The 144,179-nt window shown below is 38.8% G+C and overlaps 3 protein-coding genes and 1 long non-coding RNA gene across 6 annotated transcripts in view; 2 read left to right on the top strand and 2 right to left on the bottom strand.

Moving 5' to 3' along the window:
* MED6 (mediator complex subunit 6) overlaps positions 1-3,523 on the bottom strand; it is a 14,782-nt gene extending 11,259 nt beyond the window's left edge. For both annotated transcript variants that reach the window (XM_072427754.1, XM_072427753.1), the window contains exons 1-3: positions 3,441-3,523; positions 1,107-1,266; positions 52-143 (exon numbers count right to left, since the gene is read on the bottom strand). In XM_072427754.1, coding sequence (XP_072283855.1) covers positions 52-143; positions 1,107-1,266; positions 3,441-3,462 — 274 coding nt within the window. In that variant the 5' untranslated portion in view covers positions 3,463-3,523. The remainder of the gene's footprint in view (positions 1-51; positions 144-1,106; positions 1,267-3,440) is intronic.
* A 19,983-nt stretch (positions 3,524-23,506) lies between these two features.
* On the top strand, positions 23,507-49,821 carry TTC9 (tetratricopeptide repeat domain 9). Its single transcript, XM_072427613.1, has 3 exons — positions 23,507-23,922; positions 38,456-38,638; positions 46,761-49,821. The coding sequence occupies exons 1-3, from the start codon at positions 23,631-23,633 to the stop codon at positions 46,838-46,840; spliced, it is 555 nt and encodes a 184-aa protein (XP_072283714.1). The 5' UTR covers positions 23,507-23,630; the 3' UTR covers positions 46,841-49,821.
* A 29,072-nt stretch (positions 49,822-78,893) lies between these two features.
* On the top strand, positions 78,894-79,259 carry LOC140342603 (uncharacterized). The gene is made up of 2 exons (XR_011923107.1): positions 78,894-79,049; positions 79,109-79,259. It is a non-coding gene; the product is annotated as an uncharacterized lncRNA (long non-coding RNA).
* Positions 79,260-81,901: 2,642 nt separating this feature from the next.
* Positions 81,902-140,322, bottom strand: MAP3K9 (mitogen-activated protein kinase kinase kinase 9). Of its 2 annotated transcripts, XR_011923106.1 has the most exons (12): positions 138,998-140,322; positions 129,128-129,541; positions 110,914-111,094; positions 108,381-108,529; positions 107,270-107,445; positions 106,399-106,639; positions 106,041-106,163; positions 103,642-103,795; positions 98,011-98,114; positions 93,897-94,685; positions 92,294-92,947; positions 81,902-82,543 (listed from the first exon to the last, which is right to left on the bottom strand). XR_011923106.1 is itself a non-coding variant. In XM_072428848.1 (11 exons), the coding sequence occupies exons 1-11, from the start codon at positions 139,485-139,487 to the stop codon at positions 92,472-92,474; spliced, it is 3,297 nt and encodes a 1,098-aa protein (XP_072284949.1). In that variant the 5' UTR covers positions 139,488-140,322; the 3' UTR covers positions 84,364-92,471. The 2 variants fall into 2 exon arrangements, 1 of the variants encoding a protein (XP_072284949.1); XM_072428848.1 differs by lacking the exon at positions 81,902-82,543 and having other exon boundaries at positions 84,364-92,947.
* Between the last annotated feature and the right edge of the window lie 3,857 nt (positions 140,323-144,179).

Below are 144,179 nucleotides of genomic sequence, written 5' to 3'. Positions count from 1 at the left end.
AATAAGTAAATGCTATACGGAGACAACAAATATACAGAATGCTGTACTCACCCTGTGTAGGGGACTGCCTCTGTTGTTTTCTTATGATGAACAAAATAGGCTCTTGTGCATGTAACAAGATATATTCCACTCCAACCATCTGACTAAAACACAGATACAAAAGAAATGAGAAACAGAAGCAACATGGGTCAAAGGTAAGCCTCTTGTAAAAATCACACTAATAGGTATATACAGTAGCAGCCAAACATGCATTGACCTTACCCTGCATTGCAGTGTGCTGCAAGGAGAAATAAGCATCATATGCTATTTAGGTGTGTGTACATTGGAAGGACATTTATGTTATATCTGCTTTAACTTAACACGAGTTAGCATACCACAGTGGCCTGAATGGCTTTTTAAGTCACCGAAAAACATGAGCAGAGCTAAGTGGCTTTGATAAGGTAGGAATCCCTGCTGCAAAGTAAGAATCCCTGCTGCAAGGTAAGAATCCCTGCTGCAAGGTAAGAATCCCTGCTGCAAGGTAAGAATCCCTGCTGCAAGGTAAGAATCCCTGCTTATCGGGCGATAAAAATCTGACGTGTGTACGTAGCTTTAGTCTAAATGTTTAGAATGGCACAACAATTGTGAGGAAACTGTAAAGTAAACACTGTGGGGACCTGGGGCAAGCAGATACTGAAATCTACTTTTCATTATAAATGAGCTTCTTATTTGAAGTTTAGATACTGTTTATGTTGTTTACCAGTTTGGAATAAGTTACAATAGTCATTTGCACGTTTACTCTCCTCCATATATAGCCTTTGCAGCGCTAGGTTCGCAGGTTCAAATCTCAGCCAGGACGCTATCTGCATGGAGTTTGCAGGTTCCCCCTGTGTTTGCATGGGTTTCCACAGCGCTGTACATTAAATTACTGCTATTGAAACGCATGTGCCTGAAAGAGGAGAGAATGTCAGATTCCCTGTTTTATAAATAAAGCCCCATGAGTTCAACTATTTGGCGCTTTAATAATGGTCTTTGTATGTTCCAAAATACTGGCAGGCACACATGCCGGATTACACAAATACCTACATTACATTTACTTCCAGCACATAAAATACAACTCTACGTACTTCAGATGGTCCAGTGTCAGCCTCTGCATTTTAACCACTTCATTATTGCACGTCCTATCATAGAAAGGGTTGCTTCTTTCTGAGAAATAATCGAGGACAGTCTGATTGTTCAATATAGGGATCCATGAGCTGTCAACCCAGGAAATCCCCAGCAAATTATCTACAAATAAGAAAAAAAATCACAAATGTTAGAATTGTCTTTGTATCTTTACAATATGCAAAATATGAAAGCAGAAATTAATAGTTATTAATAATAAACACTAATTATAGAACACCAACATATTACACAGGACTGTACATTAAATAGGAATTGCAAATGACAGACGGTGATACAAGAGGAGAGGAACCTGTCCAGAAGAGCTTACAATCTAAGAGTCTATTTTGGAATTTATCGTTTGTTAAAGTTGAAGTTCACTGAAAAAAAAAATCTTTCATGTACATTGAAAAACTCAAATCAGACACAGCAAAAAATAGTGACATAAGGCAATAAAAAAAAAAAAAAACATACTTACGAGTCTTTTGGAGTACAGCTACATGTTTCTTGCTGCCATAGCTGCGCTGGCATTACTAACATTCCACGTTGCCATCTTGGGCACCAGCCATCACTTTGTAGTTTTCATACCTGGCCCAGTGTTCAGCCCAGAACATTTTTCAAGCTGGGTGGCAAGAAATTGTAGGCGGGTGGCAGCCCCTGTATTGTGACCTAATCTATAAACAGGCGGGGGGTTACTGAAAAGTGCCAGGTGGTGCACCCAGCTAATAGGGTCTGGGGAGAACACTGCTGGCCCCTGGTAATGTGCTGCTAGATCTCGTACATTTATAGAACAAGATCTAGTCACACTGTTTACTAGTTGTCACCATATCTTCTAGGTAGGAGCAAAATGTGGGACGTGTGACGTGTATCCCAGGAGGCTGCAGGTGGGGATGTCATTCTCACCTATTATTATTATTATTATTAATATTAATATTATACAAACATTTATATAGTGCCAACATATTATGCGGCACTGTACATTAAAGTATATCTAAACTCAGAAATTTCACTTTACATAAAAGGTTAGACAACCCTTTTATGTTAGGTAAAAATTCTGTGTTTTTTAAGTGCAACCACCCTCCAGAATGAATAGGAGCACAAAGCCTCACTTGGGCATACGCAGAAGAAGCCTTTTCATGCAAAGAGAAAAATTTGCCGATCTCAAGCATGCAAAGGGAGATCGCAAGTTTGTTTTTCATCCTACATCACCCGATCTCATGCCTGGGTTGGGTGACGTAGGAAGAAAAACACAGAGGAAGAGGAGAAGATGGTGGCGCCCGCAGCTCAGGCTCCGGAATAACGCGGGCCCAGATGCAAATGACACCCTTCGGATGCATCGGACTGCCCTGCGGGATTGAAGGTAGGTGTTTTTTTTTTTGTTTTTTTTTTATAGGCAGTTTTTAGTTTAGTTCCTCTTTAAATAGGACAATATGAGATCTAACGTATGAATTTGGTGAAGGGTTTCCATGTATGGCGTATACTTACCTATTATAGGTACACAGTAGATATAATAGGACTTTCCTCCACTTACCAATATTCAGTGACATTAAAAATGGAAAAAAATCTCCACTGATGTCATAGGAGACTCTCTAATTTATCGAATAAAATCTTTGTGTGTTACAGGTGTCTCCAGGTAAAATCCTTTTTACATTGGTGGGGAAAAGTGACATATTTATTGCTGTTTACTCATTGAAAAGTTTTATTACTCCTCTAAACCGCTATCTCAAAAATAGGTGTCCTATCCAATTACAACGCCTGTTTCCAGCACAAGGGCCTTTAAGGGAAAATATTCTATATTTTGGAGAATTTTCTCACATTTCCTGTTCATGTCTTGGACAGGAAGCGAAAGGGAAATTTCCACGATGGCAAATAATAAACAGGCCAAGATTGAACCCTTTCCTATTGTATTTAAACTAAAATTATAAATTGTTTTGGCCTTACATACACTTGAACCATGGGACATGAAATGGGGAGGATAAGACACAGCACAGACATCCAGCATATAAATCTATGGGGATCCAGGTCTGAAAATGATAACCATCATCTGCAATGATCATATAGTATTATAAATGAGTTTCCTCTTGTTTATATTTTTAAAAACAGTGACAACACAACTCTGCTCCAGCGTTCATTTCATCCCAACCTGCCCATCAGACAATAAATGGGGAATCCTGGGACTGGCACTCAATACCAGCACACAGAGCCACACGCTGCATTCTCCTCTTATGTCCACAAATAAAAATGTATTGATTTAATTTATTATCGTCTGTATTATAGTTAAAAAGAGAAGAGTATCTTACCTCTAATATCCACCGCCGCCATGCTGAAACGCACAAACACTTCCGGATATTGACTAGAAACAGACTCGGTTCTTTCAATTGTATTTCCGGTGACACGGCGGCCATCTTGTCGGAGATCTTTTACCCTTGTAATACATGTAAACCTACTACGTCATTGGCAGGCTAGGTAACAGGAAGCAGCGGACACAAACTAGAGCCTTTTTTAACCTCTAGTGTTTGAATGCACTCTTAGTCACACAAGCGCATCTAAGTTCACATGTAGGATGGAAGGACTGTAGAAGTATAGCGCCATCTAGAGAGCGGAGGACGTTAATTTTCAATGAAATAATAGTAAATGAAAAGTATAAAACAAAATTATTTACACTTTTCAATAACAATTATTTTTTTGGGTCAAAGTCAGTTCAAAATAAAAGCTTTATATTTTAAAGTAGATGTAAATTTGCATTCCAGTCTGCATACCTATCTTCAATTCAGCGCGTTGTGCTGCCCTCTTCCTTCTCTTCTTCTGGACACTGGCATCTTGATTGGCAGTGCCATGATGAGTAAATTCATCCAGCACATGCACAGCTCAGTTTTGACACCAGAAACCTTTAGCAATCAGGCAGGTAACATCGCCTGTTCCTTTTTGCAATAATGACCTGCCTGATCATGCAAACTTTAGTTCCATTTTAATGCAGTATAATTAATATTAATATTATTATTATTGATCTTATTATTATTATTATTATTATTATTAATAATAATAATAATAATAAACAGGATTTATATGGCACCAACATATTACACAGCGCTGTACATTAAATAAGTTGCAAATGACAGACAAATACAGACAGTGACACAGGAGGAGAGGACCCTGCCCAGAAGAGCTTACAATCTAGTAGGTGGGGGATCTTACACACAATAGGATGATAGATATGTAGTGGTGGGAAGTAGTGACTGTTTCAAAAGACAGAAGAAGATGGGTAGGCAAGTTTGAAAAAATGGGTTTTGAGTGCTATTTTAAAAGAGCAGAAAGTAGGAGCAAGCCGAATAGGATGAGGAAGACCATTCCAGAGAATTGGGGCAGCTCTAGAGAAGTCTTGTATCCGTGCGTGTGATGAGGTTATGAGAGAGGAAGTCATTAGTAGGTCATTGGAGGAGCGGAGAGAGCGGCTGGGGGAGTACTTTTTTACCAGGTCAGGAAGCTAAGTGGGACAAGAACAGTGTAGTGATTTAAAGGCAAAGCACAGGAGCTTGAATTTGATTCTAAGGTGAAATGGAAGCCAGTGTAGAGATATGCAAAGAGGTGCAGCGGAAGAAGAGCGGTGGTAAGCAGTATTATAATTGCACATACATGTATCAAGCAAGTCCCAATGTATATCAGCTGATCTAAAACATCCAAACTGTGTTTTAGATCAGCTAGAAGTACATTGTAACCCCTGGAAGTACATCGGCAGCAGATGGCTTAGAGGTTGCACTCCGGCCTTTGCAGTGCTGGGTTCCAGGTTCAGTCAGGACACTATCTGCACAGAGTTTTCAGGTTCTTGTGTGAGTTTCCTCTGGGTACTCTGGTTATCTCCCACATTCCAAAAACATGCAGTTAGGGGAATTGGCTACCCCCCAAAAATGACATTGCACTATATTAAAGACATATGACCATGGTAGGGACATTAAATTCTGAGCCCCTTTGAGGGACAGCTAGTGACATGACTTTGTACAGCGCTGTGTAATATGTTGGTGGTATATAAATACTGTGTAATAATAATAAGTACACATTAGCAACCTCAGAGTAATTTTGACAGGGTTCTCCCCAGCCTCTTTTAGCCGGGCACACCACCCAGCACTTTTCAATATTTACTTGGCTGTTTCTGGGTGGTTACTGAAAAGTTAGGTCATAATACAGGGGCACTGAATAGTTGGGGATTATAACAAAGATGACAGAAAATGGGACATACTAAGGAGGTAGGGTTAGTAACTCAGAACAAAGATTGGGGTGGGGGAGATAGAAAGCTGACAGAATTATAGGGTTACTGGATTTCTTTGGCAACAACAACTGAGAACCCTAAATTTGGCACGTGTTGCCCCAGCCACTTTTTGATCCCCCAGCCACAAATTTTTCTTACTCTGCCTAAAATAACTTCTGGAGAGAATATAATATTATTTCAGCCATGAGTGAGTTTATTATCTGGCTGAGTTTTAGCTGCTAATGTTGGGCACACAAGTGGAAGACGCAGCATTCACCTATGTTGATTTCTGAGTAAAGCTCATTTCGGCCTTCACGCACAACAAAATTCTTCAAGAAAACGGCATAATCATGTTGTAATGGTGTAGCAAGGTGGAGGTATTTGTGGGACTACAAGTATCAGGAAGGGTAAAAGAACAACAAAAACACCCAGGCACTGCCTAATTAGTTAGTACTGTTGCTGGTTCATTTTGAACAAAAACTTCTTGTTACATTAAAATGTGAAAAAACTTGCATTTGTTATTATGAGATTATATTTTGTAAATTACCAGCTGCTTTCCTATTCATGACCCATGGGGGCAACACAACTTTCTTTCTTTTCCGTCACTCCCACCCTGACCTAGTGTGGGAAGGAGGACACAAGATTTTTAAAAGGACACAGACCAGACAGTTTACACAAATCTACCTGTACATCAATAATACACAGATTCAGCTTTTGCCAGTTCTATGGGCTGATGGGCCTTTCCTCCAGCTTAGCAATTACAGGCGGTCAGGTTTGGTGAGCAGTGTCACCGGTTGTGTTGGCTAGACAGTAGACAGCTTTCAGTAGATGTTAATACAGGGAATCCATATGGTGTTCGTTCATGGTCACAGCCCTGCATAGAGAAAACCTTTGCATGTCAATACCCACCTCTACCAGTCCTCTATTAGTGCATAATGTTGAACTTGGCACCTAAACACCCCTTCATCTTGTCTGTGACCCCTTCATTCTGGCTATTGGCCCTCCATCCTGGCTGTGACCCCTTCATCCAACCTGTGACCCCCTTCATCTATTTTGTGACCCATACATGCTGGCTGAGTCCGCCATACTGGGTGTGACCCCTCTCCCACTCCATTCTGCCTGTGCCCCCCTCCATTTTGGATGTGACCTCATCCATCCTGGCTGTGACTCCTTTCATCCTGACCGTGATGTGTTCTTTAACAATCAATAGGCCCTGTTGTCAATAAACACAACGTGGAAGTGTTTCTAATAGTTAATGATTGCTTGGGACAGAAATGCTCCTTCTACTTTAACCGCACCGGTACTGAAGAGGACATAGGTGGAGAATAGTCATCCTATTTAGGCTTAGGTTAAGATTAAATTTTATTATGATTTTTTTTGTCTAGAACTGCAATTATCATATTCTGTGCAGAATCCCTTTATTTTTGGGCCCATTTCCCTTTTGGTGGTGCACCCAATGTTCATCCAAGCACCCATCAAAGCATATAACCCTCAAAACAATAGGGTCACATGTATTTTTTAATACATAGCCACACATTTAGGAAACATAGGAAATGGATAGACAATGGCAGCTTGAATGTACTCTAATAAATGTTATCACATTAAACAACCTATTACAAAATACACAATACCACATGAGCATTGGTCTGAAATTGGCCTTTGTTTTACTGTTCTTGCTATGACCTTCCCTGTACAGGCACCAAGATCTCCTAAAACTCACAGTGTATTCAAATTTTTTTTTATACCTGTGCTGAGCCATTTAAAACTCCAAGGTTAAAGCATTACATTTTGTTTTATTTGCTGTGTTTGCCACATGTCAGGTTTGTTGTAAGGAAAGTCACTATTAGGCATCCGTGAAGTTCTCTGATTATATGCTCCCTGACATTCACCGTCACTTTGATAAACATGTCAAATGTAAAGCTGCAGATGAAAAAAAGAGTCAGCAAAATAAGTATGATGTCCAACAGACAGAATGGAAATATGCTAAATACATATATATATATATATATATATATATATATATATCTCAGAGAAAAACATTAGGTAGCATTGGGAATGATTCCTTCACAGCCAGTGTCGATAGATGTCATCATGTTGTCATGGTCATGGTTTTTCATTGATGTCATTTCCACATTGAATTAATTTTTGTTGTTTAAAACTTAATTGATTACTATTTTTAATAGTTTTAGTTTACTAGTTATTAATTATCTATTAGGCTATTTTGTCAAGGTAATACCTTCCATTAAACTACAATATACATTTTTAATTATATGTTCATTTACATGTTTTTCCACATTTAAAAGTGCTGTTTCAGAGAATACTACAAACCATAGAACACTTCCAAGAGTGCTTAGAATTGGCAGCTTTTGTTTATATGACTTCAGTCTTTTTCTTTTAACTCGTGCTGTTACTTTTTCAAAAGTGTTAGCTGGAATTATGCTTTAATTGTGTTCCTTACCTAAAATTCTGGAATTTTATGTTCATCTAAGGCTACCCAATCCAAAGGGTGATCATCCTACTGTGCAGAACTGAAATGTTGTCACCCTGTTATAGTAAGTGGGAAAATAGCAAATATACTTGAAGGCTGAACAGGTAATAATACTTACTTAGCTTGGTGAACATATAGACGCTGTCTTCACTTTAGTATATTTGCATGTTCCTAATTGGATTATTACAGTGAATTCAGGTTCCCTTTTTTAGGGGTCTGCCCTTACTGCAGGCATCCAGTCTCTCTTTTATTCAGGGGTAAGAGCTGCCCCAAGGACAAGATAGGGGTGAGTAAGCACCTGTAGTTGTAATATTAAAAATTAAAAAGGTAGAAGCCATTTGTGTTAATTCAGCCAAAGATAAAATAAAATCCTTAGGCAATTTATGAATGTGGTACGAGGCTATAATAATCTTTTTTTTTTAACAACTTTGGAACACAAATTAATTTGCCATATCTTTGTGAGGGTTTTGGGTATATTTGAACACTGTAAGTAAAGTGGACCTGTCTCTTTGAAGCAAATGGCAAAGATATTAGTATACTCCACCTCCTCTGAAATGAATAATCATCTTCCCTGCACTCCACCACCAATCTGTTCAACCACCATAATGGGCAGTGATGTAACATAGGGGAGGTAAGTAGCAATAGCGGAGGAGGTTGACTATACCAATGCCAAGCCAGTACTTTGCTATTGTCATGTGTGTTTCTTCAGTTGATCACTGGGCTGACAATCAGATCCACCAACCAAGTAAAGGAACACAGCTGGCAGGACATTATATTATTCAATACAGTGTTGTGTTTTGTGTGTGTTTTATACTTGTGTAACTACTATGTATCAATATCTCTCATTACCTGTAAGCTACACTAGACCATAGATCAAAGCCATACTATATATAATGGCCCGAAGCTTTATTGACTGCAGTTGAATTTAAATCAATATTCAGTTTCTCCTGAATGGAGTATTGTATTTATATTTATCATTTTCATAAAAGTCTTTTGCTCACCAAATAAATAGAGAAAGCGTTATTTATTAGGTGTTCCTCCCCTTTAACCATGCAGTAATGTGATGATACCTCCTGTAACACCCCAGTGATTCATCCAATTTCAGAACAATAGTGCAGCGTGAATTCTTACAGGTATGAATTTATTCCATGTACATCACAGCAGCTGCACTATTTTCCGGGGGCAGGTGTGTATGAGACAACATCCTGAGGACACAGCAATTCCATCCTGTTGTGAAATGCTGTTAGTGTCAGACTGCTGGAAGAGTCATATCATAGGAGGTGAGATTGGTATTTGGTTCATGTAATAGGGCCTAATGTACTAAATGCACCAGTCATGTCCCAACCTTCAGAAACTTGTTTTCTGCAGTCAGTGTTCAGATATCAGTACATGGTGTTCATATGTTGGAACATTACTGAGATCAGTGGATAATATCCAGAATGTAGCTTTTCATGGCTGGTCCATTAACCAAGAGTTCAATACTTCATTATGCATTTTCAGAGGAAGGATTTTATTACAAAATGTTACAATATGGATTACATATATATATAGAGAATATAGAGTATATAGAGAATAAAAAAGAAAACAAAAAAAACTTGTATGTCCAATAGCACGCACAGGAAATTGAAGCACTGAGCACATACAGTGTACAGGTGTTGTGGGACCTAAACTATCCAATATTGTAATATTATTATAATTACTACTAATAATATTAATAATAATAATAATAATAATAATAATAAACAATATTTATATAGTGCTAACACATTAAGTAGTGCTGTACAATAAATAGGGGTTGCACATACAATGGAAGGAGGGTCTTTATTCACTACAAGAGGATCCTGCCCAGAAGAACTTACAATCTAAGATTGTGGCTTAGTTTTTTTAAATTAGTTTATTCTTTAATTCTTTCATTCTTATGTGGCTACCTTGTGCCCAGAAGTTCATGGTTCACCCTTGTTTTGCTGCCTATTTTCCATTTGACCTAACTGCATGTTTTTGGAGGTGTAAAGGAAACCGGGGTGCCTTGAGGAAACCTGTGGAAACAATATGGAAACTCTTTGGAGAACTGGATACAATCCTAAAATCCAGTGCTGGACCCAGCCACTCAGTGTTTTAAGACACTGCGCTTCCACTGTTAAAAAGAAAAATATGGCGTTATCTCTCGATTCACTCTGCTCATTTCTCATATTAGCCTGTTCCTTTTCACATTTGCATGCAGCACAACTAAATGACTCCAAGTATCACCTCCCTTAATCCGATTGTTGCTGTATATTTGATTGTAATAGGTTAATACTGAAATTTTTAACACTGCACTTAAAAATGACATTTTATGACTAAATAATTCATATGATAGAGCTGTTTCACCTTGCAAAGGGTTTATACTGTACATGTGCAATACATATATACGCATAGGTGCCACACAGCACAGCTCTGGCAGGAGAGCAGAGTTTTTCGGTGTTGTAGGTAAGTACCACCTACAAGCCTTTTAACTCTCCCAGCCTGTAAGTGGACAGTGAAAGAAGAAGTGGCAGACTCACTCTGCTCTTTGCTTCCATTAGCATGCTTCAATCACTGATTGGCTTTGTGCGTTGCTTTTTTTCCTCCCAGTCAAAGCTTTGAGTTGTAAGCAGCTAATACCAGGACAAATGCAGGTACTTACACTGCCTGCATTCAAAAAATATATATATTTAAGTGTGCATAAAAGAGCTGCATCAATTTATGTTTTTTTATGTATGTTGTCTAATTTACAGCAATAAGCATTCAGATGGATAGATTGTGCTAACATCCTGTAACTTATATCCTTTTCTCCACTTTTCTGTAAAGACCAGGTCAAACACCCCCTTTCTTATCCTCTGCAATACAGTTTGACTGAGGCTGAGGGATGTGGCTGTAACACAGCTATGCATCATAGAGCACTGTTTATAAAATAAGTAAAAAATAAGTTTATAAATAAAAAAAGTTTGTTGATAAAAAAAAGCAGTTTATAAATAAAAAAGCATCCTTGATCCATAGCTGTAGCTTGCAGAGCATCTTCCCCAGCACTAGATGCCACTAGTCTTTCATGTTGAATGACACCCATTGTCATTCAACACACTTCCTGTGAGCCAAGGTTGTCATTGGCCCTGGTAAATGTCATCATCTATCTTGAGTTCACTAAATTGGGTTTACATGTTATAATTTGAGTGCTGCTCAGTCAAATATTAATATTAATATTGCACAGTATTTATATATAGCGCCATCATATTACGCAGCACTGTACAAAGTTCATAGTCATGTCACTAGTTGTCTCTCAAAGGGGCTCAAAATCTAATGTCCCTACCATAGCGATAATACAGTCTAAGGTCAATTTTGTGGGGTAGCCAATTAACCTAACTGCATGTTTTTTGGAATGTGGGCGAAAACAGGAGTACCCAGAGTTAACCCACACAGACACCCGGAGAATCTGCAAACTCCATGCAAATAATATCCCGGCCAAGATTTGATCCTGGGACCAAGGTCTGCAAAAGCCAGAGTGCTAAACTCTGAGCCACCATGCTGCTCTAGGGTGCCCTGGCAAAAAGAGGAAGGGTCAATGTCCAATGTCACTGCATTGGTCTAAAAACTGCAGCAAAGAAGACTGGGGGCATTTGAGGATTTAAAATATGAGAGTTCCACTTTAATACTAACTTCAAATACAATATAGCTAATCCAGGCCTGTCTACATTTATCAGACAACTCTGTTTTTTATTGAGTTTAGGCATCCCAGGTGTCTGGCTTGTTGGGATAAAATACTATGTAGATTTTTCATAGGTCAGATAAGTTGAACATACAGCCTTGCCCTTCCTGTCTCTTTCACTATTGGCTCTTTACTATGAATGGTAAGCCCACCGGCTATTTTTGGCCAGGCACTTGGCCCTAGTGACCCAGGATAGAAATGCACATCAAAGCACCTATATATCTTGCACCCTGAACACTCCTAAAGAGAAAAAGACCTAAGGTACAGACACCTGCAAATGGGAGCTATATTATGATGGCAGTGGATAAGTATATTCCATAAGATATTTGACTTATGGCAAACCAATGGCTCTGTTTTTTATCCCTAATAGTACTAGTATGCATACAAGTGTTTCTCAACCAGGGATTCTGCAGAGGTTGCTGGAGGTTCCTTAAGCAATGAGCAATGAGTTTGTAATTCTCGTGTTAGTATATTAGATGCCAATGATCTCTTTGGCTATCTGCAAGGGAACATTTTTCTCAATGGCCAGCAATGTAAAAGCCATTTATCCATTGACCACCACACTAATGTACTGTGAGCCCTGGATATAGTAATATTACCAGGGGTACCTTAAGACCTGAAAGTTTTTTCAAGGGGCTCCCCCAAGGTAAATGTCGAGAAGCACATGCATACAGTAGATTGCAATTCTTCAATGGCCACAATATGCAATGATGCCTCCAATAGTTTCTGCACACTAAATGTGTTCTTCTTATAACAGTAACATTATTAATTAGACATTATTATAACCAGAGATTTCAATTCAACATTATTTGTCAGTGCTGCAAAATTTTACTTAAGGGTTCCCAAGTTCCTAATGTTGTACTGAAGATTTGTTCGAAATGTAACATTCTTTAGGTGTGTCCTTGTTCTTTTAGAGAAGATAGTTGTGTTACTAGAAAAGACCCACTAAGCTGAGGGCAGGGCCAGCAAATGTTGTACAAAGGTAATATATTCTGCTAGACGTTTAGAGGATGTTTTAAGTGTCATTAATAAAACATTTGCAGTTGTGTGATTCTTTCACTTCTCTACTCACATTCCCACCCATTTGTGTTATTGATCTTTTTCTTTGAATGTTAGTGATAGAATTAATAATGGTTATGGAAGGTAGAACAAAAATATGAAGAACATTAGACACAGATGGTCTGATTTAAAAAATCAGGTTAGGGATTGAAAAGGGCTGAAGATCAACATGAAATGATATATCTAGACTTCCAATCTGACCCTATCTCTAGGATCACAAAATGCAACCATCAGACCCCGTAAAATAACACTTTTCATAGTCACCTATTTGGCAACTGCAAGCCTTGCAGAGATACAAGAACCACTACTATCTGACATTTCTATGGATGTGGAAAAGTATGTCCTCCAATGGGCACAGTTGTTTTTCTGCTGGCCAGAGTCTTTTGGTAGGAACCACATGCTATCAAACATTCCATATAAGTTTAGTATAACAGCGGTGCTGTTATACACAATGTATTCTTTTACAGGAGCTGCTGGTTGTAATTTTGATCCTAATGTCATTTAACGACTAGTTTTCAGCTTTCTTGGGTTAAAAGGCAAATTTACTCAAACCTATAAGATAATTAAAACTCTTAACACCTCCAATAACATAGTGGAGGCATTTTCCAGTGCCAAACTTATCATCAGCACCACAACCTTACATGGCAGTCCTTGCCACTCTTTGATTTAAAATCCTGATATGTCCAGCTATAGAGGAACTTTTGGCACCCCCATTCCTGTACCAAAATGCAGTGTCAAGAGCTAACCCCAACGGAAGGTGTGCCAAAAAATTTTTGTAAGTATCAATAATATTGGCAATTGTTGGTGTGGAACAGATCAATGGCTTTGGCACTAAGGCTAGATTTGGGCACCAAAAGGTGCCTACTCTACAGTAAGGATGTAGAGTAAGCATGCTGAAGTTATTTAAAAAATAAAAGAATAAAGTTCTTTAAATGCATTCTTAAAGTATACTAAAAATCATACTCTTTAGTTTAGCGCTTGTGGCTCGTGTTAGGTTTACGCAGTTTCTATGAGTTAGGACCGTTATTCTCCACCTTTTTAAATGGGAGAAAAACTTTCAGGTCTTCCGGGAACCCGTATGTTTTTGTAAACTTTATTTATAACCACAGAAAAACAATGCACAAGCACAATAATAGAATAATTAAACAGTAAAAAATAGAAAACAGCAATTAGAAAACATATTGAGAAGGCCAATATCAGTTTGCATAAGACAATACTTTAGTGATATAACGTAGCATACACAATCAATTAAATTTAAGATTAAAATTGCACATTGTCCAACATTTTCCAACATTTTCCATCACTAAACCTAATAAAAAATAGTAGAACCTGGATGTAAGGCTTGGGGGAGGGGGGGGGGAGGGTTCACTCTACTCTGGTACAGTTGCAAAACAGACTTATACTACTTCCAAATAATTGTATATTGATTCACCTGATATAGTTTGCGATTTCAAAACAAAGAGATCGTCAGGCACTTGGATATTTCAGGTTATGCCAGGAGTTCCGATATTCGTGGAGAACTTTAGCTACAGAGAACCCCTTTAATAATTACTATATTCAAAGCTCACAGTACGTTAGCATGGTGGTCAGTGGGAAGAATGCTTCTTACATTGCTGGCCATTGGGAAGAATGCCACCCTTACAGATAGCCAAAAAAGATTATTGGTATTAGTTAAACTGACCTGAGAGGCACAAATTGCTCATTGCCCAAGGAAGCCTAATAAACAACTTTAGCATTCCAGTAGCTAGTTCCAGCTTACAGAAACTTTTTTTGACTGTCTACGTTGCTTTAATGCATGCAGCATTGCATTGGTAGTCCATTGTTTTAAAAATAGTTTTCTCCAATTTAAAACATGCAAGGCATTATGCATATACACACACTTTTAATTACAATGCAAACTTTTACCTGTAGATACATTTAAGAGTTTTATTATTAAAGCAGATAATCTGACATTGAACTAAAATTATCAGATGGTGAATCAAAAACTGCCTGGAAGTTCGTAGAATGTCGTATTCAATGTTTTATAAATAGAAGTGTAAACATTGCCTGAGGACAACTCTTTATTAGATAAGCACAGATATTAAGTACAAATAGGAAAAAGTTTTTATTGTGTATATTTTGGGATTTAGGTATAAAAACAAGATGTCAAGAACTATTTTAAAGTACAACAATGGTAATACTCAAGATTCATTGCAGTGATAAATCCAAGGGCTTTTAATAAAGTTTAGTACTGTAAAACCTTTAAAGGAATGTTTCTGCAAAACATACAAAAAATAGTGTAAAGTTGGCATATACATAATGAATAATTCTTTGTTTTTGTGGCAAGTTTGATGAATAGCTTAGTAAATCGTACAGTCAGTAAATCTCAGTGACATTGATAACGTTTATTTGTGCTGAATATGTTTTTGGTTGTCCTTTTTGTTTAATTTATATATTGTTTATTCATTTGTAATAAATGATAGTGTGTGTTCTGGAAGTAATAGTGTGCGATTTTCAGATTGGGTACCCATTACATAACCAGCAGGCCTGCTGCCCTTAATGATCAGAGAGATTGGATCTTCAGGACTGGGATCTTGTGGTGGATTTGGCAATTTAAGGATTAAAGGTGTGGATTGTGCCATTTTGCTGTCACACATGCATTTGTACCCAGCATTCCCCCAGCCCAAGAAAAAACCTGTCAACCAAGTGCAACACCCAATCAGCAAATAAGCAGTGCCCATTAGAAAAGCCTCAACCTCTGCCATTTATGTGGTGTGGGGGGAAAGGGAACAAGTGGAACTATGGGCAGTCAAAGTGACGTACGTGACTGTCCAAGAGTTGTAGGAGTACAGCATTCCCTCCTGTACAAGTAACATGGATTACCATTATCTGGAGTTATACTTTACATTTTTTTTTGTCTTTACATCTATTTAAAATTGCATATCAATCTTAGACTGTCCATTGGTTCAGTCTCACACAGGTTGACTGGGCAGCACAGTGGCTCAGAGTTTAGTGCATCTGCATGGAGTTTGCAATTTTTCCCTGTGTTTGTGTTATCTCTCACATTCCAAAAACATGCAGTTAGGTTTATTTGGCTTCCAACCAAAATTCACTCTAGACTGGTTAATGACATATGATTATGGTATGGATATTATTTTGGGAGCCCCTTTGAGGGACAGCTAGTGACATGACTATCGCTTTTGTAAAACACTGCATAATATGTTGGCTCTATATAAATACTGTACTGTGTAATAATAATAATTTTAATACACCTATTGAAGTATTAGACCGAAAATGTATGTGGCACGTTACCTTGTTGGTCTTCTAGAATGAGTATCCAACAATACAAATAGCACTTGATAACAGTTCCCTTTGCATCTTGTTGCTTTGCACTGGAAGTTCTAAATGTTTTTTTGAATAAGTACTGCTAAAAATTTGTTTATGTTACAAAACATTGTACTGTCCTGTAGAGACCATAATTTAGAGCATCGTCTTAACAGAATACATCAGGTTTGACTGTTTTATATTGTTTTGGAAACCGGTTCACAATAACTTTCTTCTTCCAATACAGCTATGACAATTGTTTGGCACATGGAAATTAATTTACTACAACAGTCTAGTTTTTATGAAAGCCATGGATGCGGTACCAATTAATTTGCATGTTTTTATTGGGTACTGAATGGTTTTATTGGTTTGATCTGCCAGATTTTAAACCACCTGCACTCTGGGTCTTAACTTTGGTCAGCTTTTTAAAAAGCCATTTTAGTAACTCTCCTATAATGAGGTTCTAAAAGGCTTTAACAGAGAAAAACACTTTCATTATTTGGAAAAGTAAGGAGAGAACAATAGGCTATTTGCGGCACACAAAAACTTTTAGGTATTGTATGAAATTAAAAAATCACTTTTATTAGATATACAAGAAATATAAACCATAAAAAATGGAAGTAAATACACTGTATCCCTTTAACAAAGTTTTTACAAATGTAAATCATGATTTAAAGAAACAGTGAAGTTGTGTCTCAACCCGAAGCATTTGACCCATGTGGGCTTCTTCAGGGGATAAAATAGACCCTAAAAATGATAGCTAGTGTAAGTATATTTGTTAACCTATACTTACCACTCTAAATACCTAAAAGTTTTTCTGTGCCGCAAATAGCCTACTGTTCTGTCCTTACTTTTCCTCATAAGTTGTCCCTACTCGGATATTAAGGGCTTAGGCACACTAACCAAATTTATTGGGTTATATCAACTTACATTATCATTAGGAGGTTGACGACACGTATTTGTTCCCAATCTAATCACTTTTATTATTTAGTTGCTCAGGCTTCTTCTTCTTCAGACAACAATTCCAAATAATCTGCCTTGAACTGTAAAACCAACAGTCCTGCACTGTATGTGAGGATGTCATTACCTGCCAACATTGTGTGGGACAAGGAAATACAGCAAGAATGGTTCTTCCGCTAAAGTCCTCTAGACTAAATGAGCATTAAAGCCTTACTGTAAGAGGAAGGAGGGCACTACCAAACGTTGATTAGCATTTATGACGTATTGTCAATGACCTGTTCTGCCTCACAGACTATTAAGCTCAATACATAAGACTGTAATGCCTAAGGTGCAGATTGTTCAGTAATTTGAAAGTAACTTTAGTCTGCTTCCTTCTTCCATGAAAAAAACCTTAAAAAATCCATAAATCTCATTGTTGTAAAAATCCACAAGAAAGTTATGAGTATATTTCATGCACATTGAAGCCAGAGCAGATTTCATATTGTGCAGGTGGACATATAATATTCCTCCTGATCATTTTTCTAAGACTTAATCCACACCAGCTAAGCTCTTTGGTTAGTGCATATGGATGAATGTGATGGAAAGCATTGACATGTCCATATCCCCGGCCATGTGCAATCAAAACCTAAGCATTCCAAGCACCTGGAGCATTTGCTGTATGGTTTCACGACCACTTATTTCTGTCATTGTCTACACCAGTGTTCCTCAACCTTTTTACTAATGGAGGACCCTTGAGATAACTTTCATGTCTTCAGGGAACCCCTGCTATAAATATTATATCCACAGCTCACAATGTATTACTGTGGTAGTCAGTGGGAAGAATGTCACCAAAAAGTCAGTTAAACTAACAGAAGAGGCAGAAATTATTAATTGTTCTAGGAACCCCCTCTGGAGGAACCCTGGTTGAGGAACTCTACATGATCTGTGACCTAGTTTATTATCTCAGCTACTTTTGCCTTGTTATCTTTGGCTCTTATGGCGGTATGCCTTAGTGTGTTCTCTGATCTCAAACCTCTGTTGACATTCTAATATTATCATGATCATGAAATGTTACCACTTGTCATGACACTTGCCAATAGCTGGACAACAATCCCAGGCCACCTGTCCCAAACTTGGCTTGTAACAATAGCTCATTGGCGCCATTCTTCTATGCCAACTTCTGGGTATGCAAATGTGGTCATTAGCAGGGAAAAGCTTTGAGCAGGAAACTGGAAACACCGCACATCTACATGCATTCTTCTTTAAATTCTTGGAGCAGAATAGAATCTGAATAACTTTGCAGGTTGTTCTACCAACAAATATGGGTTGCTGGATAATATGAATTACCAGGAACCACAGTTGTCTAGTGATGCCATTGTTTCAATCATTTGTGGGGGCCCTGGAAGCCAGAACAACAAAAGTCAATATTTACACCCTTATGTGCAGTGTGTCCTGTTATATGTAGTTGTTAATGCACATTATTGCTGTGCAAAAAGGAAACCAGCCAGGAGAGAATAGGCTTTTAATGCAGTAATAAACAGGGTCCTGCTTACTTTTTCTCAAACAATGGGATCTCACTTTAACTTTATTACAAATTACAATGAGGAATATACTTATGATTGGGTAATTTTACATTTTTGTCCTGGACACCAAACATTTTTTCTCTAGTACCAAGGTTGCAAAGGACTCACTTTTGTTGCACAAGCCTTTTGAAATATGATAGATGCTAAACATAGATTTATAGAGGAGACATGAATAGTGCATTAGAGTGGCTCAGTGTTTCTTGTTTGTAATATATTAGATTGCACTGGTTGTCTACCGCTCAATGCATTTTTCATATAGTCTGTGCACAGCTCCCATTTCCAGATTGGGTGGCTTTTGAGGTACATTCAAAAAGAATAAACCAATACTTGCATGTGTTTCATTGCAACATAAAAAATCTTTTTTTGCATCTTTGTTAAGTATAATTCAGGTTCTTACACTAGTAAACAAAACATCAAGGGTGTTTCAATGAATACAGACCTTCAATTTGTGTTTTATATGCCTGATGGAGTAAGGCAGGGCTAGGCAAACTCCGGCCTTTAGGCCAGATATGACCTAGCCAGTATTCCAGTCTGGCCTAAGGCCCTCCTAGTTATTTATTGTTGGATCTGGCCCAATTGAATTGTCGCGTTATCGTGAGTTCCCGCAATATCATCTATATCATCGAGTTCCCCCACAGTACCCCCAATTACTATGCCTAAAGAGCAGAAGCAATGCGCAGCTACCAGTCTCCGGATGGTTTACCTCAAATGTCGTGTCTTCACCCCCAATAGACTGACAAATTATTCTTTGTCCAACGTGGCAACAAAGCCTTGTGTTTAGTGTGCAACGACACCAACAGCACTTTCAATCGGTCGAATCTCAAGGGGCATTTCGATACCAAGCACGCGTACAGAAACTACACCACGGATGAGCGGAAGACTAAGGCTGCTCGCTTGCAGTCACGGTTGGAAAAAACCTTTCCTTGGACACCTTGTTTCTTCTGGTCTAGTGTGCCTTCTTGACCTCCTGAAATGGCCTAGTAGTCCAAAAAGTTTGCTGACCCCTGGAGTAAGGGGAGTGCATGTGACTCAGATGACTTTGTAAAACACCAATTCTATTGATGTAGTTACTTTTCTGTACTGTTATGTATCAGGTGATTCTGTTGACTTCAAATAATCAAAAATGTTGTTTGAACTGCTGACAAATGTCACGCTACAAATATTTAATTTATGAAATTATGCCTGGTTTATGCAGCACTTGTTTGCCTGTGTGCAATATCTTAAACTAAAAATAAAAATAATAAACTGAGGAGCTGAGTGTTTTTAAAATTTTCCATCTGTAGAAATGTAACTGCAAAATGTCATTTCTATTGAGCCCCAAACTTCAAAGTGGTGGTCTTTGCAAAAGTTATATTTAGTTACAAGAGGAGCATTGGGTAAATTATGATAGCTCTTGGTCCCTTTATGTCTTAAATACTCCAATAGTGAGTATAGTGAGTAAATTATTTGGTTACCCCTTTAAGTATTAATTCTTGTGTGGTGCCACAGCTCAGCAGAAAAAAGATACCACTAAGATTGAGACTACTGGCCCATGCACACCATTGTGGTGCATTAACACACTAATGTTAAAATGACTTTGAATTAAGGCAACCTATTAATTTGCATGGGGTGCCTAATACCCCAACATGCACCAAAAAATGCACCTTTTTTGTAAGAGCAACGCAACAAAACATAGTCCACAAGATGCATTTAGATGCCATACATGAGAATGGCGCTGCCTCCCACCGCCCTGCGAATGGGCCAAGAAACTGGGCAGGAACTAGGTAGAATATCTGATGATGTGATGAGATGAAGCTATTATTTAGGTTGCTATAGGTAGATTTAGCTGTTGATACCCCTCAATCATTCTGAAACAAACTGATGAAAAGGAGAAGATAATAAAGTTCTTGGGACTTTTTGACCCCCAAGTGTGAGAATATGGAGTCATGAACCAGCTTAAGGTCTTAAGTGAGTGCGTCATCTTTGTCTCCATCTTTGTGAAAAGTTAGAAACACTTTTTTAATTTCAGAGTTAGTGGTCCCTAAGAGTCAGGATGGTACAGGAAGTGCAGAGACATAGTTTAAATAAAACTTTCTTTAGCTTAGATTCAGGGTTTAGCAGTAATCACTTGACATGAATGTTGGCACAGATCAGACAAGAGACTATCCATGATTTCAATTAACTCAGTGAATAAGTGCCTATGCCAAAAACAGAGAAGATTTGGAATTGGAATTCTGCCAATAAGTTATGTTTTATGGAGTAAATAAACTTATAGTAAAAATGTAATGTATGTATGCAACTCCATTTAACTGAGATCTTCGCTGTGCAGCCTTCTGACTTCAAGCAGCTTATTCTGTAAAACTCCTATAGTCTCCCATAAAAATCTGTGATACCACCTGGATACTCACCTTCGCTCAATATACCGTATTTTTTGGCGTATAAGACGCACTTTTTCTTCCCCAAAACTGGGGGGGGGGGGGATAAATTGGCACAGAGTGATCAGAAGGGGATAAATTGGCACATGAGTGATCAGAAGGGGAATAATCTTTCAGAATCTTTTTTTTTCTAGATTTTCCTCCTTTAAAATTGGGTGCGTCTTATACGCCGGAGCGTCTTATACGCCGAAAAATACAGTACTCAAAATACTCATTTGTCCAGGTTGCATGTACAAATGGATGGTTGTTGAAATAAAGAGGAAATATAGGGCATCGTGGGCTGATCTCACGGTGATAACATCAGTATTTCCCTCTGCATCATGAAACACGGCTGGGAGAAGACCAAAGAAGAAAAGGACCATGTGTGGCTACCAAACCAACCTGAAAACTTTGGATAAAGCTAAAAATAAAAAAATGATGGTTGGGCCCCTAGGAGAAGGCAGCAATCTGCATACAGGAGACAATGAGTTTAGTTAAAAAATAACACATGCTCAAAGCCCCAGACATTTTAGTTTGTGGCACTGTTTAATTTCCAAATATATATCTAAATGCTCTCCATGACCTGAAAGGTCCCTATGTGACTTGCTGGTAATTCTGGCACTCAGCTGTGGATTATTTTCAGTTTTCCCCTCGGGCTATGCTCAGTGTATAAGCCCCCTTCTAATTTAGTTTGATCATGCACGAAGTAAAAATCCATAGATCACTGTGACTTGCTTTTGACATGTCTGTGAAGCATTTCATAGCATTTCTTTACCTTTTTTTTTGCAGCAGTCTAGTCTGCAAATTGCATATGCAAGGGTGGTCGATCATATGGAAACCATGCTTCATGGGGCGTATAAATTAATAATATTACACAGTATTTATATAGCGCCATCATATTACACAGCGCTGTACAAAGCCCATAGTAATGTCACTAGCTGTTCCTCAAAGGGGCTCACAATCTAGTGTCCCTACCATAGTCATATGTCATTAGTAAAGTCTAAGGTCATTTTTGGGGGAAGCCAATTAACCTAACTGCATGATGTGTTGTGTGTGGTCATTTTAAAGGAATAGTAAGGCTGCTACTGCTGACCTCTTTTCCAAAAATAAAGAGGGTCAGGACTTGCAAAATTTAAAGTGTTTTTATATAAACATTTTTATTATTTTTTATGAATACATTTTATTTAAAAAGCACCATCATATTATGCTGTACTATACATTAAATCGAGGCAAATGCATTAAATAGCACTAAAATGTAGATGTTTTGACATTCCCCTGGGCCCCTTTGGAGTCCCAGGAATCTTTTTCCTCTCCCTTTTTTATAACTGGCCACTAGAGGTATAGGCCAGATGGAGGGTTTCCATTTCCTCCTAAACAAGTAAAAATGCTGAGGAGACACTAGGGCATGGTAAATCAATGGCCTCTCATTAGGCTTATTTTTTTAAATTTTTCAACAAAAAAAAAAGGAAAAATCAAAAATCAAAACAACTAAAAAATTTAAAAAATTAAAACAACAAAAGAGCACTCAAAACCCATTTTTTTCAAACTTTCCTACCCATCTTATTTTGTCTCTTAAAACCCTTACTACTTCCAATCACTCTATATCCCCTCTCCTATTGTTTGAGACTTCCCCACTCTTAGATTGTAAGCTCTTCTGGGCAGGGTCCTTTCCTCCTTCTGTGTCACTGTCTGTATCTGTCTGTCATTTGCAACCTATATTTAATGTACAGTGCTCCATATTATGTTGGTGCTATATAAATCCTGTTTATTATTATTATTATTATTATTAATATGAATAATAATAATAACAGCACAGAAATAACAAAAACACAAAAGAGAGAGAAAAATAAATAAACATTCTGCTCTTAGGCGACCTACACAGGTGCAATAATTATCGTTGGAAAGGAACGATAAATGACCGATCGTCCGATAATCATTACCAATAAAAGTGAACAACTTGCCAACAACGACGATGAACGAGGAATGTCGCTGAAAACAAACGACCGTCCTGGCGAATCTGATTGGGTGACAATCGTTCTCTATCTATTGTGTGTTTAGTGATTGTGGATTGTTCTGCGGTACACTTTCTCCCGTACAGGTCACTTCCTGCATCCTTCAAACAATCGTATCTAGTGTGTATACATTATTGGTGGATTATATTTGAACTGGTTACAGCATGTACAGAATCGTGCACTATACAATCGTTCAAAATAATCGTGCATAACCGTTGATTGTTCGTTAATAGTTTGTTTCCTAACGATAACATTTTGCACGTGTATATCTAGCCCTAATTCAACCAAATGAACAAATAAATATCTAAAGATCTAAAAAATTATATAAAAAATAAAATATAAAATATAAATAAATACAAAAATGACCTATTATCCAATTTAGGGGGTTGGTAGATTTATTATTTGCATAGAAGAATAACATGTTCTATTACCTAAACTGCTTCAACCAATAGATCTTTTTTTAAGGGAATAAAATTTTGCCCAAATTTTTGCCTGTGCTAAATTGGAGATTTTGGAGATCGGGGAAATGTTGGTTTCTCCTTGTTGGTGGTGACAATGAGGCTGTGATCTTGCCGTGCTGTGATGCTGTCTGTCCCTTTAACATGTCAGGAAGGGGCTGGGAGGAGGGAGGTTGCTGCTGCCTCTGTCTGGTTTGTTTGCAGACGGATCTGCTCATTACTCTCCGGTCCCCCCAGTGCTCGGATCGCCTTCTCATGCCATCGAGTATGTAATCGGTGCCCGCCTGCAGAGACATGGATCGGGCCAGTGTTACCACTGGCATCCGAGGGGACCCGGGCCAGCTCATCCATCGCTCCATGGACTTCAAGTGCCAGGGGGCGCAGTGCTACAAGGACAAGAAGTACCGGGAGGCCATCGGCAAGTACCACCGGGCACTGCTGGAGCTGAAGGGGCTCCCCGGGGAGCAGGACACCAGTGCCACCGGGACACAACAGCAGCCCCCTATCCCCGACAAAGGGAGGTTAACGGAGGAGCAGAGAAGGGTGGTGGAAAGCATCGAGGTGGATTGTTACAATAGCCTGGCAGGTGGGTGATGGGTACTTTACCTGATTGGCATGGCACCCCTGTATTGACCTGCCTTTGGCAGTGGAGACCACTGCTATGGTCTATGTTGGTGTTTCTTCACCCAACAAAGACATTTTATCATGATGGTTTGGTGTTATTGGAGCTTCTACAGCCAACATAGACTTTGTGCCATAGTGGTTTGTTGTTGTGCTCCTTCACCCAACAAAGACCTTGTATCATGGTGGTATGGTGTTATTGGTGCTCCCTCACCCAACAAAGACCTTGTATCATGGTGGTTTGGTGTTATTGGTGCTTCTACGCCCAAACGAGACCATGTACCATAGTGGTTGGGGGTTATTGGTGTTCCTTCACCCAACAAAGACCTTGTACCATAGTGGTTGGGGGTTATTGGTGCTCCTTTACCCAACAAAGAACTTGGATCTTGGTGGTTTGGTGTTATTTGTGTTCCTTCACTCAACAGAGACCTTGTACCATAGTGGTTGGGGGTTATTGGTGCTCCTTCACCCAACAGAGACCTTGTACCATAGTTGTTTGGTGCTCCTTCACCCAACAAAGGCCTTGTATCATGGTGGTTTGGTGTTATTAGTGCCTCTATGCCCAACAAACACCTTGTACAATAGTGGATGGGGGTTATTGGTGCGCCTTCACCCAACAAAGACCTTGTATCATAGTAGTTTGGTGTTATTGGTGCTCCTTCACCCAACAAAGAACTTGTATCATGATGGTTTGGTGTTATTCGTGTTTCTTCACCCAACACAGACCTTGTGTCATGGTGGTTGGGTGTTATTGGTGCCTCTACACCCAACAAAGACCTTGTACAATAGTGGTTGGGGTTTTTTAGTGGTTCTACACCCAACCGAGATCTTGTACCATCATGGTTTGGTATTACTGGTGCTTATACACCCAACAGAGACCTTGTATCATAGTGGTTGGGTGTGTACCCTGGGATGACTCAAATACACCTGTGAAGTTGGGGAGTTGTAATGCTGAGCCTTGCTTTTGTTTTTGGTGTAGCCATACTCAGGGGTGGATGTATGTGATGGTCAGCTAATGCCAGCCTGTGGTGGATGGCGTGGAAGAATGACCCCAGTGGAAGACTTTTTAATGGGTTGTGCAACAGTGGGAGGCTTCTTTGTACCTGGTATTTAACTCGGTTTTATGATGAATTGGTAATGATATGTTTTAATGACATACCCCTGTGCAGTTTATAGTCCTCACAAATAGTATGTCCTCAGTTTGTGCCCACATACAGTGGTGCAATTACTAAAGATCCCCTCTCCATCTACATGGTTTGCACAAATAGTAAGTAAGCATACTGTTGTATCTTTGCTAGAGATTCCCCTGTATCTACATGCTTTACGTAAATAATATCGCCTCCCTTGCTGCAATCATGGGGCCTGATTTATTAAAGCTCTCCAAAACTGGAGAAAATACACTTTCATTAGTGAAGCTGAGTGACACAGCAAACGTGGAATGGATCTGGTCCAGGACTGAAAACATCTGCTAACAAACAGCAAGTGACTGAAATGAAGAAATCCATTCCAGGTTTGCTGGATCACCCAGCTTCACTAATGAAAGTGTATTCTCTCCAGCCTTGGGGAGCTTTAATCAGGCCCATAATGTTTGAGTCCAGAGAGTCCAGAGGGTCTCTGAACATCTCTACAGTATGTCCTCCCTTGTGCCCAAATAGAGTGGTGTCATCCCTAGAGTTTCTTTGTGTAGCAGCATGTGTACCAAAATGATATGCCCCCCTTAGTGCCCAAATTTAGTGTTGTCATTTCCAAAGGGCCCCTGTGCATTTGCATAGTCTACTTAAAGGTATGTACTCCCTTGGCGCCCACATAGTGTTGCCAATACCAGCGTGCCCTATGCATTTGTATGGTCTGTGCAGACTGTGCGTTCTCCCTAAGTGCCCACTTTAATTGTTGTCATTACCAAAGTTGGGGCATGGTACCTTAACTAATCAAATGTGAAAAATAAAAGAAGGAATAAAACCATCACTCTAGGTAAGACAACAGAAATATTTTGTTGGCCACCCCTTGTATACGAAGAGAGAGAGTCCTCCGGTGTTGTGTCTACATTGGTGCTTGGGTAGAGGAACACAATCTGCCAAAGTGTATAGGTGTAACATTACCATACTGGCTTCTTCTCTTCTCCTTTCTCTATGGTATCCTAACTAATATACATCATCATTTTTATAAAAGCAATAGGTATTAGCAACCACTAAAAGAGGGCTTGGTCGTTTTTAAGTAAGGATCCTACTAATGGACCCACTTAGCAAGACATTTATGTCCTGTTTACTGTGTCTTATTATAGCGTATAAAATATTATTGATTTAGATTACTTAAAATTTGACATCACAGTTTATGATTACATTATCTGCCCAGAATGTCAGTGATTATGCAAAAGAGAATGCATTACTTTCCAGATTTACAGCTGCCTTCCAGAGAGCTTGAGTGACTGGCCCAGTGATCTAATGTGCTTTGATATCCTAAAGTGGCCCAGTTATAAAAGGCATTACACTGATGTGTTATTTTTACTTTATTATTATTATTATTATTATTCTTGGTAAGGTCTTTCAATCCATTTTTAGATATTGCATTTAATTATTTCTGTTTTTCCCAAATGATGTACCCTTACAATGCTTTCCATTATCATCAGGCTGGTGAGCTTTCTGTGCCTAATTCACCACCACTGCCCGGCAAATGCCAATACATATGTTCTGTGTCCACTTCACAGTTTATAAAATTTGGTTATTTTGTGGTCAGCTCCCTTGCAAAAATGGTAATACCCCTTTTTGCTTTCTTAGTAGTTTCTTTTTAGTGAACTACTTTCTCTTTATATGCAGCTATCCGACAGCTGGTAAGCCGTAGGAATGTCGTAATTCCGAAACGCGTCACACAAGGGTGACGTCAGCATGTGTAGTGTTGATGATCTGTGCTGTATCAAGTGGCAGGTGAAGGATGGTTGCTGGTGCCTTTGCTGTTTGAAGCACCATGCAACATGCAAGTCTTTTCATCTGGTTTTAATTTTTCAATGAACGTTTGTTATCTTTTTTTTTTATCTCTTTTAGAGGTTATGATGCGTAGAGTTTTTTTAGGGGTATGTATAAGAAATAGAAAAAGATAAACAAAGATTAACAGACAAGAAAACTGTCATCTGAATGCATTTAGACCTTCTTTGGAGGTCTCATACTTTCGGACGAGGGAATAGTTTGCTGTGCATCGCTGAAGGACAAAAATAGATTATTTACATATATAAATAACATATATATATTACATATATATTTGTATATTACATATTTGCCACAAGTTTGTTTTTATTTATTTTATTTTTTTTTAGTTGCAGGGAAATAAAGCAGTTGTTTTGAATTCATACTTATTCATCTAATATTTATCCTAATAATTCATTGATGGCAATGAGTTTGTGCTTTTAAATGAGTTGGTAAAGCTGCATAAATTGTGAGCGTGGCATTCTGGGTATACGTAACTGCAAGTGAGAACTGGTAATATGTATCTACTAACCATATATACTAACTGGCCACTTAGGTACACTTATCCAATACTAGGTTGGACCCCCTTTTACTTTAGAGGAACTAAACACTTTCCTAAATGGTGAATTTTTGCACAGCACACTTGCTGATTTTAGCACAGACTTTACTGTGCGCAGGTCCAGGACTTGTCAGTGCCACATCAGAAGATGGTGCCATGTTGGCCACTGGCTCCACAGCGGACTTCCTAGAAGATAGTGATCCTCTAGAGCCATTGGATGGTTTTATCTCCTGCTGACTTTTTGTTTTTAGAGTTTAGAGTTCCTTTTTAAAAACTGCCATGATTTATAATCGCATGGAAACATTCCTCAGGAATTTTGGTTCATATTGACATGATAGTATCATGCACTGGCTGCAAATGTGTCATCTGCACATCCATGATATGAATTTCCCATTGCTCCACATCCCAAAGGATGTCTATTGCAGTGGTCCCCAACATTGTGCAGGTCACAGACCACTAAATGCACAGACTCCGGACCGTGCATTTGAAGGCGAAGAAACACCCGTCCCATCCCACCCCAGAGTGACATCATGATCCCATAACCCGCACACTCCCACATCTCAAGTCTGAGCCTGTGATGGGAGAGTGGGCAGGTTGTGTCCAAAGACGCAACCTGCCCAACGCCCTGAGCCTGCGATGTTTCTGGGAGACGTGGCCCACGGCTCGCCCCCCCCCCCCCCCCCCCCCCCCCCCCCCCCCCCCCCAAGTCAGGTCCTTCTCCACCGGACAGAGCCATGATCCACCTGTCAGATGGCCACGGCCCACTCTATTGGACTGAGATGTATTGACTATGGAGGCCTTTTGAGTACAGTGAACTCATTGTCATGTTGAAGAAAACAAGTTTGAGGTATTTAAACTTTGTGACATGGCATGCTATCCTGCTGGAAGTAGTCATTACAAGATGGATGCAATGTTGGCATAAAGGGATGGACATGGTCGGCAACAATACTATGGTTGGTTGTGACATTTAAATGATACTCGGTTGGTACTAAGAGGCCCAAAATGTTCCAAAATAATATCACCTACATCATCACATCACCACCAGCCTCGACCATTGAGCCAAGGCAGAATGTTGTCGATTCCAAATTTTGACTCTACCCTCCAAATGGTGCAGCAGAAATTGAGACTCCTAAGACCAAGCAATGTTTATCCAATCCATCTTGTTCAATTTTGGGTACCCCGTGAAAACTGTAGGCTCAGGTGCCTTCTCTTCGCTGAACGGAATACCATCCAGTGTGGTTGTGGCTGAAAATGGCAGCAGATTTCGAAATACTCAGACCAGCTAACCTGGCACCAACAATGCGACATTCAAAGTCACCTAAAATTACCCTTCCTTCCTCATTCTGATGCTCAGTTTGAACACCAGCAATAGATCATGACCATATCTATATGCCTCAAGTGAACTGAGTTACTGCAGTGTGATTAGTTGATTAGATATTTGCATTTCGAAGCAGTTGAACAGGTGTATCTTATAAAATGACCTGCGAGTAGCTGTATATCATATTTATTAGTACACCTTTGTGTGTCATCCATACAAATGCATATGGCTTGATTTATGTCTTACGAAAAATGTTGGTTTTTGCCAGCTACTGTATTCTTTAATATATAAATTGACACTGTAATATAAATAAATTGGCATGCTTTATCCTTGTTTTGGCATAATTGACAGCTGGAAACTGTCCCCATTATTGCAGCAGCAACTGCTGGGCATGAGATTGTTACAGCTTAGCGTACCCGCTTCTGTCACTGGAAAAGCAGCTGATCAACATGCCCAAACAGACAGCTGGGCACCAGACTTTCCTGGTAATTGGCAATCCAGAGGCTCTTCTCATTATTCTGTAAGCAGATGAGTACGTAACTTGCTCAGAGTAATGGGCGGTTTGTGCTTGGGATGGATAGGCTTTTTTCTGATGAAGAAAACTTGGGTAGTTTCAGCCAGAGATATACAGTTGCAGATGAACGTGATTCCTCCAGTCTTTGTACAACTTCCTATTTTTGGAATGACAGCTGCTCCTTGTTGGCTCCAGAGAGATTTGAAGGCTATACTTGGCTGTAGAGTGGTCACTGCAGCCTTTCATTGAATGGCATAGATACATGAATCTTGAAAGGCGTGTGGCGTTTAATTATATAGTATTTTCAGCCTGTCTGAGTAATAAACACTGTAAGTTTTTTTTTTTTGTGTGTGTTTGTATATGTTATACTGAAAATGTAGATCATGTGAAGAATTGTCATTTTCCAGCACATCTGAGAATTGACAATAATTAGCAAGCACATTTATAGACTGTATTTACTGTATGTAAAATGAATTGGAATAATACCATGAACGTAAAAAAAAACTCTGATCTATAAAACTTTTTTTAGCACCCAATGACAGAACTAAAAGTTCAAAATATAACATACTCATTATTTTGTTTTGGCATCAGATATGGGAAAGGCAGCTTCTTCAATTTAAAATTATTGATCTCCTGAAAAATTTGTTTTTTGCTTTCTGTTTACCTTTGTATGTAAAGATGAATTGGGGTTGGTATAGTGAAATAGGATGAGATTGGAAAATACTGCTGTGGTCAAAAAAACAGATGGTGATAATCATGCACAAACAAGTTTTTTTTGTAGTAGTTTTTTCTTATAGTAAAATCCATTTTCCATGATTTATTCAGGTTGTTAATAGATTTTCCTCTCAGTAAGTTTCACAGAAATTGAAATAAAAAGTTGTCTTGATAAAAAGTTCATTTATCCCTTTAGAAATGAACATTTTCTAAATAAATTAATGAATATGTAACTCCACCTCCACCTCTCTTATCCCATCCCCTTAACAACAATAGTTCACTAACACCAATGTTGGACCGTTTCATTAGAACTTTTCCACTGATACACAGGAGTTATCCTTCCTGTACGGTTTAGTATGCAATCCAATTTTTTGGCACAAGGCATATGGAGCCTGGAGCAGAGCGCTACATTTTTATGAAGCTATATACGGTAGTATAATTATAAAGCATTCTTTTCAAATGTTTGTGCAGCTTTATAAACAGATCCTGGCTACAGTCTTGAAAATGCTAGTATTTGTCTGTTTTTTCAATTTTCTCATGCATGGGAGTGGCCAAGGAAACTTTATAATTTATAGGGGCAGCAGCATTGGTACGCACTGAAATTAACAGTTTTTATTCAGCTCAGCAAAGTGACAAATGCTTTTGTAAACTGTGCCTGTTGGTGTGGGTGGTAAAAGTTTGATGTAGTAAGTATGTACATATAATTTATTATCCTCTACAGATCAGCCTTTCCTTGTTATTGTCATACTGTTCTATGTAGATGTCCTTTTGGGAAGTCTGGATTTGTTTTTTAGAGTTCTATTCACCAACTTCCAGAGACCCAAAAAAGAAGCCCGTTTTCCATTGTGCACTATAGAGTTTTCCTGACTGATGAGTCGAATGAATGTACAAAATTGCTAGTTTACACTATACAGTTTGGATTAATCCTTTGAAAGGGTGCCCTATGTTTTGTTTGTTACATTTTTTTTTATATATTTATCACTGTATTTGTGCTGTTTGTAAAATCTTTGTTTTTGCATTGACTTTCTATTTGCATTGTCTAAATAAAAGGTTAGTCAATCAAGGTCGAAGACCCTTACTGATGGTGTGCAGTGAAGAATATAAAATAGGTGCATTAAATAGGTGCCTAGGTCCTGGACCTCGCTGTACCTGCAGATGTGTAAATACTGGAGGTTTGGGCAGCAATAAAATATAAATTTTATTTATAAAATTTATAGAGGGCAGAAATGCAAATGATTAGAGGGTGGGTAAGATGAATGTGGACAGCAGTGGTGATTCACAGCAAACTTTTGGAACAGAATTCACCAACTGGGCCATGGCTGCTGGATTCAGATAAGGATATACCTGGATATGGTAAGCATAGGTAAGGGGGCTAAAAGTTTACATTCACTTGGCCTGTAACTTTCAAAAGTCAATATACGTACTTTATTAAAGGACTCCAGGTAGAAAAGGGTAAGGTATGGAGAAATATATATTTCCATTATGTTTAAATGCTCTCCTTGTATTTGTGAGTAGTTGTACAATACCTAATGCTACTGGAACAATAAATGGAAGCAACCCTGAGGGTGCATATCCTGGCCTTTTATGTTCTGCAACTCAATCCCTCAGATTTCCTGTTCCCAGGATGCCCTGATGATAAATATCACCGTTCAGTATTAGAAGAGGTGTTGTCAGAGAACAGTTTCTGCTCAGTTAACAGCTGTGACAAATTGTTTTTCTTGTAGGAAGTCTCACCTGTGTTTTCACATTCCTCAGTTAGTTGAATCATGTTTGCCATTGCACAGTATGCTTTGCTTTTTCTTTTATCTATAGCAACAGATAAAATAATGTGGGGAGACAAGGCCATTAGCGCTATCAGTTGTATGTGGCTTTATCAACCCATAAATATATGGAAGCGCTAGTATTGGGGGGGTCGCCCTAGGTCACAGATTCTAACGAACTCTTTGTCTAATTCTTTTCTCAATTATCAGGAAAATGAAGCAAAATGTTAGATATTAGATGGGTTCCTGTGTTTATTTCACAAGAATATTAATAGGAGTTAAGGGTTTTGAAGCAGGAATGTTCTGACAATACAGGTACAGGGAGTCACACCGGCAGAATACCATACATTGGTATTGATATACATTGACCTCGGTTGACACCTAAACTAAATATGCACTCATGATTGTTAAAAAAAGACAAAGAACATCTCTTTTACTGACACACAGCCTTAGGGTGTAGTACTAGATAGATGTTCATATTCCATTGAGACTTCTGAGGTGCGGGACTGCACCTAGGGTTTTGATGCCTGATGGAGACACTGCAGGTACTTGGCTGGTGGTGAGGTATGGCAGCGTCGGAGATAATCCAAAAATCCAGCCCGAGTACAAAAAGTGACTACAAGACTACATTTTCTATGAATTTTTTTTTGTACACCTTGGACCAAGTTGGATTACTGTTAGCAAGCAATCAGTTATTTTCTTTTAGCTAATGCTCAGATGGAACAGGATTTATTTTCTGTTTTGGGTCCTGCTAAGCCATGTTTGGAACAACCCACATGCAAAGACATGGACTGTTTTTTATTTAACTTGACTCCTGTGTGCATTAAACTTGCTTCCTCTGCTCTCCCCTTGTTGCTAATCTCCCACACAAACTGTGGAAAATCTCTGTCAAAACACTGAAAAATATGTTATAAATGATGTTATCTTTGTTCAATCCCAAATTACACCTGGGAAATCCATTATAGAATAATACAGAATGGAAAACAAACTAAAGCTGTAGACAGCTACACACTACCTTTTAGTAGGAAAGGCAGACAAGCTTGTCATCATCATATGGACATTGCTACCAAAAACATTTGTTATGCAATGCTGGAACAAATGAAGGAAATAATTTTACAGCGGCTAAAATTTCTGTCTGGAGCTAAAGCAAAGATAATCACTTCATAAGCACATAACTGCAGCAACTTCCGGTACCCTGCTGTCCTTGGAGTCCTTCAGTCATTGGGTTGATACAGGTCCTACCTCTATGTGCTCACAAGTACCTTAAACCTGTATGTCTGCAGTGCAAGATCTTAAAGCGGAACTAATCTAAAAACAAAAGAAATACGCTTACCTTTAATCCTGCAGGTCCCTCGATGGTGCTGGTCCTTCCGACGATCTGGTCCTGCGATGTCCTGGGATTCCTCTTCGTCCCGGCGCAGAGGAAGGGTCGGGTGTGGCCATCTTCCGTCTTCTCTTCCTGTCTTCTTTTTTTGTCACTTGATGTCGGGTGACATAGCCACTGTTAAGGGGAAAAAAAGAGACAATCTCCCTGCGCATGTGTGAGATCGGCATCTCGTTCTCTTTTTAAAAATTAAAAAAAACATTTTTATTGTATAAAGAAGGGTTGTGTACCCTTCTATGTAAAGTAAAAACATTGAGTTTAGATACGCTTTAAACCCTGCTAATCTCTCACAAGGTTTGCAGTGAAATTTGGTAATGTCAGTGCTGTGTTGCTCACTGTAGGCCTTGCTGGAGGTGGACATGAGGAAGTAAAGCCCTGCCTCTACAAGACTGCTGTCTCCATATAGAGATGCAGAGGAAGACCACAACCAATACTGGTAAATTACTTCTTTGCCCTCTGCCTGCTGTTTTTTAAGCACATTTCACTTCCATCGAAAGTAAATATTGGCATGTCCGTTTATTTTAGATGAATAGTGTTTATTCTCTTGTGCTTCTAAAATAATGAATACGCTTTTGTTGAGCAACCTTTCACAAGCTGCTGTATGGTTGAGGTTAAACATAATGACTTACAGGGCTTCTTTCCCAGGTGGTAATAATTCCTTTTTTAATAAATGGTAATTTATCTGCTTAGTGTCAGTGGCTAGGCTGTATGCCAGAGGGTATGGAGTCCTTGGAAAAAAAAACATTGGCTGTTTTATTACCTAATTCCTAGAGAATATTGGTGGTTTAACACTATATTCCTCACTGTAAAGCAATACAATCAATCCATTCCCACACTATTTAAAGCTAGAACAAAAAACTTCTTTATTGAAATTTTGTTGAATTTTTCCCCTGGTTGGTCTTTTCATTGGTCTTTCTGAAAGGCTTTGAAGTAACTGCATCGGTGCATTTCTAAAAGGATAAAAATGAAGAGTAGTTTTCTTAGAGACCCACACAGAAAAGTTAAGCGCACACCACACAGGTTAGTAGTGGGTGGAAGGCTCCCTTTACTTTTCTGTCTGGGAATTATTTTTGGCTCTCTGTCTTTGCATTAGACTTAGAGATTTCAGACACCTCTTGTTAATTACGTTTTGTTTGTTCACAAAAAGTGCTGGCATGGAGACTTGGCAAGTTTCCTGTAGAATTTTGTAGTACAAAGATGAATTATACAGTATGTGCTCATTGTGTTTTTTTTCACTGCTACAGCATGGAAAGTCATAGGCATAAGGTGCCAAACCCTAGCCAGGTGTTGGAGAGAGAACATTTTCCAGTCTGCTTCTCTATACTTCAACACGTTTATTCCATGATATTCTGCAGCTCTGTATTTTAGTGCTGTTCCTAATCACAGGGAGATATTTACGGACTCGAGTACATAGTCTTTCACTTTATTTTTCATTGTCTTTCTATGAATTTGGGTAATCAGCCAATGTTGTCCTAGCCACAGTCACACTTTAACTGTTTCAGTTTATTTTATATATATTTCAAATAATGGCAAGTTGGTTGTAAATAATATGTTACTCAAGTTAGGAATTTTGCTCTAAACCCTTCCAGAAGCACTAACATTAAACCCCACTTATGAAAAAGTAAAATAAACTGTGAGAGCTGCTCCCTAAAAATAGTAGATGACGTCTTTTTTTTTGCAAAACTTAAGGTGCGTACACACTTCCAATTTTTATCGTTCCAATCGAACGACGAACGATCGATTGGGCAAAAAAATCGTTCGTAAAAAAGTAACCAACGACGCCGACGAACGAGGAAAGTCGCTGGAAACGAACGACCGGACCGACGGATCGGATTGGACGACGATCGTTGAACATCGTTCGTGTGTACGGTCGTTCGTTGATCGTCCATGTTCAGAGCATGCGTGATGAACGAACGTCCGTTCACTTTCCTGTCGTGCACATAGTTCCTCTATCGCTCAAACGATCGTATCTATTGTGTGTACAATATCTACGAACGATCGTGTCGTTATCTCTATGTGCAGGATCGGTGCTATACGATCGTTCGTATATATCGTGCATGAACGTTCGTCGTTCGTTTTCCAACGATAATAATTGGAAGTGTGTATGTAGCTTAACTTAATGTCACACTGGGTCGGCAGTGGCTATCTTGGTAGAAGAACATTGTTTTCTTTTTCAGATCAGAACCACCGCCATCATAATGGCTGATCAGATGCACCGATGAATGTTAAACTGAGGACTGGTGGGAGGAATGATTCGTGGGCAGTAGGAAAGGTGGATAGCCAAGCATGGCCCTTAGCATATTAGCTATGGATTCCTATTTTGCAGGCCCTCAAAAAACAATAATCACAACCTCAATATTTAAAATTCCATCTCTCAGCGAATCGGGATGTTCTCTCTTACCGAACATGTAAGCGAGAACGGTCTATGTAAATTCAGCCACCAAGATCAAGTTTTTTGGGACCTGCAAGAGCACTTTTACTTTTGCAGCCCTGTAGTATGGGATTCTCTATCCAAGAACACAGGAGTCTCGCGGCTGTGCTCATCATGAATGAATGCAGCCGTGGGAATCCTCCTGTGATGACAGGAGGAGTACTTTCCACAGCTGCATTTATGAATTCAGCTGCGGTACTCCTGCCTCCCCGGGGATCGCGCACAGGATTATCACAGCTGCATTCATGAATGCAGTCGCGGTACTCCTCCTGTAATGATTTTCTCGTCCTTCCGATGGGTCCACGAAATCGGTTCGCCAAAGTTTTGCGGACCCATCAGAAGTTCGAGGAAATTTTCGCTCGAATCTCTATTCCTCAAATATTACTACAGTGCTCAGAAAGACTCTCCAAATTTTATTGGAATATAAATTATTGGTGATAAAAGTAGACAGGATATGCATTTCACAGCAATTTTTGAGGAACCCCCAAAATATTTTTTTGGGTCTCAGGGGATCCCTGCCTATAATTAATATATTTGCATCTCAGAGTATATTACAGTAGTGCTCAGGGAAACTAATTCTTCTGATAGTGGTGATCAATAGAAAAAAGTGCCTCTTCACGGGTTGCTAAACATTTTATATGTGTTGGTAGTTACTTATCTGAAAGACAAAAAGGTGCATTGTTTGAAGGACCCATAGCAACCTCCAAAAAAGCTTAGGGTTGCATGGAATCCTGGTGGAGAAAAGTCTGCTATTGACCTCTCTGTGGATAATCGACTATGAGCTTGTAGGGACTATGAAGTCTTGTCAATGTCCCATGTACACTTGAATATATAGTTAAATGGCTGAATTTTCAATTAAATTAGAAGATAAAAAAAAAAGAATAGCAGGTACAATTATGGTAATAGATTTTATACTGTGAGTCATCTGTACTTAAAACTATTTTGCTTGTCTAATATCATTTTTTTTCCTTGCCTGGGATATTATGCTGTATAAACTCCTGGCCTATTCCCGGCATTGTCTGCTGGAACAATGCAACCCCATGCAAATGAGTAACCTGGTCAGTGCCCACTAATTGTCCAAAAGATAGAGGATGACAGGCTGGAAAAAGGTTGACAATTGTGTTGATGAGTACTGCAAGGAGTAGCTGTCTATAGAACGTTAAGGATGACACTTGAAGCTGCAATACTCAAGGCTTAAGAGGGTTTAGAAGGTATGGGTATAAAGCCATGGGGTGTTGAATGTATGTATATGTCATGCTCTATCATGGTCCTCCTGTTATTTGTTTTGAGATGGTGGATCATAAATCTGTGGGGGGTTTATAGGACCAAGAACACTGCACAACCCTCCCGTTACATTATTTCTATTTTAGTGATAAATTAACATGGGAAGTAAAGCACAGACTTTACAATTTACTATGATTTGTGAGACACAATGATTACTCTGACATCTGCTTGGAGAATTGGAAGCTGAAAAAACATAGAAACTGGTTTAGAGATTAAATCTAAACAGACTGGGTCATAAAGTATATTCTGATGCTGATGGTGGCTCTATATATCTATATATATATATATATATATATATATATATATATATATATATATATATATATATCTACTTTCATGTGATTTTTCTTTTTTTTTGTAGTTAAAAGTTGTGACCATAGTTATGAAATCAATTAAAATAAATGCTATGATTTTGAGTTACAAAAATAATTGGTGAATGGATTTAAATAGGGGCAGTAAAATAATATATTACAAAGAGACAATCTTTGTTCTTAAACCAGTTTATTGCTTTCTAATTTTTCATTTAAGTAACTTACACATAAAATAGAAAATGTACATACCATTCTTCCAGGTGTCTTTTGTCTTTTGGTCTGTTTGGTGGACATCACAGTTTTTTTTTTCACTCTTTAGAACTTCTGGCATTGGGTAGATTCCAAATACTACATAGAGCTCCATGATGTTGTGCCATGTTCCACCAAGGCTCCAGTGGGCCTTTGATGCCCCCATTAGAATTTATCCCCCAAAAAAGCACTCCAGCAATAGATTGGTCCCTGGGTGAAAAGCTCAAATTCTGACAAGACCAACAACCTTTTTTTTTCTTTATGAAATAGATCTAAAAAAACTTTACAACCATATTCTAAACAGACCACATGGAGTAAATAAGAGAAGATGTTGGTTTGTTGGTTGATGTTGGTTTGAGTTTACATATCATTAAAAAGTTGCTTTTCATGTGGCATTGAGGTAGTCTGTGCTCCATTTTCAGCCATTTAATTATTGAAAATTAAAAAAAAACTTTTGGTTAAAATTTGGGAAAAAGGCCACTAGATTGACAAGTGTTAGCCAGGATGATGTTTTCCTGTTTTATTATTAATTGGCATATTTCTACTTTTCATATATGGTGGGAATGACCCATTACATGTAAATTATGGACCAGTTTAGCAGATCACATATTTAATGCTTCTTCAGGAAAAAGCATTAATAAATAGTGAACTAACTTATATTCACCACCATCTTCTTCCTTCATCTCCTTTTTGGTTTGATCTTTGGCTATTCTTCTTGATTGGCCAGGCTGGGGTGACATGGCTACCACGCATTTATCCACACAGGAAACGGAGATTTGCTGGGTAGGTTGATGGTTCTTAGGCTCAGCTGCTCATGCTTAAGTTACTTTTCTTCACTACCTCCGAGCTGATATACACCCATTTTTCTTCCAGGCTTAGGGAATCTTGACTGGCTTCATCCCTTTGGAGGGAATATACTCCTTGTAAACGTTACATTTTAATTGCAACATTGTATGTGTGTATGTCATTAATTTTCTCAAGGTTTTTGAGAGTAACCATTCCTCATTTTCCTCACAGCATGTCTTCTTCAAGCAGAGCTGGTGAACTATGAACGGGTGAAAGAATATTGCCTGAAGGTCCTCAAGAAGGAAGGAGAGAACTTCAAGGCCTTGTACAGATCTGGAGTGGCCTTTTACCACCTGGGAGATTATGACAAAGCACTGTACTACTTGAAGGAAGCCAAGAGTCGACAGCCAACAGGTAACATTTGTTACTGGGGATACACTTGATAAATAGGGAGGGCTTCCATATTGATATTATTAAACTAGATCTGATATATGATGTTTATGGTATTGCATTTATGAAAAGTAAAGGGTTAGATTACACTTCTACCTGGTTACTCTCCTGGTTTGTGTTAAGTAGGGGCATCAATTAACTGCCAGAAAGGGAACGCAGATTCTGCTTATAGGTGTTTGACTATTTTTAGGGTAATAGTAAGAAGCATGGGTTGAAACAAAGTGGCAATTTGGGTTTGTATCTACTCTAAATGTTTTCATTTTAATGAAGTTTCACCATCATGCCATTAATTATATATCATAGGTAAAAAAACATGAGGTCATTGCAACACCTCAGCTATTTCCTCTACCATAAATTATTGCAGTAATAATTTCTTTTTAATGAAAGGGCCACTTCACATCAAGGCCAGAAAAGCATTTTTAAGGTTAAATAACCTTTGGTATTGCCTGTATCCCCCTTTGAGGACATTTCCCCACATCTTGCTTTTCCACCAGGACAAAAAATAACAGAAAAACAAGAAATGAGAGGAAAACTATGTAGTGGTGTTTATTGAAAACCAGGGGGTCTTTCACGTCCCCACTCTGTCCAAAAGTTTTGGTTGAATTTCCACTTTTACAGGAATAGAATGAAAAATGACTTGGCATGCTAGCTTAAAACAGTTCCCGGCCTAGCTGGTTTTTAATCCATGGATGCCAATAACATATGAAGTAATCCATTTATTAAAGGTATTTAAGCTATTTTCCTGCTATTTTTATGAGTTTTAATAGGAGACAAGTACATCTTAAAGAGGGTATGTCACCAGAATGACAGGGATTTTTGAGTGGCTAACAATAAAAATAGTGTGTTACTATAATTATTCTGGTAATGATGATCTTTTCACTTCACTTGTAATTCTCCCATCCTCTGAAGTGAGCACACCTTTCATGTTAATTGCTGTACTGAGAGCTGTAAAACTGCACAGAACACAGTTGTGAGAAACAGTTTGTGAACCCTTAGGAACTGTCAAAGTTTCTGCATCAATGGCCTCTAAAATTGGAGCGGTTCTTCAGCTAACCTATAATACTGAGAAAAGCCTTACTTCAAGAGACCCTGTCACTTTGTACATTTAGGGCCGTTATTGTCTTCTTAAAGCAGAACTAAAGTTAAATAATGTGAGCAACCAGGTTTTTATTGCAGCTGGGGCAGGCTATGTCCCTTTTGTATCAAACCTACCTTTCTAATAATAATATACATTGAGATGCAAAGCCATAGCTCATTGTACAATCCCAGGATCCTTGACTAGTTATCTCATCCAATAATACAGTGATCCAAAATACATGTGTAAATCATTAACAGACTAGCTCAAAATCCTGTTCTTTTGGAGGGTAAAGGTTGGGGTCTTGACCTCATTCTCATGGAAATTCTGTGGGTTGTCCTGAATCATCCTTTTTTTTCCATTTTTTTTTTTTTTTTAACAGAAAAGTTTTTTCAAAAGCTGAAAGTGTTTTATAAACCGCAAAAAGTTAAGAATACTTTTCAAAGCTTCTTTAGGGAAAAAAAAATCTTGAACCATCATCTTCCTCTGGAAACAATCTTTAGTGATAATTTCAAGCAAAAGTGCTGCAAAAACAATGCTGTTCACTCTGTGGAGCAAAGAAGACAGCAGTGGTTTCAGTGATCCAGCAGAGTGGATCAATGAGCGACATTGGGGGACAGTTTTACTATCATTACGTTTTTTTTTCCTGAGACAATCGCAAACATTGGACTCTATACTGAAAGTGTAGCATCTTTTCATAACTTAACCTGTGCAGCTTTGTTCTGGAGCCACAGAAAACACTGAATAAAAATTAATTAAAAAATAACTCTTTACTGCAAGTAAACTTTTTTTTAAAAAAAAAATTACTATCCTTCTCATCCATGATCTTTGCTTTTTTTTTATTTATATGTTAATATATATAGGTAATATGTTGTGTTCTTTAATAAACAAAAATGATATAAATACATTTTAAATCAGATTTTCGAATCCATTTATGCAGAAATCCAGAAATGTTCACATACATTTAACAAAACTGTATATGCAGCTGCAGGAAGCTCTGCCCCCACCAACTGGAAAATATCAGGGAAGTTATGTGGCCTGAGCAATCTGGAGTGCACATAACATGGACATGTTGTGGAGCCGTAGTTGTGGAGATGAAGGTCTCTGCCCTGCAACATCTGGAATTTAGCTGTCCTTTTTTTCCTCCATTCATTCTTCTCCAGTGACATCAGTTCTCCTATAGAGTCTGTAGCTGTTGAGATATTGGAATGCAAAAGAATAGAAAGAGGAGAGCGCAGTTATGTTTAGCAGAGACCTTACTTAAAGTGAGAACTTTAAAGGCCCCTTTCAGGGCAATGATTTGGGTGAAATAACATAAATAATAGGGAAAAAGATAAAGCTGTATTCTAACTTGTCAAAGAAAAAAAACTATTATAGGCTGCACTATATAAGCAAGTTATTGCAGAAAAATGGAAAACAGCTGTCATGGTCTAATAGTGGTTTTCTCTTACCTGTTCTTCTCACTTTTCTATTGGATACTAAGACTTCACTTTGCAGCCAGGAGGGAGATGAGAAAAACAGGAAGCAGAAGAACATAATAAGACTATGACAGTTAATCTTTTTTTTTCCTGTAATTAGGAATATTTAGGTACCAGCATACTATTTCAATAACTAAAGCATGCCCACAATAAAGTCTCGCCTTCACATTACCACCAATTACAAGACAACAGGTTGCCGAAGGAAGTATGAGTTTTTATGAATAATAGGTGATGCTAAGAAAAGTTAGATGCATGCTGATAAACATGTGGGTTTTCTCTATGCCTGGACAGGCATTGGATTGTATCTGGCTTTCTGCATAGCTCTGTAGATATGCAGGAGACATCACACCTGTGTCAGCATGTAAAATGAGTTTATTCCAGGGCCTGCAAGGCCTAAATTCCATGCAATGAATCATATCACCTGCATTGAACTTAACCCCATAAAGTCAGTGAAGGATCGATGAATGCTTTCCTTAATATTATTATTATTAATAATAATAAACAGGATTTTTAAAGCGCCATCATATTGCTCAGCACTGTACATAGGGGTTGTAAATGATAGACAGATGAAGACAGTGACACAGGAGGAGGACAGGACCCTGCCCCGAAGAGCTTACATTCTAGGTGTTATTCAGTAGATTGAATGGGGCTTCATTCACTCAGTTTGGAGTTCCTAGGATGTTGCCTGACACTGGAGTCTGTAGGGCACACAGCAAAACCAAGGTGTAAGTTTCTTTATTCCCCAACATGGGCAGGATTTTTATTGCCCTTGCAAAATGGAGATATGAATGAGCCCTTAACAAGAAAAGGATGGTTTTACTGTAAATCCAAACCCAATTGATCGCTACTCATTGGAAACAATAGTGTCCTGAGTATGGGTGATTATTTGGTAATGATCACATTAAGCTGCGTTTAATAATAATATTAATATTATTATTAATAATAAATAATAATCTTCATGAGTGATTGAATTCTAAATCTTTATATTTGTTTCAAAATTGTGACTAGGCTGGTCCAATATTGCAGGAGGGATCACAATTTTTATAAATACACGGTTCCTGTTCATTTTTGTGGGCATTCTTTTCTGGGTTTCCTGATCTTCGGCTATTGATTGACCAGGCTAAGTTGATGTAACTCATGCATTCATGAGTTCATTTAGTCCTAACCACCCTAGGGAATGTTAAGATACCTGGTATTCGCCTGTTTCTTATGAGCTGTGCTTGGGCAGCTCAGTGTTATTTATTTATTTAGTAGATGGTAAACAGACATGTAAGGTGTTTTTTTTTCTTTTGCAGTAGGGACATCACTTATCTATTTTTGCAATAAAGACCTGTCTGATTACAAATTTTATAAAAAGTACTTTTGCAAAACTGAGGCATTTAAGAACTACTTTTACAGTGGGTTCCCCCCTACATTAAATGGGTTAAATGTATATTTTTGCAAAGGATACCACAAAATAGCAATTTTACTTACTTTATCTTCAAATCCAAGGGTAGCTGGCACTGATCTCCTTTTTATTTTTTTTTCTAACACTTCAGGTTATGAGTAGGTCCTCTGCATCTTCACTTACAATGACATTGGAGTGCCTGCAACTGACAGAGCACCAAAACTAACCTGAATAGGAGGTAACCAGATGGAGCAAGGTACAAGGAATTTAAAACGGCTTTCTCCAGGGCCCCATTGCAAGGGGAGTTTTTAAATTACTCTGGAGTTCAGCTTTAAAAGTGAATTTCTGGCAAAAAGCCTAATATGCTCTAAAATTATAAAAAGAGAGTTGTTCTACCCTCCAATGGATTCGTATTTGTATCCACCTAATCCTAGAATATACAAAGCCTTGATAGTAGAGACCTGACTTATATCTACAGTCTGGTCATCTTCATTTCCCCAGCCTGTGATTGGACAATGAAGCTCTCTCTCTATCTATCGGAATGTTCATTGTTAAGTTTTCAATGCTCATGTGCATAGCAGTACCCCAATTTTACCGCTACCTCCTAAAGTCCTCATGGCGCTATAAAGGGGATTACATAAAGCAGATACTGATCAGTCAAAATTAGTTTATATTCTATATTAAATATTTGTAATGCACATATAACTGCTATATTTTTTTATATCTACCTAATAACTATAGTTTGGCTTTAACAAGGGTAAATGCTCCTACTCTTGGACTCTAATGCCCTCTCTCAGCATCACCGGGAGACCCCATACTGAGTATCAGAGTATATTTGCTATGATTGGTGCTGCAAAGTCTCTTAAAAATCCTCATGGTCAGGTCTGGCCCCTCCCTGTGCATTGTGATCTCTGTTCATTCAAATGAAAGCTGTTTGTTCTACCGGGAACTGATTTGCAATGTTTGGCACAGCAGATCTGCAGTTCACAGCTATTGTAAATAACACATTTCTAATGCTGAAAACTTACACTATCTCTGTTAATGTTTATACTGACAAAACATTTTCAAGTTGTAGCCCAGGTAAAGATGACTTGAGGTGCGTACACACTTCCAATTTTTATCGTTCAAAATGAACGACGAACGAACGATTGGGCAAAAATCGTTCGTAAAAAAAGTAACCAACGACGCCGAGGACGAGGAAAGTCGTTGGAAATGAACGACCGGACCGGCGGATCGGATTGGACGACGATCGTTGACCATCGTTCGTGTGTACGATCGTTTGTTGATCGTCCATGGTCTGAGCATGCGTAATGAACGAACGTTCGTTCACTTCCTGTCGTGCACATAGTTCCTCTATCGCTCAAACGATCGTATCTATTGTGTGTACAATATCTACGAACGATCGTGTCGTTATCTCTATGAGCAGGATCGGTGCTATACGATCGTTCGTAGATATCGTGCAGGATCGTTCGTCGTTCGTTTTCCAACAATAATAATTGGAAGTGTGTACATAGCTTAAACCAACACAGAAAACCAACCCAACACAGAAAACAAATCAGCTTCTAGTAGCGTATGCACTGATTTTTTTTTTTTAACAAAAAAATTGGATTTGCATGCAGCAGATTACATTTTTACAGTTATCTTTGGCTATGAGCCAAATATTGTGTAATATGATTGCAATTACATTGCTAATATGTTAATTTAAACATGCAACATGCATTCTTAAAAAAAAAAAATCAACCAAGATACAATGAATTTCCATTAAATTACAGCCCTACCCCTCTGCCACTTCTTTAGGTATTGGGGTTGTCTGTCAGTGGTGAGCACTTATTATCTGGGGAGAGGTTATATACATAAAGGCCATGCAACAAAGACGAAATCACAATGCAAAATAGAATCTGGGCCACTGAGCACACACTTGTGTGCAAGGCTTGGGAGAGAGTACTGTGACCCGAGTCAGTAAGGGAGGAAAAAATCTCGCTTTGTGTATGTTGACATACTAGGCTTGGTGTCTGGTTTATATTAAAAATTTAGCTGCATTCTTGCTGCATTCACTAATGTCCACTGGAATAACGCTTGGATACAGCCTGATAATACCAGAAGTGGGAAATTTTCTTTGTGTTTTCATTAAGCAATATATACTGATTTTTTCTTTATTAGATTTAGGACTTAAATAATTAAAACAATGTTTTTGGTTGTTATCCAGATGAATATGAACTATTGCATATTAAAAGTTGAAATTTACCACTTGTAGCCTTTTTTTTCTAAAGTCATATTAACTTCTATGTCATGAATAGCCTATGCGGTGAAAATAATTGAATTTAGGATTAATTTACACATATCTGAATGACTGGGAGGAAGGCACACCCTTTCTCTCTCTCTCTCAATAGAGAATGGAGTGTGTAAGAATTTAAAAAATTAATGTAAATCTGCAGGCAAACAAGGCTGTGTTGGACATTCCTGCACAATTGAGAAATAGACAATTGCAAAACTACTTACAATAAAGTACACTAAACTGTCACCGTTTCTATTTGAACTAATTATGTATTAAAGTTAAAAGTGCTTTACATTTTTAAAGCCTAATCTATGGAGACTTATTTGTTCTAAATGTGCAAATTTGTATGTGCATATACCTGTAGTATGTGTGTGTGCTCACTTTGAAGCAGTGTTAGACTTTCTTTGAGAAATTCACATTTACAAAACTGCTAGAATTCAAGCAGACAAGGCTGTCATTTTTTTCTATTTGAATGATTTATGTGATTTATTTTTTATAGTTGCTTTATCATTATTTTAAGACTTCTACCCAGATTAGGTACTCCTGTAACAAGTAGACCTAGTATTTTCTTAATGTGCACACTGTTTGTGTGCATCTTTTGTGATGTCTTTTTTTTTTTTTTTTTTGGTGAGTTAAGGTCTCCTTTTGCCACTTACCACAGTCACCACTTGTTATACCTTCTAATCCAAAATGCTTAAAGCGTAATTAAACCCAAAACAAAAAAATCACACTTACCTTCAATCCCGCAGATCAGTCTATTTGTCAGGAGGTTTCTTCCATTGGGTCCCTCTGGGCGCTGACATTGTCTCCTCTCTTTTTCCGCATTCTTCTTCCTACGTCACTCTGCACAGGGGCGAGATTAGGTGACGTAGATTGGGAAAAAACTTGCTGTTCCCATGGCGCATGCGTGAAATCAGCAATTTATTCCCTATTGATGAAAGAGCTCCTTCTGCACATGCCGGAGATGCTCAGGCATGCGTAGAAGGAGCAGCCAAGATGTGTGACGTAGGTATCCTGGATGGCTCTGCACTTCCATTTATTCTTGATCGCCTAGGGTGTTGCACTTAAAAAAAATCACAAACAAAATGTTTTCACTTTAAATAAGAGTTGTCCACCCTTTTATGTAAAGTAATAATTCTGAGTTTAGGTACGCTTTAAAAGGCCCCTTTCTCACTTGGGTTTTAAAACCACCCAGTTAGCCACTCTCAGCTCCATAGCAAACTGCTGCTTTGCACGCAGGAGCTGTAGATAGCACTGCAGGTATGTATGAACGTGCTGCCCTAGACATGTCACTTCAAAGACCAGTGTCACAACCAAGTAAAACATGGCTCCCAACCACTCACACTGGGTTGAAGGGAAGCTATTAGGAGTGCTGTTGCACCTACGGCACTCTTATACTCAGATAAAGGAGAAGGGCCAGGAGGAAGCCAAATATATTCTTGTGGCTATAATTGGCATTTTTAAGACCACCAGATAACAAACACAATTGAGATGATCTTAAACACTCTGTGGCCTCATAATCTGCATTCTTTCTAAAAGCGATGTGAGAAGCCTGCTAATTCTGTCTCTTTACGATAGTTTACAATCAGATAAAGGAGTTGGATGTAGCTCCGAACTTGAGTACTGATAATTTTCTACCAAAGTTAATAACAGATTTGTAGAGCTGGTGAGTGATACAACCTTACAATATCTGCTCTGAAAATATATCTTGGTTTGTCTCTTATGATCTTTAGGTTTACTTCTTTATGAAAGAATAAAGTTAAAAGTTCTACAGATGTTTAGCATGTTGTACCTTGTTGACTCCAGAAATGAAATCTGCAAGTACATTTCCATGCTAATATTACCTTTTTTTTCTGTGTTCTTTCTTCTAGATACCAACGTAATCCGGTACATCCAGCTGGCAGAAATGAAGCTCAGTAGATGTTCACAAAGAGAAAAGGAGCTATCTTAAATAAGACATCCGTTTGCTGATTTGGTCACATGACTGTTTCATCACTGCTAGCTGCGCCGTTCAGTGATCATGCCTCACTGACCAGCCACGCCGATTTTCTTTTTCCTTGCGGTTTTCAATATATTGCACATGGCTGGATGCATCTATGCTTATAAACCCCAGCCCCCAAAGGGTTAGAGGAACAATAATGGAACTAGGGATCAAACCTGCCATAAATGTAACCGTGCATGCTTTTGCAAAGCACTGCTATTGGCTTGCATTCGGTAACTAGAAGAGGGTGGGAGTGAGCTGCACAGGTTGCCCAGTGCACATTAAACCATCAATTTTTTTTAATCTGCCTATAGCTAAAATGTTCAAAGAGCCTTGTGAATCATGCAATCCTTTCAAGCCCTGTTTGATTCCTCTCTCACTTACACACAGCAAGCTCCTTTTATAGATCTGTGATTGTTAAAAACACTTACTGCTAAAGGAGTGCGCTTTGTGCCAATTATTTGTGATTGGAGCACAGAGAGCGAAGGCAGGAGCTGGGCATTTTGTAAATGGCAGGTATCCTGATTGCAATTTATTTCCATTTGTGCAAATATTAATCCTTACCTGGTTGCTGGTTTAAAAAAAAAATTCACCAGGTTTATTTTAAAAGATTAAAGACCCTCTGAGCCATTCAAAGCGTTTGAAACAAGATCTGTCTGTTTTGCCTGTATAAACAAATCAGAAGGAGAATTAATGTGGACCTGTCTTTGTTTCTGTATACACCACAGTGTTTTGAAAGCAGTAGTATCAATCATATTACTATCTTGGCATTACGACTGGTATAGTGAGCTTTGCATTTTACCTAAATAGCATGGACTGATTTTGACTTCCGACAGGGGATCATGTCAATCCATCAATATTTTGACAAATTGTGACTATTCTGGCAAATGTCACAGCTGCCAGCTTGCAGACCCAGGTTTAAATCTTGCTTCATGTATATACAAGAAAGGAGGAGATAACAGTAATTACTACGGGCAACAAAGATGGTTCTTCTTTCAGACACTTTCATAGCTGCAGTCCTGAAGGTGTTGCTGACAACAACCAAGAACATTTCCGACCCCAATTAAACCTGATCGTTTGTTCCTGCACACTTCTTTTTTTATGAATTTAATCAAATCAATTGTGCCGTATGATGCAGAATCCTTTATTATAAGGATAAATGACAGAGCCACTGTGCATCACTGAATATATTTTTGAATGCATAAGTCAATAGGATTTATTACTACAAACTGGCTTAAGGTCCTTATGTCTGTATTTGTACATTAAGAGGAAGATGGTTTACTATTTGAGATGCAGGTGGATGATATTTCCAGACAGAAAAGGCATTTGCCTCATGCAGCCTTATTTGTAAGAAAAGCATGGCTGCACCATAGCCTTCTGAGAAATAATGAACACCTAATGATGGTGCTTTCACACCAACTGACTTATCTGTGTCTTAAGACATCAGCTAGTACTTGTAGTCATTTTAGCAGTAGTCCCTGTTCAATGTAAGGTGAAACTGTATTTTTAAAGTCCAGTACATGTGTAAAATCTCTTTACATTAAATTAAGTGGAGGAGAAAGTGCATTTAATCCAGACAGCTGTCAGCAGCAGTTTTTTTATACTAAAGTATTTCAAAGACAGTATGGCTTGATAAAATATAGACTTATTTAAATGTAATAAAGCTTAATATATTTTACTGTGGTTCTGCTTTAAAGAGGAAGAATAAACTCATTTTATGTAGGTAGGATGTGACTGAAGGGAATTTTAACAATGGGGTGCTAATGGCTTCCAAAGTTCAAATCATAGGCCTCGTACGTATGGGTAAAGGAGCAATGTAAACCACAAACTCTTGCAAGTTTTAGCAGCTTTCCTTTAGATTTTTAAGCACCCTTTAATGCCAGTTAAGGAATGTTAAACAAGTATCATAAAGACTGACTGCAGGCTTTAGTAAGCTTTTAAAAGATGTCTATTAGCAAGTTTTTGAAAGCCTACTAAAATCTGGTTTAAAGTGGAAGTCAGCATTTTGAATTACATTTCCAAACTGTAGATGAAGGGTGTTTTATATTGACCATGTTGCTATGTAAAAAAAACTAGCAGCACTTTGCTGTTATCCAAAAGTTACTAGTGTGTGGAATACTTCCTCCACCTCTGCATGATGTGGTTCCTCCTTCTGACCACTTAGCCATAAAGGACACAGAACTGACATAGTGGGCCTGATTTATTATAGCTCTCTCCAAGGCTGGAGATGATACACTTTCATCAGTGAAGATTGGTGATCCAGAAAACCTGGACAGGATTAATTCAAAGTCATTTGCTATTTGCTGGCAAATGTTTTGAATCCTGGACCAGATGCATTCCAGGTTTGCTGGATCGGCCAGCTTCACCGAGAAACGTGTATCCTCTCCAGCCTTGGAGAGCTTTAATAAATCAGGCCCAATAACTGATGAATGGAACCACAATGTGCAAAAGGGAAGGGACATTGGTATTTGACACAGCCAGAAGTATAGGAATGCCTTGTACTGGAAGATTATGAATGTTGCAGTTGCCTGCCAAATAGGAAAGTATTAGCAATCTTCTTTTCCAGTGCTAGAAAAATTACTTTTTGCAGATTCATAGGGTGACACTAAAGGCTTCTGTAAAACATTCTGAACTTTGCAGAAAGCTTTGTAAATGCTTTGTAAAAGCTGTCTGTCTACGTTACTCTTATACAAGTTGATGCCTGTGCATACAAGGCCTTAGGAAATCTATAACCCCTGTTTCTATGCTTTGTGATTGAGAATGTTTATGTAACAATTGTCCTATAGATGCTTGTGTGGTCATACATGGGATATCTGGGGCACCCTACAGCCTAATAAGGTATTCTTGGATGGGTATAATAATTGATTTATATTGTTTTCCACAAATAAGATGAGTGTGGTTATAATGTGTATTTACTAATATGTTGGGAAATAAAGATGTCAAATTATGGAGTTTGTAAATCACCATAGTTATTACTGACAAAGTCAAGTTTTCTGCCTTTTGAGCATTCATTCTTCTCTGTATGAATACTTCTATGATTCAAGCTGCCCCTGATTTCTAAAAACAATCCTAAGATGTATGGATTTGTACAATTTCTGCCACTAAAAATATCCTGGTATTAGGGGACACCTGTACCATATAAAAAGAAAGTGGATTGCCATTGCTGACTTCTCCAGAAAATGCTTGGTGCCTGACTTCCACGTGCTGATCTAATTACTGGTTGCAATAAGTTGATATACTGAGCGTTTTCCATGGTTCCACATCCACCCCACGCACACCTTCACCCACATAGTGCACTTCAACAGCTCTCTTAAGGTAATGAGCAGGCCTACTAACGTGTGTGCTGCTTGAGGGACCAAGGGACAGCCGGGTTATGCTTTGTGTTAGAGAGACACCAATATCAGATTGTTGTAGATTCCAATCCAAAAACATGGCCTTCAAAAGGAGTGTGCCTCACATTATTCAGCTGTACCAATCCCCTCCCTTCTGTCTGTAGGAGCATTTGTGAGATCAGGTACAGAAATTTCATAATTCCTGGGAGTAGACACAATTCATCCCAGAGGTGGTAAAATGGTTTGAGGTCTGGGCTTCTGTTGAGGACTTTGGAGTTCCTTCACACCAAACTGGTTACCCAAATCGTTATAGGCCTGGCCTTGAAGGGTGTCCATCTCATTTTGGTCATATAGTGAGCCAAGCCCTAGTGATTCTGTAAATGATCTGTCAGTAAGAAGTCTTACCTTCACTAAATGCAAATTCGATCTGCTTTAGTAATTTAAGTGGGAAAGAAGGGTTGACTTCTCTGGAGCTTTTGCCAAAAGTGTGGATAACAGACCCACCCAAGTAGAAAGGAAGATGTTCCAGATTTGTTTGTTTTCTTAAAATGGTATTTATTAAGCTGCGTACACACTTGCAATTTTTGTCGTTGGAAAGGATCTTTCACGATCCTTTTCAACGACAAGGGACTGCACGATGCATGAACGGTGCTGTACATACAGCACCGTTCATGCTCTATGAAGAGGGGAGGGGGAGAGCGACGGAGCGGCACCCTGCTGCGCGATCTCCCCCTTCCCTTTCATTAGGATCGGTTGTCGTCCATCGTCCGTGGATCCGGCAGGACGGTCGTTCGGACGATGGACGACACCAACTGTACACACGGCAGATTTTCGCCTGATATTTGGCCGATGCCGATTATCGGGCGATAAAAATCTGCCGTGTGTACGTAGCTTTAGTCATTATACTAATTATTGCTGTTTTATAAAAATCTAGACCACCTCTCTTCTACTCGGGTGCCTCTGCTATCTACACCATTGTCATTTTTGGAAGCTTACTATATGTCCTATAGGACTGAGATTTTTACTACCATTTAGGCAAAGATAATCTATTCCATGGTATAGATAATAAAAAAGGTTCTATGCTCCATAGATTGAGACCATCTGCCAGGTTTGCTTGAAAACAGAAATATTCCTCGCATGGAATCTCTTTGGTATGTTTATTCCCTAAAGCAACTTTCACAGTATGAGCATCAATATCTAAAATCCCTTTAATCACATCCACTCTTTATCTGTACATAAATATTACACTAATAAAAATCTCTCTTTTTCTCTATTCTCTCTAAGGAATAAGTCTTTTACCTAGACAGCCCTGGAACGTGCGCTATTACAATGGCAGCGTCTATGTTTCTATATTAACTGTTTCCTTTTAAATTCCCATTTATTGTCATTTACGCTACAATTTGAATTTTGTGAACAGTTACATTTATGGATCCCCTAATAATTATTTACTTTGAATCACTTTGTCATGTTTTTCACTGTTAATTAGTTGCCTTTTAGGCATTTTTATCCTTTTGGCAATCCATGCAAGAAGTTGCTCATATTAGAAGTTTGTACTTGCTGTACATTGTATATACAGGCAGAATGGAATGGGAGAGCATCTAAAAGCAGGTATAATGTTACCTCTAAAACAGAAAAGTGAACAAGTCCTTGGGCATACCTGAGTAAATCAGAATAGTCTGTTTTTATTTTACATGTACAGAATTGATGGTTGTGTCTCTGAGAGGCCTTTTTCTCTTACCTGAGCTATTTCCAAGGAATTCTCTGACATCTAGCACATTTAACAGGTGTCGTGTGTACAAGAACTGAGTCATGCTGATGAAAATGATTGTCGCCTTGTGTCTTGAATCTAATTGCCTCCTCGTCTTTTCATCATTTCACTTTACTCTTGATAATTGCAGATTTACATTCAGGATGGAAAAAGTCTGGTTTAGGTGAAAATATTCATATTTCCGGTTCTAAGCCTTATTCATTTCAGAGAATTTGGATGCATTATTTTAGTAATAAGGGTTTAAATGAATGCACAATAAATTAAATAAAAGGATATTTTTTAGTACTGTGCTAAAGCTTTAGGACCCCTAATAGGGTTTTTTTTATTTTTTTTTTTTATGCCTGTGTCCACCTTGGAAAGAATTCCCATTACTTCCTCTCCAGGTGATGGACAAAATAGGAATAGAGGAGAAATCCTCTAAATGGAGACCCACACAACATGTAATACATGACTTTAAAATCCCAGTATATAAACTTCATTTATATCTGATCTTTCCAAGAAATGGTAAATATATATCAAGTAATTAAAAAAGCAGTATTTAAAAAAACATTTTATTTTGTTCAATGAAATGATAATTTGAGTGCTTTGCTGTAATTAGGTTGCGTGTACATCAGCCTTTAAGGAGCACTGGAGCCCATTAGCATTTCTCAACATTTATTGCAGGGCTGTGCTGTTATTCTGCAGAGACTTCATTTTCTGCAGCATAGATTTTATTGTCTGCAGCATGCTTCTTCTGATTCCACTACAGGTCGATGTTAGCATGGCATTGCCTGAGTGCCACCATTAATCTTCAATTAAATCGATGCACATTGTCCGCACAACTCCACTGAAGCAAAACTAAATGAAGAGCAACACAGGGCATAGGGGGGCAAAATTCCATAACACAAATTCTAGATATCAATTGTTAACCTGATAAAGTGGGTATTACAATTTAAATAGTAATACAGAGAAATATACACTGGCTAAAAACAAAAGGCCTGTGGGACAGTGTTATGTTCTGGGGTCGCATCAGCTGGTCAGGTGTAGGTTTGACAAAGCTGTGTGCCCAAAGCTGACTACCTAAACATACAGGTTTTGCACTAGTGGAATATTTTATTTCTTACCTAATGTCACAGGTATATTTCAAGATGACAATGCCATTATTACACAGTATTTATATAGCACCATTATATTAGGCAGCACTGTACAAAGTCAATAGTTATGTCACTAACTGTCCCTCAAAGGAGCTCACAATCTAATGTCCCTACCATAGTCATATGTCATTAATGTAGTCTAAGATCAATTTTGAGGGGAAGCCAATTAACATTACTGCATGTTTTTGGGATGTGGGAGGAAACCGGAGTACCCAGAGGAAACCCACGCAGACACAGGAAGAACCTCCAAACTCCATGCAGATAGTGTTCTGGCCAAGATTCGAACCTGGGACGTAGCGCTGCAAAGGCAGGAGTGCTACCTCTGAGCCACCATGCTGCCCTCATTGGGCTGACATTGTGGCAGAATGTTTCCGGGAACATGAGATATAATTTTCACACATGGTTAGGCCACCACAGAATCAAGACCCTAGTCCCACTGATAACCTTTGGGATTTGTTGGAGATGACTCTACACAGCAGTCTGGCTCTTGCACTATCAATAAAAGATCTTAAAATAAATGCAACTTTGGACAGAAATAGATTTTATTATATTGCATAAGCCTATTAAAAGGGTCCCATGGCAAATTCATGTCATAAAGCTAAAGCTGATCCAAAAAGTATTGGAGCATATCCGTAAATAAACAAAATCTTAATTACAAATTTTTGTGGCCAGTGGACATCCAGTTTTCTGTGGACCAGTGTCAAATTAGTGGGTGTTCTTGCAAGCTTTTAAGTAATTCTTACAAAAAATTTTGCTCTCCACCTTCCATTCTTGATGCGCCGGTGAAGATGACCACTGTGAAATCATCTGATCCTAAATGTTGGCATTCTATTTCATGGGCACCCATATAGACTGGGTGCCCTGACCGTTCCCTTTCTTGTCTGTCTTCCAAGTTCTCACCAATTTGGTATCACATAAGTGCAGCAATCTGGTCAAAGTATTTTATTCAAAGTATAAGTTTAGGAAGTTCGTGTCATGCAAGTAGTGTCATGAGGCATTCCATAAATCACAGCAGCGCCATAATACTATAGTAGATGTATAAAGCCAAATGCTATATTACCATATGAGGGTGCTACACAAAGATGACCATTGTTCAAAACAGTGGTCCCCAACCTTTTGGACATCACTGACCACTAAATGTACAGACTCCAGACCGTGCATGTGCGGAGAGCCGTGTGTCACTCAAAGAGGAAGAAACTTCCCCCATAGTGATGTCATGGTGCCAGAACCTACTCAGTTTCCGGTCACAGGTCTGAGCCTGCAATAGGAGAGTGGGTGGATTGTGTCTAGAGACACAACCGGCCCACTGCCCTGAGCCTCCCCAAGCTGAGGGGTGCAGCTGCAGAGCTGTGAACAACAAGACGTTGGGGACCACTGGTTTAAAAGACATTAGGTCTAGGTCTGCTTTGATGTTTTCCCCACCCTCCACTTCTTGTAGGCATCTAACATGCATTTTTAAGACTGATTAGGGCTTTTTTATGCAGACTTAGCAATTTTCTTGGCAGCATGTATATTTTCTCTGAAGTCTGTTTTATTCTCTCTTTCAGTTGGCATTTTGCCGTGTGTTTTTAGTATTCAATAGGGAAGAAGGGATAAGTCATTTCTAAAGGTAAGGATCCCAACCATTGAGACAAGCAGGCTGCAAGTCCCTAAATCTCAGAAAAGATGGAGAATACAGGGCAGAGTCCCTCTCAAAGTAACATGTGTGATGATGTGTCTGAGATGTGCCCAAAAAATAGCACGGACTTTAGGGGGTCTAGACAATAGTAAGAATCATAACTGTCACCAATTACCATCTATTCTGGCAGGATCCCTTTATTGGTGTTATCCTTTGCAACACATTGGGCAGCATTAATATAGCAATAATTACTGTTGATTTGCTAAAGGTTTAACATACAATGCATTACAATACTTTTTTTGTGTGTTTTATAGATATACTTTTTACTATTTTGCAGCTTAATTAATAAGCAGAACTTTATTTTCTTTGAGAAGTAAGCAAGTGATTTTTTTTATTTTCAGGATCTGCAAGTTTAATAAAGGTCTTCATTAAATGTTGTGTTTTATGTGCCCCATATGCACCTTGGAGAAGACTCTGATTAGGTACCCCAAGGAATATGAATAAAATCTGTAATTCCACTTGTAAATTGGAAGTGGCTTATAAGGACCCTAGCACTGAAAACAATATTTTAAAAATAATTGATATACAATTCTTTAGCAAACCTAATATCATCTAGATAAATCTAGCCATTTTTATGACATTTGATCGCCTTGTTTAATATAAATATTGTCTGAACTTCTTAATTGATTGGCAAACTCTAGCTATGTAGGTCCTGTTTAAGGTTACAGTTTTATTTTAATTTTTTTACTAATAATTCAAATCCGAGTAATCAAAGCATACAACCATGGTCCTGTGCAGCCTCCAGAAACCTCTCAGCAACTGAGCCACATAATTACAAATATATTGCAGTATCAATTACCTGTGATGTAAATTAAGCAGCTTGTTTATTGCAGTCTTTGCATCACCTGTTTAAAAGCAACTCAATAAACTCCACTGCAGAGAACCCTAAATGCCTAAAAAAATTTGTAACAGAATTTATCTATTGTTATTCTGATTCTTTTTTATGTATTAACACAGGGAAATTAATTTTGATTTTTTTGACCTGTGTTGTATCATGCGATAGATATGAGCTCAGCAGTGTCTGCGTGAGGTTGGTCTCTTGATTGAGTTATCCTTATCAGTTTACTGCTTTCCCATTATTTTCATCCAGTTGAAATTGTCCCTTTTACTGAACATTGTGAAGTGTGCTAAGGCAAAAGAAAGTACAGGTAGTCACCAGGTTACATACGAGATAGGAACATCTGTCCTATTGGATTTAATAATTGCAACTAGGACGGATGTTTGTTTCAACATATGAGGCAGTGAGGTGTCAGTTACTCTATAAAATCCCCACTGTGAGCTAATCACAAACAAGGCAAAAAAAAAAAAAATATGAAGCCTAGACATTCATTAACTTCTGGAGCAAGCTGTTCAAAAAGAAACAACTGCAGAGTTTGTATTGGTCATTAAAGAGTTACAGGATGTTACAGATCAGCTCCACTTTTAAGATCACCCACAACCTCAGCTGTGGTTACCAAAAGATTTCCTCTGCAAATCATGCAAACCGCCCATCCTCCACCCCAACCCCCCCCCCGTGAAGCCTCCATCCTGCCCACAAGTGAGCAGGGAAGCCCCATTCGTATCTAGGAGTCCTCCGTATGTCCGATGACTCTAACTCGGGAACTACCTGTATTAAACATTTTTACATCATCATGTTTATTTTGCATTTTTTTTTCTAATTTTACAAATTTACTACTTACTTTACTACTTTACTTTACCTACATTACCAACCAAAACTTTTCGTTATTTAGAGCATGTTCAGAATTTTATTGACATTTACTCCCAAGAGCTAGGCACCCAGGAGCAGTGACAGCTTGTTACTGCTCCTGGGTGCCTAGCGCTTAAGAGCAAATCCTGTGCAGGCTACAAATGCCTAATGAATTGCCTCCTTTTTTTTTTTTCCCTTATTGATTGAACCAGCATAATAAAACTGCCTGCTAAAGCTTACTAAAAGGTTTTCAAGCAGCACCAATGTAAGTACATGGAGGCAAAAGCGGTGCCAAACCGCCCCTGGATCCTTAATGTAGCCTCTCAAAAAAGGACAGCAATGCTGCCATCACCTAGTGCCTGTCAAAGGATAATGAACAGACCAATTGAGGCCAGAAGCAGCAGCCATGTTTGTTGGATGTGGGCCCTGTACAGACACTTTGGAATGGATAGTTTGGCCTGTGTTCCTGATATCTGCTATGTGTTTTCAAAGCAGTACTATAGTGAATTGAATGGCACTGAAATAACAGCTTGGCTCTATTTTAAGGTACACGGACTGTATCCATTTGACGCTTTTAGAGAGATTGCTCTTGGCAGGACCTCCCTTTTTATATATTATGGCACAGTGGAAATAAATGTCCTCTGCTAATTTTAGTCGCCACAGTGTCTGTGAATGTTAAATTATATCAGAATATAAAGTTCTTGACTTCTATTATCTAACCTAATTCTTATGTTTGAAAAAGGCAGCCTTTGCATTAATCTCTTTATTTAGATCTACATGTGTACAAACAGATTTTATCTTTCACACCTGAAGTCAGTGTTAGGTCCACTTTGTAACCAACAAATAATTCAGAAGTATGTGTAGCTGAAAGTAACATGTTTCAGGCCAGACATAGCACAGCTTAGCTGCTAAAGGCATTGACCAGGCATGTCCAAAGTCCAGCCTGGGGGCCAACTGCGGCCCGTGTTCAGTTTTCCACCGGCTTGCAGCCTCTGTCATAAAAATCAATAATATGCAACCTGCCAGCACTGTTGACCGCAGTATAAAATACACGCATACAAAAAAGCTATTTTATATTTCTTTAGAGTCCATCATTCGCCTTGCAGCTATCAGCCTGCTACTGGGCGGCCATAATTGGCAGGACAGGAGTCCCCATGTGTGCACAGGGAATCATTATAGTGGGCGTGTGCTGTGCGGGACCCCCACAGACCAAGTCCACTCTGATTCCAAGAACGTGCTTTGCACAGAGCCCCCACTGACGCCGGACTCCATGCATAGGGAATCCCTCATGTCACCTTGGTGGACGTGTACTGTGAAGGACCTGTCCAGACCACGCCCACACTATCCCTGAGTTTGTTCTGAATAGTTGACCCCCACACAATTTCACCTCACCAAATCTGTCCCTCTTTGCAGTTTGGACACCCGTGACATAGACAGATCACACAGATACTGTAAGTCCCATTTATTGTTCAGTACCTTCTAACAGTCAAAAAAGAACATTTTTTATGCGCATTTCATAATATATTATATGTGAGTCTAACTTATCATTAGCAACTCCCGTATTGAAAATTTAAATGAAACTGTGCACTGGACCATTTTGGACCTTAAGTACAGTAGTATTTAGGATACTGGAATTTTGCTAACCAGATCCAATCATTTGTGATTGCCTTGGGTCTAGCCTTAAAATCTAGCCATGAAATTATATAGCAATCCTCTACTGGACCACAGGACCAAAGCGGTACCTGCAGCACGTGCTTCCCACCATCTGCCCCACTCTCCTGAATGCCACCTGTCACCATTTATTATTGTTTTGAGCAACAATTATTGAATCTGAATTACAGCACCTGCCTGTTCACAATGTCTCACTTTTAACTTTAAGGAAACATTTATTTTGATTGGGCTGCCACCACAATGCACAAAAACACATTTTCCCAAATGCAGTGCCCACACATTTCCCATTATTGTGTTGTCCGGTGGGGAAATGTGAAAGTGGACTGTCAATGGGTATTAAGCTTTTCTTCAAGATGACACTGTGTATAGTCTTGCTTCGAAAACATTCAAGGTAAATACTTGTTATAGCAAAGGTGTGAAGCTAGACCAGAAAATAGGCCCTCGATTTCCACATTGCACATTCCTTTCCCTGTTCATATCTGTATGTCAGCCGAGTTAGAAATGATTCTGCATTCCTTCTTGAAAAAAACAAACTAAGAGCAATGTGATGCACGACCTTCCAATGCTCGAGATTCTTTTTCATTGTTGGTTGGGAATCTGCTTTTAAAAATTCCACATGGGATTGATGAGCACCAGGCATGAAATTGCTGGCAGGGAATGGTGTAAGGTGGAATGACACAGTATTGTTCACTATTGACCTTGTTTGTGAAAAAGTTTCTAAATGAAAAATTATCTTATTGCTCATGGCGACCAATCATGTTTTCAAGACTTCTTAAAGTAGATCGGTCATGAAAAAGGAAAAAAAAATTATCTTACTCTTCCCAATGGCAAGCCTTTGATCCGCCCACAGACTGAGCCTAGCCAGTCCCACGCTGGCTCAGATTTCCTCTTCTCTAGTGTACAGTGCTGCCATCTTCTTTCTTTCTTTTTCAGGGTTCTTAACACGTCACCCGATCTTGCACCTGGTGATATGTCCTTATAAAAAGTGTTAAAAAAAGTGCTGGCTCATTCTTCAGTATTTACCACCACAGCAGCAAAGATGGAAGGGTAGAGGTCCTTTACAAAAAAAAGTTGTAAAAATAAACCCCACAATTTTACATTACATAAAAGGGTTAGACACCCTTTTGTATAATGCTAAAAATGTGGTGATAGGTTCTCTTTAAATGGCTTCCAGATAATATGTTATGAAATACCACCCATCTTGGTGTGATGCTCCAAACCAATTGTCCCAGGCATTAAAAAAGAGTTAAGCCTTCCAAATGCTAATTAAACTTTTATTAGAATAATTCCATAAAGGAATAAATGGTTATTAACCCACCGCCATTAATACAGTAATTAATTCTTCCCGCCACTAAACTGTAATTCCTGTAGACATTAGTATTGCCAATAATAAACTAATTAATACAACCTCTCTTATTTAAAAGTTTTAGTTTTAAAGTATTACAAATATTAAAATAACAAATTAATTTCTTTGTTCAATAATTACCTCCAATCATTAAAAAAAATACCCTTGCCAGCCATTGGTAAGCTAACGATTCCTAGTCATGAATAAATTATTCAGTTGTTTCCCAGGTATAACAGTATAATAACTGTATATAAAAGATTAAAGCTTCTTCCCCATCAAAAAATACAATGCCTATGCAAATTATAAGATTATGTATTCCCCTAGCATAAAACCCAACCATTCAAGCAGTTTTATGGTCACTCACTTATATATACTCCAACTATTTATGTGCATAATTCACACCCAATAACCCATGCCCAAACCATGGCACAGCAGCTGGATTGTGAATAAGCTGACAGCCATTGGTAAGGCAAGGTATTGATGGATGTTTGCTCATGTCTGAACTGTTTATTTCAGATAGAAGTCACTGGGCAAACAAAAGCAGCTTGAAGCAAATTTAAGCAGCTTAGATGTTAGTCAACTGCAGGACCAATGCACTGGTTAATGAACACTGAATAATCTCAGAAATGTCTTAACTAATCTAAAACTAAAATGCAGATCTGCTAACTGAGTCTCCACTGTAGAAATATTGGTAATATTGGCAATACTTTGAGGCAATAGCTCACAAAGATGCAGATAAAGCTCCTTAAGGACTAGTCCCCACAGCAGGCAGGTAACTAGACTTTTTCAAAAAGGGTAGCAATGGCAGCTCTTGTATTTTCTTGCAGAAGCGTCCTTAAAAAAGATATTTTCATTTTTAGTATGTTTGTTTGTTTGTTAAGTAAACCAATCACCCAACAAAATGAAGCTCACCCAGTAAAATACTAACCTGCAATCTTCACTATGCTGCCCTTCCCAGTGCCTTTACAAAGAAACTGTCCAGGCCGGGTTATTTTCCTACTGTGTATGCAGTTTGTAGCCCAAATCCCATGCATGAACTATAATTTTTGGAGTAATCCATCTGAATGCAGTTCATCAATGGAAATGAATGGGACCACAGAGCATGTGTGCAGATCTGGCTAGGTATATTTTCCTTGCATGAGTTGTATGGATGCAAAGGGATGGAGGTAGGTATTTTACCAGGCAGGCTGCACTCAGAGGCTGTAGACCTTACATTACTCTTTGTGCTACATAAACGTAATAAATACAGGAAATTGATTGCTTATTGTGATATATAAAACACAGACAATACTGGCAAATTGGCTTTTAGTGCTATGATTCATGTTGTTTTAGAGTGAATATTGGGCAACCCAGTGGAGGAGTGTTCAGCCGGATTCCATGTGCATTATCTGACCCAGTGTTCATCATCCATTGATAGAATGCCGGATACAATAGGCGATCCTGTGTACCACACTTGTTTCCTTCAAATTGCAGGACTGCTACTATGGTGTCTGGTACAGATAATAAAACTACATGTACCTGAATGCAATATATACCAGGTGGATTTTCAGTATGTTAAAAGTTGGTGATTTGAATTCCTGTAAAAAAAACTGCATGTGTGCTTTGTGATTACCTGCTTACATTATTTGAAGAATTTGTCCTTTTAAAAAGCAACAATACTGTAAAGGGAAAGTATGTTTTTATATTTTGGATAAAATTTGCTTTAATTTTTTCTGTCAAAATTGTCAATGTTTGTCCTTAAGTAAAAGTATCATCCTGCACAAATCTGTGTATTTTTCTAAATCCATCTACATTAATAAAAGCTCTAGAAGGGGATGGGGTATCAATTCACCTATTCTATGTTTAAACCAGGCCTGAGGTACTGTATATACAAAATTCAAAAGGAGGAACTTATCCCCGATGAGTGTCAAAAAAGTAGAGCATTATGGCAAAGAAGGTATAAGTACAATTTATTGACTAGAGTACTAACATAGTACTTAAATTATGTTGTTAACATATTAAAGTTCTTGAATAACTCCTGTAGGGAAATAAAGGTGAGATATACAGTATAGTCTATCAATAAAGAAGAGGTAGAGCTACATCTTGAAATACATTTCCAGGGACCCTGTAGGGCGGTCTGTGGAATCAGACTGCAATGGATTAAATAAAGCTCAAAATAAGGTAAAACAAATCTTTCCTGCAAGCAGGATGGATTTGTCATCAAATAGATTTTGGAGGTGGAAGCAGGCAGTGTATTCCTTTGATAAGTGTATAAATAAACCTGTTGATGATGTTAGCATTTAATAACCTGTATACGTGTCTGACCTGTTTGGTTGCACAGTGTGCCATGGATATCCTGTGAAAAGGTATGTTGGCCCCTATGACATCCCCTTTCCCCACCATGGCAGTATTTGCAAGTTGCCTCCAAAGCTTACTTAAATGACCCTCTATTTCTAATACAGTTCTGTAGGTGTCTAGGAGGATTACCTAGCAAGCTGTACATGTAAGTGTTGGGACGTGAACAGTGAGCCACCAGTGTTCGTAAACCTACATCTGATCACCAGCATCGTACAGCTTCCTACTGCATTATAACACCGAACTGTGTAGTCATGTGGCTTTTAAGTTTAACATCATTCTTAATAATGTGCTCAGAGGCTAGAGAGGGCATAGTAATTATATGCCATTGTGGGGGGGCATTGCAGCATATCTGCAATCCGAGCTACATGAAACCTCTACTTATCATGCTAACTTGCTGCCTATCAGCATTGTTGGGGTGATCTCTTGCAATGTGGGAGATTAGCACCTCTCTACCAGCAATTTACCACATTAAACACCTCTGGTAACCACAACATGAAAAGGGTACAGTTTCTTTAACATGGCATCCCATTGACTCATCAACCTGACAATTTTATGGCTAGAATAACGCTTTGGTACCTTTGGTAAAATGGCAATGCTGAAACACCGGGAACTTGGATCTTGTCAGCCGCATCATGGCATCTGTTTCTGGCTTTAAATACTTATTGGTGTGTATGCTTATCAGAGCTCATTATTTTTTCTTGTCGTGATCCATCTTTACATTCTGAGAAAGATCTCATAGTAAACAAAAAATATTAAGGCTAAAGAAAGTTTTTTTTTCAGTTGATGGTTCCGGAAATAGTTTTGATACCACATGTCTCAACAATCTGTACCGACATGTCTTCTATATTCTGCATCCAATACTCAAAAATAGAGATAACACTAAAATATTGGAAAACCATGGAGGAAAAACAAAGGGAAACACAAGTCCCCCTAGCACCCTAAATTCTACCCTTAGGCTTCCAATGTACTTGAATATTTTCCACAAAATGGGGGCCATACTCTAATGTCAACTATTATTAATAATAAACAGTATTTTGCGCCAACATATTATGCAGCACTGTACAATATATATGGGTTGCAAATGACAAATAGGCATACAAAAGGAGGGGGATATGGAATGGTGGGTGAGTAGTAAGGGTTTTGGAGACAGAAAACAGGTAGGCAAGTTTGAAGAGATGGGTTTTAATGGCTTTTTTAAATGAGTAGAAAGTAGGAGCAAGCCAAATGGGACAAGGAAGACCATTCCAGAGAGTCGGGGCAACCCTAGAAAAGTTTTGGAGCCTTGCGTTTGATGAGGTTATGAGTGAGGAAGTCAGTAGTAGGTCATCGGAGAAGCGAAGAGAGTGGCTAGGGTGTATTTTTCTTTCAGGCCAGAAAGGTAAGTGGGACAAGAACTGTGGAGGGATTTTAAGGCAAAGCAGGAGCTTGAATTTTGTTGAAATGGAAACCAATGAAGAGAAATACAAAGAGATGCATCAGAGGTGGAGTGGTGGGAAGCATCGTTAAGTCTGGCTGCAGCATAATAGATTGTAGAGGAGAGAGTTGGGTTAGTGGAGTACCAGACAGGAGGAGGTTACAGTAGTCCAGATGAGAGATGATAAGAGCATGTAAGGAGTTTCTGGGGACAGGTAGGGGTGGATTTTGGAGATGATGTGCAGGGGAAAGTGAGGGAGGTTAGTGATGATTTACGGGTGGAAGTGGTGGATAAGGTGGAGTGACACAGTGAGCAGACATTATGTATGGTTTTGACAATTTTATCTCTAAAGTAGGTGGCAATGTCTTAGGCAGGGAATAACAGGTATGGGGTTTAGGAGGGAGTCAGTTGTTGAGAAGAGGCTGCGAGAGTTAGACGCTTGTAAGGATTTGACATTGGCAAAATAATTTTGCTTGGCAATAGCGAGTTAAGTGTTTCTTAAACCTGTGTTTGCATACTCAGCAAAATATGTTTTCAGGTTTAATTGTAATGCCATTACATTACTGCAAAACAAATTATTATTAATGGGCATGACTGTCACCAGATCTTGATTTTCAGATTAATCTTAGGTTTTAATGTCTCTAGAAAAAAAAATAAGTTCCTGGAAATTACTGGGTTGTTAATTGTTGAAAGCGAACTTTAAAGAGTTAAAAGGTATTTATGCTTAATATGTAAGCATGATAAAAATGTGTTATTTGACTATAAATGCTCCAGCTTATGAAAATCAAAACCCACATGGCTTTATATTGCTGTTCATTTTCAAATTTATTAAAAGGCATTAAAATGTAATACTGTTAAATCGAAGCTTATTGTAAAACTCATTGAAAATCATTGCAGGATTCCACCTGATGTTATCATTATTTGTATAGATTTATGCTAGGTGACACTTACCACTGCTCCTGAATTGTTTGATATTGTGTTGCATTTTTTTTTTTTTTATTACCAAGAGACTAGAATAGCAGACCCATGGGCTAGTATCCCTATAGCTAATGTCCGCTAATATGCCATTTAGCTCTAGGGAAGCTGTAAGAACACCAGCACAATACTGACAGGCATTAGGTTCTTCCACGCTACAGCTGTCCCCAGTAAATGGCACTAGAAAGGAATCAGTTAATGAAAGTTAGAGTCATAGTCTTAAATTAAAATTTATTTCCTTTGTTCCCTACCTTGGTTTTATTTATTTGCACTTTAATTTCTAGTTTGAGTTAGGGTAGATCACCATTGCCTTCTTGGGGAAAAAAAAGTAGAACATATCTTTAAAACATGAACATTTGCCCATGCATTACCTTTTAAGGATGCTGCAAATATAGAAAAATGTAAAATGCATGGTAATGCTCCCCAAAACACACTCAGATCATTATGTCCTGCAGTGCCTCTATAACCTGAGTTTTGTAGCCCAGAACAGAACTGGACATAGCTAATATCACTTTCTTTCCAGATATATACTTCAGGTCTCACACAGTCTCTACTTTCACACACTGTCCACTACCTTATGAATGTGTGCGATGGTGTAAAAATATGAGAACTCTGTAGTTAAGATGATTATATTTATAGTCACAATTGGGTTTATAAAATAACTAATTTTAAGGTTGTGTTTATTTGTAAGAATAATAAATCTTAAAAAGTTCTCTAAGCATCTGTGTATTAGCAAGATCTGATCTTGCTAAGGGCCTAACTAATCTGGCAGAACAAGAAGAGATACTTTGGAAGCTTGGGATGCCATTGCGGGGTCATGGGTCACCTATGAAATACTGAAAGTGGTCCATAAAATTTGGCATGCTTTAACTCAATGTATTAGTTAGGTGTCTATCTCAAATGATCAATCCAATGCCCTACCATCTGTAATCCACAAACCTACAACCTGAAAGACCTAATACTGCCCAAACCTAATTTTTATATCCATAATCATAACTTCTTATTTAGCCTACTCCTACTCTCCCCCTTTACCAAAACCTTATCCTAGCACTAATCCATTTATCAGGTGTCTTTACTAGGAGTGGTAGTAGAAAAATAACTAGAGATTTCCAAAAAGCTGTGCCACACAGCTAGCAATATGTACATGCCATATAACTAATCATCATTGCAATGTAACAAGTGTAATTCGAAATCCCACTATATGTAATAGGCATCTATTGAGCTCAATACTGATCACACATTTTTTAACCAGAGACCCAGTAGACTGGAACAATAGCATTGTAATCACAAAAATCACTTTCTAAACACAATAACTGTTCCAAATACGTATAGTACACAGTTGAATGCACAGCTTAATAGCCTCATGTATACAAGTTATAATAAACAGTATCCATCTTGAAGACTTAATTTAGTTAGTATAGGACAAACTAATGTTTGCATCTCGACATCTATAGTAAACATGTATGATGCTATTAAAAGAGATTTGAATCTTTTCATTGCCATTTTCAGTGTTATTTTCCAGCAGTAATTAGTGAGACTAGTTTTCTACCTTGAGGCTTTCTCTTCGTATTTCTGGGTTTTAATGAGTCTAAGTATCTATGTTAATGCCTTCCTGTGGCTAATACTCTTGTATTATTAAACAGAAGTTTATTTGGAATCTTTCAGTGGTTATTACACAAAGTACTTCTTAAACCGTGATTTGCCTTGATCATTATGCATTCTCCTAATGTGTGGTAAAATATATTTTAGGAAAAGGCTGAAACGGCAAAGACTGACTGGAAATGGTAGGAAGAAAGAACAAAGAACAAATGCTTGCAGATATGGAAGGTGGCCATTGTATGCCCTTCTCTGTCTTAAATATAGTGACAGATTTACAAGTAATAGGAACCTTCAGTCCTTGAATGTGATCAGTACTACTTAGTGTAAGCAGAGAATGTAATGGCTGTTACTGACACCAGGCACCTACTGTCAAACACTAGGCACCCAGGGGGGTAGCAGGCTTTTTTAGGCGATTGCCTGTGCAAAAAGTTGCATGCCTAGCTTGTGCAAGTGCAAGTTTTTATCTTCTTGATTTTTCTTTCCATTTGAATTCACTTTTAAAAATTGCTTCATGTATAGGCAGATCAAATTCAAGTTAATGGTGGAGGCATTCTGAAGAAATTGCTCAGCAATGTTTCCACCTCCTACTGCCTGTCACATAAAAGATAATGAATTGATCCTTTTGGTCTAACAGTGTCCATTTTTTCTAAGCAGTTTTGAGCAAAAAAAGCACTAAATCCGCTTCCAAAAACCACTAGTCTGATCTAAAGCACAACCATTGTAAAGCACTAAATAACAGTAAGGTATATACAATAATCACAAAAAAAGTTTATTTTGTAATAACGTAAAAAATCAAAGCCTAGTATGGCAGTAACATGATACATATGAAATCACAAAAAATACAAAAACATAAACTGTAAAATAACATAGTAGAATCAACTAACATGGGGTCAACAGCTAAATGATACTAATATTCAGGTGAAATGTGAAAATCCAAACACGTTTCGTAGGATAACCCTGCTTCTTCAAGGGAAATATCACATATGATACATAGGAAACCCCATTCACAAATTTGAAAATATTCACAAAACAAAAAGAAGGGTTTTAAAACATTAACAGATTTTCCAGCTATAAGATATGGAAAAAGCATTCAAAAATATTAAAAATATTTTTATTCCTGGGTGGTGGAAAAAGCACTGAGCATTTCAATGTCAAACATTCCAAGGTGGTTAATAATTCCTTGTCATTTTTAAACACTTAGAACATTAATAGGAACTACAAATGCCTGTATGAGTTTGGCAACATTGGTTCTGATCCCCTAACACAGGGGGCCCCAACCCCCTATCCACTAGTGGGCCACAGCTCTGGCCCGTGCACCCCCCAGCGGGTCGGGAGAAGGAGTGTACCGGCCAGAGCCACAGACCACGTTTGCCATACGCATTGCAGGCTCAGGGTGGTGGGAGAGTGGGAGGGTTCTGGCATCATGACATCACTCTGGGGGGAAGTTTTTTCACCTTTGAGTGACATACGGCTCCCAGCGCATGAGCAGTCTGGAGTCTATGAGCTTAGTGGTCCGTGAGCTCCAAAAGGTTGGGAACCACTGTCCTATCACACAGGCCTGCAGCAAACACCTGCACACCCTTTCCTTTGAACGTTTTGTCTTTTCTGTGCTTGCCATGCCTCACTCTGTTTCCTGCATATTACTTTGAATTAAAGAATCCCGCTAAATCCAATAAAAATTGGGTTTAATAAAGTAACTTCAACTAGGATTGTAAATTATACATCCAGGCTTGTATCTATAGTCAGCAAAAAAAAAAAAAAAGAAGGCTTCATCCCATACAATTATTGTTTTTCTCGGAGGAAATACATTCATCTCATATAAGCTTTCATGGCCATAATTTTCTAAGCCAGGTAATGCAATTTAAATAAATTAAAAAAAAACACCGTGGTGCTGTTTTGGGAAGCAAAAGGTTGAATATCTGCAGGCTTCGGTGATTTCTATACAGTCTTAAAGCAGAACTAAAGTTACATATTAAAAAAACTGCGAGCAGGCAGGTTTATTATTACGGAAGGGACAGGCAATGTCTTTTCTGCAATAAAACAACCGTACCTGCTTGTTCACAATCTTCTTTATAATGTACACTGAGCTGTGTATGGCTGCCAATGGAATGAACTAACTGTGGTGCCCATGCATAGGAGTTACGTCTTTCCTGCCTGGCCAATCAAGATGGACAAAAAAAAGAGTGAGGAGAGGGAAAGTTTAGTTATAATTGTGAACCGGCAGGTAACTTTGTTTTATTGCAGAAGACACATCATCTGTCAGATGATCCTGCCTGCTCACAATTTATTTTTATCTTTACTTTTATGTACATCTAAACAGTGATCTAAGACTTTTAAGTATAAAAAAAGGGAATTTTTCTTTTAAGAGTAGAAATACAGAAGAACCCATCATGCCTTCTCTTCTTAGATCTTTGTGAGCAGTTGCTTATCAGCATTTAATCTTTGTCACACTTTATACCTAATCGGTAGCCAAGCTGCAGTACACCGGTTATCTAGGGCAGGTTTGTGCCTACAGGCACCACTGAGACCACTTTGCTGACAGATGAAGAGTAGGTTCTTTTAGGTCAGCCTCCTTGTATTGAGGACTAGGCTTTAAGATATCTGTGTAATGGCCGTAGAGTTTGTTCAATGTACTTTTAAAATGCTTAGAATTTTAACGCTGCTTTTTTTAACCATTCTGCATTAACCACTTAAATTTCCAATAATTATGATTCCTTCATTTATAAAACAGGCTGTTCCTTTGCACACCATGAGCATACAAACATGAAATCTCAGAAGAAACATGCATAGTTAGGCTGCTATTTCCAAAGTAGGGTGCTTGCATACCATCCAAATATCAATCACACATTTGTAGAAAATTTGGATTAAGCACAGCAAATAAAACAATAGCAAGAGGAGTTTTTTCATATATGTACAGGAAGTAGCATAAAAAAGCCTCTTCATCAAAGACACATCATTTAGTAGGGTATAGAGAATTATAAAAATAAAAATATTTGATACATTGATGAGAAATAATAATGGATGTAACCCTGCCAGCAAAAAAGGAGGTCCTGGAAACCTGTACAAAAGACTCATTTCTGAAAATGAATCTAATTAAGTATTCCCACCATGATCTCTTAAAATAGTGCTGCAGATTCCTGTGTGTTGGCCAACACAGCATGTCATAGCACCAGAAGTAATGTCATGCCTCATCACTTCTGGTGTGACCAGGGTCCTGGACAGCATCAACCAAGGGGCTGGATCAGCCTTTCTCAACCTTTTTACCCCTGAGAAACCCTTAAAACAATTTAGAGGCCTTAGGGAACCAAGGTCAATGGGAAAAAATTGGTGGAAATTGGTAAGAATGCCCCCCTTACCAAAAGCAAACCATGCTACTGATTCTGCCAAATGGCATTAGCACCGAGCCAATGAATTCACCATCACATGGGAAATCAATCAACAAAGCTTGCAAACCCTTGCAACCCCTGGAGGAACCCTTTAATTTCCACAGAACCCTGGTTGAGAACAACTGGGCTAGGCAGTCTGTGCACAGGATAAGGTTCATACTTGTTCATACATTTCACTGCATTATTTTCTATGCTCCCTCCTTATTGGTTGACATTAGAGAAAAGTTAGTTTGGACTTAGGATACTTTAAAAGATAGTGCATGATAAAGAAAACACTCAAACCTACAAACGTTAAAAAAAAAACACTTAAGGTAGCCTTAACATGTAACCTATACATATGTTTGCAAGGTAACGTTGCCAACTGCTTTCTAAGAAGACTGTTCACCTTCAGCCAGTTGCTCACACAGCTGTACTGCCTCTAATACCCATAAGCCAACTGGAATGCCGTCTACCTTAAAATTGCTTCTCATCAAAGTCTATTTTATTGTTTGCTGCATTAGGTTTACATCAAACAGGCTCAATGAAGTAATATTAATGATTAAATTATGGTGTTTTTTTGCTGGACATTTAGGAAAGTTAACAAGTTTATAACATGGGGCCTCTACTATAATTACAAGATCCAAAGTGTGGTGGTCAGTAGGAAGAACACCCTTTGCATTGCTGGTCAATGGGCAGAATGTCACCTTTAAAAATAGCCAAAAAGACCCCTAGCAACCTCTGACATAACGCTAGTTGTTAAACACTGCATTAGACATTACAAGTCTCAGATTTGAGTCTACTATTGGTCTAGACATGCTATATATCCAATATTAACCACATTTTACATATTAATATTTTAGCATAATAATTAGGTAGCATTCAGTTGATGTGCTACATTTACAAATAAATACATTTCCATATTGTACAAATTGTTTTTTTTTACAACATGAAGCCACATTATTAAGATTTAGGTTTGCAAACCCACGTAAAAGATCCCTTTTATATGGATATTTAAAAAAAATATATATTGACAAGACTAAGTATTCTCTTAAAAAAAAACCTATCATAGAAATATTAATGTGAAGAAAAGAGCAGGTATGCTTCATATATCAGGAATCGCAGTGCTAGCGATGTGTCACAGATCAACTTCTTTCAACATTACTGACAACATTTGACCTTGGACTTTCCCTGTCAGCAAATCTAATTAAATATCCTAAACCATGGCATGAATCTAATTTAGTCTTTAGACCGATTACCAGCAGTGCATTAAAATACTATGAAACTGGGCTGTCATACATTAGACAGAGTTTGCCATCGGGAATGTTGGAGGAAAGAAAATATCCATCAAAATTGTAATTTTCACTGGATGATCGTGCATCGTTTCTGTGCCATAGACAAAGTGTTGAGGCAGCATTACTTAAAAAATGTGGAATTTTCTGCATTAAAGATGGCTGCTTCGGAGGTGAGAGTAAGCTGCTAACAAGCAGAAAATATACTCAGTTTAATGGGAATTCATTCTGAATATTACATGTTACAGTCAAGAATCAGATCTTCTACTGAAGAGCGGCAAATGATTCTGGGTAACTTTTTTTAATTATTAAAAAATTTCAGTTTTTTTTCATGCACATCAAGGTTGGTTCTAGGGGAGCCAAATACCTTAACTAAATGTTTTTGGGATGTAGGTGAAACTAGAGTTACCATGGGAAAGGTAAGAGCAGGTACTGAAGGAGCTGTGCCATTCTAACATTGCATTTTTTTTACCCCAGTTCATCCTTTACCACCTCCACCTGTTTAAAAAGATTTCCAACATCCATCCATGATGTTCCTAGTCCTCTTCCTCACCCTGACACTTTTCCCATGCATATGAGTAAATTAGCCCATTATCAAAACCTCCATAACATGACCCCTGGATCTGATGCTTTGGAATGAAATGGCTTTGTTGGTCCAATCTTCACCTCTCCCATCCCACCACTACCAATACGAGCTGTGATTGTACTTAGGAATAAGTTAAATCTAATACTGAATTGAAAAAAACTTTACCTATCAGCATCCACTACTCCAGCTTATTCTTCTCACTATTTTAGAAATTGTAGAACTTTCTTTGACATTTAAGAATGTATATGGAGAAGTGTCTATTCACTTTGCCGCTGCTTACTTTGACCTAGGCATAGCTCCAGGAAGATTTGAACTTTCCATTCTGTAAGGTCTAAGGCTTTTGCAGACTCTAGATTTTCATTGCTCATGGTGATTGTTATGGTCTCAGTTGAAAAGCTACAGTAGCATTAGTATAGTTGTCCAAAACACATAGTTTAGTGATCTGCTATGTTGCTAATGGCAGCTATTGTTAACTATTAGGGGGGATGCAGCAGGGCACTTATATATGGAGAGTAAAGGCCATAGCTTACCTTTTCCCATACCTGTAATCTAATATGCTCCAGCACCATCAAATAATGAAGAAGGATAAGGAGGACAGCTCTGGAAATTGGACCTAAGAAAACATATTAGCATTTGGCAGTTGTTGTATTACAATATCAACAGGTTACTTTCACAAAGTTATTTACTGAAACCCATTTTAATATAATACTTCCAGAGACAACTGCAAAATTTAGTTATATTACTGTACCAATCTCTTACTTCCTGTTGTGTCTCAAAGACAGGAAGTAAGTGGAATTTCCCCAATGTATCCTGTCCAAAATGAAAATTTTCTGTTTTAGCTAGAGGACCATTTTATTTTTCAGATCACCTTTCAATAAATATTTGCACAGAAATATTGTAGTATAACTAGAGAATAGGACAACCATGAGCCCTGTACAAGTCTTTTTAATCTCGGAAGCATTTTTCCACATAAACTACAGGTTTGGAATACATAATGGACTTCTGATTGTAATGAAGATATCAGCTGCACAGTGCAATGCGTGCCACCCAATTTCATTCAGACAGCGGCAGAAAATCTCTGCCACTCAGTGTGAATTTGTCTGGTAATTACTTTGGATTAAAATCTACTACAGTGCTGCAAAGTAAAAGGCTAATCCGTCCATTTCAGTAACTGAATCATTAACTAGCTGTATTCCAACGCACCTCTCTATCATCCGACATGGTGCACATCCATGTTGTTTAAGTGGTGTCATTCGTGAGAACAAAAGCTTTTCTTATTATGAAAGGTGATGTTATATTATGCTTTTTGTTAGTTTTGATCTTTTATTTATTTTTGTTCCCCAGGAGATAACAGTTTGGTTTCTAATCCTTTGTATGATTTGGGAATGTTGGACTCTGCCAGTAGCACTCCCACCACATCCTTTGAAAATCAAGGTCATTCATTGTTTAGATTTCTCTGGTGTACCACCTCAGAAGAGATAATGTCAGACACAGCACAGCTGCCAAACCACTGATAAGGAGCTAGCCAGTAAGATGTCTCTGATGCCTGCATGTAAGAAAACCAGCCATTAATTAAACCCAGTCTCTAAAATACTTCAAAAAGTCTGTCCTATTTACTGTCATAATACCAAAAATCAGCTATAGTGGATTAGATTGTGGGGTGTCGAACAGACACAAAACATATATTTTTACCAGCTGATGTGCCAAGTTACCCCTTGCTTTATCTTCCCTGAAATGCATGGCATATACAATATTGGCCCAGGCAGAGTCAGGCCTGCAATATTGGCAAAATACTTTCATTGATACTCTGGTCTCTAAAGTTATGTACACATGATACAGTTTTGTATTGTGTTGCTGGAAACAATATTTTTTTGACCAATGACAGTAGAACAAATGAGGCCTGTACACACAGTACTGTTCTGTTCTATGGAGAGGGGAGGGGGGAGATGAGTTGGAGGCTCCCCGCTCTGTTGGTTGGCTCCCTGCTCGGTTGTTCATTGATACACCAGGATGAGTTGAACAACATTGCTGGGTGACCGCTGTACACATGCTAGATTTTCATTTTCTATAGGAAATGACAGCAAATTTTCCTAGTCAATCGTTTAGTAATCGGCCATGATAGGATCATGTGGAGAATACAGCACATATGCAAAATCAGTGTCTCTCAACCAGGGTTCCTCCTGAGGTTGCTAGGGGTACCTTGAGCAATGAGCAATTTCTGGCTTTCAGAACTGTCACCACTGGATATCTGTAAACGTCGCATTCTTCCTACTGACCACCACACTAAAGTACTGTTGTAGATAAGTAATTATAGTATGGGTCCCCTCATGTTACAAAGGTTGAGAAATTGCTCTAGATGATGAAGACTGGTTGTCTCAAGTAAGAGTTAAGAGAAAAAAAGTTTGGTGCAGATTAGACACATTTAATAGTGTCCAACATTTCCAATTTTTCAACTGCTAATTTGTACATGGTTGAGTGTTAACTTTAAATATAAATCAAGAAGATAAAATTGTCAAATTCACTTCTACTTTAAAAGCAATACCGAAATATTTCAAGTGAACCACTACCAATCACATACAAAATTAATTGAAATTACCAAGGAATTAAGCCAATTTAATTGAGTCTAAAAGAATTGTTTGTAGAAAAGCAGTAGTGTACCACCTGAAACAATGCCATGCAACTTTCTGTAGTTGCTTCCTGAATCACCAATCACATACTTTCAAGGTTCCTCCAAATGTGATTAAGGGCTTTATTTAAATAACAGTGAATCTGACATTCACTCAAACATTGTCTGGTGGGAATCAATTACTGCCATTGAAACACATGGACAGAGAACTAAGAGGCCCGGCATCTGTGTCAATTTGTCAATTAGCCACAGTTCGTGGAACCTCTGGAAATCTCTGGAGGAATACTGGTTAGGAATGGCTGGTCTAAAACCAATTTGAAGGGAGAAGACAATTACCTACCACTATGTTTTTGGGATGTATTACAGGTAGTCCCCAAGTTAAGGACATCTGACATATGGACGACTCCTAAATTTGAACAGGGCTTCCCTGCTTGTTCCTGTGCAGAACAGAGGCTTGGGGCGGATCACATGACTTGCAGAAGAAATCTTTTGCAACATTTTGAAACTAATGACCAAGACAAACTCTACAGTTGTTTCTTTTTGGATATCAAAGCACAGCTTGCTTCAGAAGTTAATGTCTAGGCTTCACAAAGTTTTTTTTTGTTTTTGCTTGTTTTTTTGCTTTGTTAAAAAAATCAAATAAAGCCCAAAAAAATCAACTATTTCATATATTTAGTTGCAGAGTTTGTTTTTGTCTATAAATTATTATTTGTTCATTAGTATGCTAAAAATGTATCTACTCCATACAAGTCAGTTCTGTAACACAGATGTTTTCCTTGCATACCATAGCCCTCTCCTCGTCTGGTAGTGCCTGAATACTGTCTGCGCTGGCCCAATTCCTATCCTCTTCCCTTAACTTCTTTAGGTTTCTTTTTATGGAGTTGCCAGGGGACTGCAATACAGTGATACCTGAGTAACAGCTTAGAGCAGGGTTTCCCAACTAGGGTTCCTGCAGAGGTTGCTAGGGATTCCTTGAGTAATGGGCAATTTGTGCCTCTCATGTGAGTCTAACCAAAACCAATTATCCATTTGGATATCTGTAAGGATGGCATCTTTACCTGGATATACCCTTATTGTCCCATATGGGCAGTTACAGATAGAGGAATGCCATATGTACAAAAAAGCTTTGCTTTTTAACTTTGTAATATTTTCCTATTCTATGTGGAATTTAACGCTTCATTTTAACGTTTCATTTACGGTTTATATTTTTCTGTAATATATATATATATATATATATATATATATATATGTATAAATAAATAATGTTTAAAAAAAAAGAAAGAATAGCTTTTTATGGCAGACTAATGTTTTAAAAATCCTTAAAATCCTTTATTGTAAACCAAAATAATAAAAGTTTTATATGAAATACCTACAACCAAAATATCATAAAAAAGATCAGAAGACATAGTTTCCCGCAAGGTATTGTCTTCAACATAAATTCAGAAATAGGGCTCCTTACCTATTTTTGGAGACCTTTTGGCTAATTACCTATGTAGCCAGACCTTATACTGTTGATAAGATGTTCAATATGTGAACTAGAGTCTCATGCCCAAAGCGTTTCACCCCAGTGGGCTTCCTCGGGGGATAAGAGACCTTTAAAATTGTAACAATGTAGGGTATTAGCTAATATATAGCAGCTGATTATTTCACCATATATGCAGTATATGTCACTTAAATAAGTCACTTACTTAATACAATGTGGATGTGAGCAGCAAAAAAGGCAGGCTGTATATTTCCTATTGAAACAAGGTAAGTGTTCCAATGATAAAAACAACACAATGAAAAGAATGTTCTGGAAATAGAAAAGGATAATGTAAAGTAAATACAAAAGAGGAATTACTTGTTTGGTATGAACGTTTGGCTAAGAGTTATAAGAAAGGAAGAAAAGAATGTTATCAAAGTAAAGTCATTCCAAAATGATAATATCTATGAAAATGATAATTCCTATTGCAATATAACACCATCCTGTACCGATCTCTCAAATGTTCTCCTTCTATGTGACCTGTCTAGTAATCTCCCTATGAAGACTACAATGGCTGTGCCGATGCAAAGTGAACACACATGGCCGATGTTTTTCGCTATGAAGATATCTGCTAGAAATGCCATACTACCTTCAATGGAGTGAATTTGTAGACTCAGTGATAATTGTATTTTTACATCCCTTTTGTATTAGTTTTCCTATTTCTTGGTTCTTTTTTGCATTAGTAATTTTTTTTTGTTTTTCCCTTCTCATTATACTCCTTTGTCTTTTATGTGCAATAGTATTTTGGTATTGTTTGTTACTGGCATAAAATGCACAAAAAGTGCCAAAAATCATTCATTAAAACAATTATTTTTATAACAAATGTATTAATTATGCAATATTTATTAACAAATTATACTTATAGTATATTGAATATTAACCAGTTGAAATGTTGTAAGGTGGCTATAACATATTTGGTATTATACTGATTTGCATATGGATCCTTAAGGAATTTTAAATGTATTATAAAAAATGCATATACATTATCATATTTCATAGTATATGTATATCATAGTATATGGATGTGGCTCAGCTAAGTTCTGGATATGTTCTAAACATCATTCAGTTTTACATCTACTTTAAAAGAAGGTTTAAATAAACAAAGATGAATTGAAATGATGTAAAACACCCATTTTCTTAAATCCATTATTACCTGCATTTTGGGGTTGAAAACAGATTTGAAAACAGACATGGTTGCTGTTGGGATATTAAAATGAAATAAAAACACAAGACAGGCGTGGAAGTGTTTAACCATTTTATTTATGGTCTGTGTGCTCTAATATTCAGACCAGGCCTAGGGCAGCTCATCATATATAACATTGTTTCCAGTTGCACCAAGCCGGCTTGGTAATCTTCACTTTAATATTAACATACAAACCAAAATAAAAATGAATCCCATTAGCTTCTGGCTCCAGTTTAAATAATTTGACATACAATAATTTAATAACAAAAAGGAAAAAAAAGTAATAAAACATGATACAATCACAGTAAATGGGTAATTAAAACAGTAGGCTTGCACAATGTTAACCTCTTCTCTGCTCGAGAGGTTCTAAATTCATTCAGTTCGTAGTTTCTAATTTGGGTAGGCATATCTGTAAAATATGGGGTTGAGGGAACCAAGCTACATGTCTAATTTAAAAGCAGCCCCTACCATCTATTTGTAGGACAATCTCTCTTTTACTATACTTGTAACAATTACAGATTTGTTTCTTTTTTTTGGAAAGCGTGCAAGATTAATACGAAGATTAAGTCACATACACACCATACATTCTGGAGCTGTACAATAACAAAGACAATCCATACTGCCTTAACCCACTACCCAAAAACATTTGGAAAGGTTTTGGCCAAAGCCATAAGTTATGCAAATAAAACTCATTGGGCACATTGGCTCTCCAGCTAAAGACAATTGGATTATATACAGATTCTGTTACAATTCTGATACAAAAATTTAATAACAAAAAAAAGAAAAAAGTTTTCACAGTAAATGCGTAATTAAAGCAGTAGGCTTCCACAAACATTTGGAAAGGTTTTGGTCAAAGCCATAAGTTATCCAAAGCCTCCATTGGATAATATACAGATTCTGTTTAATTATTTGTTTACTTGATTTATTGGTAGACTCCTTTTACAAGCTAAATCAGCCATTGGTTTCCTATTCATTTAATATTCTTTAGTATACCGGCCTATTTGTATAAACTTTCAGGTATGATTACTTTCTACGGGCATTACAAATGGCAGAAGGTCCCAGTCTATATTCCTATTTGTAGCTAGAAGCCTTGCAGCAGTTTAATCTCAGAGCTCTGACAATGTGCTGTTAGTCAAAGTGATGATCTCCCAAATCAGTTTCTTGTCATGTGATCATTATGAGAAGCTAAACATACTAATTACATATTTTTTTTGCATTAAAAAAAATAACCTCTGACTTAGATGCAAGGAAGGAACAATGAAAACTGTCTAGCACTTAATGTACACATGTAAAGCCAAAACAAAATTGTAGTATTTTGCAACATATATTTATATAATATAATGTTTGGTATAGAGAAGAAGTGATTCCTGCTTCATGGAGTGCTGTGCATGCCAGGCTACCTAATACAAGGCTGGCTTCAGGTCTTCACATGATCGGGGGCTCACAAGTTTGTTGTTGAGGGTTCACCATTCTGTACTTGCTGGTCTACCAGAAAATGGCTGCCTGATAGACCCTAACAACCATGTGATCGCAGAATTCTGATTGGCTAGCTGTTTTAGCACTAAACCTGCAGCTCTACAAGAAAATGGCCACCAAGGTCAGGGACACTTTGTTGCCTTGTCAACCATTTTCTTATATTGCAACAGGGGCCTGGACCACATTAAATACATGGCAGTACTAATAGGCAGATACTCCCAGTGACATTCACCACTGACCGATCCCTCAGGGACATGGCAGGGAGATTCACCACTACCAGGTTCCATAGTGACAGTGACATTACTTCACCAGGTAGGTAGCTTAATATTTAGAGGCAGCTGCGACATCCCCTTGAGGACCCTGCAGGCATTCCAAGGACAACTCATGCAGTTGGACAGCCATAAAGGACCCCATAGCTGAGCATCTCCCATAGCTCCCCAATAGCTGTTGGCAGTTAATCCCTGGGGGGATGTAACATTAATCAATTAACCTTTTATTTCATCATTACATTAATAAAGATGTCGCTTTACATACACCCACCTCTACAAATATGCATAGATGACGTTTGAAAATTGATTTTGAGAAATAGAATCTGCCTGATCCTGTGCTGTTTATTCAACCAATCACGTTGCTCATTTCAAAAAAATTTGCATATTGCAAGCGCTTATGGGTAATGTGCATTTTAATCACAGTTATTTGCTTAACTAATTTTTTTTTTTTTTCTTTTGTTAGTGAAAACTCATCAGAAGGAATAGTGATAATTTTAATGACCAAGGATCTATATAATGGGGGGAAAAAAAAAAAGTTGGTCTCCATGAGTTGCTGGTTATGGAGGCTTGAGTGGTATAAATACTGTTCGCGTATCATTAACAGTTGGGGTAAACATTGCCGAGCGTGGAGCATTGAATGGGATGGATTGAAGTTCATGGCATTGTTGCATGTGCAAATATAGGAGCTCAATGGCTGCGTTGCCTGGCTGGCTGCAAGCAGGAAGGTACACAAGCCTCATAGGCAGGTTGGTTGGATGTGAGGTAAGGGTAGCAAAGCAGATAGGTATAATGTACACAAGCCTCATAGGTAGGTTGGTAGGATGTGAGGCAAGTGTACATTTCAACCTCTCTCACCTCCCACTGCAGATCATCCGGCAAAGCATAATGTACACAAGCCTCATAGGTAGGTTGGTAGGATGTGAGGTAAGTGTATTACAACCTCTCACCTCCCACAAAGCACTGTACACAAGCCTGATAGTGAGGTAAGTGTATAATACAACTTGCCTCACCCCCACTGCATACCATCCAATGAGTCACAGCAGGTAAAGGCTGCCCTGGTAGGTTTAATGTACACAAGCCTCATAGGTAGGTTGGTAGGATGTGAGGTAAGTGTACTACAACCTATCCCCCCTTTTACTTCCCACTGCATATGATTATGGCACATACTTACCTTGTATAAGTCCATTACCTGTCATCACTGCAGGGATGGGAGCTGCCATCTTGTCATAACAAAAGCTAATAATCTTTACTTGCTCTTTAATGATGGGATTTTAACACATATTAAAAATGAACATACTAGCAAACTGCGAATACAGTTTGGCAATCAAAAATCCTGCAACCTCCGGACCTGAGGAGTGCGGGATATTTGAAAATTATGGATTTTTTTATACTTGCCTCCACACACAGGTCAGCCTTCCTCTCACAACACCAGCGGACATCTGGCACAGTTCTAGGAAGCAGGCAGCAGGGACATATCAATGTGTATTTAGTTTAGCAAGTATGACCCAACAGCTTTTCTGCAGAACAGTGCCATCAAAGAAATAGGAAAAAGAATTCTATATATATAGGTTTATATAGCTCTGACATATACCAAAGTTCTGTACAGAGAACACTGAGCCAGTGCCATCAGTCTTTGTACAGAGGAGCTGACACTCTAATGTCCCCCCCCAGTCGCACGCTATTATTATACATTTATTTAGCTCTGACATATACCATATTGCTGTACAGCCAGCTCCATCAGTCGCTGCACAGAGGAGCTGACACTCTAATGTCCTCCCACTGTCACACACCATTATCATACATTTATAAAGCTCTGACATATACCGCAATGCTGTACAGAGGACACTGAACCAGTCCCATCAGTATCTGGGCTGAGGAGCTGACACTCCCCCCACTGTCAAACTCTATTATTATTCATTATTATAAATGTAGAAGGAGAGTTCAAGAGACAAAAATGGAAAGTGGTTATAAATATATATTGTTCCCTTTCATGGGAGATTTTTTTGCCGACCCTGGAAATTTATATATCATATAAGTAAAGACAGTCCAAAGTAAGGGGTTTTATGCCAAAACGATATTATTGTATCGGGATGATTTTTTGTATAGTACAGTTTCAATCCCTCCCCCTTTTGGTTAAAAATTTTTGTATAGTACAGTTTCAGTCATAGTCTGGACCTATGACAGATTCCCCTGCTCATCAGGCTCATAGCCCAGGAAGGCTTCAGGACAAGATGGCAGCTCTGGATTAGGAGGTGAGCTTCCTGCATTCTGCTCCTTCCCCTGCTAGCTCTGACAGGCCTCCCCAGCTCTCTCAAAGGCCCTCTCCAGCTCAACAAGGCTAAGGTCGGGATTGTGGCCCCTACCTGCACAATATACCCACTATTGATTACTTTGAGAACTTTAAGAAAAGTTTGGTGGACACTCTCCGCTAAGAAATTGCCACTCTTAAACATAATAGGACACAGCGTATTGAGGAAGCAGAAAGGGCCACTGATGACCTTAGGTCCCATATATTCAACCATGCCTGTATCTTAAAGGACCACTCAGCTCTATTGGAGCAACTCTTTGTTCACCAGGATGATCTGGAAAATAGAAGTAGGCGTAATAACGTACGGATCAGAGGACTGCCAGAGTCAGTAGAAACTAAGGATCTCTATTGAGCTGCTTTGGCCATATTTAATGCTATACTGGAAAAGCCTAAGGACTCGCCTCTGGAAATAGACCGCATACACAGAGCCATCGGCCCAAAATCGCCATACCCAAGACACCCGCGAGATGTGATCTGCTGCCTTCATGCCTATAAAGTCAAAGACGAGATCATGAGACGGGACCAGGATAACATCCCTCTTCAATGAAACCCAGGTGATGCTACTGCAGGATTTATCAAGCCGCACTCCAGCGCAGCAGCACATATCCCTGAGGCCTTTACTGGAAGTACTGCCAGCTCAAAATATCCCCTATAGGTGGGGGTTCCCCTTCCAACTGGTGACATTTAAGGACGGTCACTCAGCTACGTTAAGATCTTTGGATGACCTTCCAGATATTTTGGATACCTTTATTCTCACCGAGATTGATATTCTGGATTGGCCATTCCTGCTTCCCAAGGTGCCTAATCTGCCAGTGAATCCATGGCAACTCTCATCCCAGAAAAGAACTCGCTCTCGTGGGGGGCTCCCCGGGTAAGCATGCTCCCCGCTGACTGTGACAAGATGGGTGAGACCCCACCAACTGTTCATGTTTGCTACCTCTGCAAGTTTTTTTCAAATCTTTAATTGTTGGGTGGTTATTTTCTTTTTCTCACCCACTGGCCTACTGTATTGTTTTTGTCCATATGCAGATTGGATGTGTTGACCCAATTTTCTACACTTCAATGCCTTGATGTTTTGTATGATATGTCTCTTATTGATATGCTTATATTGGAAGGTTCCTAAAGCTTATGCCCATGCCTACTGTTTACATATGTCTTTTTACTATTTCAATGCTGTGTGTGAGGGGATCTAGCCAATCCTCCACCCCCAGGAAGACAAGCTGTACATTTGCCGCTGCCCCTGTGTTCATATTCGTTCTACTGGATGTAAATGTAGCTGGGCCCCGCCATTGGTTGTCCGGGTTACCCCAAATAAGACCACCAGCGCAGTTCCTGCGACTGAATACAATCTTAGTATTCCCTCACCAAAATTCCCTACTTTCCCGATATACTCTCCCCACCCCACCCCTCCGTAACATCTTTAACATCTGTTAAAGGTCTATTTGGGTATTTTTTTTTTCCTCTTGGATTAAAAGTTACATCCCTGCACACTTTCAAATTCAGCCAATGCAGAAGTGTCTGGTGAATGCAAGTTCACCCATCTGTATTGGGTTTAAAATTCTTAAGTTGACTACAGTGTCCCTAGGTTTACATTAGGAAAAGGTGAACCACAGGAATTTAGGGAATATATATCTAGCATTTATGCAAATCCCAGTGTAATAAACTCCCATGGGTTGGCTTCCGCATGCTCTCTAAAATTATGTGACAGACCCAAATACTAATCCATTTAGAAAGCTGAAGCTGCAGGAAGAAACAGGCCTGAACCACCCAGAAGTAAACAGCACTGGGATGATCAAGAGCAGGAACAGAAATTGGTATAGAAACTCTTCTCACCTACTACACCCTTCTATATCTCATAGAAACTGATTTGTGATTACCCCTTCACCATCTCCCTCACAGAGTGGAGGCACCATACAATATGTAGAGCCAGAATAAAGACATTAAAAAGTAAAATGTAACTGATTTTTTTTTTGTTAAGTGTACTTACACTGAATGGCTCGGAGGCGAGGGATAATGGTGGGATTTGCGGGAAGGCTGAACTTTGTGCTGATTAGGCTTTTCCTTTTGTCCATGGTAGGGGAAGCCTGTACTGTGAACTTGTGTTGGAAATCTGTAAAGCACATCAGAGAAGAAGAAATGAACATCAACACAATTCTGATTCTTACTCACATGTGTAGGAGACAGGAGATTTAGCCATCAGCAAGTGGAGCTTCAATTTTGTGACAATTTAAATCAAGCTTATATATCAACACATGCCCTATGTACTCAAATACAGGTCTTACCACTCAATACTTTCATACCAGAGTGCAAATATGACCTGCATTGTGACAAGAAACCTACCTGATGGCAAACCTATGATATTGCCATCCTTTAGCTCAAGTCGGCTCTTCTTTTGCATTTCTTCACCTTTGGCTTCTCTTGGCAGAGCTGGCGAACGATGGTGTTGAATTCAAGCTCCAAGATAGATTACTAGGCGATTGACTACTTAACTTACGTGTCACAGGGCTTTACAGTTGATCAAGTGTCTTCATTACTGTCTTTAGAAGTGACACAGAGCAAATATGGAGATATACGGGAGTTTTGACATTATTTTAAGCATGTTTTTTTTTAGTCAGTAATGTAGTGCTGGAGACAGACAGTCATTTTCAGAACACACATGGCCGATGTTTTTCGTCATGAAGATACCTGCTAGAAATTATTCCATACTACCTTCAATGGAGTGAATTTGTGATAATTGTATTTTTACATTCTATTTGTTTTGGTTTTCCCATTTGTTGGATCTTTTTTGCATTAATGTAAATTTTATTTGTTTTCTCTTCCCTCTTTATAGTTCTTTTGTCTTTTATGTGCAATAATATTTTGTTTTTGTTTGTTACTGGCATATAATGCACAAAAAGTGCCAGAGATCATCCGTTAAAACAATTATTTTATTTATAATACATGTAATAATTATGCAATATTTATTAACAAATTATAATTATAGTATCCTAGCTGATTACCCAGCGTTGCCCGGGTATTTATTTATTGCAATCTTATATTATAGTACAAAAAAAAGTATGTAAAAATATAAGGAAAAGGCACACTGTGGTGAGCAATGCATACATAGATGCAAATATACCTCTGCCCTGTACAAAGATCTGCGGTACACTCACATGAGTCTCAGTCATGTCTATTAAGTTTGGTTTACATGTCTCTATGCATTTTCTAGTGATCACACACACATCTATATATATATAACCCATACATAAATCCAAATATAGCTCTGACATATAGCACAGCGCTGTACAAAGATAACAGGTGAACTCACATGAGTCTCGGTCATATGTATAACAAGTTTGGTTGAAATGTCTCCATGCGTTTTTGAGTGATAATAACCAGTTTAAATGTTGTAAGGCGGCTATAACATATTTAGTATTAGACTGATGTGCATTTAGATCCTTAAGGAATTTTAAATGTATTATATAAAAAAATTATGTTTTTAATGAATGATTTCTGGCACATTTTAGATAATAAAATTCCCAAGTGGTTGAACTTTTTTTGCATATACATTATCATAGGGATGTGGCTTAGCTAGGTTCTGGATATGTTCTAAACATCAGTTTTACATCTACTTTAAAAGAAGGTTTGAGAAACAAAGATGAATTGAAATGAAGTAAAATACCTATTTTTTAAAATCTTTATTTCCTGCACTTTGGGATTGAAAACGCACACAGAATCATGTTGGACTAATCCACCAACATGGTTGCTGTTGCGATAATAAAATGAAATAAAAACACAAGACAGGCGTGGAAGTGTTTAACCATTTTATTTATGGTCTGTGTGCTCTAATATTCAGACCAGGCCTAGGGCAGCCATGTCTAATTTAAAAGCAGCCCCTACCATCTATTTGTAGGACAATCGCTCTTTTACTATACTTGTAACAATTACAGATTTGTTTCTTTTTTTTGAAAAACGTGCAAGATTAATACGAAGATTAAGTCACATATATACACACCATACATTCTGGAGCTGTCCAATAACAAAGACAATCCATACTGCCTTAACCCACTACCCAAAAACATTTGGAAAGGTTTTGGTCAAAGCCATAAGTTATGCAAATAAAACATATTGGGCACATTGGCTCTCCAGCTGGAGACAATGGGACCTCAAAACTCCTAAATACATCCATAGCCCCCATTAGATTATATACAGATTCTGTTTAAGCCTAATTGATCCATCCACTATGGTTCATTTAAGAAAAAGAAATGTAAATGTTCTTATCAATGGGTATGCAATAAGAACTGTCATGTGTCGCTCACATAACAATCAGATTCATAGAGAAAACCGCAGATTGAAAAGAAAATCTGATTTGCTGCTAAAAGAAAAGGTAAACAGCTTTTAGGTCAGACTAATAGACTAAGCAAGTCTTGCAAAAGCAGTGAATAGCTATGCTTTCCTATTAACATATACTGTAAGCCATGACATTTGTACTGATTTACTTGCAGAGTTAAATGGATGGCTGTCCATATCAAACAGCTTGACATATCTAAAAAGCAGGTTACACGTGAAAGCAGACCCGTTCGGTCTCTATGGACAAAAAAAAATGGTGCTTCTACGTCACTTACAAATGGTAAATGTTCATTTTCCGGTGTTTGGCAAATTCAACGAGCATCCAGGCTTTCTTGTTTGGTAACGTAAAGTCTTTATATTTAAGGCCAAAGTATTTCTAGCCTAGACATACAACCACCCCATGAAGCAGCCCTAAATCTTTGTGTTAAACCTTGTCATAAAAATTCTCCCCAAGGCAAAGAATTTAAATATTGGTAAAGTGGAAGGGACATTCCTGCACTAAAAAAACATGGTGGACAATCATTTGAATAACACACTGGCTCTGATTTATTAAAGATCTCCAAGGCTGGAGAGAATACACTTTCATCATTGAAGCTGGGTGATCCAGAAAACCTGGACTGGATTTCCTAACAATCATTAGCTACTTGTAAGCAAATGTTTTCAATTCTGGACCAGATCCATTTCAGGTTTGATGGATCACCCAGCTTTACTGATGAAAGTGTATTCCCTCCAGCCTTGGGGAACTTTAATAAATCAGGACTATTGGGAGACACGCAAACCCAAATGAACAGAAAAGTTGGCATTGGTCTAGTTTGACCTGTGTACAAGCAAGTTTCTATCACTGGTAACAAAGCACAATCGGGGGTTACCACAGTTCAACCCCCTCATCATTTGCATGTCTCCTGCTTTGTCAACCAAGAAACCAGCTCGCTCAATAGATAAGACAGCAGAATATTTGATGACTATTTAAAGATGAGACTAGGCACAACTGCCTAGGACAGGGGTCCTTAATCCCCGGCCGCCTGACAGCTGGGCCGCGAGAGCGCGGAGAGCGGGTCAGCCCTGCAATGGGAGAGTGGGCCCTTTCTGGCATAATGACGTCACTCGGGGAGAAGTTTCTTCCCCTTTAAATGACACACGGCTCCCCGTGCATGTGCAGTCTGGAGTCTGTAAGTGGTTTAGTGGTCCGTAGGTCTGAAAAGGTTGGGCACCACTGCCCTAGGAGACAAGTGCAGCTTACTTGAGTGCAATACTTTGATTCATATACATAGGCTTTCTCTGCTCTAGAATCTTAAAATTTGGTTTAAAAACCCTTCTGAAAGTGAACCTGTGATTTACCCAATAAAGGCAAAGCAACATGATCGCAAAAATGGCAGACCCACATACCTTTACTTTCACTCTCTTCCCTGCTCTGTTTAGCCATTGGGAGTAAGAAAAATGGCTGATACTTAAACCTGCAGGATGGCATGTAACTCACCCTTTCCTATGTTAAAGCAATGGTGCTTAGACACTAAAAGCAATTCCACTGGAACAGGAAATAAACCTCGTCTCATGTAAGCTGCAACATGACATTTTACACAGAGCTAACCTTTACTACAAAAACCCAAACAGAATAGCGAAGGGTAGTGAAGACAAGGTAAGTGGGTGCAGCTGGTGGGGTCGTAATAAAGTGCACCCATTACTTACTCCTGCATAGACAAAGCACAGGCTTACTATAACAGCTTGATTTTAGTTTGGAAAAATGTGTTAATAAAAAAAGCCATGCTTAATACAGTACTGTATGTATGATATAAACAGCCAAACATTATAGACTGAGAATGTCTGACAGGCAGAGACAGCAATATAGACTGAAATATATATACACATACATTTACAAGATACATTAGTAGATCATCACATGTAGATTTTCTTGTTCTCTTAATCCAGACAAAAACAAAAGAGTGTTTATTCAAAGGTGCTATGCACAATATCATTTTACAATACCTGTAGCTTTCACAATTAACATTTAGGTCAGTGCACAAATAATACTACTTTCTGAGTACAGACAGCTGCTTAAAACCAAGCATAGGTAATCTGTGGTCCTCCAGCTGATAAGAGCTAGTGGTTGGGTATGCTGGAATTGGTAGTTACTGGTCTACCAGAGATTACCCATTGTAATATTGGAAAACAAACACTATTCCTTATATAGAAATGTTTCACATATTCTCATGATATTGAAAAAAATCAAACTGCAGTTTCTACTGAAATACATTTTCCTTTACCTATTTCATGTACGTTTTGTTCTAGGAGGATCACAAATTAATTAGAACTTTTCAAGTTTTAAAAAAAAACACAAGAAAGGGACCTTAACTTTCCTCCACAAAGGAGAGGAATGTATATAAGAAATTTCATGTATTCACAAATAATTCTGAAATGAGAAGTTAGTAAAATCATGAAGAGGGTAATATATAACGCAATGCTCTAGCTTCTGCCACACTTATAAAGTACAGTGCTCAGCTCTCAGTTTCCTGGCTTTGAAGCATACATCCTCCTATTGATATTATTGATTGAGAGGGGATTTATTAGTCACATGACTGACAGTTAACCTGATCATACCCTACTTCTATCAGAGTTCATCAGCCACATGAGGTGCCCAAGAGAATACCATTTTTAATGTTGGCATATATGGATAGCTAAAGCATATTGATGCAAGGTAAAAGTGACTAAAACAGTTATGGTATTGTTTTGCATTTAAGCTTTTATCATGGAGCAAACTAAACTAACTTGATGGAGTGTTTAAAGATATGTTTGACCTCTTGGCCAAATAATACTTGTATCTAGCACCAGGGTTATTCAAAGATTGAGGATCATGTAATTTGGCCATTTTAAAACACAGTAATTCCTTTACTGCAGTGCACATTAATACTGCCACAGAATGTAACTATGATGCCAACACATGACAGTAAAATAAAAAAAAACAAAAAAACACTTTTGTTACAAACATTCTTCACGATTATCCAATATTGGATATGGACTTGTACAACTGTGTGGTGTACAAAAACTAACCAGCAAGAAAGCATGTGGGCATTGCTAAGCTTTTCTTTTGGCAAAACATGCACACTTTGCTGGATGCGTGGCATGAATGCATCTCATATTAAAATATTTGAAAAATAAAGATTTAAATAAATAAAAAAATCTTGCAAGAATAAAACAAAATAACCTAAACCCAATAAACACCCTCTTTAAAAAATCAGCAGCACTTGGACATTATTTGTCCAGTATTGCTCTGTATGTCAGTTGCTGTTAATTTTCTTTTTCTTTTTTTTTTAAACTATAGATGCAACTCTAAAGCAACTTAGATTTTACATTAAAAATTGCACAGTAGAACCTGGGTTATCCGGCACCCACAGAGAATGCCCGATTCAGCACAAGTGTACAAGTGTACTGGTTAACTGAGGTTTCCCAGCCATTTAGCACTAGACTGTTCCCCATTCACCTCTAGTGCTGAATAGCTGGGAAAATTGAAACCCTGATGACGCATGAGCCATCGCCAACACGGAGCAAGGCAATCAGCGGAGCTCTGATCGTTCCAGCAGCCCTAGTGGAGCTGTGGTATGTGTCCTTGGATGCAGAACACATGCCACAGCTCTGCTATGGCTGAAGCAGCAATCAGGAAAGCGGAGCTGTCGGGCGTCGGTTATCTGAATTCCGGATTCCCAGGGTTCTACTGTATTTGCATAAAGCAGGGGTTTATTCTATCAGAATTAACTGTATACAGTTTTTTATGCTCTCATGTTCAATACCTGCACTGCATAATGAGTGGATACAACTACATATCAACATAAATGTCTGCAAGCAGGCGGGGCTCTTTATCTCAGAAGGGACATGCTATGCCTCTTCTAAAATAAAACAAATTTACTTGCCTGTTTTCAATCTTTTGTAGTACATGATTTAAGTATATGCTCCCAGCATGCCATAAGAGTTTAGATTCAATTTAAAATTGATGTATGTAGAAGTCCTAAGTCCTGTTTGCACCTGCACAGTCTGATGTGGTACATTACCACATGTTCTGTCTTGCATGGTGTTAGGTAAATTGCATTGATTTGAAAAGGCATCCACTGCATCACAAAAAAAGAAGTGAAAACTTTTTTTTTTTTTTTACACACCACAAAGTATCGTCATATCTGTATATGGTGGTGCAGGTGCATTGCTTCATTGTGTTGTGGAACCATTCAAAACAATTTGTGTATTAATGACATGCATGTGTGAAGTTGGACTAAATATTCTTACAAGATTTACACCTAATAAGCATACCCAGGTCCATAAAGACTTGATTTGATGACTTTGGCGTGAAGGAGTTCAAATAGCACGGACAGAGCTCCAACTGAAGGTTTACTAAAAAGTCCTCTTATGAAATATTGGTAACCGAGTCTTTTTGAATGATTAGGCACTAATTCTCACAGGCCTTTTCAGAAAAGAAAAGGTAATAATGTCTAAGATGGGGGGAGGGCACTCCATATTAATAATCATGGGATATCAAAGAAACAAAGATATCAAACAAGCTCACATAGAGGTATGATGACCATGTATGTACAAACTCAGCCATAAAGCACATGTGAAGACTTGTTGTAAGCCACGGTGTGTACTGCTTGGCCCAACTTAATAAACAAAAATGGCAGTCTTAGAAAGGTAGGAAATAAAGGTTACAACAGAAACACTTTTGGAATGAGTAAATGGCCAACAAAAACATTCCTACATTATCTAAGGCCAGAAATAATCAGAGATAACACACTAAAAACAGGTCTTAAGGTTTGACACAAAACAGATGTGAAGATATGATAGATATGAACTGTAGAAGACATTTCTGCACATATGCACTACAATACAATATTATCCTGCAAAAAGAGCAACATGGAGGCTACTATTGCTAATTCTCCTGAACATACTAGCTGCCTGGTTGTCACAATGACCCAGTACTTTTAGTCACCCAGAAACAAAAAATGCATACAACGACTTTTGACTGTTTACAGGCTTACTGTACCTCTCATACATGTTTATACATAATGACACCTTTCAACTCACAAAGTATAACTCTTTTATTTGGATGGAGTGGTGAGGAGTTAGCACCACTGTCAGGTTATTTTGCAGTCTGTATCCACGTTAGGGAAAGCCACTTTCTCTGCCACGAATGTCACCAAGATTAAAAGTGAGAATAAATTAAGCATTTTGGGTTGTTACTAGAACAGGAGGAAATCTTCCAATTGTAGCACTTATTCCTGTGACAAATGTCTTTGAGGGGGTATGAATTGATAGCCTCCTGCTTTCTTGTAAATATAAGACTGGAAGTTATAGAAAAATTCTCTAATGAGAAACAGATTACACATAAAAAAGCTGACAGATGTCCAGACTCCTTACTGTATCCAAACTGAAAAGTAAAACTTTAAACCCCCCACACAACCAGCTTACTTAGAAGAAGCTTCAAGCCAAAACTTTTTTTTGTGGGAAGATATAAATATACAATTATGCTGGTATTGTCCAGTGACCCAGAAAAGTTATAGGAAGGAGGAGTACACAGCAGGGCATATTTATAAAGATGCTCTAGAGATCACACTTTTTTCAGATTTCAGTGTATTTGTAGTTTTCTTTGGAGGTGGGATACAATTTGCAGAAACAAGTCCAATTAAATATCTAGAAAGAAATCAAAAGCAGTGTCCTAGACAGCAGCAAACAGCAGGCAAAATATTAAAGTAAAATGAATATAGAAAAGTAAAAATATTCATTTTTGAAAATGAATTTTGGTAGGCACCTTAAAAAAATGACACAAAAGTGAAAAATAAAAAACCTAATGGAAACAAAGCAAAGCTAAAAAATAGTTCTATAGGCAAAAAAACAGGCACTAATAAGGATCTAGATTATTTTTAAACCGAATGTCAGGCATACAACCTAAGGCTGGAATGTATATATGGGAATGGCTTACTTGTAAAATTTGTATTTTCGCTCAGCCTACCTTGTAATTCAGGCACTACAATCAGAAAGATGCACAATACTGATGGTGGTTCAGGAACAGCCTAGACTTTGCACAATGAAAGAGCATCAGAAAAAATATCAGATCATCCTGTACTCTACACTTCTGTTAGCCTGGAAGCACTATAAAAAGTGCCCTGACAATCAGTGTGCCAATCCTTTCCTCTATAAAACAGAAGTGGCGTATTGAAACTTGTGGTATGTTAAATATATTTATTGGTCAATGATCAATCTTTATTATCTAGAGTTCAGCTTCGATGAGAAAAAAAAGCTGATCCTCATGTAAAATGTAAGAAGATGGAATACATGAGGAAGATTAAAAACTAATTCTGGTAGTAACAGAGAACATAAAACCCAAAATATTTGGTCTTAAAATTGAAAAACTGGCAACATACAGGCAAGAATTGAAATTTCAAATTATGATTCTGTCAAAATGGATAGGCATACAAAGATTGATTACACAAAGACTAATGGATGATTGGCACAATCCAGAATCCTGTCTGCTATGGTCACCTAAATGTACCCAAATGTAACATAGCTTTATAACAATAAACACACACATTAATGGGAGTTTAATCTGATTCAGACCCTTGCTTGCCTAAACATTTCCCTACCACCAGCATGTCATGATTTTAGTGCAGCACAATCCTATGGGAAAATGCAGTTTTGTTTTTGAACAGTAAAACTGAGCCTCCATGGGCCATCATTATCTATTAAAATGAAAAAGTAATATAAACAGTGGAAAAATGATGCCCCTGTTTGAAAAAAGACTGCAAGATGTGTGCATTTTGTTAATTTAATGCTGGAAATAGCTGGGCGACAGATAATTTTCTAAATAATGGACAGGTGAATATCCCCTTTAGCAAGTTTGTTGCCGGGGCTTTTACGGTTTATTTAACAATCTTCAAAGAGCAACTGAATGTAGTCCAGTTTATGCATTCACATTTTAAAAGAGCTACAAGGTAAATCAAGGTTGCTTGGCATTTAATTGATAATCTATCCATGCAGATATAGAAAAGATTAGTAACTCATAATGGCAAAAGTAGAGTACAAAACTGACAAGAGAATATAGATCATATATTATATCCTTGGTCAATCACCTGCTACAGTTAAGGTGCTCTGCTTCCAGTGTAAATTTGATTATAGCTTTTGGCATGGATTCAGCCAGGTATATAGAACATATGGGATTACAAATCAGTGTATGAGACTTGAGGGGGGAGTGACCATTACAAATATGACTTTCATTGTTTAGAAGCCATGAAAACAGGGACCTTGCATCCCATTGCATATATCAGAAAGGCATTTTGCCAACACTGCATCTAAACAAAATGAACACAGCAATAAACAGTAGCTCTACTAAATTCTGTTGGAATCACAAGAAAACAAAGGAATGGAGTTTACATATGACAGCAGGACAATGGATCTGGATGCTCATCCAGTAACATATTCTTCCCCAAAAGTGAGACAGATAAAATTCATAGAACTCCGTGTGTCTAAAAAGGAACTTTTGGGAACTGTAGATGTTTACCTTTAAAATATTGCAGTGTCTTCAAGAAAAGAAAAGGCAGATTTAGGGATAATCAGCACAAGCAGCATAATGACTAAATCTCATATTGCCTTCCAGTGATCTTCAATTTCTCAAAGTGCATTCAGTGCAAATACATGGCCATGTCACATTTCTGCTAAGTGCAGGTCGACATGCCAAGTTAAGACCAAAACTCTTGTTTTTGTTCACAGGTTGTAGTTTTGAAGCTTTTAAGTTTGGTTCTGCATAGTGGGACAGTGCTATCTTGACTTTGACCTTCTACGTCCACATCCAGTAGTGTTCGTTCACCTATTGGTTGTGCCACGTGGAAGGGAATGAAGCCAGTAAATACAGGCCTTTCTTCCACAGTGCTCCCACTGCTGCTGGCAAAACAGGAGTCCATGTTGCTGGGAGTTTCAGTGCATGAGCTGTTAGCTGGCGAATCCCCTCGGTTCCTGCTTGGAGAGACAAACCACCATGTGTCAAGTCTCTGTTTGTTGGTGGAAGGACGAGGTCTAGGGACAAACTCCAATGTTTTAGGTCTTTCCAGTGCAGAATCTTGCTGTATATTCCAGCGCCGGGGTGTTGGAGGGAAAATTAAATTGGGGTCAGGAAGACGAGGAACCTCGTGAAGATCTCTGTTTGGGGACACAATACCTGGACAAACAGGAAACAAAACAACTTTTTTTTATATACTGCATGGTACATTAGTAAATGCATAGTTTTTTTCCAGAATTTAGAGCCTGACCTTGCAGTAAAATATCTGCAATTATAATGCCTTGTCCCCCCTTTACTAGTAAAGTTACTAGATCCTAGTGAAAAAGTTACTAGTTAAATGAACAAAAAGAGTTTTATAATAAACACCCCTTTTCTCCCAAGCTGCTTAGGTAAGGATATACTCCTTTCAGTATAATCAAGAACAGTACAGCATTACCCAGATACCATTAGTACAGCCCTTCTCAATGGACTGGAAGGTCTTCTCTTGAGACCTGACCTCCTCTGTATTGCCCAAGAATGTCCATGAAAGGGTGGCAATGTCATCACTAGCAATGGCCAAAACTGGAGCGATCTAAGTCTAAAATCGTTTTTCTTTACAGGTATCATTTACACATACTAAGAACTAATAATGGCAATGGAAGGAGGGAGTTTCAATCACTACCTTGAACCTCACTACCTTGAACTTGCATTCTTAGAAAATGTAGACATGTAGGCAGTCAGTACTGACCAACATCTAAGGTTTAAAAGGTCAGAATTTGCAAAAAAATGAAAAGTAAACCATGGCAATCTCTATGTCTTTCTATAAAGAGAATTAATACTTAGCAATCCAAAGCAAAAAAAAAAAAAAAAAATACACTGCAGTAATGACTGCAGGGAAAATTACTTTTTATCTCTTACATTTGTCCCCTTAAGTGCTTACAAACCATATAAATGTAAGCTTTTATTTTACACATGAATACCGTAACCTTGTACCTAAGAACTACAAATAATTAATTTTGGTCTCTAAAGCATGATGCAATAGTTACACAAGTACGCAAAAATACTACTTATAGTGCAATAAATAATCCTCAAAAAAGCAATTTAATATACCTGAATTACAATAACTTACTTGAACCAGCAGAGTTTACTAAGCAATTATTAGAAGAAGTCCCATTAGCAATGACTGGGACCTTAATGGCACCATCAGAGGGAGTCCTTCTGTGTTCCTGCTGAGCTCGAGAGTTTAGAGTTACATGGGTTGGAGTAAGGGACTGATTGGGAGCTCGCTTGAATGTCTCCACCCGAACATTAACCAGTGGATTGGAGACGACTGGTGCCGGTTCTTCGACTGGAGAAGTGGGCATCTCGTATACCACTATCTCATCACTATCTGAACGTAGAAGTGAACGGGTGGAGTTACATTCAGATATGGAAGACAGGGACTGCATTGTGATAGAAGTTGTTGGTTCGGCTGGGTGAGATGGTGAATCCTCTTTCCGAAAAAGCTTTCTAGATGGTGGGCTAGTGCTTCTTCTTGGACGGGCAGCACGTTGGAAGAGACTTTCTTTCTTCTTTTTCTCCTCCTTTGGTTCAGGTTCTTCTTGACCTAAATTACATTTGCCAGCCTCCAGAAGGTCAAATCCAAGCCCTACAGTGGCAAGGAGGGCTCCACAACCCAAGAGAACCATTGAGCATCTCTTGTGCTGAGAGCCACGCTTGAGGCTATTGGTAGGAGTAAGCTGTGGAGTGCTTGTAGCAGAGTTCACTGGTGTGGGATTGTCACTTGTATCACTAAAATGACCCTCCAAATCTTCTCCTTTATGGAATGGTATGCAGAGGTAGGATTTGTTTGGGGTGGGCGTTTGGGAATCTTTGACATCCACCTGATTCACAAAAGGGTCAGCAGCATTCTCAGCATCTGTTCGAAGAAAGGAAACATCTTCAATAAAAACAGGCCAAAGCAGAAAGGCAAGTAGAAAAGATCTAGCCAGTTATGGTTTAAAAAAAAAAGTCAACAACTTTGTAGCACATACTTCTAACAGGTTTCCCTTACAGGGTCAAAATACTTGATTTATTAGAAGACTCCTACTTCAAGCTAAAATCAGCCATTGGTTTCCTATATATTTAAAATTCTTTAGTAAACTGGCCTATGTATACAAACTCTCAGGTATGATTACTTTCTACAAGCATTACAAATGGTAGAAGGTCCATGAAGGAAATCTGCATTGTACTTTTATCTACCCCTCAAAGAAAGAAAGCAGCTCCAAGTGTGTAACCACTTTAGAACATCCCTATTAAATTTACTGATGAAGATGCAACAAAGCCAAGCTTTTCAGCAAAACCTTATTTTGGCAATAAACCACCTACCACTTGGGTTATAATAATGACATGAAAATGGGGAAAAATATGGTAATCTACACTCACTTCAGATCAGTTTATGTCTTGGGTCCATTTTAGGCCAGGTTACATAGCTACATAGTAAGTCAGGTTAAAAAAAATACTTAGGTCCATCAAGTTCAACCCCTAGGAAAATAAACATATCCTACATATAAAACCCTATGGACATAGTTGATCCAGAGGAAGGCAAAAAAAACCAATTTGCTTCAACAGGGGAAAAAAATCCTTCCTGATTCCTTGAGGTTAGGATCATGTTAAAGGGTAATACCTCATTCCCAAGCAAACTTTATTGTACATTCCCAGTCAAAATTCCTATTTGGAACTGGAAGCCTTGCAGCAGTTTAAGCTCAGAGCTTTGAGAATGTGCTGTCAGTCAAAGAAATGATCTCCCCAATTAGTTTCTTGTAATGTGATCATTATGAGAGCTAAACCTCCTAATTACATAATTAACTTGCATTAAAAAAAAATACCTCTGACTTAGATGCAAGGAAGGAACATTGAAAACTGGCTGGCACTTTATGTAAAGCCCAAACAAAATAATAGTATTTTGCAACTTATTAGCTCTTATATGTTGTGGCTGCATTAGTTTTCATTTGTAACTGTATATTCTGCTACATTTCTGGAGTCCTTGCAACGTCCCTTTAACTGAAATCGAAAACAATATACAGTTAGGTTCATAAATATTTGGACAGACAACTTTTTTTCTAATTATGGTTCTGTACATTACCAGAATTAATTTTAAATGAAGTTGGGTTGGGTTCAGTGGGTTGAACAAAAAGCTTGCATAAAAATGTAAAGCCTTTTTTTTTTTTTTTTTTTTTTTTTACACAATCACTTCATTTCAGGGGCTCAAAAGTAATTGGACAATCGACTCAAAGGCTATTTCATGGGCTGGTGTGGGCAATTCCGTTGTTATGTCATTATCAATTAGGCAGATAAAAGGCCCGCAGTTGATTCGGGGGGGGGGGGGTGCCACCCTTAAGCTGCAAAAACAGAAAAGATCCATCTGAGAAATTGCAACAATATTAGGAGTGGCAAAATCTACAGTTTGGTACATCGTGAGAAAGAAACAAAGCACTGCTGAACTCAGCAACGCCAAAAGACCTGGACGTCCACGGAAGACAACAGTGGTGGATGATCGCAGAATTATTTCCATGGTGAAGAGAAACCCCTTCACAACAGCCAAGCAAGTGAACAACACTCTCCGGGAAGTAGGCTTATCGATATCCAAGTCTACCATAAAGAGAAGACTGCATGAAAGTAAATACAGTAGGTGCAATGCAAAGGTGCAAGCCACTCATAAGCCTCAAGAATAGAAAGGCTAGATTGGGCTTTGCTCAAACACATCAAAAAAGCCAGCACAGTTCTGGAAAAACTTTCTTTGGAGAGATGAAACCAAGATCAACGTTTACCAGAATGATGGCAAGAAAAAAGTATGGAGAAGGCGTGGAATAGCTCATGATCTAAAGCATACCACAGCATCTGTAAAACATGGTGGAGGCAGTGTGATAGCTTGGACGTGCATGGCTGCCAGTGGCACTGGGACACTAGTGTTTATCCATGATGTGACACAGGACAGAAGAGAAATACTGTCTGCACAAATCCAGCTAAATGGAGTTTGATTGGAAGGCATTTCAAAATACAGATGAACAATGACCCAAAACATACAGCCAAAGCAACCCAGGAGTTGCAGCAAAGAAGTGGAATATTCTTGAATGGCCAAGTCAGTCACCTTATCTGAACCCAATTGAGCATGCATTTCACTTCTTGAAGACTAAACTTCGGACAGAAAGGCCAACAAACAAACAGCAACTGAAAGCCGCTGCTGTAAAGGCCCGGCAGAGCATTTAAAAGGTGTCCGTGAGTTCAAGACTACAGGCTGTCATTGCCAGCAAAGGGTTTTTAACCAAGTATAAGAGATGAGCATTTTATTTTCAGCTTTTTAATTTGTCCAATTACTTTTGAGCCCCTGAAATGAAGTGTTTTTTTTTTTAATTGTTTTTTTTTTTTTAAAAAGGCTTTAGTTCCTCACATTTTATGCAATCTTTTTGTTCAACCCACTGAATTAAAACCTGAAAGTGTGCAATTCAACTGCATCGGAGTTGTTTCATTTAAAATTATTTGTAGTAACCTACAGAACCAAAATTAGAAAAAAGTTGTCTCTGCCCAAACATTTATGGACCTAACTGTACTCAGCTTTCCGAGCTTTCTTTTGAGAACCACAAATCCTTTTTCCCTACACAATAGAGATGGTGACTGGTCTAGATGCTTGTACTCAAATAGAGGAGAGTGACCATAGAAAGGGAGCCTGATAAAAGACATCTAATGCAGTCCAATACATCTAATGACTGAAAAAGGCTGAAATATAAAACATATTTGGTTTTGAGCTTAAATACATATAATAAAATTATATATGTCTTTAGTAAAAATTATTTTTTAAACATTTTTGTCCAGTATGCAGTTTTTATTAATAAACTATATTGGGGGATTAGTTTAGAAATGAAATGATCTTAAATTAGCTTAAAGTTATTGGATGCATATTGGAAGGAGCTACTGGATGGCACTGCTAAATTTGGTCTGAGCATCTAAGTTTTAACTAGGCTCTTGTCACAAAACGTTGAATAATAACATAAGCACAAAATAGTGTGAGTATATATATATAGCCATCCATAATATAAAAAAATGTCTATCTCCTGCAAGCACTAAAGGAAATTTTCACTAACCACAAAAAAGGTTTTATATCTTTCCCTAAACCTAGCTACACACTGTAGGCTTATCATACTAGTGTCAATGTACTGCCAATAGAGGTTTGAAACACACGGCTGAATCCAATTTATCTGGCTTACCTGTCTCAGTCACAGTGGTAAATACAGGTGCAGTTGAGGTTTTGATAAGCTTCCCATGGTTTGATGTATTTGATGAACAAGACTTTGAGCTTTCCACTGAAACCCTGCAGTTTTAAAGGAAAAATAGAATTATTTACATATGCTCTGAATATGCAGCACTAATTTTCAATTAAATTCTGCTCTTAAAGTTTCTAATTAAGCGTTGATCTGCCTGATGTGTTTCCTGCAAAGTTTTCCCCTGAAGGTGATAAAGTATATTAAAATAATAACATAGTCAACAACATGTAAAACCATTTGTGCACATGAGATTCAGAAAGCAGAATCTTTAATTAACACAATAAAATTGCAAATTTTACTTTAAAGCATAAATGAATGTATTTGTTATTACTTGATAAACCCCAGCAAAATACATGGTACACTATGAATTAGACCACAAGGGGTCACTGTCCCTAAAACAGGATTTATATAGCCTCAGCATATTACGCAGCACTTTACACTAAATGATAATTAATATATATATATATATATATATATATATCGCGTAGACGTGATCCACTAAACAAAAACCCTGCGCTCGAAAAAAAAAGTGATAGTGCAAAAACACCACACAAAAACAGTGCACTGGGGTACTATTGTGATTCCTCCTCTAAAGAGGAAGGGCCACCCAGATTCCCCAGACCCCCGGGGCACAAAGCTCCTGACGGGGGCTGGGTACTAAGACCATCCAGCCGAAGCTGAAATGGGCCTACTAGCCTGTCTGACCGAAGTCAGGCAGGTTCTGTTCTCTATGGGACAGCATAAGCAATCCCAACAGACACTAGGCTGGGAGCTCTCCCGAAGAGAGACTCTCAGTAAGGGAGAGTACCTGACCAAAAGGCCAAAGCACTCCCAAAGACTCCAGGGCTAGCCCATAAGGACTAGCAAACAAATACCACACCAGTGACAGGGACATAACACAAAAATACATTAAAATAAGTGCTCAGTGCATAACACACTGGGCAAGGATAAAAAATTGGCCATCTGCACTAGCCGCAGCTAATGCAGAATAAAAGCGGAAAAAGTGCTAAATCAGCAACTAACGTGCCTGAGTACTTAAAAATCAATAGTGGGTTCACCACTCCCAAAGTGATTTTAGGGTACCCCTGGTTCGCCACTCCAGGGGGACATCACTAAGCGATATTCGGTCGCCTGTCAAGACCTGATGGCCAGACCAAGGGTTCCCTGCTCCGACCAGCGGGACAGACTGCCATCTGGGAGCTCCTTATCAGGGCAGGCCCCATGCCTCTAACGACGACATTGACGCTAACCACCAGAGTGTGGTTTTAGCCATGTTAGGGGGGCATTAGCTATAGGTGTCCCCCACTTGCACCTCTAATTTTGTTTAGTTGTACCCCCCCCCCCCCCCCATACTTCTGAGAAATTGGGGTTCAGGTGCTAGAAGCCTCCAGCAATGTGCAACAGGGTAGATTTTTTTTTGCTGGGCACAGTTTTTTATGTTCTGACGATGGCCCATCGATGAAATTTTAGGGGGTGTTAGCTACAGGTGTCCCCCACTTGCACCTACATTTTTGGTTTTGTACATCTCCCCAATCCAGAGAAATTAGGGTTCAAAGTGGGAAGGGGACAGGGTAGTGTACATTTCTAGTTTTGTGACAGGTAGGAAAAAACTTGGGGTTCGCGCCTCCTCGCCCCAGGGGTCCATAATTTACATTTTTAATTTAGGGCTTCTAGACACACTCACTTTTAAAACTGGAACCCTGGTGTTCAATTTTCACTAGTTTTTATAAATATTTCCCCCATATTTTAAAAGTTTAAAAGAAATTTGAGGAAACTGCTTGCTAAGAGGGTCCCCGGTGTATCCCGAAAATTTCAGGTCGGTAGGACATATTGTTCAGGAGATATGGAGGTTTGTACTGGGGGGGAGATAAAAGACTGCAATACATGACATGCAGCATTCGTACACAAACAAAGCAGTGAAATTTTCCTGACGATGACCTCATTGTACACACCCATTTGTACACGCCCCCTGGTAGATTTATTTCACAGGTAGATTTTTTTTGTTAGAACACCGGCACTTTGCAGTGCTGGGTCCCAGATTCGAATCTCAGCCAGGGCACTATCTGCATAGAGTTTGCAGGTTCTCCCTGTGTCTGCGTGGGGATTCCTCTGGGTAGTCCAGTTTCCTACCACATCCCAAAAACATGCAGTTAGGTTAGTTGGCTTCTCTCCAAAATTTACCTTAGACTGTAATAAAGACATATGACGATGGTAGGGATATTAGATTCTGAGCCCCTTGGAGGGACAGTTAGTGTCATGACTATAGACTTTGTACAGCGCTGCATTATATGATGGTGTTTTATACTAATACTAATATTAATAATAAAAAAAATCCTGGGTCAGTAATTCCAAAGGTCTTAAAGGCCGAGGATCAGAGCAACATTGCAAAAAGTAATATATATATATATATATATATATATATATATATATATATATATATATATATATATATATATATATTATAATGTTGGGTATAGAGAAGAAGCGATTCCTGCTTCATGGAGTGCTGTGCATGCCAGGCTACCTAATACAAGGCTGGCTTTAGGTCTGCACATGATCGGGGGCTCACAAGTTTGTTGTTGAGGGGGAGGGTTTACCATTCTTAACTTGCTGGTCTAACAGAAGATGGCTGCCTGATAGACCCTAACAACCATGTGATTGCAGAATTCTGATTGGCTAGCTGTTTTAGCACTAAACCTGCTGCTCAACAAGAAAATGGCCACCAAGGTCCGGAGGACTTTGTTGCCTTGGCAGCCGTTTTCTTGTATTGCAATGGGCCTGGACCACATTGATTACATGGCAGTGCTAATATTAGGCAGATATTCCCAGTGGCATTCACCACAACTCTCAGGGACATGGCAGGGAGATTCACCAGTACAAGGTTCCATAGTGACAGTGACACGTTACTTCACCAGGAAGGTACCATAATATTTATAGGTCGGTCAGACATCCCCTTGGGGACCCTGCATGCATTCCAAGGACAACTCATGCAGTTGGACAGCCATAAAGGACCCCATAGCTGAGCATCTCCCATAGCTCTCCAATAGCTGTTGGCAGTTAATCCCTGGGGGGTTGTAACATTAATGAATGAACCTTTTATTTCATCATTACATTAATAAAGATGTCGCTTTACATACACCCAGCTCTACAAATATGCATAGATGACATTTCAAAATTGAATTTGGGAAAATCAATCTGCCTGATCCTGTGCTGTTTATTCAACCAATCACGTTGCTCATTTCAAGAAAAATTTGCATATTACAAGCGCTTATGGCTAATGTACAATGTAATCACAGTTATTTGCTTACCTAATTATTTTTTTTCTTTTGTTAGTGAGGCTTTAGTGGTATAAATACTGTTCGCGTATTATTATCTGTTGGGGTTTGCATGGCCGAGTGTGGAGCATTGGATGGGATGGATTGGAGGAAGAACATCTGGTATTGTTGCATGTGGAAATATGGGATTTCAATGGCTGCGTTGCCTGGCTGGCTGCAAGCAGGAAGGTACACAAGCCTCATAGGCAGGTTGGTAGGATGTGAGGTAAGGGTAGTAAAGCAGATAGGTATAATGTACACAAGCCTCATAGGTAGGTTGATAGGATGTGAGGCAAATGTACCAAGCAGTATATAATGTTAATTGTAGTGTATATAAAGTATAATGTTAAGTGTATAGGTATAATATGTATAAGTGTATAGGTTTAATATGTATAGTTGTATCCCTATAATGGTAAATGTAACTAAGCAGATAGGTATAATGTATACACAAGCCTCATAGGTAGGTTGGTAGGATGTGAGGTAAGTGTAGATTACAACCTGCCCCACCCCCACTGCATACCATCCAATGAGTCACAGTAGGTAAAGGCTGCCCTGGTAGGTTACTGTACACAAGCCTCATAGGTAGGTTGGTAAGATGTGAGGTAAAAGTATTACAACCTATCCCCTTTTACCTCCCACTACAGATTATTATAGCACATACTTACCTTGTGCTCTCACCCTGCAGTGATGTTAAGTTCAGGACCTGTCATCACTGCAGGAATGGGAGCTGCCATCTTGATCTCTGGCTCCACAGCAGACTTTCGTGAAAACGGCTATCCTCCCTACTGATTGAATGGTGTAACCGCTGTGTGTGCCCATTATCCCCAGAATTTGGCTCTGTGTACGGCAACACCACACACCTCCGGAGCCAAGCTCTAATCTACACGGCGCATTCACTTGAGGTAAAACAAAAAGCCACCAGGAGCAGGGGGTGTTTTTTGACAAAATAGACATTGCATGTCATTTTTGTCAAATAGTACTACCTCTTGGTACTGGGAGAAAGTGAAGGCTGCAGAACCTGGATCCCCTTTCGGCAACTTTGTTGCCAACCCTCCCATTCTAAGCGACAAAAGGCGGGTCACGGTGTAAACGCACAGCCCTCATGTACCAGGACAGGACATCGCCACTTTCCTGAAGAGGTTCTGCTCTATGCTTAAGGAACCAACTCGTATCCTGGACGCAAATTGCTTCTAGACCAGAAAACGGGGCCTGACATGCAAGCTGAGGAGAGACACCACCACAGGGGACCTCCTGCACTTGCCACAGTGCATCAACCTCAGCCCATGCCCAGGGATCCTGCACTACGAGGACAAGCCACGACCCTGCAGAAGGTGCGGGGCAGCCGGCCTTGTAGGTAAGAATTGCTCTGTCTCTTTATGCAGGCTCTGAACTGTCCAGAAACCCGCTCCCCCACCTGCTCCCCTGGGACCCTCTACCTCCAGCCCCCCACCACCCAGGCCCTCAACCCGGCCACCAGGCCGAAATCCTCCCCCAGGTCCACTAGACCTGTCCCCAAGCCCCAACCCACCCCCAGGAACCGTCCCACCTCCTCCCCACCCGCAGTCCAGGCCCAATCCCCCTCCCCACAGGCCCAGGTCTCCCTCCCAGAACTCCCACCCAACCAAAACCAGCCCCCCTCCAGGCCACCCGGAGCCCCAGGCTCCCCCCCAACCCATGGACACACAGTCTGCCCACACCGCCCCAGAACCCCAGGCCCAAACCCCTCCCCCACCCACCCCCCAACCCAGTCCCACAGACCAATCCCCCCCACCCACAGGGGGACACCCCCAGTGTCTACAAGAAGGGGAAGAGCAAACACCCCAAAGCCCTGCAGTAGACACAGACTTGTCCATGAAACGGCAGGGGAAGGAGGAGGCTCACCCACACCCAGCCCAGTTCACCGAGGACCTCGCCGATGTGGTTGAGTACCTCGAGAGCCACCAAGAGCAGGGGGTGTTTTTTGACAAAAGAGACATTGCATGTCATTTTTGTCATATAGTACTACCTCCTGCTGTGTTTTTCTTTATCTGGTTCAAACTGAGAGTACAAATTATACCAATTAGAAATAAGTCTATGGAGAAATTAGCTACGGATACATAAATGCGTATGACTGAGAAATATAGGACGTATAAATGTGTAAACCCAAGAGATGAAATTTCAACCTAGTCACTTAACCAGACTATAAAGGTCCTAGATGTTCCCCTGTAATAAATGTTTATTTGTTCTCACATGTTTTCCCATTTATAATGTTAACACTCACCTATCCTCCCCAGAACCAGAATCTTTACTGCACAACGTAGTTGGTGCCCAAGAGCGACCTTTCTTCTTTGTATCTTTCTTCTCATCATCTTCACTTTCATCTTTCTGGCCACTGGTGCTCCAGTTTCTTGTCTTGTTACAGTCCCCTGGGGTTACTAAACAGAATTGTTGTATTATAATAGGAAGGTTTGTCTTACGATATTACCATGTAAAAGGTACTGGTTCAGTTTTAATAAAATATACTGCAAGCATCCACCTCAGGCAGAATATTCATGGGTTATAAGTCTGCAGACCTTCAATACTACCTAAAGGGTTTTGTGCCAACATGACTTTGTGAATATTGCATACCCATACAAGCCAAAGAGAATGCAAAAGCATCTTGAATCAGAAAGTCAAGTGCCGGTTTAATGAAGTCATTGAAGAACAAACTGATCCCAGAAGTGTCCCAAACTGCTTACAAACATAAGGAGATGTATTATCATAATTTCTCCATTGCAGCAAAGCCCTGATTTAACCATTGTGCGACTGTGGTTAGATTGTTTTACATTCTCTGGGATTCTAGTAACAAAATATCCCAGTCAGATAGTTGGCTAACTTAAAGCTGCCAATACATAAATTAGGTACATAAAACAACAAATTTCAAATTTGCGACAAGATTTGCAAAAAACATTGCAGTATACTTTAAAAGATCAAGATTTAACCATAAAATAACGAGATGATGCTTTTAGGTGCACGAAATGTGGTAAACAGATATCGCACAATGAAAGAAAAAAAAATGTGCAGTATGCAAACTGTAGGAAGAGGGAGTGCCAAGTAGACATGGCTGCCTGCTATAATTACAGTCTCTGTTACGGTAGGAGAAACTGTGAAACAATTAGAAAACCAATTAAACTAGAAAAAAAATATATTTTTGTACATGTTTACTACGTAAACAATGTACACATCTTCTGCTGCAAGAAAGAGACATCAGGACTGTTCAGCTATTTCAGAAAACACAGAAAACAGCTGTACTAGATTACCAAATAGCAATCAGGTCACTAAAATAATCCCTTACATAATTTAAAGATGACCTTGCTTGATTTTTCTATGTACCCGATGCAGAGAGGTAAACTGAGACAGTGATAAAGGCGAGTGGGTAGGGTTATAATTTTTTCTTTTTCCAAAACGGTCACTTAAATTTTGAAAAAAAAGGTAAGGAGCAGCTAGGATCTCTGTTTTTCAGCAATCTATGTCACAGAGTAAAATCTTTCAATGGTGACACCTGTTTCAGTGACAGCAGTCCAGGAGGGATTTCTCCAACCACCAGCAGTTGGCTACCTGCCTTTTACATAAGTGTGATCTGTAAAAGACAGAAGCTTTGACTAGATGATCAAGCAGCAATGGTCCCACCATGTGATGTGCCTGCCACCAGGATTTATTCAGCTGATGGTAAACCAATACAAATTTTTCTTGGTAAAAGGTAACAATTTAAAAGATCTTATGGTGACTTCCATTGACTAGGACGTATATGCAGCTGGCAAGTACCCTCCAGTACCTTTAGAGGGTTTAGGTCCAAAATGCCCACCTGGTCATTTTTCTATGTCTGTAAAACTTTATGTCCCAGCTTCTGCTGGTGTCTTGTCTGACTCCCATGTTTCAGTCATAAAACTAACGGCCAAAAATGGCCTTATACTTGCTTCACTCCTGTCTGTTCGGAACTAAGATTCCCAGCTTTCCTACCTCTTGCACTGGCACACATTCTGCCTACAGAAAACACAATATTTATCCGCTTTACTTTCAATAAAGTATTTAAATCAGCAACACAAAACTATTTATTTCCATTTATTCAGTAGCATCCCTGCTAAAAGTAAATAAAGTCTGCATAATTTACCCTGACGGTTATTTTTTTTTTCCTCTTGGATTAAAAGTTACATCGCTGCACACTTTCAGATTCAGCCAATGCAGAAGTGTCTGGTGAATGCAAGTTCACCCATCTTTATAGGGTTTAAAATTCGTAAGTTGACTGCAGTGCCCTTGGGTTTACATTAGGAAAAGGTGAGCCACAGGAATTTAGGGAATATATATCTAGCATTTATGCAAATCCCAGTGTAATAAACTCCCATGGCTTCCACATGCTCTCTAAATTATGTGACGGACCCAAATACTAATCCATTTAGAAAGCTAAAGCTGAAGCTGCAGGAAGAAACAGGCCTGAACCACCCAGAAGTGAACAGCACTGGGATGATAAATGGCAGGAACTGAAATTGGTGTAGAAACTCTTCTCACCTACTACACCCTTCTATATCTCATAGAAACTGAATTGTGATTACCCCTTCACCCTCTCCCTCACAAAGTGGAGGCACCATACAATATGTAGAGGCACAATAAAGACATTAAAAAGTAAAATTTAAGTGTACTTACAGTGAATGGCTCGGAGGCGAGGGATAATGGTGGGACTTGCGGGAGGGCTGAACTTTGTGCTGATTAAGCTTTTCCTTTTGTCCATGGTAGGGGAAGCCTGTACTGTGAACTTGTGTTGGAAATCTGTAAAGCACATCAGAGAAGGAGAAATGAACATCAACAAAACACAATTCCTATTCTTGCTCATGTGTGTAGGAGACAGGAGATAAAGCCATCAGCAAGTGAAGCTTCAATTTTGTGACAAATTAAATCAAGCTTATATATCAACACATGCCCTATGTACTCAAATACAGGTCTTACCACTCAATACTTTAATACCAGAGTGCAAATATGACCTGCATTGGGATGAGGAACCTACCTGATGGCAAACTTATGATATTGCCGTCCTTTAGCTTAAGTCGGCTCTTCTTGAACTTTCCTTTGCGTTTGTTCACCTTTGGCTTCTCTTGGCAGAGCTGGTGAATGATGATGTTGAGTTCACGCTCCAAGATATCTATCTCTCGCTCTGCCAGCTCTTGCTCTCTTCTGCGCAGAAGTTCCTCGTGGTTTTTCTGCTCTAGAGCTGCCCTGGACAATTCCTCCTCCCAACTACGCAACTCCTGTGTTAAAAAAGAACAGGTTTATTCTTTTCAGCTAACCAGCATCATCTAGTACATACATGATGAAGTCTAAAAAATATATTTTTGGGCCAGACACCTTACTGCATTTTTGATATATATGCATTATATGCACATTTGATATATATGCACTTTAACAAAATGAAATGCTATTATTAGGTCACTTTCTGGTAAAGTTAGTGAGACAATCTACAGAAGTCTATTTATAAAGCAGTGAATTTACCATGAGTTTTAATGACAGTATTCTTCGTTAGGGAATGTTTTAGTAAGTGTCAAGATTCACTGTTTTATATACAGGTCACAAAGTGTCTTTTTGCAGAGCAAGTGCTTACTTGTCATACATACTGACATACTGTTTTAAGATTAAAGGGTAAAATAGGAGGGGCAAATTATGTTAACTTAATTTTTTTTTTTTTTTTTTTTTTTAACAACCTAACTACCATGGATTTACATCTATAGGACCTCTGCATTGCGTAAATACTAAGTTGCATACATTAGAACAGCAGCATCCCTGGAAGAAAACAAAATCCGGTCAAGTCTAACTGTGAAACGCAAGATTATTATAGAAGATATTCTGCATAGGTTTCAACTATAATAAATTTAGGACCCAACCTTTTCTTTGGCCCTGAGCTGGTCAAACATTTCCTGGATCTCCTGCTTCCAGTCCTCCTGCAAAGAATGGAATGAGTCTTTGGGCATCTCAAAGAAGCCTGATTCTTCAATAGTGGTCAGCTGGAACAGGATGTTGGTAAATGAGGGGCGACAGTGAGGGTCAGGGTTCCAACAATCTGAAAGGCAAAATAAAAAAAAATTAAAAAAAAAGATATTTGCTGGTAAAATTCTAAATGTCTCCACTAAACCAACTACTGAGATTCGGAACAGAAAGCAAATTATGCTTTTTGAAGTATATCCCCTTCATCTGAAAAATAAGTCATTATTATTAACCAGTCCACTCAAAAAAAATATTACAATTTTGGTAGGATCTGGGGCATTAAACCACCTGGAAATATCTTTGATATCTGTGACTCTATTGGAGAGAATTCTGCACTTGAGTTTACGGATTAGTATGTTATATGATGGATGGAACATGTAAAGCTGAAACACCCAAAGATAAGCATAACCACTCAGATCTCGAAGGTAAGCTATGGCAACTTTCTCTGCAAGAGTATACAACCCTAAAAAAAGAAGCTAGGCAGAGACACCTTCTATAATTAAAATATAATTTTCAAGTGAAATGACCCTTTCTGTGCTATGTAGTCATTAACACACAGCCAATAAGATATTAAAACATGCAATTAATTTAAAAGTTCACATATCTTGCCAGAAATCCAAAAAATAATTACTTTCTCTGAATGGCAGTACAAACTATGTTTATTCCTACTGACCATTTTGGAATAAAGAAACTGCAGGTCATAGGGGTATAAAGCATTTTTGTTAGTTAAAAACTATTTCACACAAAGTTTCATAATTTACATGGACTGAGAAGCAACAGAAGGATGATGCCCTCAGCGAGCACATTTCATCTGACAAGTTATAGCAGAAAATAAAATAAAAGCAAAACATAAGCAGTTGTTATAAGCAACACTTTATGTTGTTTATAGAAGATGATGCCCTTAGTGCCATCTTGCATCTTAAAAAGACCTTCTTCTATAGTGCGATTGGAAAGAGACCTTGCTAAATCACATCTAACCATCTCCACGTATGACTAAGAAGTAATTCTCACCTTCCATTAGCCTGGCAAAGGGCTCCGGGCAGGTTGACGGAATTGGAAGGGAAAGTTTATTCATAGCAACACCATAAGCCACAGCCAGCCCATCAATACCTCGGAATGGTACTTCACCAGTCAAGAGTTCCCACAACAACACTCCATAGCTAAAAAAAATTAAAAAAAAAATAAAACATTAGTTGTACAGTCCCATAAGAAACACATCCCTTGTTTGTTTTACCCCCCTAAAAATGTATCATTTTATCACACTAAATCTAGGACTGTGTACATTAGATGTTCGGAAATAAAAAAACGATGCTGGATTGCTCCACAGCAGTGCTCCAATGACTGCTATTGTTTAATAATGGGGTAGATGACGCTGGGAGGCTTCTCACTTTTGTTTGCACGCACGTCACTCGTTTCTACCGTCGCCAGAAACACTCACTAAAGATAGTTTTCAGTGACAATTATTATGCATCTGTATGAAGCCTAAGCCAGCATCATAACAGCTAAATTAAAACTAGTTCAAGAAGTTAAAGGGGACCTTTTCTAAAATTTCTATTTTATATAAAAGGGTAGACAACCCATGCCAGGGGACTTCTGGCTGCTCCTTCTACGGATGAGACCAGGCATGCTCAAACAACACATACATCTAAACATTATTGGGGTTCTCTTTATCCAACTATTATTTCAACTCCCTTAACACTGTATTTCAGTGTTTCCTATGTCCATTTTAGATTATACTCTTTAAAAAGTATATTAACAGGTTTCATATTTGCACATTTATTACCAACTAAATGTATATACAGTTTTTCTAGAGTCCTTAATGATAAAATGTCATCATCAGAATATGCTTCACACAAAATGTATTTTTATCACCGTTTGAAGAAGTTATTCAGAGATATATTCCATGTGGATAATTTCCCATGATCCTGGCAGAGGTACATCTAATACTATTCATGAGAATCTCAGCTCTGCCCATTCCAGTAAACACACCTAAGTCCACCCACTCACATTTCTCCTTCAGTGTTTGGAAGAGTTCTGCACTGAACAACAATTCATAAAGCATGTAGGTGTGGAAGTTTAGATAAGAAGAACCACAAGCTATAGATATGGTGTTACCATCAGAACTGTTAAGGAACAGCAATGTTTGTTTGCTGTCAAAATTATACTTATAGATTTTAAAGGTCATAACTAAAAACGTAAATAGAGTTTAAGGCACCTCTCTAAAAAAAGGTCTCATGATTGGACATAACGTGTTTGTCGTTTTTGAACAAGGATCCTAGTAAATGTGGCATTCAAAAGGGTCGGCATTAAACTTGCGTTTTGTACCCAAATGTAGAAGGGTCCTGGTGACAAATGCTAATGCACTGTTCTCCCCCATCCCCTTTTAGGCGGGTGCACCACCCGGCTGTTTTTGAGTGGTTACTGAAGAGTTGGTTCACAATACAGGGGCTGCCGCCCACCTACAATTTCTTCCTACTGAGCTTAAAAAAAAATTCTAGGTTCAACACTGTACTACACTGATCTGACCAGGGAAACACACTAACCAGCTGTTGGTAAAATAAATCTGAAACCAAAAAAAAAAAAACTTTGTTCAGCCACAGCAGGATCATGCTGACCTGTCCTATTTCCTAATTAAAAATCACAGGTTACAAATTCCTTACTTAGCTGACGATTGCTGTCAGTCTGGTCCTACAGGCAGCTTTCAAGGGCATTAGATTCTTGCTCACAAGTATGTAGGTATAGGGATAAAAAGTTCCATTGTGTTCTTCACCAGAAGGAATTTCAAAAGTCCCAAGTTTAATTTTGATAACTAAGTAATTAGTCAAAGTTTACACTTGCTCGATTAAATTAAAGATACAAGCAGAAATTTAGTAATTGTCACTAAAATTCGTTATTCTAGAAGAAACAAACACTGGAGAGACACCACTGATATGAAGAAAACTACAACCACTACATCCAGCTCATAGTAAACAATAACGCACAGTGGCAGTCTGTCGTTTAGGCTATTTACACACGTGCAATAATTGTTTTTGGAAAGGATTTTTCACGATCCTTTCCAACAGCTGCAACGAGTGCTGTACATACAACAAAGTTCTGCTCTATGGAGAGGGGAGGGGGAGAATGACAGAGCGACATCCTGCTGCTCTTTCTCCTCCTTCACTTCCATTGCGATAGTTCGTCAACCATCATCCGTGGATCCGCCAGGATGGTCGTTTGGACGATGGACGATGAGCCCTGTACACAAGCAAAATTCTCGTCCGATATCAGCCCTGAGTCCATTCGGACTAGAACCATTGCACATGTGTACCTAGCCTAAGTCATCTGGCACAGTGGATTGCTAACTGATGTACCGATGATTTTCATGAGAGATGATCATTGACAAAATTTTACAATGGATACCAAGCTGAAGGCTAAAGCTCTACTGCGGTAGCATCTTTCTGCTAGTCCAAAGTTGCTGCATCTGTCAAATTATGGTAATAAATTACAATTCAATGTAGAAAATATTTGGTTATAGGAAAGCACAGAAGATGAAAAATGACCATACCTCCACACATCGCTGCCCTTAGAGAACATAGAAGAGCGAATAACCTCTGGTGCCATCCAGGCATAAGTGCCGGCAGCACTCATCTTCGTTGTTCTGTGCCATTCTCTTGCCAGGCCAAAGTCTGTGATTTTTAGAACCTTGTTACTGAGATCACCATTTTCCACCATTTCCACGATTAAAACTGAAAAACAAAAATAGACAATTTATTGTCATTCTTTTTATTTCAATGGGTATCAAATCAATATAACAAATACAAAGTATACTTCAAGTATATCTAAAGCCAGCTTATTTTTCCATTTTGGATAGTAAAAGAAAAGGTTAAGACTTTGTGTATTTTATTTTATTTTTTTTTATTGGTGTCCAGTTTAGTCAGCATTATTGGTATCCAATGTGTGTACTCACATGGTACATATATCTGGCACACATTCTAGACTGTTGTTCCTGATAAATTAAGATATTTTAATATTACCATCTTTCTGTACTGCACACATTTTATACAAATGTGAATAAATAATTTCCCCTCATACAAAAAAAGGTATAAATAGTGTATGAAGATCATTATAAAATTACTCTTAGTATTATTCATACACAAGTGTATATATTTATAGAAATGTATAGTTTTACTATGTTATTGTTTTTGCCTGTCTTTTTATGAATACATTGCGTGTTAATGAGGTTGTAAGAGCATGCTTTCCCTTTCCCCATGCAGCACAGAAGCCAAATAATAATGGAAAACTCTGCAAACACATATCTGGTGCAGTGCTGCAGAGTTTAAAAGATAAATGCGTTTTTTTTTTCTTTTGGAATATGCAAGTTGCTAAGGCAAGGTGTCCTGTAATTATCCTGGCTGCTTATCACTAAAGGAAGCAGTACGAATATGGTGTTCAAGTTAAGCAGGTAAGCTCTGAAAGAGTTACAACCCAGAAATGCTTCAGTTAAATACCTATATATCACAAGGGCGGCGCAGTAGATATTATATGGACCAGGGATTTAAAGTGGAAGCAAAGTCCTACTTTGAACAATAGCAATAGGGAGAACGACGGAGCAGCACCCTGCTGCGCGCTCTCCCCTTTACTTCCATTATGATTGTTCGTGGTCCATCATCCGTGGATCCACCAGGACAGTCGTTCGGATGATGGATGACAAGCGCTGTACACGCTTAAGATTATTGCCAGATACCAGTCCTGAGCCGATTATCGGACAAGAACAATTGCACATGTGTACGTTGCCTTATATTTAAAGGCTAAAAGGATAAATGTAAAACTAATAGTGAAAGTGCATTTATACCAAGGCCAAAGCCCTTGTTACTAATTGCAGGGCAATGCAAAAAGGCCTTGAAAATGACCATTTACAATAAAACAGTCATCCACAATTTCTACAAATCAGTTTGCTTGTATGTAATTGATTAACATGGCGTTTGCCATCAAAAAGGCCATCTGGAATGACAGTGATTTTTAGGTAGACTGTTCTCTGCTTTTACATGGTGATGTGATGAATGCCACAAATAGCACAAATTTCTTGTAATCTGCTGGGTTACTTCCCCAATTTATAATACTTTTGGCACTAGCAGCAGCCAGTGTCTTGGCATGTGTGCCAGACTGATTTCTCTGTAAACATCAATGGGGAGTACTTAACCGCCAGCAGCAAAAGAGCCAACAGGATGCGTTCAGAATGAGACTTCAAAGTTGCAAACATGAACAAAAGCAGACATATATAGTTATTGGGTTCTTCTTGCACCCTCCTCTTGTTATTGGGATACCCAGATTTATTTAAAATGTCAAGGCTTCCAAAGACTGTTCAAACATGTGTCATGTCTTGTTCACACCGTAAAGGGTTACCTAACCCTGATTGGAAACTTGATTATTTCTTTCTTGGATACACAGACTTTTTGTACTGGTACCATGGGGACCACTGGTCCCCTGGGTATAGGGGACATGGAAAACATATTTGAGCAGGTTTACTGATGTGGCCTTTTTTCAACATTTGCATGTAACAGTTATATGTCATTGTTATCTAAAGTGAAAAATCTTTTATCAGGCAGGTGTTTATTGCAGAAAGAGGTAGGCAATATCCCTTTTGCAATAACCATTCTTCTCTGCCTGATCGCCACTCAGCATTAAAATGCTGTGCTGCACGTGTTGGTTGTCAGGAAAACCCAGCAATCTTGGCTTCCCTTGCACTTGCCGGAATTGAATAAACTCCAACGTGCCTGTGCTGGATTTACATAAAGCCGGCCTGGCCCATCAAGATGATCGAGAGTTTATACATAAATCAAATGCAACATCTGCCTGTACTGCAAAATCTTCTGTTCATTTCCAGTGATGAATGAACACATGGGCTACATACACAGTGCCGTTTTTTTCTATGAACAAAGGGGGGGGGGCGTTGTGCTCTCTTTTAAAGGAATGCACAGTGGTCATTCCCAATCAGTACTTGATTAATTTTCCATTGGAGGAGGAAAAGCTGTCAGATTTTCACTAGAGACGAGAAAACACTTTAAAAGCCAAGTAAACCCGAAACAGGAAAAAAAAATTCACACAACCCCACAGATAAGTCTATTAGTCGGCGGGAGGTTTCTTCCATTGGGTCCTGTGTCATCCCGGCATTCCCCAGGGGCCACAATCTTCTCCTCTCTTCTGTGTTCTTTGTCCTACCTCAGCTAAACTCGCACTGAGCAGGCGTGAGATCGGGTGACATAGATAGGTGAAAAACTTCTCAATGCGCATGAGTGGGATCAGCAAATTTTTTTCCCTATTGATGAAAAGGCTCCTTCTGCGTATGGAGGCTCTGTGCTCTCATTAATTCTTGATCGCCTAGGCCAGGGGTCAGCAACCTTTACTATCAAAAGAGCCATTTTGCCTCCTCTTCCACTAAAGATAATAGTCTGGAGCCGCAAAACACAACACAGTTTATAAACTTTTAAAAGTTTTAATATTTTTTTAATTTTACCTGTTACAACAAGTGTGCATGTGTAGGCCTACTTTGAAATAAATTAAACACTGAACTATGCCCCTAGAAGCCTCGAGCTTCTAACGTATCATCCTGTTACATTAGAAGCTGGAGGCTTCTAACGTAACGGGGTAGATGTTTTTGATGGGCAGAGTTCTTTATTTTCTGACGATGCCTTAGCGATTCAATTGTAGGTGGTGTTAGCCACAGGTGTCCGCCACTTGCACCTCTATTTTGGTCACCTGTACCGCCTCCCCCCCCCGTTCCAGAGAAAATGGGGTTCAGATGCTAGATGCTTCCAGCAATGTGTAACAGGGTAGATTTTTTTGATAGGCAGAGTTTTTATGAATTATTAGGAGGTGTTAGCCACAGGTGTCCCGTACTTGCACCTCAAATTTTTTTCACCTGTACCCCCGTTTCCAGATAAATTGGGGTTTAGGTGCTAGAAGCCTCCAACAATGTGTAACAGGGTAGGTATTTTTTGATGGGTGGAGTTTTTAGGAGGTGTTAGCCACAGGTGTCCCCCACTTGCACCTCTAATTTTGTTCACCTGTACCCCCTTCCTGTTCCAGAGAAATTGGGGTTCAGGTGCCTTCAGCAATGTGTAACGGTAGATTTTTTTGATGGGCAGAGTTGTTTGTTCTGATGATAGCCTAACAATTAAATTTTAGGGGGTGTTAGTCACAGGTGTCCCCCACTTGCACCTACATTTTTGGTTTTGTACATCTCCCCATTCCAGAGGAATTGGGGTTCAAAGGAGGGGGATGTCATTGTACACACCCATTTGTACACGCCCCGTGGTAGATTTATTTCACTGGTAGATTTTTTTCATTAGAACACCGGATAGGGAATCCCCCTCCTCCGCAGTGTCTTGGGAGGAAGGGGATCCCCCATCAGAGATCTCCCCGCGGCAGCCGAAGGGAGCCACAACAAGGAGGCTGAAGAGCCGCATGCGGCAATCGCAGGTTGCAGACCCCTGGCCTAGGCGACCAAAAATTAAGGGGGCGATGTTTAACTTAAAAAAGAACTGTAAGAAACAAAATTTTTACTTTAAATAAAAGGGTTGTCTACCCTTTTATGTAAAGTAAAAGTTCTGAGTTTAGGTACGCTTTATTATGGTGTCAATGGATCCAAAATCAGGTATGTAATATGAAAGGTACCAAGGGTGACAACACTGCTCCTCTGTAGATACAGTACAAGCTTGTGACTCCAGATAGAAAGAGTTATTAAGATTCCTAGGTTAAAATTAGGGTCTTGGGTTTAGATGAACTGCTGCTTTTAAGCCCTAATAGATTGGTAGGTGAATACAAAAATTGTATAAAAGTTAAGTGGTTTTCAGCATATCAGGTTCAGGCTACCCTTGCATATCAGGTTCAGGCGAAATGTGCTTGCACACTAAAATACTGTTATGTTCTTCCATATCTGAATTCAAGTGATGGGTAGATGTGACACAGAAAGAGGATAATTAGTTTACAAATTTCACATTTCCTCCATTGCAGTGAAAACCTTGTGTCAACATGTAGTCAAAGGCAGTGAGCAATTGTAAAAAACAGGTAACTCAACGGCAGGTGAGATCCTGGCTGTGTTTTTGAGTTTGTAAAATAATTTTTAAAGCAATTACATATAATTTACATTAACATAATTGCTTTAACAAATTTCCTTGATCAATTTGGGGTTTAGCTGGGCTTTAAATATTACAGACTATTCAAGCAGAAAAGACCAATTTACAATACAAAATAAAGAGCACTGTATCTGTAGTTTTGCTGGTTGTAAAATGTTATGCTCAATAACACTGAGCTCTGTGATATTCTGGCCTTATCTTTTCTAACAGCCCAGCAGCCCAGAGGTACACGTGATCCAGGCTTTTGTTCTGCTGCTACAGATGGAATGTAGTGATCTGCTCTCTACAGACTACCAGAGGCTTTAGGAGATTCAATGGAGTCATTACATATGACTTGACTTTCATACCTACAGCTTCAATTGGTAAGCAATTCACAAGTAAAATGGTAAAGACATCTAAATTAGCCCACTTAAACCTGATGTGAAACTTTGTTTTTGCAAAAACTGCCACCCCAGGTCTCGATTCCCAAGATCAGAAAGGCAAAAACACCACTACATTTAAAGCTTACATTACTTTGCTTTCTAGGAAACAAGACTAGCAGATTGGATTTCTAGCAATTGAATTCAGTAAAGTAAAGTTTGGCACAAATAGTCCCACAGTGCTACAATACCCTTCTGGCCAGAAAAGTTGATGCTTTACAGAAAGGTAACGTGGATGTGAACTCTGGAAGCAAATATCTGTTTTGTCATTTTGTCATATTTTAAAATTGGTAATTATGCCTATTTATTTATTATGCCTGTTTATTAATAATATCTATCTAAGGCCATTTACATTAAAATATTCATTGCCCAAGATGAAAGGTCGTACTCATTTCAGGTGAGAATCTGACATGGGTAAAGTAGTTGCCCAGCATCATTCATCAATCCTCCACAGAAGATTCATTAATGACTATGGGAAACAACCGCTATCCAAGTCAATGGAGGAGAGCACAGCACACTGCTGCTCACTTGTCCTTGTCCTCCCCTCTCAATAAAACAGAATGGGCTCTGGGTGTACTGTGCTCATTTAGTTATCGGTCACCAGAAAAGATCATTTTCTGCAACAAAAATCTGACCTGTCCGTAACCTAAGGCTTTTTAGCTCTGGTTGATAGTCTCAGGAGATTTGGTGATGGTACTACTTTTGATTGTAACGGAGGTATCTGTGTAGGAGGTACTCGTGTGAAAGTAAAGCCCTGCCATTACCAAGATGGTCGTCTCCATACAGAAATAAACTGCAATACATAGGAATGGTGAGTAAATATATTGTGTAAAAATTGTCAGCAGGAAAGACCTCAAACAATGCTGGTAACGTCCTTTAGCTTTTGTTTTTGGGCAGAGGTTCCAAAGTCCAGTTTCTGTTTGGATTATTCCAAGGTTCCTCTAATATGCTTGTAAAAACCTAGGTCTTTGACAATGTGATCCGTGCTAAATAGGCAGGATGATTGGCAAGACTGGGCTTTTCTGTGACCAAAGGCCTAGAGACTTTTGACTTTGTGATCAGAACTGGAAAGGGCAGCATATTTTTTTCCCAGGAATCTTTTTCTTTTGCTTTCTGGACCTTACCGTCCTAAAGACCCAACACAGATAATGAGGAAACCTCTCCAAAGTAACTAAATGTTTTACCCAAATGGTTAACCCTAGAACAGGTTTCCGCATTGGGAGATTTATTTTCTCACCTATTGCTCTGATGACACCATAATTGTAATATCCTTCTCAGATATCACAATGAATCCCACACAGACAAGGCCATCCCTGTTCAAGTATTACTCAGGTCAACATCTACGTCCAGAGATAAAACCTGACTCAGATAGCTATTACATAAATCCTGGTGTGCCTGTGTAACAGCTTGTATAGTCATGTCTTGTCATGTTTTGAAGCAGCGATCGAATGCTGCTCTGAATCTTAGCTGACAATCACAAGAAACTTATAGATGAAGATTTTACTGCTAGAGTTGTTAGCTACAAATAAAGAACAGCATTTGTTGCTTCTTGCTTACAAGAAAAAAGGAAACAGTAGTCCTCTGAAATATAGAGGAGATCTTCCACCTTTTCTTATTTAGACCAGGTACTCACTCTGTCCATTTCTCCGTGCAACATGCAAACACCACACAGGTTGTGCAGAGCTGAATTTATGAGCGATCTGCTCTCCTAATCATCTCTATAGAACCTGTAGTCGACCCTGCACCACTGCAACACAATGCAAGTACCTTAGTTCTCCCCAGCCCTTTTTAGCTGGGTGCACCAATCGGCTGTTTTTGAGTGGTAACAGATGAGTGTTGGGTCACAACACAGGAGCTGCCACCCACCTACAATTTCTTCCCACCTGGCTTAAAAAAAATTCTGGGTTGAGCACTGCACTTGGAGGACAAATTGACCCAATTACGGTCTGACAGAGCAAAGGGTCAAGCAGCAGGAAAAGGATTTGCTCTGCACAAGATGTTTGTGTGGGCATTGAACATAGGAGGTGGGTGAACAAAAGAAAACAGATACATGGTTTTGTGACAAAATTTTTACCAGTACTTTTATGTTTTTTAGTCTATACTGTACTGTACATGTTAAACAGACGGAGGAAACCTAACAGCTGGTATTACAGAGATGGTGTCCGCTAGTACTTTTCTGAAAACTCCAAGGGTCAGAATATCTGTCGTGACTTCAACAAGCTGATGTTTCTCTGGAACCTAACAGAGAAATTTATGCACTTCCAGCAGTCCGTAAGCTTTATGTAGGTTGCTTAACCTGCTTGGTGCTTCTTATATGCCTTCCTGAATCTGTTGTTTATGGAGACTTCAGTGTTAGCAACAGGCGGGATTTGCCACTGCTTACCAGTAATTTTAGCATAAAGCCTTTCCTCAGGAAGCCCATTATCTACTAAGGGCAGACTTCCTGTGCTGTATATGATTTCAAATGATCTGCTGTGTCAGGAGTTAACCCCTCTATTACCCAACAGCATTTCCAATGCCGCCAAAAAAGTTTCAAAAGCTGCAGGGTTAAGCTGCAGTCCAAAATTCTTAGAGGAAGAGCAATTTTAACTTGAATGTAAACTTTTCACTAACTATAAGCCTATCTTCACTGAGAAAGGTCCCAGTCATTCAGCCACATTATTGTTATTATTAATACACAGTATTTATATAGCACCATCATATTACCCAGCGCTGTACAAATTCCATAGTCCTATCACTAGCTGTCCCTCAAAGGGGTACAGTCTAATGTCCCTACCACATATGTCTTTAATACAGTTTAATGTCAATTTTGGGGGGTAGCCAACGAACCTAAGTGCATGTTTTTGGAATGTGGGAGAAAACCAGAGTATCCGGAGGAAACCCACGCCAGAACCTGCAAACTCCATGCAGATTATTGGCGAGACTATCTCAGAACCAATTGGGAAGAAAAGGAAATATTACAGGGAGGGATTCAAACTTAAGGAAGAAAATTCTGATTTACATAGGGACCTTCTACTTTCTACTTTACTTCTTCAACACCCAGTTACTGGATGAAAGGAATGTCCAAGAGACAAGTTTAGGTAGGCAAGTTTGACACTACAGAAAGTCTGTCCACCAGAATGGTGTAAGCGATTTTTTTCCAGGACAGGTTTACTTCAACAAAAGTAATGTTAGGCTTTTTAAAGTATGACACCCACTCATTGCATTCACTTCATGGTTTCTTTATAAAACAGGAAAAGGTGAAATTTTTACCAAATATTCACTTGTAGAAAATCAGCTATTTGAAATATATGTACCAGGAAGATTCATTATAGTCTAACAGCAACACAACCTCGCCATCAGACGAAGCCTAAATAAGGCTCCTTCACTGCTGCCTATGCTTTCGGAGCACAAAGTGATTTTGTCTAAATCCTGGTTGTATGTAAGGGTGGTTACAATTGGCCTCCAGGGAGAACTGGCAAAGCAAAGTAGCCACCCAGCACAAGTGATCCAACAAAGAAAAAGCAGGCTGTGTGAGTTACATGGTTACACTAATGTTTAGTGTTTGAGGGTTTGAACACACTAACATTTTATTATCTGTGCACACTGCTGTGTTTTTATCACAACTGATAATATTAAAGTAAAGGTAATGGTAATTTAATGCATTTTGCCTCTTTGACAAATGTATTCCACACCATATGGCCTGGTAATATTTTTTTTTTCTGGGTATCAAGAGTAACATAATTGATGCTCATGATCTCTTTGTAGGATCTGATAGCTGCTGCACATTCAGCGGGAATCAGAACAAATTGCCGCTCTGAATTATTTAATGCTCAGCATGAGTTTGCACCTTTCTGACTTCTGGCATTAAGAACCAGATGATGTTCCAAGCAATTGCAGATCTGAAGGCAGATGAGCACACACTCTATAGATTATTTTAAGCAAATCCTTTCCAAAGTAATAAAAACCCACCAGGCTTACAATCAGTTTCATCTGTCAAATTCTGTAAATTGCGCTGATTTCAAATTACGCCCCTGGAGTAAAACAGTAAAGTAGACCTAGGTAAATTTAAAAGCATGTCCTGTCATTATGCAGCAATAATATCTTTTTAGAAGAGAAGAGAAGTCATAGGTCTGCTATAGGCAGGAGGAAACATTTCTCTTTGTCTACTTCCAGTGACAGAAGCACAAACAATTGATGTACACACAGCTGTTTAGTTCTCCGGAGAGAGAAACACGAGATACACTGCTCTGTTCCCGCCATGGGAGTTTGGGTAGTTTCAGCCAACATCTCAGTACTAAAACTGCAATTGGTCACTAAAAAGAAATTTTAGACCCACTTGTAAATAAGGGCATGCAAGTTAGGAATTTTGGATGTTGAGAGTTGCTCCTAAATCTGTTGCTTTTTTTTAATGTAAAGAGAAGTTTGTGCACTACAAAAGTAAATGACCACTCCTGTGGTCCAGTTGTAAGCAGTCAATGTCGAGAAGTAAGGAACATCAGCAATTTTGAAAAGAAATCACTTTTTCAAATACAGGTTTAGTCAGCAAATAACTGCATGGCAACCCCAGAAGGGGGAACAAATGCAGACTTCCTCCCCTTGCAATCTCAGCAACTCTCACCAAACATTTCCAGGATACCTCTGAGGAAATCCTGCTGATAATCAATGCTCTTTATTGCTAAACATCCATAAAAGTAGGAACACAGTCATAAACTAGAAGTTTTACAGTCGATTACGCAACCAATGAATGGAAACAAAACCAAAAAAAATAGCTTGAAAACAAGAACATGCTAATAAAAACATAAATATATTACATAATAATTGCACTGAATGGCAGGAATATATGGGCAACATAGAGGAGAACACAGAAAAGAACTCTCAAGTGATGTTGCTCAGGTTATTTATTATTGTTATTACACAGTATTTATATAGCGCCATCATATTACGCAGCGCTGTACAAAGTCCAAAGTCATGACACTAACTGTCCCTCAAGGGGGCTCACAATCTAATGTGCCTACCATAGTCATATGTCACTAATGTAGTCTACGGTCAATTTTTTTGGGGGGAAGCCAATTACCTTAACTGCATGTTTTTGGGATGTGGGAGGAATTTATTGAGTAGTTGATGTCACAAGAAGCCCCAAAGCTGCAATAGTTGATGTATATCTAATGTTAAAATTTCAGATAGCGGCTGAACTAGATTTTATATATTTAGATATGAAACGGTTTACATATATTTGAAGTATAATGAGATTGTAGACTTACAGTTTAAGACATATTAGTTTTTACAGAGTCCCAGTAATATTCATGGAAGTGCCAGTCCCATCTAAGTTTATAATCTAATTTCTTTCTAACACTTTCATATATATCTAGATTCATTCATTACACGAGCTGCATTGTGCATTATACCTTTAATTAAGTTTATAGTCTCTTCAACCTGCATGGTACAGCTCTCAAGCAGCTGCGGATATAAGGACTGTGGCTGTTACTCCCTGATGCAGTACTGGGATGTACTGTGCTGGTTGAAAAAAAAACATATTTACACACTTTTTTCTTTTTTTTTCTTTTTTTTTTTTTAAAGTTTGAACTAGTTCCACAATGAAAAATTGTGAGGAGGCAGGATTTTTATTGCAGAAGGCAATGTCCTTTCTGAAATAAAAGCATACTTACCTACCTACTCGCCCTCTCTTTTCTTTAAACAAAAAAATACATCAAGAACAATATCCTGGCATTCCATACCCCCCCCCCCTTGCTATTGTGTGATACTTCCCCCCACCTCCTAGATTGTAAGCTCTTCTGGGCCTCTCCTCCTCCTGTGTCACTGTCTGTATTTGTCTGTCATTAGCGACCCCTATTTAATGTACATTGCTGCGCAATATGTTGGCGCTATCTAAATACAATTTATTAATAATAATATTCTCCCTGGGCTGCTAGAAATTATCCAGCTCCTGTGTGGGTGCACCATAGTCAGGCCACGGCCAAAGATTCGGAACCCGAAGAGGACCAGATTGGGATGGCGGTGTCCATGTTGGAGTAAAGACAGGTGACTGAAGTTTTGTGTTCAGGCACGTACGTTTATTTTATTGCAGGAGACGTCACTTGTCCCTTTTACAATAAAGTACCTGCTTGGTTTTAATTTTTTAATTTGTAAGCATTTAGTTGCACTTTTTCTCTAGAAGTTATACTTTAATGCAGATATATGGCCAGCACAGATTCAGTAATTCATTGAAAATAGGGTGCAAATAAGCAGAACAATTTTGCTTTAAAAAAGGAATAAAAGGAAGTTTTTCTAAACCTGGATTACTACCAAACACCTGAATTGAACAGGGCTTTAAGGTTACTAGTTCATCATTCTAAGGAAAGAGCCATTTTTTCTAAATAACTTTTTTACTATTGCAATTTTCAGATCTCATTTCTAGTTTTTATTATATAGAAAAACACCTTACTGCTGATTTACGCTTTGGAAGGAATAAACTCCCTGCTGATTGTTGTTTTTGCTACACACAGACATTATTTTTGTGTGAAAGCATTTTCTGCTCCAGGGCATTAATCTGCCAAGCTCCGCAAGCTTCTGTAATAATGTGGTCAGGCAGTAAATGAAAAGAATGGGATCTTTTGAAGTCACTTAGTGCTATTTTGTATGACCCATTGCTGGGGCCTTTAACTGTTCCCCCGGGTACGTTAATTGCCATTTAATTAAAAAGTTCTCAATAAATTGTAACTTTATCATGTAGTAGGACTAGGCCTAGAGGGAGTGATGAGGCTCCCAACTCAGAATTTCACCTTTTGATTTTATTAGAGCTGTTGAAAGTTTAACTTGAGCATTATTAAGAAGTTGTGTGGGATCAAAGGCCCTCTATTTTCAACATGTGACCTCCTCTACCTTTGTTTGCACCACTGATTTCTGCAGAAACTAAGTGAAACCGCCACTGTTTGGAATCTGACACTTTCAGAAGTTTCAATCTCCTAGCTCCATGCTATACGCAATTGTTTGATCCACTGCCCTCTACATACTGTAGACACATATGGGATGGTGGGTGGAAACACAGGGTTTAGAAGAGAACCAGGAAGACGACACCAGTGAAACTGTTGGGTTCTGTGTGATCTTCAGCTAACGGTTTCACTTCATTCCTGTAGATATCAGCAGCACAGGCAGCAAAAAATTGAGAATGAAAGGTTTCTTTGTATGAAACACTACTTTACAAACATTTTTCTTAACCAAAATCCCTACCTTATGATTTGGTCCACAGAAACATTGAAATCAAAAAGTGAGTAAATACTTTTATAAATATTTACATTTGTTTTTTTGTAGGAAAAAAGCAATGTTTAACATTTTGACCCTGAAGCAACAATAACATTTGGTCTCCAATTTCCCCCTACATCCTTGTGGTAACACAACAGCTTAGCATTTGTAGCAGTCCTTGTATTTCAATGTTCAAAGTTCTAATTAAAAGCCCCTTCACCTGCTGGGAGCTAGTCCATAACCCATAACCCATTTCACAGAGGCTTGAAGCATGCAACAAAAAAAGGAATTTAAAGTGCTCATACCCTGCAGTGTTCAACCCAGACATTTTCTGGGAAGAAATTGTAGGTAGGTGACAGGCCTTGTATTGTGACCCAACTCTTCAGTAATCACCCAAAGCAGGTGGGGGGTTACTGAAAAGGGCTGGGTGGTACACCATCTAAAAGTGGCGTCATCTGCAATGAAAGTATAGGCAATACTACTGACTAATGTTTGAGGCAAATTCAACAATACTTACAAATGTCTTTTTACATAACAATATAATCATATTCCTATAATATATAAAAAATTGTGTTTCTTGGGCATACAGAAATATTTTAATGCCCAGATCACTTTGGGTGACTTTTGTTTGCATTGGCTCAAGTCAATCAATCTTCTTTTGGCGACTTACATACTATCTAGGATGGCCTTTTGTGTTCAGACAACATGGAACTTAGATTAATATACTAATCTGACATATAGTGTTAACTTAATATACAAGGGGGTCTAGGTTTGATTAAACGTCTATAGCAGGCTCAATATTAATGCATTTGAAATTTGCCACTGGAATTTTTTTTGGTTATCTAGGTGCCCTCCAGACAGCACAGCCTTATTCTCGGTCAAGCAGTTCTTTTGCATTTTCAAAATCTTATCATATAACAAACTAGCACAAATTTCAGGCTATACCCAACTTTGTTTGGGTGTTTAAGTAAACACCCTTAGACAATAAAGAACCAAACAAAAAAAAAATAGTGTCAGAGTACATATAGCAGTGTTTAGCGATCTCTTTAACATGGGGGAACCTTTGAAATAACTTTCAGATCTTTAGGGAACACCTGCTATAATTACTACATCTACAGTGCATTAGTGTGGTGGCCAGAGGGGGGAAAAATCACTTAAAAGGACCCAAGATGCAAAAATTGCTCAAGAAACCTCAAGAAACTTCTGGAAGAACCCTGGTGGAGAAATACTGCCCTAAAGCATGAAATTAAATACATTTTGTTAAAACAAATACAAGTTCAATTCAGTGTTGCCTTAAGAAAACAGGACTAATCCTTTCAATGCACTGCACCACTAATAATGGCAAGGGGAGAGCACACTGGATTGTTGTGGTTACAATTATGTGCACAGAGGCTAAAATAAATCTAAATGCACAGAAAGATCCAGAGATTAAAGGAAAGAAAGAATGAATGTCCCCTATGAATCAGTAACTTCTGGCTCCAGTATCATAGTCTGGTTTTGGAGCAGAGGCAAACAAGATACAGAAAAGTTTACTAGGTTAAGGATAAGTTAAGGGGTTATATTAGGTTAAAAGTGGCCTCCTAAAGAGTTGACGCAGGGAGAGAGGTTACGTGTTCAGGGGCTCAATAAAGTAAAAAATAGTTAGAACCTTTACACACTCCTAAAAGTGCAAAAAATTAATTTTTTAAAATATTTATAGTATAAGTATATGAAAACGAAGAAGATACGCTATGAAGAAAGGAGGATACAAAGGATTCCACCCCAATAAATGCAATGGCATTACAATAGCATTAACAATGATGAAGAAAAAGGATAAAAGCATAGAAGAAAAGGGGAACAGGAAAAGGAAAGGAGGGCAAAGTGCATAGAGGTATAGTTTATGGTTAAAGAATATCCAAGATAAACTAAGCATCTGACGTACACACGTCAGATGATTCTCATCCTTGACCTCAGGGCCGATATCGGACGAGAATATGGTGTGTGTACAGCGCTCTTCGTCCATTGTTCCGTCCTGGCGGATCTAGGAACGACGAGCAATCGCAATGAAAGTGAAGGGAAGAGAGCTCCGTCGCTCTCCACCTACCTTCTCCATGGAGCAGAACCACTCTGTATGTACAGCACTCAATAATGCATTGTACAGTCTTTTGTCATTGGAAAGGATCGAGAAAGATCTTTTCCAACGACAATTACTGCATGTGTGTACCTAGCCTAAGTCTAGTATTGTACATGATTGTCCAAAAGAAGTAGCAAAGTTTTTGGATTCCTGTTACACCAAAACAAACATACAATCTTATGAGCAAGAGCACTGATAAAATTGGATCTTTACTCTCAATGCTTTTAAAGCATAACATTCCATGTATCTGAATAGACTATTTCATTGATCACCTAAACCACTAGTGGGCCGCAGCTGTCTGACAGGGGAGACGTAGCTATGGCCAGTGCACCCACCAGCAGCATCAGGAGAATTACCTCACTTGGGGGGGGAGTACACCGTCCAGAGCCGTGGACTATGTCTCCTGGAAACATCACAGACTGGTCTCTGGACACAACCCTGGCATCATGCCATCATTCTGGGAGAAGTTTATTCCCCTTTGAGTGACACACGGCTCCTCGTGCATGCACGGCCTGGAGTACGTGCATTTAGTGGTCTGCAACATGCAAAAGTTTGGGGACCACTGACCTAAACAACTGCAACCAACCAACTTTCTGCAATCATATCAAAGGGTTTTTAACTAGTTGTTGGTGTTAACTTTTCAGTTCTTTGCATGGACATTTGGGATAAACCACGAAGGTAAAGATGGAAAGGATAAAAAGTCACCTAGATCAGATTGTAGGAACTATTACCCATTACCTATCTTATGCCTCTTGAAACTTCAACACCGATTGCAAATACACCTAGACTAACCCCAAAGTACTGAAGTGCCTCAAAATGAGCATTTATGATACCAGACTCTTCTAGGACATTCTAAAACAAAATATGAAGTTCATATTTCTTACTAATAGTAGATTAGGAGAAAGGACCCAGGGAGTGTAAGCAGACCTTCCATTTTAGTGGCAGCTTGGTCATCCCGGTTATCTTCCCTTGTGAGAACATTACCATGGTTACCTAAGAGCATCACAAAATCATTTTAGACAGCGACAGCATTTAGCTACTAAAGTAAGGACAAATGGAAGTGGGAACCTAGGACCATCATAGGTCATAATAGCAATGCTTTCAGTGGTGGTCAGATGCCAGCAACGGGACTAATAAGGGGGAGTTCCTCTGCTCCACCAGTGTCGCTTACATGCCAAACACACAAGCAAAATGTTACTCGGATACTGCAACCCCACGCTGGGTTCCAATGTATTTTGATCAGTGAGGGAGCAATAGTGAAAAGCAAATAGTCTCTAAAGCAATCCAGTTGCTTCTAAACTGTCAATACTCACATGATTGCTAAAGCAACATAGGGGGACACTGTCATTGTACAGTGATATCAGGGGATCACTGAATAGGAAGAAAAACAGCAACAAAAGGTTGCAGATAAAGGAGCAATCATGAGCAGGACGTTTTAATATATTGTTCAGCTTTGGTTGTTCACTTTCAGTTTTGTAGTGTTTTTCATTTTCTTTTTGTCTTTTAATTTTCATTTTTGTTTTTTGTTTTTTATTTTTTTTTAATGCATGAGCAAGCTACTCTTTCAGCCCAGCAGTTAAATGTAAGAGAGGGAGTAACCTCTCTTACCTCTCTCTCCCTTACATTTATTGCTGATTAAATACAATTTCAATTTCACAGCTCTAAAAATAAATACATTGAATTCACACAGACCTATGCTGACTGGTCTTCCCTGATCTACATCACATTAGGCATTTTTATACAGACTCTAAAAGGGTTTGTTTTATGCTTTTTATAGTAACAAAACAAGCCCTTGCCATCTGTGAGGAGCTATGTTCAAATGTTAATACTGTGCACAGCCCTACTCTGGCTTAATCCTGGCTATGCATCATCATCTTGTCCCTGGTTCAGACGCTTCTAATATCAGATGTTCATTCATTATGGAATTAATGCAATAACTAGTGTTACTGTAATGCAATATAATTTATTGTAATAATATAAGTAACAAGAGCACAGGCTGTACTGTGTGTGAAAGCAGCTACTGCTGTACAGTGGTGCCGTTTATGTTCCTGTATTCCTATAGAATGGAAAATGCATGTCTTTCAGTAAGGGGGGTAATTTTAGCTATTGATAATAATCCTTTGTATAAAAAAAGCAGTTTAGCCCTCAAATTACCGGCCATTAGGATCAATGTCTGGGCAAAAATGAACCCTCCCAGCCATTTCTAATCCATCCTGAATGTTTTCGTAAAAAAGGATATACTTCACTAAATCCATCGTACTGTTTTCCTAACAGCGACTCAGATGCAGGGTTTTACTCATCCAGTGCTGCAGATGGCATTATGCCATTTGATACAGGTAGTCCCGAGTTAAGGACAACCGACATATGGACGACTCCTAGGTACATCTACAATCTCCCTGCACTGATATCCCTGCTGCAGCCTCCAAGTTTAAATTCCAATATGACACATCCACATCGCACTAGCATTGAAGTGGATACAAAAAGGATGAACTTGTATGTCCCAAGAAGACTCAGAGAGACAACTTTAGGCAACTTTTGACTAACTTTAGGCAAGTGGGAAAAAAAATGGAGGGGGGGTTAAAATCTGCCCAGAGATCCCCTTTAATTTAAGTCAATGATTTGCGCATCTAGGGTGAAGAAACCGGTTCACCTTAATGCAGCCCTTACCCAGAGATCATTCTTGCCTTACTTCCCCAACCACACCACTACCATTAGTATTACATTTAAGTTGCAGCTTACACAGTGCTATGGACCCTACTGGACAATGCCAACTGATCCAGAATTGCATCATGGAGATTGAAAGCATTTCTGTCAGTTCCTCGCATTGAGCAAACTAAACCAGCTGCTGAAACAGATACAGGGATAGCACAGGTTTGCCAAGAGTCACCCAAAAAGTTTGGCAGTAAAGATACAAGGTTGTCTGCAAAATGTTATTATCTGTATTAGAGAATTAGTTATTGAAATTAGACCAATATAAATAGGTTTTCCTCTCACACTTTATTGCAAAATGCAATATTGTGTAGGCTAATTATTATGATAGGTAAGCCCCATTATCTATGACTATTCTATGCAGAACAATGCATAGGGGAATCTTTCCCAAATCATGTTATTATGAAAGCACAAATAAGCAACCAACAAGGAACAAAACAAATATTAAAGCTGTAAAAATGGTTTTAAAATGCGTTAAAAAAACAGTAACAAAAAAAAAAAAAAAAAAAAATTTATTTCTATGAGTAAGGTGAGTGACAACAATCTCTGTTCGACCAATTCCAACAATCTACGATACCTTCCACAGGCAAGGCCAATTAAACTGACAATCTCTGTTTTTCAAATTATAGCACACTTTAGCATAATTTGAACAAATCCCCCCTTCCCTAAAACACACACAATAAAATATCCATTTAGACAGTGCCCTATGGCAGACCTTATATAGACAGGGTCTTGACTGCAAAAATGCCCAGTATCTCAGTACTGCAGGACAACATTGTTATTTTTCCCCAAGTTCACACTAAGGGCCTGATTTAATAAAGCTCTCCAAGGCTGGACAGGATACACTTTCATAAGTGAACCTGGAATGAATCAAATACAGGATTGAAAGCATTTGCTAAGAAGTCCATTTCAGGTTTGCTGGATCCCCCAGCTTCACTGATGAAAGTGTATCCTCTCCAGCCTTGAAAAGCTTTAATAAATCGGGCCCCAAATCTTTGTTGTATCCAAGGATGCCACATGGAGGAATATGATGACCCTATAAAACTAAATAATAGCTAATAACTTTGGTAACTGTGATTCATTAGTAGGTAAACTGCACCTTTTATTAACAAAGTTAATCATAACTTAATCCCAGTAAGTGTTAACACCTCCTATTTTAATGTATTTATAGGTTATACTTACTGTTGCTAGATTTCAGGTCACGATGTATGACAGGTACAATAGCTTCATCATGTAAGTAATTCATTCCCCTTGCAATCTGTACTGCCCAGTTAACCAATATATCTGGTGGAATTTTCTTCCCAGACAGCACCCTGTTTAGTGATCCTCCTCGGGCAAACTCCATGATTAAGCATAAGTTGGGCTCCTTCAAGGAGACACCCCTCAGTGCGATTATGTTGGGGTGATTAAGCATAGCAAAGAGTTTAGCTTCCTGACGGACATTCTCAATAGTCTGGCTGATGTCTTCATCTGGCTCGTGACGTGCTGCCTTGACAGCTACTTCTTCGTCTTTCCAAATAGCACGATACACCTTTCCAAAGCCGCCAATCCCAATGATCTCTTCTAGGAGGAGCTCCGAAAAGTCAATTTCTTCTACTGCATTAGGACAAAAAAAATGAATACAAACAGGTTAGTTAAAAAAGATCTGTTAACATTTGTTGTATAAGGGCAATAATATTGTGTAACACAGGGAAAAGTGAAAAAATAAACACTGAGAACCAAATAGTCTTTTCAGTCTTGAAAGATATAAATGCAGTAGAACTGCATTTTTGACACCTCAAAACTCACATCTGCCCAGTCAGGTTGTGTAGTCACATCCACAGTACACATTGCTAACAAATAACAGAACAAACTGAAATTCTAGTTAAATATACTTGTTATTAAATAAATGTGGGGGCATAGCTCAAACACTTCTATTTCTGCTGTTCCCTTTGTCTTTTCAGCACAACCTTACATCAATATGGTAAGTCTGTTCCATCTTTGGGGTACCACCCAGGGTAGCCAACCTAAGGTTAGGTTTAGACGTTAGACTTTTGTCGTGGGAAAGGATCTTTCACAATCCTTTTCCACAACAAAAATCTAACGTGTGTATGTAGCTTTACATAAATGTTCCCAGCTGCAACTACAAAAGAATAAAATGAAGCACTCTCGCTGAGCGCAGGTATACATGTGCATTATGGACTAGGTCCAACCAATCATGGGATCTGTAGTCCCCAACCAGCATGTCACCAATATTCAATGAGGCCAACAGTACATGCTCCTAAAGTGTAAATGTGAAAAACTGCTAGGAGTATAGAACAAGAAGTTCAAATTTTGACCAAAAAAAAAAAAAAAAAAAAAAAACAAAAAAAAAAAAAAAAACACCCTGACAATTATTAACAGTAACTTTTTAAACAAATTTTAGACACTGCAAGTTTAATAATATTTATTTACTGCCAAACAGCACAGAACCAGAAAACCCCACCTTGTAACCAATAACATCTCTGTAGTTAAAACAGTCAAAGGGCTAAAATTTCTTTCTACTGAGGAACATCTGGCATTGCTTTCATGCTGATGCCAACACGCATTATACTTGACTTGCTGGCACAGCATTTCAGATTTCAGTGTGTGTGTGTGTTCTTTTTTTTTCAGCAAGAGAAGAATAACAAGCAATATAGTCTTCAGTCCCCAGCTGGGTTTCTGGACAAATACAACCATATCAATATGATTTTACCCACAGCAACCAAATTTCTTCAGTAATGGAAAACCAAAAAAAAAAAAATAGAAATTCTGTAAAGTTGCCCAGAAAAAAATGACTATCTTTTCCTCAATTGTCAAACCAGCCTGGCTGGCAATAGAGATTCTGCATCTTTACAGTCAGTAACACTGGAATAGTATAAACCAGCTTTCCACGAAGCCCTACAGTTCCTCCAGCGGTTGCTGGGTGTTCCTTGGGTAATTCCTATTTTTTGATTTCAGATATGTAATCAATGATCTTTTCACTAATCATCTCTCTACATATGTGTTGTCTACTGCCCAGGAGATGGACAAACACACTTACTTTCTGCAACTACACAGTAAGTTTCTACAGATTTCTTCGATGCCATCTCCAAGAATGTCCTCCATGGTAGTGGTCCCCAACCTTTTGGACGTCAAGGAGCACTAAATTTATGGACTCCGCACCGCCCATTTGTACATTTTAGGAAAGTGCAAGCATCTATTATAGCACTGGAATATGTTTCTCTTGTCTTTTTTTTCCAGGTGGTTGGTGGAAGCAGTGTAGCCACACATCCGCTACATGAAGGGGCAGATTGCCACTCATCCCAATAATACTCACCGGTGCCAGTTCCATCGCAGGTACGGCCATGTTCTTACTTCCACTCTCCCCCCTTTCGATCCGTGGTCATCTTGATTGGCCAGGCCAGGATGACGTAACTTCCATTCTGGGGAAGCCGGGATGTGCCGGGTACCAACACCGAGGGGATCAGCGATTGTGACAGCTAAAGGGATTGATTCATTTTAATTTAATTTTTAAAGTGAAACCTTAGTTCCACTTAAAGTAATTGACAGTTACTTTGTCACCGTTCCCGGATGCCTAGTGGCTGCCAGTGCGCACCAATGAGCGGTGAATGAATTTTTTTTTTTACCGGCTAGTCATAACTTTGGCTCTAATAAGACTACATTTATATATACATTTATCTATGAACCAATAGCTGTAGATGTACAATTGGCCAAAGTGACATTAAAGGAATGATCTGCATTAGCCTTTCTAACACGATTCAGATCCTATTTTATAAGTTACCCGAGTGAAGCTGAATTTACTAATTATACATTCCTCAGTGGTATACAAGCTCTACTAGCTTTAGGCTCAGCAGAGACATGAAACAATGCACTATGAACAAAGCGGGATCCCCATAACATGGAGAGGGAGGGGGATTTCCTCCCTGGTAGTAACAAGGTGTGGAAGCCATTTACAATGCGAGGCCAATCAAGTCAAAAACAGGGTGTGTGTTCAATGTGTCAGAACGTTAAGGATTAAGCAGCCTTGTCCTTTGACCAAGCACAAAAGTTAAGGTATATAATAAAAATCTACACTAAAATGTATCTTTTTATTTATCTACACAGCTAAGGACAGCTAAGTGTTAAACACAACCACTCCATACTTCCAGAATCACTGATGTAGAATACATACACAAACAAATGTATAAATACATACAATGCCCACAAGTGTTGAGGACTTTTTGGTGCACATGACTTTATAAAGCAGGGTTGTGTTGGAAGGGATTGTAAATACTCTGTTTTAAATAAAGCATACTGTACTACACAATATAAAGAAACAATACACAATTAAACTATTCACAACAGAAAGCTATTTTCAAAAGTAAAAATTATTAACTCATATTTTTAAACAATTTGAGGGAACAGCTTTTACACCTAAAGCATATGTAAACCAAAAAGCTAATTATCATTATGCTTGTTCTATGTCCCCCAGTGTACAGATTACTTAGGTAAACCTTTTTTCCTGAATCTTTTAAAAGTTTCTAAACTGAAGATTTTGCTAGTAATAGCAATTTTTGTTACAGGCCGACAACACTAAGCTAATGTCTTGAAACTAAAAGTAATGCTGTTGGCCTGCCATGAGCACACTTTTAGTGCGCCACTGGGCTGACAATCAGGTCTTTTGAATAACCAGTTCATTGGCCAACCTAATGGAGCTTGTGAAATAGACTAACAAGGCTGCTACTAACTGCGAGACAACAATTAACCGCTTACACAAGAAGTGCTGGAACGTTCTCTAAGTAAAGAACTTTGCAATTAATTCCCAACAAAAATGTATGCCAGCTTGTCTCAACCTTCCACCCCTGAGGAACCCTTAAAATAATTTTATAGGTCTTAATGAACTCTGCTAAAACATTATAGGAGGTCAATCGAAATTACAACTTATATTTGTGGTTAGCGGAAAGAATGTTCCCCTCGCCTCCCACAGATAGCTAAGGTGCTTTGGTGTCATGCTACTGATTCTGCCAAGTGGCATTGGGCACAAAACTATAAGTTTATCATCACATAGAAGGTCAATTAGCCAACGTTCAAGGAACCCCTAGCAACCTCTGGAGGAACCTTAGGTTCCACTAAAGTTTGGTCAAAAATGACCATTATATAATCTGAATAAAGATGCCAAACATAGTGAAAAATAGTTTACATTCACTTTACACACCCTAACATTTAAAAGCAGAACAGAAGATTCCCATTGTAAAAAGGGATAATATACATGGTGCCTGCTCCACCATTCTTTACCCTTTTCATCAGACACCCTTGTTAGCGAATTTCTGGTCCCCTGCCAGGCTCTATAGCTCTGTCCACTGCCTAATACATTATTACTGTGTGTAGGGGCAATAACAAAGAACTGCATTTTCCACGGACAAGAAATGTATAGGAAGATTCTTCAGACAACTTAGTTCTTGAAGACCATAGCTATCTACCTAAATACTAAAGTATTTAAACAGTAAAGCATTTCTTCCTAACAGAGGAACCCTTTTTTAATAGCAATTTTGCAACTGGGTCACTTTAGGTGTTCTGATATTTACATGTATTACTGTCATATTATAGGTTGTTTTTAGCAAACAGAAGTATTGCCACCTCTGAGTCAGCTGTGGGGTGTCTGATTTGGTTCAACAAGACTCAGCACAACTCAGCTGAACTTGAAACAATAAAGTATTAACTATAATAACAGTTCATATCACAGCCACAGTGGATTCATAGCTGGAAATGTTAAAAGAAGCCTAATGTTTAAAAATATATATATATATATATATATATATATATATATATATATATATACACATACACACACACAATAACAGTGCAAGCTGCTTTTTAGATATCAATTAATGCACTTCTTCACAGTTAGGCTACGTACACAGGTCAGATGATTCTCATCCGATAATCGCGTCACGGCTGATAATGGACAGGAATCTGGCATGCCTACAAGTGAAAGTGAAGGGGGGAGAGCACAGCGGGGCGCCGCTCAATCTCCCCCTCCCCTCTTCTGTCCATAGTGCAGAACGGTGCTGTATGTACAGCGCTCGTTCATGCATCGTTTAGTCTTTTTCTGTTGGAAAGGATCATGAAATGTTCTTTCCAACGACAATTACTGCATGTGTGTATGCAGCCTTTGAAATATTAATTCCACATAGTAATGAATTACTACGTGGAATTAATATCCTGGCTTCAAATTAGGCTGACGGTGCTCTTAAATATTATCTGAACACACCATGGTTAACTGCAGGAAGCATTGAGGTGACATGGATTATTCTTTTTTTCTTTATGAAGCATGAATAATACAGCATACAAACACATTTTACTATTAGAGGCCTTTGCTACCAGGCAAAGGTTAAACACAACGTCACTGTATTACCCTTGTACCAGCATCTTGTGCTGTATCATGTTTGCTTTACAAATAAAAATTGTCCATTACTTCATGAGCTTCAGCTGATGTTACCTAAACTGGAAGTGCTGGATTAATATCTGGTTTTAGTTCCCCCAGACTGCAGATGAAAGCTTTTTAATGGATTAGGAAATTATGCCGCTGCTGAACTCTCCTTAGAGAGTTAGAGGTCTGAATGCCATAGTGTGCAAAAACAAAAGTGACCAGAACACCTTTTTTTTTCAAAAGAAAAATAAAGTTCTGGCTGGATCTGGGCTTTACAGCTTTCCAGGTTGAAATTTACTTATTTAGAAAACCTGTTTCATAAAACTGTACCAAAAATGATTATCATTGGTAAAATGTAAAGATGTTACTTGGCCGTAATCTCATTCCTTTACAGTATTAACTGGATAGCTGTGAAGTTTGGGAGACATTGTTTTGGAAAGTCCCTAGACTAAAGCTACGTACACACGTCAGATTTTTATCGCCCGATAATCGGCATCGGCCAATTATCGGGCGAAAATCTGCCGTGTGTACAGTCGGTGTCGTCCATCTTCCGGACGACCGACCTGCCGGATCAACGGACGATGGACGACAGCCGATCGTAATGAAAGTGAAGGGGAGAGCGCGCAGCAGGGTGCCGCTCCGTCGCTCTCCCCCTCCCCTCTCCATAGAGCATGAACGGTGCTGTATGTACAGCACCGTTCATGCATCGTGCACTCCCTTGTCGTTGGAAAGGATCGTGAAAGATCCTTTCCAACGACAAAAATTGGCAGTGTGTACGCAGCTTTAGGAAAAGTGCCAGAAGAAGGTCACTAGTACAAAAAAAACTGCCCAGGACACAAACAAGCAAGAAATATTGTGCAACGTAGAGAAAACTTCTGCAACGTACATGCCCGTTACAGCCAACGTTGCCTATAATTAGAGTAAATAAACTAGCACTAATTATCTTTTCAACAGATATAAATATGCATCTGTGTGTTATTACTACAAAAGCCACTTCAAAGGTTACAAACGATACCGGAACTCCGCACCAAACACTAGCCTCAAGGGATCATGTCTGACCTATGGGTCATAGGTTGGACAAAGAGAAGCAAAATTACCTTAGATGACATTGTTCCTACAGATTTAAGAAGCTGTTTAAAAGCCCTAGGAATTTTTCAGGTTTTCTAAATAAAAAGGTATTAAAATATAGTGTTAACCATGGTCTATAAATTTTCAGAAATTACTGAAATCCTATACATAGAACTAAAAAGCTGACTCTCATGTAGCTTGTCAGGACCAAGAAAATCAGTCACTAATATTCATGTCACCAGTCAGATCTGCACTGTAAGTCAAATAAGTTTCTAAATCATCGGCGAGACCCAACACACGATACACTAGCCACATCTACTGTATCTTCCTGACCCTACATAACATACAAATCCTATCTAACTTCATATATAATGTCAGTTCTTCCTCGTTCCCTTCAAAACTGCACATCTAATAGAAATGTGTGGCGTTATGTCCTGTTTACAATAACAATGTCTACACCTCAACTTATTTATCTCCTTACTATGGTTTTTTAAGAACTGTCACAGACCAAGCAGAATACTTGCATGATTTCTAGGCTCTGTACAGTAAAAACTAGTTTAGGATTTTCTAGTACAGGCAGAGACTGTGCAGACAATATTCCTTCAGACTACACTTGTCATTGGAGAAACATAGGGAACTGATATTGCTGACTTGAAAACGATAAGTTCATTTGTAAACGTGGACTTTTTATTTCCATGATTTCACTTGCAATATTTACAATAACCTAAAAATACTGCACCGCCATATATATAGGGAAGGAGTGCAATTTCTATAGGAAGGAATCATATTACAGGTAAACTAGGGGAAACTAATGCCATAATATCTATAGACATGTAAACTGCACCAGATGGATGCTCAGCAAACTAAAGTCATGCTTCATTTATTGACCCGGTGCATGAATATAATATAAACAATAGTCTTTTTCCTTATTGATCTACTGCTTGAATATATTATTACATACAAGTGTCATATACCTCATTTATACTATTAAGCAGCATTTCTCAACCAAGGTTCCTTCATAGATTAATAGAAGTCTTTGAGCAATGAACAATTTGTGCTTCAACAATCATTTTAACTGACACTAATGATCTTTTTGGAACATTCTTCCCAGTGGCCAACAATGTGAAAGCCATTCTTAACAATGACCACCACACTAATGTATTGTGATCAGTGTATAAAAAGTAACATTGCCAGGTATTCTCCAGGACCTGAAAGATATTTAAAGGGTTCCCCATTTCTTGAAGATCTGAAATGTTCAAGGTGAATGTTTATTTGATATGTCTAACATACATATGTGGTTTGGACAGTCCCTTTATAACATATCAAATAAAATGTTGTTTGATTTTATCATATTTAGAATATGTTTCTAGGCCAAGTAAAGTCAAGGTTTGGCTCATTTGAATCTATTTTTCTTAAATGATCTTTTATTTTTTAGAAGGTCAGCAATAGCAGCCCCCATTGACAGGTTTACTTTAAATGGGACCTTGCAGAAAAGGCCTGGTAAATATACCTACGTTACATTTACCCTGTCTTATGCACTGCAATAAGTTTGACCACAGATTTCAGACAACATCCCAAGAAATCTTATAGGGCATGGGCATCTTTTTGAGAGATTTGGAGTACTTACCATACTGAGGAGCTCACCAGAAGGAGTACACTGTGACCACTGCCCAAAATCCCCAGAGCTCACCAGAACAAGTTCATCATTGCCCAACTGCCTAAGACAGAAGCCAGAGAATAGGCATCTACTTTGTCATTGCAATGTTTCCTTTAATTTACAGCAGCAATTTGGATTGTTAAGGAGCATGAAAAAAAATAAGCAGACCCTGCTTTTTTGGTGCAAGGTCGATTTTTAAAAAGTCTGTTTAAAGCCCATGTCCAACACCTTCACTGCTCTGTTCTGGAAATCATTCCTGGGTAAGCTTTATGTCGTAGGTAGCAGCTTACACAGGGATGATGGCATTTTAGTTCTCCTCACATAACAGCTACAGGGAATAGCAATTGGCTGCTAGACCTGAGAATGTATCATAAGAGGTGGCCACAATCTCCCCATACCCTAAAGTACCAGATCTAACAGAACAAAAGTGTGGAATGGGAAAGGTAAACGTAATTCAAGCTCTAAAGACATGCGGATGTTGTATTCAGAATGGAAGATAAAACAGAGCTAGTAGATGAAACAGAACTCTTCTGTGCTGTGTAAAAGGTTGATCTGGATAACAAATCTGCATAATAACATATCTGAAAATTAGCACATTGGGCCTAATTTATTAAAGCTCTCCAAGGCTGGAGAGGATACACTTTAATCTGGAATGGATTCCTTCAACGTCATTTGCTGTTTGCTAGCAAATATTTTGAATCCTGGACCAGATCCATTCCAGGTTTGTTGGATCCCCCAGCTTCACAGATGAAAGTGTATCCTCGCCAGCCTTGGAGAACTTTAATAAATCAGGCCCAATGGTTGTGCTTTACTGCACCTCAAAATGTTAATCAACAAATCATTTACCTCTTTAAAGACATTCCATTTCCTATGTGTATGTCCTATGTGACACTGAACCTTTATTGGAATGGACACTAAAGAGGAATGACGCCTAACTCTAGTGACTTTATGTGACCTGGTAGGAAAAAAAAAAGTTATAATACTTACCATTATTTGCTCCATTGCAGCCAAACCTCAAAGCAAGAGCCACAAGAATTTTCAGTAGCCAATATTTTTGGGTGTGTTGGATACCTGCATCTCCAGGAAGTCTTCCCACCACTTTTGTGGCCACTACATTACTATTCTGTAGCTTAGCTCTACAGGGATTATTGATGTAGCTGACACCACAGCACAGACATTCAACACACCCGGAGTATTGTATGAATCTCCTACTGGCTTCACTCGCTCTGCAAAACAGAACAGGTTGGCTGCAAAGAGGAAATTCACTGCATGTTTTTCTTACATTATTTTTCTTCCCACAACAAAAACACGAAATCACTATTTGCATTTGGCATACAAAACACTATGTAAAGGCCAACAAAAAAAGTGAAAGTCAAAGCAAAGCACACACACTACAATAACTGAATATATACTCACTGAAAAGTCTGGTATTTCTCAAGGGTACATTTAAAGATCTGTACTGAACCTCTATAAAAATAAATGCATTTAGACATCCAATCATGCCATATGCCATATTAAATGGTAATGTTTTCCCATGCAAAACCTATTAAGACACTGCTCACTGGTTAGCCCTCTGGCCTTTGCAGCGCTAGGTCCCAGGTTCGAATGTCGGCCAGGACATTATCTGCATGGAGTTTGCAGGTTCTCCCCGTGTCTGCTTGGGTTTCCTCCAGGTGCTCTGGTTTCCTCCCACATCCCAAAAACATGCCATTAGGTTAATTGGTTACCCCAAAAAATTGACCTTAGACTGAATCAAAGACATGTGACTATGGTAGGGACATTAGATTGTGAGCCACCCAAAGGGACAGCTAGTCACATGATTATGGACTTTGTACAGCACTATGATGGTGCTATATAAATACTGTGTAATAATAATAATAATAATAATAATAAGCACATATTTTTTAGGTTTTCTTACGTTGCAAGGCAGAAGCCGGGCAGCAGGGTAACTCTTCTACTCGCTTCCCCTGAAGTTTGCTGGAGAAGCTTTCTGTCCTGGTCACATAGTTGCTTGGGAAGATGCCAACTCTATCCTGAATCTTTCCAGTCCACCAGCCCTCATCTCCGGAGACACGCGAGTCCTTGGAGAGCACCTGTACAATGTCTCCCAGCCGCAGGGTCAGCTCATCCTCAGCAGAGGCCTCATAATCAAAAACGGCAGTCCAGTACAACTGATTTGATAGAGATGGTGAAGGTTGCCCTCCGATGACCCCAGCATCCCCTCCACCTCCATTATACTCCTCCAAAAACTCCTGTCTAGTGGGCGTACTTCCTCTGTCATCCTGGTCTTCGTCGTCTTCTGAAACCAATGGGGCCGGTAGGACTGATGCATTGGATGCACCTCTCGTCACTCCAGAGGATGCTTTGCTACTGCCAGGCAAGGAGAGCAGAGATCTGAGGGGCTCCATTGAACTGATCCATAGGTGAGAATTGGTGTATGGTGCCCCGTGCCCATGCACTACACTTTACAAGTGGATAAGTATTCTGGAAGTGGCAGATTCCGCTTCGATACCAAAGTCACCTCTACAGGCCCAGAGTATGCAATGATAAAGGTGTATTAAAAGAGATGCCTTGGCATCATCAGATGGCATCTGGCTGGCACTGACCGGTGCTTGTAATCCTATTTTCTGTAGCAAGGAAGGAAAGTTCTACTGAAATGATTCCCAGCTAGGTCTGCTCTGGTAAGTTATGATCTCCAATTGGTGGCCTTGTAAATGACATTACACCTGAGATGTGAGTGGGGAAGGGGCACAGAATGGGCAGAATTGCCAGGAAAACTAAAGTCACAATGAAATGAGCTGGAACAAAGGCTGCAGTATCCGGGGAGCAGGGATGAACATGCCAGCACTGATACTATGAGGGCCTGAAGAGAAGGATGGGGATGATGAGAGCTTCACATGCACACTGATCCTCAGGAAGCAGAACTTGGGAGCACAGGATACGGCCCTGTACGGTTACACTTCCAGCCTGGCCCAGCCACTCCCCCTGCCCGCTCCCGGCCTTCACCGGTACCTTTCACTCACAAGCTCCAAGAAGCTGACCCGCAGCATCCCCCCGTTCCCCTCTCTTCGTCGCCCGCACCCATCCGCCCGGCAACCCGTCTACCTTCTTGTCAAACAGGGAAGGAAGCTCGTAGTCTGCAGCCGCTCTTCTCCGCTATTGGCTGACGACGCTATCCGTCAATCGGGCTTTGGCTTGCTATTGGACGACGGTTTAGCCTGTAACAAATTCTGCTTCAACCCATTGTTTGCGCCTCCGTAACAAACCTGCTGACCCTCAGCTCTTTTTTTAAACTAAACTTTAATGATGCTTAAGTGGTAATACAAAACACAAAGAGGTGCTGGGGTAGAAAAACCTACATTCCAGTGAAAAAAAGGTCACTTAAAAAAAAAAAAAAATTGTTTAAGTGTACCTAAACTCTGAACTTTCACTTTACATGAAAGAGTAGACAACCATTTTATGTAAAGTAAAAATTCTTTTTTAAGTACAACACCCTTTTTTTAATAAAAAAAAGAGTGCAGCACCGCAGCCCAACTGGGAAATGGGAGCGCAAAGCCTCCCGGGATACCTACGTCACGCATCCCGGCAGGCTCCTGGGTGCTCCTTCTGAGCATGCGCAGAACGCGCCTTTACATGAAAAGAGAAACATTTTCCAATCTCACTGCGCATGTGTTATGTGCTTTTTTTCCTACCTACATCATCCAATCTCGCGCCTGGGTCGGGTGACGTAGGAAGAAGAACCAGGAAGAAGAGGAGAAGAAGATGGCGGCGCGCAGCGCACTGGCTCGGAGGTAGATACCGGGACGATGTGGGAACCGATGGAAGAGACCTCCAGACCGATCAACTGTGCTGCAGGATTGAAAGTAGGTGGATTTTTTTTTTCTTTCAGCGTTTTTCAGTTTACTTCCTCTTTAAATCATCAAACTCAACAAAATTATTAAACAAATAATATAGTTTAATAGAAAGTAAATAAACATATTCAAAGACATTTCATGTTTTAGATGGGATTGTAGGCTCTCAGGGGCAGGGTCCTCTCCTCCTCTTGTGTAACTGTCTGTTACTGTCTGTCATTTGCAACCCAGATTTAATGTACAATATGTTGGCATTATATAAATTCTGTTTATTAATATTAATAGGGTGATGAGGTGCTGAAAGCCCTGTAATGTTTTCTTATGCTTTTTGTGTATTGTTCCCTTTAGGAATCAGGAGCCAGAACTGAATCTGAAGTGCGGTAGTAGCACAAGAACTCTATCAAGTCATTGGCCATGACAGATATTACCGCAGGCCAAACATTTCTAAAAGACGTTGAATTTCAACAGCATATTAATTGTTTCCCCCGTTGGGAGAAAATTAGGCAAAAATATATCCAAACTTAAACTAGTGACACTTTTTATAGGTAACAAAAACAAGGATCTACCAACAAAGGCCCTAACAGATGATTTCTATCTGTTTGGAGAAATTTCCTTTTACTTCTTGTTGTGTAACCAGGACAGAAAGTCAAAAGAAATCTCTGTCACCTGGACCATCAGAGGTTCTATCTTAATCTGGACCACTGAAAACAGACTTGGATGCTGGGGAAAATGTAATTTAGGCAGTGGCCACTGAAAGGCCAAAGGGGATCCTACCGAAAAATGTCAGGGGTGAAGATGGTTGCTTTGGGGGATGTGGAGATGACAGGACCTTGGCTCTGCCATCGCCACAGGGTGCATAGAAACAGATTAGTCAGCGTCAAAAGCTCTCCCACTCCAACAAAAGCTTTGTTCCATTTTAAAGTGTACCCAAACCTGCACCACTTCTATCGTAGGGCACTGCCATCTTCCTTTACCTCTTCCTCCCAGAGAAGATTTTCCCCCATCTTTATTGGTTGTGCGAAATTGGATGGCGTAGCTCCTGCACAGGCACTGAGGAGTTCATTCATCGCCCATCACATGCAATGGGTTTCTTTGGTATACACTGCTTTTTTTGACATTTCCAAAGTGAAATCAGACAGGTAAGATGGTTTATTACAAAAAGGACATTACCTGTCCCTTTCTGCAATAACCACATACCCTATGTTCCACTATAAGATACTTGAGGGCCAGGAGCAAGATTATATTTGATGAGACCCTACTTTTCTCACCACCATTGATTTGCAGAAATCTGTTAGGACATCAGCATCTCATGCATCATGGACAGATCTCTGCAACGTGATCAAGGTGCTTAGTGACTACCAGCAGCATGCATCCAGCTTCCCAGGGTCCCAACACCTACCTTTAATATCTCTCCTCTATATCACACAAGGAGTTCATTGTTTACTTGAAACATGCACATAGCCTCTGTGCCTTCCTAATTAGTTTTATCAGATGCTCAGGTGCCATAAAATTACCTTCTCAGCCAATCTGTGGCTCTGAGCTGGCTGCGTTGGTGGCCAGGCTGGAGGACTCTGAGTGCAACAACAAATCCAGCCAGCCAAAGGGAAGGTGGAAGAGAATACCAGGTGTTCACTATCAAGCCAGACAGACATTTGTGAGAATTCTGGTTGAAAGAGCCATAAAAAGAGAAATTGTATCTAGCCCCCCTGTTTACTGGGGGCCGATACAGATGCTACTTAGTAGATACAGCCCTGCTTCACCTTTCACTGTTCTACCTGGGGCAGGTTTAGACTGACCTGGGAAAAGACAAAGTAAGTTGAATGGTATAGGTCAGGGGTCTGCAACCTGCGGCTCCGGAGCCACATGCGGCTCTTCAGCCTCCTTGTTGTGGCTCCCTTCGGCTGCCGAAAAAAGCATATCTGTACACTTTCCTCTTCTGTATTCTGCTTTTCAGTTCCTCCTGCATAAAGAAAACAAGAAGATGTTCATATAGCTTGATAAAAAGAAGTGTGGGAAAATTCTAGCTACCTGGATGCCATGCTGATTACATAGAATTAGTATATTGTATATCACTGACAAGGAAATAGTGGTCAATAACACACAAATATGCAAGTGAGGTGTAGTTCAAAAAGTATCCTTTTCAGAAGGAGAACCCACCATGTGTTTGACTCAAACTTTCAACCATTCTATTTTTGTGAATTAATGTGGAAAAATGAGCGGACAATCATCACCCTATGTGTACCTTGCAACCAACAGCTGATGGTTACATTGCTAGCTGCAATTCCAGTTCAAGTCAAGCCAGATTTTGTAAAAATAAAACGTTTACCAAACCTAAAACATGATAAACTTAGGCAGATTCACCTATCTTTAAAAAAAATATATTTTTATATACCTACCGGTACCTTTAACCTTGGTTCAGACCTGCTCACTTACAACAATCCTTGGAGGTGTAGTGGCCACATAAACATATTTATAGGCACCCACACTTACTGTAACTTTATATCACTTTGGGAGTTTTCCTATTTAACATAAACACAAACTTTTCCCCACAGTGCCATTACAGGAAATTAAAATTATTTCTAATAACAAAGTACTTAGGTAAGCACTATGCATCCAAGAAGAACATATAGTAAATCCATAATGTAACTTTGGGAATTAAAATCTTAAAAAACATAACAACATTCTGCATGTGAAGTCCTCATAGCTCATATCCACCTGTTTTAAGTTTTCTATATAGCATTTTTGGTATGGAAGATCAGCTGTTTTTTAAATAGGGATGTGACATAGCATAAATGACAGAACATTGGTGAATACAAGTTAGCATGGTAAATGTTAGAAAATACAAGTTTATTTTTAATTCAACTAATATTAGTTTACAGAGAGTGTCAAACATGCTGGCAAATTTTAGTAGCCATTTAAAAAACCTTTAATTACATCATAATGCTCAGTGCTACCTATTTTGCATTGAAGTTTGGGAATTAAAGTACATGCTTGAGCAATAATTAGGAACAAAGATTATCTAGACAATTATTTGGTTTTAAGATAGCATAATAGGCAACTAACATCTACAGTATAAGATGGTGAAATGTAGTGAAATAGTAATTTTACAATGTAAGAAAAAGAAGTAAGCTTTATATAATACAGCCAATAGGGATCACATTAGAAGCGAATCCAGAAGCACCACGTACCCCTGACTATAATCTAAATACATATTTGAAATATGTACATGGGAAACTTCTTTCTCACCAA

The sequence above is a fragment of the Pyxicephalus adspersus genome, chromosome 12 (genome assembly GCF_032062135.1).
Source record: "Pyxicephalus adspersus chromosome 12, UCB_Pads_2.0, whole genome shotgun sequence".
NCBI lineage: Eukaryota > Metazoa > Chordata > Amphibia > Anura > Pyxicephalidae > Pyxicephalus > Pyxicephalus adspersus.
Note: the sequence above shows the minus strand (reverse complement) of the source record. Positions and strands in the feature narration are given on the sequence as shown.

What these genes read in the sequence shown, in the direction of transcription:
- TTC9 (XM_072427613.1), top strand. Translation starts at nt 23,631, where the DNA reads ATGGATCGGGCCAGTGTTACCACTGGCATCCGAGGGGACCCGGGCCAG. An exon ending in TTGTTACAATAGCCTGGCAG is followed by an intron (nt 23,923 to 38,455) that starts GTGGGTGATGGG and finishes TTTTCCTCACAG; the next exon opens with CATGTCTTCTTCAAGCAGAG. An exon ending in CAAGAGTCGACAGCCAACAG is followed by an intron (nt 38,639 to 46,760) that starts GTAACATTTGTT and finishes TCTTTCTTCTAG; the next exon opens with ATACCAACGTAATCCGGTAC.
- MAP3K9 (XM_072428848.1), bottom strand. Translation starts at nt 139,487, where the DNA reads ATGGAGCCCCTCAGATCTCTGCTCTCCTTGCCTGGCAGTAGCAAAGCA. An exon ending in TGACCTGAAATCTAGCAACA is followed by an intron (nt 111,095 to 129,127) that starts GTAAGTATAACC and finishes TTTGTTTTTCAG; the next exon opens with TTTTAATCGTGGAAATGGTG. An exon ending in AGCTCAGGGCCAAAGAAAAG is followed by an intron (nt 106,640 to 107,269) that starts GTTGGGTCCTAA and finishes TTTTTAACACAG; the next exon opens with GAGTTGCGTAGTTGGGAGGA.